Consider the following 141,916-nt stretch of genomic DNA (forward strand, 5'->3'; position numbering starts at 1 on the left):
ACCTGCTCAACATCAATGCCCTGTCCCCCTGCCAAGCAGAGATCATGGCCCAACGAAACAGCCTTGGCAAGGAAGCTCAGGACCTCTCAAGGCTGGGGATGAGCCTTCTGGGGGTGGCTGGAGCTGGCATCCTTCCTGATGGGTACAGGACACAGCCATGTGGGCACGGTATCCCTCAAGCTCCGCAGCCTTCACTCATCCTGAGCGTTGGAGTTTCCACCCCTTGGCAATCTCAGGCACGTTGGATGGGTGAGCAGGTCCCTGTGGCCCCTGGCATGGTGTGGGCTGAGCCCAGCCACACACGTGTCCCTCCAGAAGAGGAAGCCCTGCCCCAAGATGCCCACAAGGTATAAAAAGCTCTTGTGACTACAAGCAGCCTCACTTTCCAAGCACAGAGGGCTCAATCCTAAGTCTGAGGTCCCTGTTCACTGGGGTAGCTCTCCTATGAACCCCTACCCAACCCCTGTCCTGAGCCAAGGCCAGATGTCCTCTGATCATCCAGGGGATGCTGGAGTCCCTGCTGCTGGTGACCCAGGGCTTCATGCCCCCATCCACCCCCTGCCAAGGTCCTGGAGCTGTCCTCCATGTCCTGCAGCTCTGCCTGCATCCCCAGCTTTCCAGGCCCAACCACCTGAAGCCACGCCCTCTGTCTTGGTGAAGCAGGACCAGGGTACACCCTCCCCACAGATCTGCCTTTTACAGCTGGACTTGCTCCACCAGCACAGAGGTCCTACGTTCAGCTGGACAAACCCCTGGGGTACATCCCTGTAGGGCAGAACCCCTGTTTTCCAAGCATCCTCACTGCAGCTCCTAAACCTGGGTCAGACATTCCATAAACAGGCTCGAACACCTCCCTACCCAGCCAGCCCATCTCCAGCACGGAGCCAGTGGGGAGCACAGGGAACCCATGGGGCAGGGACAGGGCTGTAGAATCCTCACCACCAGCCCAGATCCTGTCCCCTCAAGACCAGAGCATGCTGGACATCACCCACCACCCACCCACGGGATTCTGGAAGGAGTGGGTCTCATAGAACACGAGCTGTGCCCTCACCTGCCTTGCTCCGTGCTGGTGCCAGTGGCTGGGGACCACGACTCACTTGCCATGTGGGAGAGTAAGTGAGGGTCACAGCAACACGTCCTGCTGCAGCCTGACTGTCACCCCACAGCTGCTGGACTGTCCCCTGGCACAGCCAGCACAGCACTGCCGCATGCCTGGGAAAGGAGCACCAGGAACACAGGGCTGGCATCCCAGCATGCACCCCCACAGCCTGCTCCTGCCTCCATCCTGGAGCTCACAGGTCCAGCAACATCCCAAACTCCTCTCCAAGCTGCTCTGGTCCATGTTGGTGGCATTTGCTGTCAACTCAACCTGGGACACAGTTTAGGAAGATGATTGGGGTTATGGGGTAGCTGGTGGGCTCTAACCCTCACTTTGCTGTTCACAGCCAGAGGACGCAGCCCCCAGCCTCAGTTCCCAGCCCTCAGGACATCCAACCCTGCCCTTCATCCATCCCATGCCCAAGCAGCCACCTCCCTGCTCCCTTCTGGGGAGGAAGCAGTTGTTTCTCGGGTTCCCACTGCCTTTCTCCCTCTCAGCTCCTGAGGAAACAACCACTAACCCTTGTGTTTTCCCAGTCCCTCTCAAACCCAGCTCTCAAGCAGGACTCACCTCAGACAGCAGGTCCTGGTGTGACTCACAGCCTCACCTCAATGCTCCGTGGTCTGTTCCACCTCACCATGAGGAGCAGCCACCCCTTGGGCTGACAGTTCTCGGGTCAGCTCCCAGCACAAACCCCTGTGTCCTTCACGGCACCCTCACGGTGCAGATGCCACCCCAGTGCTGGCACAGGGCAGGGCACAGGGATGCCCTGCAGTCCTTGGCTCAGCTGTGAGACAACCTGGCTGTGCTCCCCTCCAAAATATTTCAGTGGCCACCAAACTCCTTGAAGGATCTCTGACAGCCCAGCCATACCCTGGCACGCACAACCCCATCCTGGAAACCTCCAGCTCAGCAGTTTGCCTTTCATACCCATGGATCCCAGTCCCTCATTAGCAGTGTAATTAGAGAAACCTGCACATTAGTTACAGGGTTGGCCCAGGGAGCCCTCTTGACCTTGCAGGGCAGGTGAGGACACGCTGGGAGCCCTCTCAGCCCTTCCTCTGCACGGTGCCCCTGTCCCGAGGGGGTTCATTCCGTCACTGGTGCCTCTGTGCCCCCACCCCTGTGCCCACCCATCAGAGGGGGGAGGCTGGAGGTTGCAGAGCTGCTGGCTCAGCTGGCTGGGAAGAGTGGGACAGCTGGGAGAGCAGCAAGGCAGGACTGTCACGGAATATGTGTGACCTTTGGAGCTGTAAGCCAATATAGAGGGGTGCCATCGCAGGCACCCTCGCCCCTCCATTACACAGCAGCCTTCCATTTTGTCTCCCTTCCCATCGGCTCTGTTCACAGCAGTGTAATCCAAGGAGCCCCTCTGCTCCCCACGACATGTGAAAACACCCATGGAATTGAGTGTCACCTGTCCTGGGGGAGTTGTGACTGTCACCATCAATTCTGAATTGTCAGGGTGCATCCCAGAGAGCTCCCACACACCCTCTGCTTAAGCCTGGCAGATTCCATCTCCTTCTCCCTGCCTGCCACCCTCCCGCCTCTCCGCTCAGCCATCCCACGTGGATGCAGGCACGCTCCAGCTGGGTCCAACTGTGTGCTTGGAGGGACTGTCCCTAGCTGAGGGTCAGGGAATCTCCCAGTCCGGCAATGGAAAGCTTGCTGTGAGGTCATGCCAGGTTGTGGTGCATGCTGGTGAACCTAATTACTGATATGTGCTAATTAGCAAGTGTCCCCCTGTAAGGAATGACCTCCCGGTTGCCATCACCAGCCAGGGGGGTGGGGTACAGGTGACCCCAGGACACTTGCCAGGTTGGTGGCTGTCCTAGCCCTGGCTGGCTGGGCTCCGTGTGCTCCGTGAACGCCTCCGGGGAAGGCAATAACCCTCTGAGCAGCACAGGGTTGGGGTGCAGGACACCCCGAGCCACATCCCCGTCGTGCAGGAAGATGAGTTCAGCGCTTATTCCGGGAGCTGCAGGTCGCTCCTCACAGGCTGCAACTCCATCTCTCCTGCTGGGAATGTGGCCGTCAGCTCCCTCCTTGTCCTGGGCCAGACCCAGGCTGCTGCCTCCCTCCTCGGACTCACATTTCCTTTTCTCTCTCCCCGTGTCCCCTGCTAACAGCTTACCCCGGACGCACCCTGGGCTCCTCGGCCACAGGTTGGTATCGCTGCCTGCTCCCTGCATGCTGCCGGTGCTGCCTCAGCTCCTGCTGCCTCCGGCTTTCCCAGGCAGCTGTCCCAGCACAGCCACGCTTCCCTGGCACCGAGCAGACCCAGCACTCGCCATGCCGTGGAACCCACTGGGGCCACTGTTCCCAGCCCTTCCAGAGCCTGGTACCTGTGTTGCTGCACTTGTCCCAGCCTGACTCCACGTCCCAACAGCTCCCTCCTTCCTGAAATTCCCACCTCGCCCAGGCCCTTTCCCTCTTGGGTTAAGACAGATGCTGTATATTCCTCTGGCTATGGCAGTTTGTGGTGGTCCTATGGGAATGGCTGAGGGAGCTGGGGGGGCTCAGCCTGGAGAAAAGGAGGCTCAGGGGGGACCTTCTGGCTCTGCAACTCCCTGACAGGAAGGGGGGAGCCAGGTGGGGGTTGGGTTCTGCTCCCAGGGAACAAGGGACAGGACAAGAAGAAACGGCCTCAAGCTGTACCAGAGGAGGTTTAGGTTGGATATTTGGGAAAATTTCTTCACTGGAAGGGTGGTCAGGCACTGGCACAGCTGCCCAGGGCAGAGGTGGAGTCCCCATCCCTGGAGGGATTTAAAAGCCATGTGGATGTGGAACTTGGGGACATGGGTTAGTGGTGGCCTTGGCAGTGCTGGGGTAGTAGTTGCACTTGATAACCCTAGAGGTCTTTTCCAACCTAAACAATTCCATGATTCTGTGTGTTGGACCTACAGGGTGATCTCTCATCCATTGCACCACTGGAAGAGCCCAGCCAGTAGCCCACACTATAGTGGGGATCTCTTCCCACCCTTCATCTTCCTGCAGGCAGAAACTTTTGTGAGTGTCCACCCTTGATCCCTCCTGGCTGCAGTTTAAGCCGCAGCTGTCCCAGTAACTCGGGCTGGCCCCTGCCCGGCGGCCTCAGCCCCCCTGAGCTGGCTCCTCTCCCTGCCTATCCTGCTCTGGGTGTGCTGGAGAAGCAGGAGATGGGAGACTGTCCAAGAAATGCCAGCCAACACCCAGCCCTTCCCCGGTCCCCTGCTGCACCACGGGAACAATGTCCCTGCTGAGATACCAGCAGGGGAATCCCATCTTCTCTCCCTGCTGTCCTACCCCACAGCCACACTGCCAGACCCTGCTGAACCGGGCTCCTTTGGACACAGATACAGCTCTGGCAGAGCCCTGCCAGGGCCTGGAGAGCCTCTGGCTCCCTGTTGTGCCAGTGTGCCAGTAGCAGAGAGGGCTGTAGGTATTTACAGCATGTTCCGATAGCTGCCTTATCTGCATCTCTGGTTCAGGCACTTGCAGGTTGCCTGGGTGGGCGTGGGCACGGGGGGGCACGGTGTGGAGGAGGCACAGGCCATCTGCAGCCACACTGGCTCATCCCTCCATCTGTGGGCACACGTGTCTTGAGGATACTCATGGATTTTGAAGCTTTGGGAGCGAGCTGGCCAGCCCTCCAAGGGCTGCTGGATCCGTGCCGTGGGCAGGGTGGCTGGTGGTGTTTGTGGTTCAAAGATGGGGTGGCAGCGTGGGTGATGCTGGGAGAGTCTCTCCAGGTGTTTCAGCCTTCCTGGGTGGTTTGAGAACAGAGAAGACCTTTGTGTCTGTGGCTCAGTCTCAACCAGGAGAGGAAGGAGATTTTGCCAGGTCCTCTGCTTTGCCCAGAATCCTCAGGACAGACTTGCACATGGGGGGTGAGCTGGCCCAGGCCCTTCTGCTGGGCTTGAGGACAAGGAGAGGGAACACCTGGCCCAGTGTTAATCATAGAATCATGGAATGGCTTAGGTTGGAAGGGACCTTAAAGATATCTCATTCCACCCCCTGCCACGGGCAGGGACACCTCCCACTATCCCAGGTTGCTCCAAGCCCCGTCCAACCTTGGACACTTGCAGGGATGGGGCAGCCACAGCTTCTCTGGGCAACCTGTGCCAGGGCCTCCCCACCCTCCCAGCCAAGAATTCCTTCCCAATATCCCATCTAACCCTGCCCTGTGTCAGTGGGAAGCCATTCTCCCTTGTCCTGTCACTCCAGGCCCTTGTCCAAAATCCCTCTCCAGCTCTCCTGGAGCCCCTTTAGGCACTGGAAGGGGCTCTAAGCCATCTAGTCTCCTGGCCCAGAGCAGCAATGTTCCTAACAAAGGGCAGCCTGGCATTGCCACAGGGAAAAACCTCCCAGAAAGCCACTGCTCTAGGAAAGAAAAACTACTTGGGCATGCAAATTGGAATTGCAATTTTCTGCAACCCCCAGAGCTGAGCAGCCCAAGCAGACACGGGCTCTGCGGGGGGATGAGCTGGAGGCTCGTCTGAGCTTGAGCTGGGAGCGAGCAGCCACAGGGTGGCTGGAGAGAGCCGCCGTGCTGGAGCTGCCGCCGTCCCAGCCCAGCCTGCGGCGAGCTCTGGCTCTTTTCCGCTGTCCGGACCGTCAAGGTGACCCAAATTGCTGCTGACAGACACGGCACGGGGACACAGCAGGGACAGATGCCAGGCCGACACCCTCCCGGGTGGGAGATGCTCCCTGCTCTCAGACTCTGGGCAGGAGAATCCATACCTGGCCTCGTGTCCTGGAAGCTGCTGCGCTCCCTGCAGAGCTGCAAGGACCCAGTGCCTGGCACTGCCCACACGGCCCAGGGGGGCAGAGGTGGGCTCCACAAGCTGTGGGTGACCTGGCAGAGGGGCTGCCCCTTGGCAGAGGGGTGGACGTGCAGCGGAGCCGGAGCTCTCGGGTGCCCACGTTCACACAGCCACACCTGGCTGGGGACGTGTTATGAAAGAGCACACGGGGACCCACCCCAAACCTCTGGCACAACATCACAGGGGGAATAATAATAATACTTATTAACAACCATCTGAAACCCGATTACAGCTGGCAAGTGAGCAGAGCAGCGGCGACAGAGAGGCAAAGGAATGATTAATAATGAAAGTCTGAGGTTTCAACATTTGGTTTGGTCCTGTGTGAGATGATAAGGTTGGATCCCCGTGGCTTGCAGGCAGGGAGCAGGCAGCAGAAAAGGCCATCCATCCCCTGCTTTGGAGGTGCTGCCCTGCTTTGGGGCGGAGGGCTGAGCTGCATGGATGCAGCAGTGCCCTGTGGAGAGATGTCCCCAGCCCATTCCCTTGCCTGGTGGTGACATGATGGCTCTGCAATGGGCAGGAGGAGACTGGAACACTCTGCCCAGCTCCTGTGCCCATGGTCAGATGGGTTCAGTGTGGAGCTGCCATGCAGTGCCCTCCAGTGCCCTCGGGGCAGGAGCTCAGCACCATGGGGACTTTGAGGCTTTCCCCACGTCGAAGATGGATCCCTGGCTTTATGGAAATCTGCCGGCTCCTGTGTGGGCAGCAGCCATGGAGGAGCAGGGTCACTCAGCTACTTAAGGGAAAATAGCTCTGCCTTAGGTGTAGGGATGAAGAGAAGGTGCCGAGGGCAGCACAGCTCAAGGGCATCTCCTTGCCTTGGGTCACGGTGGAAGGCTCAGCTCTGGTTGAGACAGCAGGTCCCAGCCCCTCTGGTGTCATCCAGCCCATCGTCTGGCTGGAGTCCTGCTGGCAACAATGGGATGGACCCTCTCCCATCCTGAGTGTAGGATGGGGTTGGTTCCCACCAATTGGAATTCACTCACCCAGTTTTTACTTCCATTCCTGGCCTGATTTGGACCTGAGCCGACCATCAGTCTCTTGGCTATCCTGGGCACAGCTTGGGGGCTGGCACAGGCCAGGGCCTCCTCTGGCTCTGCTGACTGCCTGCTCGGTGTCCTGGGGGCTGGGGGGGTTGGGCACTGTGGGCACAGGCTGATTGCAAGAGTCCCATTTGAGCAGGGATTGCTCCTGGGGGGGCACTGGCTGTGTGTGTCCAGGGATCTCCGTGCTCCTGGACACATGGCATGGCATGAGGACAGGTCTTTGTGGGCGCATCACCAGCCTCCTGGGGAAAACTGCTGGACTTAAGAGTGTGGGATAGGGACTATAATTCACTCTCCTCCTGTCTTTCCCCCAAGCCCAAAGTGGGGCTATTTGCCCGGCCTGCCCTCCCCACACCCAGCTGGAGCCTCACACCCGGCTCACACCCAGGCAGTGACCTCCTGTTTGGCCAGAGGGTTGGGAGCCACGACCCGGGGGCAGATCCCTGTGAGGATGCGGAAGAAAGGCTTGCAGGCAGCTGACACCAGGCTTGCACCGCGCTTACCGAGCCCCGAAGCTCCTGAAACCACAGCAGCTCCCTCTGCACGAGGTGCTCTCCCGGCTCAGGCATGGCCTCCTCCTCCTTGGCACCTCCCGTGCTCTGCGGCGGCTGCCTTCGAACAACACCCCCGCCCCGCAGCCAGCCCCAGGCTCATCCCGGCTAAACCAGGACTGAACCGAGACAAGGTTTAAAAGACCTTCCAGTCCTCCGTAGCAGAAGGGCCAAAGCTCGGGGAACGCCAGGCAGCGAGGTGGGCTCTGCCGCAGAGCACGGGGACGTCCCGGGGCCGGCGCTGGGCAGTGCCTTGGCTGGTGAATGGCTGGTGGCCCCCGAGGGGCGGCTGTTGCCCCGGCAGCACCACCGCGCTGCTCGGATGGGATGCTCGTTACAGCCGGGAGTTAATGGCACGGCGGCGGCGGCTATTGTTCCTTCACTTCCTCTTGTTATTTCCCCTCTCCGCAGATGGGGAGATCACTTCCAAGCCTATGGTGCTATTCCTGGGACCGTGGAGCGTCGGCAAATCCTCCATGATAAACTACCTCCTGGGGCTGGACAACACTCCCTACCAGCTGTACACAGGTACCACGCTCACCGCTCTGCATTTCCACACCTTGTGGTCAACAATTCCCAGCCACGTGCCTTTGATCCCCCTTGTTACAGCAGGGAGGTTGGGATCTGCTCCATCCCACCTGGCTGTGGTGCCATTACAGAAAGGTTCCCCATCACAGCCCAGAGCCTGTCCCACTCCCCAGGGTGGAGGAAGGTGTCTCTCCCACAACATCCTCATCCTGCAGCGCAGGGATGAGGCCCCCAACCCCTACAGCAGCGGTCACATCACAAAGGCAACTTGCCTTTTTCTTCCCCCCATCCCTCCTCCTCACATGGAGCCAGATAATTCACCCTCCCAGGAGAAAAGTCATTCCCCTCCTCCCTGCTCCCACAGATGTCCTCTTACAGCTGAGAGCACTGTGGTAATGAGGCTCCTGGGAGGTGGTTTCCCAGGGCACCTTATGCAGTCAGGCCACTTCCAGAGCAACCAGCCCCCATAGAAAACAGAAAAGCCCTACTGGCATTTTCCCAAGAAGTCTGGGCAGGAATTTCACAGCCCTAGTACTTGCCCTGCCCCATCTCTTGGAAAGCACACAATGCTCCTGGTGCTCACAACGCTCCCAGTCTCAGGCCAGCCCTGCTGTGTCCATAACCTGGCATGGATTTCACACCTCTGCTGCTCCTCTCGTTGTTGCACAGGGGCAGAACCCACCACCTCCGAGTTCACTGTCATCATGCACGGCCCCAAGCTGAAGACCATCGAGGGAATCGTGATGGCTGCTGACAGCGCCCGGTCCTTCTCGCCCCTGGAGAAGTTTGGGCAGAACTTCTTGGAGAAGCTGATAGGGATCGAGGTGCCCCACAAACTGCTGGAGCGAGTCACCTTTGTGGACACCCCGGGCATCATCGAAAACCGCAAGCAGCAAGAACGAGGTAGGGGTTCACTGGGTTCACCTGGGGGACCCCAGAAAAGATGCCATAATGATCTGAGGTGACAAAGGTGGCTGAAGCACAATGGGGAAGAGCCCTGGGCCACAAAAGGGGTCTTGCACTGGAGGGGATGGTGACGTTTGTACCCCCATGGCTATGGCAGCAGCGGTTCAGACCTGGGGAACATACACAGAGCAGACATTTCTGCTGTTATTTCCTGAGAACTCCTTGGGCTGCTGATTGTCCACCTCGGCTCACCAATTAATGCCCTGTTTGTCACCCTTGGAGCCAACGGCTGGTGCTACAGTGGGGCCCAGAGAAGCAGCAGTCTGTTCCCAGAGCACCCAGGGTGTCAGGACAGATCAGCAGTGCTCCCTGACCTGGGTATCTGCAATGATGTGGCTGATGAGCGTGTCCACAGAAGGGAACAGAGCTGGGGAAGGGTCTGGAGCACAAGTCTGATGAGGAGCAGCTGGTGGAGCTGGGGGGGTTCAACCTGGAGAAAAGGAGGCTCAGGGGGAACCTTCTTGCTCCGCAACCCTCTGACAGGAGGGGGGAACCAGGTGGGAGTCAGGCTCTGCTCCCAGGGAACAAGGGACAGGAGGAGAGGAAACAGCCTCAAGTTGTGCCAGGGGAGGTTTAGGTTGGCTATTTGGGAAAATTTCTTCTCTGAAGGGGTGGTCAGGCACTGGCACAGCTGCCCAGGGCGGTGGTGGAGTTACCACCCTTGGAGGGATTTAAAAGCTATGTGAATGTGGCACTTGGGGACATGGGTTAGTGGTGGCCTTGGCAGCGCTGGGGGAATGGCTGGACTTGATGATCTCAGAGAGCTTTTCCAATCTTAAGGATTCTGTGATCCTGTGATTCAATATCTGCTCACGGGAGCAGCAGGAACCTGTGGCCTACAGTAGGGAGAAAGGTTTCAAGGGGGACCTGAGGGAGACAGGTAGTCACAGCCTCAGACATCCAGAGATGGATTTTTACATCTCTGAAGTGTTTTAGCACATGAGAAACAGTTTCTAGGCTGCAGGGGAAGTCCGCTGTGCCTCAAACCCCATCCAACCTGAATGGGGCACAAGGCACGACAGGCTCAAGGTTTATCTATCTCTTGATGAAGGGACTGTGCCGGCCACTACTGCTGGATTTCTCTCTTTCCTCTCCCGAAGGTTACCCGTTCAACGACGTGTGCCAGTGGTTCATTGACAGAGCCGATCTCATCTTCGTTGTCTTTGACCCCACGAAGCTGGACGTGGGCTTGGAGCTGGAGATGCTCTTTCGCCAGCTGAAGGGCCGCGAGTCTCAGATCCGAATCATCTTGAACAAAGCCGACAGCCTGGCCACCCAGGAGCTGATGAGAGTCTACGGCGCCTTATTCTGGAGCCTGGCTCCTCTCATCAACGTCACAGAGCCACCCAGGGTGTACGTCAGCTCCTTCTGGCCCCACGACTACCACCCGGAAACCCACAGAGACCTGTTCCTCAAGGAAGAGATATCGCTCCTGGAGGATCTCAACCAGGTGATTGAGAACAGGATGGAAAACAAGATTGCCTTCATCCGCCAGCACGCCATCCGTGTGCGCATCCACGCCCTCCTGGTCGATCGCTACCTACAGACCTACAAGGACAAAATGACCTTCTTTAGCGATGGAGAACTGGTGTTCAGGGACATTGTGGAAGATCCTGACAGGTACTTTATCTTTAAGTCCATTCTGGCAAAGACCAATGTCAGCAAATTTGACCTCCCCAACCGTGAGGCTTACAAGGACTTCTTTGGCATCAACCCCATCACCAGTTTTAAGCTGCTGTCTCAGCAGTGTTCCTACATGGGAGGGTGTTTCCTAGAGAAGATTGAGAAGGCCATCACCCGCGAACTTCCCGATCTCTTGGGAAGCATCGGCTTGGGGAAGAAGCCCAACGTCCTCTCCTGCGACGTCACTGGCTGTGGTGAAACCCCAAAGAATCGCTACAGGAAACCCTAAGGTGATCCATAACCCAACCGTCCACATGTTCCTACTGGTGAATGAGCTTATGTCTTATCTGTCCAAAAAGCCATGGTTTGTTAACCCTTTGAGTGCCGCGCTGGCAAAGGCTGCCATACGATGAGGACTTTGAGTCGTTGACCTCGATGGCAGGGGAAGATGGGTGGGCATAAGAAAGAGAATAAAAACTGTGAATTCCTGACATTTTACCTTTGTTCTTTCGAGTAGAAGGCAATGTTTAAGCTGTAAGTATGAGCAATGCACGGGGAGCTAGAACAGCAGCTGCTTTTCCACTGATGCCAAGAGTGCGTGAAGAGGAATTTCAACCTCTGCATCCCTGAAGACATGAGGGAGTGAGCAGGAGGGCACGGCGTGACAGCACAGGGGAGAGCAGTGACACACTAACCCAGGCACCACCGGGAGCCCCAGGACAAAGTGCTGCTCAAGGAAAGAGAGGCCAGGACCCAGCTGTTGTTTTCTCGCACAAACATGCTACAAATCTCGGCAAATATTGATCTTGTTTTTCTTTCCAAGACTTCTAGGTCACCTGGTGAGTTCTCCTTCCATTTAACAGCTGAGTTGATCCTCTGCAGCCTTCACCTGGGTGTTCACCTTAAGAAGGGGCATTTGCAGGGGTGTCTTTAGCTCCAGACAAGTAGCCGTGATGGGATTTGGAAGTCCATGTCAGAGGAGGAAGTGGGTTGGAAAGGAGAGGCCAGCAGTTGCTGAGCTGTGCTGGAGGAGAAGGGCCAGCACCCGAAACCAGATGGTTCCCACGAGGAGCTGTAAGCAGGGTTTTCTTCCCCTGTGTCAGCACAGGAGAGGGCACTTTGTGCCTGTGAGTGTCATTAACTCAAAATCCATGCTGGCAAGTCCTGCCTGCGGACCAGCAGGGCTCTGAGGGTGAGGATTTGGCAGTTTGACCTTGTTCAAGTCCATGTTGATGATTTCTCAGTCAGACCCCCATGTTTTTGTGCTCCATGGAGGGAGGCAGGAACAGGGGGTCACTAGCTGTGAAGTGAAAAAGGTCACATCCCTTTTGCCCACCTGCTGCTCTGCCCTCCCCAGGACAGTCCAGGGAGGTTTCTGGGGCTTGTTTTCCAAACTCCTCCCATTTTAGCCATTTGTTGGCTCATTTCTGAGCATTGCTGCTCAGTCCTGAAGGAGTATTGCTTTGGAAGCACCCCAGCAGGGTGAGGTTCCCCATGGACAGCTGACCTTGAAACCTGGCCCTCATGGACAGCACAGCTGGCTGCTTACCCAAGCCCAAACCAACCAGGAGGTAGATTTTTTTGTCCTGGATGGAGACTGGCACCTTCAAGCCCACCCTGGACCTGCTGAACATCCTTCGTCCTTCCTCCTGCCAAACGTCCATGGTGAAACCTCTGGAGCAGGACTAACCTTTGACAGAAGCAAGAGCACATGGAGGTGCTGGCTGAGGCAAGAAAAAGGCAAAAGGAATGAAAGAGGGAAAGAGAAAGCTAGGAATGGAAGGCTGTGTTGTGATGGGAAGGTTGTGAGGGGCAGTACCCCACATCTCCACATGTGCAGCGGGATGTGAGCTAAGGCAGGAGAACTGTGGGAGCTCCACATTCCCCATGTGCTGCGAAGAAAAGGTCCCCTTGAGTCCAGGTGAGTTTTGGGGGGACGCTGCCCCAGGGACTTCCACTCTCCTGACCTCTGCTTTGAGGTAGGACTTTACATTTGAACTAATGAAGCCAAGATCCAAATCTACATCCAAGCATGGGAAGGGGCATGGCTCAGGCAGAGGGATTGTGCCTGCAGTGCAGAGGGACTGGAGGTGCAAGGGAAGGCAAGCAGAACGTCAGAGAGAGCAGCAGCCAGAGCAGCCTGGAGAGAAATGATGTGCTCATGAGTCAGTGCATGAGCTCAAAGTGATGTTTCAAACCTGCCCAAGCGCTGCTGCCCCTCCACTGCTGTTCCTTCTTTCTTGTACATGATCCCGTTGCTCATCGGTGTCCCTCTCCGTCTCACTGCTCAGTCCCCTCTGCTCGGCTGGTCTGCATGGTTTTCTCAAGAGGTAATGGAATTGAAACACTGACAGAAACAGGCTAATGCTGCCACTGTTCCTGCTGTTGCACCGTGTGTCACTGTCACATTGAGCAAAGGCCATCAAACATTTCTATTTGCGAGGTTTGTATCGCACCATCTCTGTCCTTGTTGCCCTGTCCCCCTAAAGCCCATGGGGTAGCCAGGGAAAGGCCCCCCACCCCACAAGGAGGATTGACCCTGAAGGCACTGTTGCTCTGTTTTCAGGCTGCTCCCATTGTTCTCCCCATCCTTTCTTTGGTTTCCTTTTCTCTTGCTTTATTCTCCAGTCCTCATCGCCTCTTCTCCTCCCTTCCTCTGCCCTTCGGCACCTGCACGCCCCGTCCAAAGCCCTGTGCCCGTGTCTTGGATGTGGCTCCTCTGTGACAGCAAAAACCTTTTTCCCCCTCTGATACGGTGTGCTTGGGTTCTCTTTCTGAATCAGTGGCTTCAGCAGTGGTGGTCTGTTCCCTGCTCCCCGCCACACACGATGGCTCGGCTCCGTGCTGGCTCGGGGAGATGACGCCACTGCGATGCTTCCTCTCCCGTGGCTCCAAGTGGCCGTCAGTCCCAAGAGGATTGCAGTTCCCAGCCCAGCTCTTGCTGAGCTTTCTTAGGAGATCTCTGGGAATGTGGGAGTGAAAATGGGGAGCAAGGAGGCCTTTTCATTCTGCTAAGAAACCCCAAGCACCCGCAGCACTGGGGCGGTGAGCGTCTCACCCAAGAGCGTTGCGGGAGGGAGGGAGCTGGAACACAGGCCTGTGTAGATGCCCGTGAACGTGTGCATTGGGATAAAACTGTCAGCTTGAACATCAGCCTGTCTAATAAAACCTGGTATTTTCCAAACACATTCCCTGGAGATGCTTGTTTTGTTTCTCCTGCTGGTGTGGGAGCGAGCACCAGGGCTGGGGAGGCTGAGGGGGTGCAGCTGCAGGGAGCAAGGCAGGAAGTCCCATCTCCTTCCCTGAACCCCAGCCTTGTCCCCATCCCTTGCACGGAATCTGCCAGCCATGCCTGAGTCATGTGGCTGCTTTTCCAACCTGGCTTCCTGTGGCTTAGGCCCAACAGGCAAAGCAAACCCCAGCTCCTTTGCTTTGTGCCTCAGGGCAGAGTGATCCTCCTGGTGAGACAGATCCTTGCTCCAATCCGCCCCAGGAGATGCTGCTTGGGGACCAGGGCAGAAGGAAGGGGTCAGGGACCATGGAGGGAAACAGGGGATGGGGTCCACAGCAGAGGGCAGGGGGTTGGGGATCATGGAGGAGGACAGGGGGTTGGGGACCATGGAGGAAGGCAGGGATTTGGGGAGCATGGAGGAGGATGGGGAGTTGGGGACCATGGGGGAGGACAAGAGGTTGTGGAGCATGGAGGAGGACAGGGACTTGGGGACCATGGAAGAGGGCAGGGATTTGGGGACCATGGAAGAGGGCAGGGGTGGGGAACCACAGAGAACAGCAGGGCCTCTTACCAACCACCCAGAGAGGGGCAGAGGGAGGGACCCTCCCCTCCCACCGGCAACTGGGGCTCATTACAACCCTATTCCTGGCCTGTCCGTCTGTCTTTCCAACTATCTGTCTCGCTCACTAATCAAAGAAGATTGTTCCAAGAAAGCTGGAAGAAGAGAAGGAATGTCTCACTTGGCTTCCTTTGGAAAGTCTGGAAAAACCGTGGCATCTCGATGTGCGTGAAGGTCTGCCTGGCGAGAAGCACATTTTCCTTCCAAAGCTGCTGCAAAGATGTGAATCATGAGCCGGTAACGCTGCTGGCAGAGCACACACCAATTCCACTGAGACGTGGGGCTGGCAGCGGCTCCACTGTAATCTCTTGGACGGAAAAGACAAACATTTGTCATCGTGACACTGCTGGGGGAGAGCTGCTGGTGCTGCCGAGAGCCCCGTGGTGGCCGGATTCTGCCTGTGCCCAGGGTGCTCCCGCCAAGGGCAGCGTCCAGCAGGTTTTCCAAAGGTCTCCAAAGCTCCTCAAACACCAGCCAAGGGGTTTACAGTCCCTTTTGGTTGTCCTCCACAACATCAACCCCTCGGTGGCATCCCTGCATTTCAGGGATGAAAATAACCCGTATCCAATCATCAGAAAAGGAGCAAAACCCTTTGGAAAGGTCTGCTGGGAGCTGGAGGCAGCCTTGGTGCTCTGCCTGCTGCATGCTGGAGGTCACCCTGTGCCACCATCCCCATCCAGCCTGACCCCTGCTGTCCCCATGCACCCAAGGCTGGGGCCAACCCCCACCCAAAATGTCCCGTGCTGCAATTGCAAGACCCCAGTAGCCGTGGCATGTTTACGAAGCCATTCACTCCCTCCCCAGATGGTCACAAAAATCTGCCCACCTGGTTGTCTACCCCAGAGCTGGGGCTGCCACCTTCCCCGCTGGCAGCAGATGCTTGACACAGTTCCCAGAGCAAACAAAACACCCTTTCCATGCAAGTTCCTCCTTTTTGGGACTTTAGAGCTTTGTGCAGCACCGAGAACTCCCTGGCTTGCCCTGACCCCAGCCCTCCAGCATCCCTCCCAAGACAGAGGCTGGGCTCAGTTCCATCACCACTTCCCTGCTCAGAGTCAGAAGAGTTGCAACACTGAGCGTGGATGTGCAGAGTGTGCCTTCAGGACACGTCCCACCTCAAACCAGAGCACTGCAGCCAGTTTGTGTCTGCAGAGAGCCCCAAAATCCACACATTTTCCCCAAGATGTGTATGTGCGGGACACTGAACCAGGGAGGTAAAATCAGGGAGGTAAATCAGTAAAAGCTGTATCTTGAAGAACATGCAGGGGCTTTGGACCCCCTGCCCTCCTCCATGATATCCATAGAAGTGTGGAATCATTAATGCTGGAAAAGCTCTCTAAGATCATCAAGTCCAACAGTTCCCCCAGCACTCCCAAAGCCACCACTAAACCATGTCCCCAAGTGCCACACCCACACATCTCCACTGGAGGAGGATTTGCACACCCAAAATTGGGGTTTGCATGTGGCATCAGTGCTTCCCAGAGGAGACAGGGTGAGGGATGGGGAGCGAGCCCACTTCTGGGGCTGCCTGCCTTGGGAGGAGCCTTGGGCTGGGGAACAGGGATGTCCCAAAGGATTATCTGCTTGAAGCAGATGGGTAAAGCCTGGACATTGGCCCCAAGGGGTCACCATTGGCTTTAGTACACCTGGGTGACATTCAGGGCAAGAGGAGAGGAGCTAGAGCAGCCCGGAGCCCTGGGAAGGGGATTTTCACCCTGGGAAGGGAATTTTCAACCCATGGGGTGTCCAGAATATGTTATCCCTGCAAAATGGGGGGATGGAGAGCTGGTGAGCTGGGGCCTGGGGTGTCCCTCGAAGTGGACAAGAGGCCAGAGGGATGGCAGGGTGCTGACACGCTGCTGTCCCCAGCCAGGAGCTGGGGAAGCCAGTGAATTCCCATCTGTTATTATATGGATATCCAGCATTCCCACATGGGTTAGTCCATTCAGCTGCTCCTTCTCTAATGCACTCATTAGTGGTCATTTAATTACAGGATGCAAAAATGAGCTGTTCCAAAACACTCCTATACCTATGGAAAACACGTAATGAGTGATCAGTGCTGCTAATGAGAGAGGGAGTTGTGGTACCAATAACAGGAGAAATCCACCAGTATCCCAGCAATCCTGCGATCCACCCTACCCCAGCCGGCCTGCTGTGACCTGCAATCATCCCAGCAGCCTTTTGGGGCAGAGGGAGAGAAAATGGCATGTGGGTGAGTGAGCTGGTGGTGAGTGGACATTTCCTACCCATGGAAGTGACATGGGGTGTCCAAACCCACCCATATTCCCAGCAAAGGCTGCCAGAGGCAATGGGAAGTGAGTGTCAGTGCCACCACCACTTCAGCTCTGGATCGAAATTCAGCAGCACAGGGAAGCCCTTTGCTTCTTTGCAACTCTCCAGTGCCACTGGCCTGGAGATGGGAATTAATGGGCTGAACATGAGAACCAAGTGCTCCCGGGGCAGGGATCGCTGCCGGCTCCTTCCCAGTAGCTGTGATTAATTGTTGTTAATATTAAATTCAGCACTTTTATGCAGGACGCAGAAGTGCTTAGGCAGAAGCCCAGCTCCTGTCCTACCTGTCATTAAAAACATTGCAATTAAGCTCTAGTGGAAGGAAATACAAGCAAACGCATCCTCTGTAAGTGGCTTCAGCTTTCCATGGACATCTGTGTCCCCCGTTTCCTCTTCGGCTGGCCGAGCCGCTTCTGTTTTCCCTCTTCCCATGACCCATACGTTGCTTTTTCTCCTTAATCCTGCCCACAGTTCCCAACAGTGAGGGCCAGAGCAGGGAGGAAAGGAGCCTCAGCTGCCTCTGACCCATTGCCACTGATGGAAAGTTCATGTCAGCTGCAGCTGCAGCCTCAGCCCTGGCCAAAATCCAGGCTGTGCACTGGGTACCTGCTCACCTCGTTGGACCCCAATGCTGCTTTTGCTCCTTTCCATGGGCAGAAATCCAAATACTTGGTGCTTTCTGTGTGATGAAGGGGTGCCATTGCCCCAATAACAAACTATTTCCACCTTGCAGTGGGTCTGGATGGGATTTTCAGCAGCTGAGATGGGTCAGCCTGAGCCAGAGGACACCAAGAGGAGCTGTGGTGGGGGGAGCTGAAGGGAGACCCTCTTCTGCCTCTCCCACAAGCCTGATGGCATTGCAAAGTGACCAGAAGCTGGGGCTGAAATTTAGGTAATGCCAAGAGAGGCAGGTGGGAGTGACAGCAATGACAAGCCAGGTATGTCAGGTCATGGCATGTCCTGTGTCGCTGTTCCTTACACAGAAAGGCCTTAAAGCCCTGACATTGCCTGGGGAAAGGCAAAAAATCCCAGGTAAGACAGGGTGAGGGAGATGGAGATACAAATGGGCAGCAAGGAAAAATAAACCCTGTGGCAAGGACAATACCAGTGCCAGGAATACTACATCGAAAATTTTGGACCTGGTGGAATCACGTGAAAGGTGCCCAGAGCTGTGAAGAATGTGTGTAGAATCACAGAGGGTCAGGAGGGACGGGGAGGGTTGGGGGCACTAGGCCTAAATTTGGGGTGGATCTGGGGCTCTGGCAGCCACAGAGCCCGGCCAGCTGAGGACAGGGCAGGTGGGGATGGCCGAGCAGCGGGATGGAATGTGAGGATTGCAGGAATGCCCCGCGCTGGGTGGCAAAGAGCGATGACAACAGTGCCCACACCGCGGCTCCGGCCACGGCCCTGGGGAGGGAAAGGTTTTTCCAGGACCACAGGGACACAGGGGGTTTTTCCCTCTTGCTTGCAAACATCGTCGTCATGTATATAAACAGAAAATGCCAAGATGTGAGTCAGCGCAAGGGCAGTTTGGCTCCTGTGCAAGAACAGCCTGAGAAATGGTGGAAAGAGAGTTTGAAGGCAAGGTTTATTCTTGTTTCAGAGGTTTCAACAAGTAGTTTCATGGCAGGTTCAATATGCACCAGTGATATACAAGAAAAAATAGTTTTAAAAATTTTAAAAAACTTATAAAACAATTTTTTTTTCAATTAGTTGCTTCCTGTTGATGAGGGGATACCTTTCAGTCTCAGCGAGCGGCCAAACATACTTTTAGCTTTGACATACATCAGAGAGCAGAAAGAAATGCAGGCAGTGCTTTCAGGTGATTCAAATTATATAAAGGTGGTGGAGTTTTTTAATAGCTGCTGAAAAAGTTTCATGGCCCAGTGCTGTGATCCAGCACAACAAAAGGTCCTATTCACACAAGGGAGCAGATCTGAGACTGCCTCAGGAATCTTAATTCCTGAATTTCTCAGCTTTTTTTTTTTTTTTCAAACATAAAGGATCCCAGTGAACCAATTAAGGAGATCTTGACATGATGTTATTTTTCTGATAAAAATGCTATAGTTTGGACTCTGCTCTATAAACACTCTGGCCTTCACTTTTATCTCCAGGTGTGAATAATCCCATGAGGGTCAGCAAGCCAACCATGGATATAAAGTAAGGCACATGTGAAAAGTGTCTGCAGGATTGAGGCCAGCGATTGCAAAACAGTTTAAACTATAATCCTCCATTTTCATTAGTTTATTGAAAAAGTTCTGCTGTGGGCTTGAAATCCTTCCTGTTTTGTTGAGCCAAAGGTGATTTTTCTCTCCAGGCAGTCTGAGCACAAACCTTCCCACTGGTTTAAAGTTGTCAGGCTTCAAAAATCCCATTTCCCACTAGGGACATTCTGCCCTTTTCATTGAGAGAACTCAACATCGACATCTATTGTGTAAATAAAGCTAATTAAAGACAGTTATTACTTGCTGGACATAAAAGTCCTCCAACCCCACAGTCCAGTAGATTTGGCTGCTTTTGCTAAATGAAGCTTTGAGCTCTCCCTATGCTGCAGAAACACTAAATACAACGTTTTCAGCTTACTAGGAGATTTCTTCAGCCCTGCTTGCATTTCCTGTAAGATTTCAGGTTTTAAAAAAAGGAGCTTTTTCAGCGCACAGCATTTGCCACGTCTTTGCCTTGAGATGCAGGAGGTGGATGGGGCAGCCCAGAACGTCCCTGCTGTCAGCAACGAAAGGCACTGGGAGCATCCTGCATTCCTGGGTGTTCATTTTTCAGCCTAAAATAAAATTGAAATAAGACTTTGGGCCAAAAACTCGACATCTTCATCCTCTTCTAGGATGCTGAACGGGGCAGAGGTGGTGGGCTCCGGGCAGTGACCACCTGAAGCTTTGTCCTGTTGAGGAGAGAGACATCCTTCCACTAAGCTCTCACTGCCGTGTGTTGCCTTTCTGGGCAAAATCAAGGCTGTAATTCCGTGTCGCTGAAATTTCCGTGGTTAGTTCTTGTCTAGGGGAAGAGGTGGGTTCTGGGCTGCTTTGCAGTCAGGAGGAGGTCAGGAACATGACAATCTCTCCAAGAGCCCTGCCCACATTTCCAGCTTGGAAAAAGGAGTTTGCGGTTGCAGCAAAGTGATGGACTCAGTGCCTCCTGCTCTGGTGGGTAAGACAGGGCAGGAGGAAAGATCTGGTTAAAACTCAACACACCTCCACTCCAAGTGTCTCTAAAGGAGTCCACAGGCCTTGACTGTGAACTGAACACAGTGGGAAAAGGAAGCGAGAGACCCAGATTAAGAACAAATCCTTCATTAAGGGCTTAACTGGTCCACATAAAAAAATCAAACATGGCAATCGTTGTTTGGGCCATAATAGAACAAGATTTAATATGAGTTACAACCTTGTAAAGGGGAATGGAATATTTTCCCTGCTTGTCCACAGGCCAAAGCTGAGGAAGGAAGTGAAACAAGGATGGTAAAAGAGGAGAAAGGAGAAGACAGGAAAAAGCCACTTAGCACAATAAATCTGCTTCTCAGCCCTCACTTCCCTGGTGCATGGCTGGAGCTTTTTCTCCTTCTCTGAACACGTCTCCATCTCCCAAAATCACGGCAGGGACTCACAGGAGTGTGGAACATCCTTCAGCTGAAGATGGTGGCATATTTTACTTTAATTTTTTCAGCTTTGTAGCTTATTTAGGAGCAGGTTCTTCAGGCACACAGGAATTTAACATTAATAACTGAGATGTTTTGACTGGATGCATAAGAAACACAATCTGCTTGTTTGTTTGTTTGTTCGTACTGAAGAAATTTCAGCTCCTGGTTTTGTTTTCCAAGTGTTGTAGGAATTCCCAAATTAACAGACAAGATGTGGAACAGTTTCAGGTGTGAGGTGATAAGATGGGGGTCACATGTAGTAGCATTGCCTGCACCAAATTCCCTTTTCGAGATATCCTTTGATAAATAACTCATCTCTCTGAATCCACCACAACAATCTCTGAGCAGTTCTCGCAGGGACAAACCACGCAGAGCCTCTGGAAGCTGGAGGGAACCTTTGGTGGGAAACTGCGGAAAAGCCTGTCACGGGATTTTTCCTGCCTGTGTCATTAAGAGTTTAACATGTGCCACGAAGCACGAGGGTTATTTGATTTTTGCCTATCAACAGTGACTCCCCTTAACCCAATTCAAGGAGGTTCCTGGTTTATAAAAGAATTAGGGCCCTGTTCCTAAAGCCTGGTTACATTTAGCCAATAAATGCCGGATTGTAGCATTTCTTCCTCCACGACCTTTCACTGTGTTCTATGTGCCCTTTTTACCCAACACTGGCTGTGTTTTCAGGTCCCAGAACTGTTATTCCCCCTTCCCTGTGGAAGCAGGCATTCCCTCTTACCTCTGTCAAAAGGGATTTAATGTATCTGCCTCATCCACAACCAGCAGGACCCAGACCTGAGCGAGTTCACACTTTATTTCCACAATACACTGCAGTTGTCAGGGCAGCACCATAGGTAAAAATGCCTGGGAGATGTGATCACCACCACAGCCAAAGTGTTATGTTTTACTGTTCTCAGCAACATTTTCTTCCCAATTTTTTTCCCCCTGAAAACAGAACTAGGCACGTGGCAGAAACATGCATTCACCCCCAGTTTTAAACATGATTTTTGGGAAGGTGCTTGCTCTCACACTAAACCTGGTCTAGTGGAGGGTGTCCCTGCCCATGGCAGGGGGTTGGAACCAGATGATCTTTATGATCCCTTCCAAGTCAAACCATTCCCTGACGCTTTGATTCTATAAATTACCCTGTATGATTTTTTCTTGTTTCATCAACATCTCAAGCCTACCACCACAGCAATAAATTGAAATAAGGACTAGTTCCAATGTTGGCAGACAGGAGAAGTGAACTTTTTGCAAGCTTAAGAACAAAAGTGTGTAAAAATCTTCTTAAATACAAACTAAAAATTGACACAATAGCTTCTCAATGCCTTCCACTTCATATCTGTCACATCATTCCTGAATTTTTCAGATATATCTGCTCTGATTGGAGTAGTGGAAGTTATCTATCTTCCTGCACAGAACCAGAGTTGCAGCCACACAGATGAAATCCCAGGTATAGGTGAGAAGAATGCTCTCCTCTACGTTTTTTTTGGGGGGGGGGAAAGGCACCAAAAATCCAATATTACTGAGTTCTGTTATTGGTTTTTTTAAACTCTGGCACCCACAGGGCAGAATGACAGATCTGTGGTTAAAATAGAGCCAGGAAAAGAGCAAGTGAATCTATTCAGGGATGCATTTGGGAACACTCTGCTTGGCTCAGGCAGTGATGGCTCTCACCAGATCCATTCCCAGCTCAGCCGGGCTCGGGGTCACCTTTCCATTGCGGATCAACCGAGACGAGGGATCAAGTCACAAAAATGCCACAGCAACTCTCTCTTCTTCCTAGAAACCTAAATTTAAAAAGGGCTCGGTGCACACATAGCAGATGTTTCAAGAAGTTTTACGCTGTGTAATTCCTTGCACTTCCTTAGCAGGGGTTTTCTGTGGGTTTGTAGCAGGTCTTTCTCCCAAACCCGTGGGGTGTGCACGAGGTGACTGCAGAACCCTGGAATTGTGCCTGTAAATTCCAATTCCCACCTCTTTTCAGCTGAATAATCCCAAACACTAAATATAAAATGTGTTGCAATTTGCAACTGCACTATTGCAAAAATCAGAAAATGGTAAAATTGCGTGTTGCAACATTCACACCTATTGCAGAAACAACATTTTTTTTTCAAATCTCTACAATTTCCTTCATAATTCTGCAGGAAATTCCTGTACCAAGGGTCATCCTAGGAGGATCCTGCCTGCAAGGTTATATGAATACTTTAAACTAGTTTAGAATAATTTACTTTTTAATTGTAATAATACAAATTACTTTTGCTGCTCCTGTAAAAGACAGCCTCCCTTTCCATCAGGGTCTTCCCACACAAACTGCTATGAAGACAAGTTGGCTAAATAAGTGAGCTGTGAGAATGGAAAGGTTTTATTTTCTGCTCCTCCTTGGCTTCATAAACCTTATTTTGCAAGCTCCTGTAAGGTGTGGTGTTATACAGGTGGAGGAGCATCAAGGCACAGGGGAACAGCACATGGGCATCCCGCCCTTCTTTCAGAGGAGACAGAGGGAAAGCTTCCAGAGAAAGCAAAATACAACAGGACTTTGCCTGAGACAAAGGTTTGTTTTCCCTCAGTAATGGTTGCATATCCCACCTGCACAGGGTTTGAAAGAGGTTACTGGGTTTTGTCTGCCCAAAGGGAAAACGAGGAGCACTCATGGGAAGGGGGCACAAGCAAGTGCTCCTTGACAGACCCCTGAAGCTTCATTTTGAGTGGGTGTCCTTCTGCAGAGTGCCAAAAATTACGGATGCTACATCTGCAAGAGGAAAAGCTGCCCGGCTTGAGAAGGGCAAATGAGAATGGCCTGACTCGGAGCCACAGAAACTCCTCCCTAATTTAATCACATCAGGACTATTTTTATATTGCCTTTTCACTGCCTTCCACCTCCACATGAAGTCTTGCCGATGACTTTAAGTGTCATTTCCCACTATTTGACTGCAGCTCTTGGTCATTTTCACTGTTTTTTGCTATTTTATGCTGGGCTATAAAGTGGAGTTACCGCATGGCAGCGGGAGTGACTCAAGTCTACCTTGGGAATGCTGGACAAGCACCACTGTAGCTGATCTCTAGTCAGTGTTTTAGAGCTTCCACCCTGTCTTCTTGCCCTCATTTCTTAATGACTTAAGACTTGGCTTTGGCTTGGTTGTAGCCTGTCCCTTGTCTCCCTAATTTGAATGTCCTGAGAAGCTGCAAGTAGCTGGAGCAGGAGCTTGATGTTGACTTGAGGGGACATCACCGACTGCCACTTGTACAGCCCTTCTCCTGCTCTTTACTCCTCAGTACTTCCACACCCACACAGTCCCACTCACAGCAACATGAACACTCCTATTTTGGGTGAGAAAATGCCTTCTTATTTCCCTTTCTTTTTTTAAAGAAGCAGAGTGTTGTGCAAGTCCCTCCATTGAGCGTTCACAGCTATAAAAGCCCGTTAGATGAGGCTGTATTTGCAGGCAACAGTGGGACTTCCTCTCTTCGGAAACGGAGCAACTTTCTATTTTGGGCTGTGCTGACTCAAGGGTGAGGTACCCAAGCTGATTCAGCAGCTTGGCAAGCCAGGAGAACTTCTGGTTATGAACAGAATGAGCAATAAATTTTAAGTTTGTCTTCGTCTTACAGAAATGTATATTTGAGTGAAGCCACCTCCTGGTGGCAGACATTTTGCCAAACAAGCAGAATATTCTGCATCGCTTTCAGCATAAAGACCTCTCCAATGAAACAACCATAAAGCCTGCAAGTAAAATCCTGGTCCCATGGGAGCCAGAGATTCCCACTCAGCCAGACCAGGATTTATCCTCCCTCTTGAGTCACATAAAAAGATCCAATTCACATAAAAAGATCTTCTACTGCTTACTCACTTATTTTATCTGTGCATCTGGTGTACAAAATTGTCTTGGTAACATGAATAAGTTGAACAGCAATTTCAGAAGGATGAAAGTACACAACACAAAACCAACCTGGCCACTGTGAGGAAGTGAGAGGAATACACCACCCACTTACTCAGCTTCCGTGGCTTTGTATGGAAAAGATGTCAAAGGTAATTCTTGTGCTCTTCTGCTATGGAAAAATGAGATAAGCACTGTGATACTTGAATAATTTTAAAAACCATGGAGCAGGAACAATGTTTCACAATATTTTCTAATGTTTGCCTGTTAATCTGTGAACAGAAGTCAGAAAATCTGGTGGGTTTTGGTTTTTTTAACAAGTTCTTTCAACCTAGAGGTTACCAGGATTCAAAACAAAGCTTACAATGAATGCTGCACATGTCCACAAGGATGAAGGCAGAGAAGTTTGTAAGAAAGTGAGATGTTGCCATTTATTAAGGTAAGAAAGGAGGGAACAGGGCATCCGAGCTGTCTCCCTTGAATCTGTGTGATGGTCAAAACAGATTTTAACATATTTGCCTCCAATATTTATGGTGTTTCCAGACAGGATCAATAGCCCATGACGCCTGTTCTTTCAGGCTGCAAGTTTTCCTTTGACAGCACACAATAAAAGCTGCAAACTTCTTAATAGCATTCCTCCTCCCCAGCTCCACCAACCACGCTGGCATTAAGACACGCCGTTGTTCCAGCCAGCCGTTCCCATGTCATATTCTTCTGCCTCGTGAGGGCGGTTTGTGAAGTCTAAAAAAGCATCATGTGGGTTGTCACATTTCAGAACCCCCTAAATAACTCCGTGTGGCTCCATCAGATAAGCGGCGAAGTACAATATTATGAACGTCAAACAAGAGCTCATCATTAGAGCTGACAAAGCTGTGCCTCTGAGAGGAGAAGTAAACTCTGTTCTGTAGACTAAATATGTATATTAGTGGCATGAAGCTAAGAGAACTCTGCAAGTAGGATTTGTATTTGCCCAGCTGCTGCTCTGTAAAGTATCTCCTCTAACCCGGTCTCTGAGAAAGGAAACCAGTCACAGAGTACTTTGGAAGGGTGGTCAGAATTCTCCACAGGAGACCAGCACAGCCCAGGCCAGAAGGAACCCAAGACTCAAAATCCAGACTGTGTGGAGGCTCCCAGCTCCACCAGGATGTGCTCAGTGTGGTTGCTAAGAAAGTGATCCAAAGGAAGCATCTTCCTTGAAGGATGCTACGGACATTACCCCCTGAGGCACTGCCTTAGAGGGGAACATAATACTGCCTGTATTATATAATAGTGTGGGGTTAAACTCCTCCTGGATAAAAACAAACCAGAAGGTGGCTGGGGGTAATAATTGATACAACTTCAAACCACTTCTTGCCCTCTAAAACAAACCTTACTCAGGCTTGATGTAAATCCAAGCATCACTGGCATTTCTTGTTTGCTGCTTATATGTATTTATTCTTGAGTTCAACAGAGAAAAAAAAATCATGATAAAAGCAAAGTCAAATTAAAAATTCAGTCTTTCAGGAGACAGCATTAGGTCTGTCCCAGTCAGAACAGAGCTAATGAAAATGTGTGTTTCCATTGAACTTGATAATAAGAGGGGAAGCTGGGGAATGGTTGGGCCAGTAAGTGTTGGGCATCTGTTCCATCCAAAAGATCAAGAGGAGGACTAGGATGGGAGTCTATGAGTTACAAACCTAGTGGGAGCTTCCTTGGGGGAGCAAGGATTCTGAGCAACCTCAAAATCCCGATGTGAAGCTCACCAAAGCAGGGTTTGACAAGTCAGATGTCTCCTTCCATCCCACTTCACTCCTTCGAACCAGCTGGGAAAGAGGAACTACTTCATTAGCAGAGATCAAAAGCTGTCTCTGACTAGTAGCCAGACAAAATTTGGGATCATGTGGGTCACTCAGTGAAAACTTGTGATGTAGCCAGTATCTTTGATGTGATTCTGTTTATTCTAAGAACATACAAAGTCCCGCTTTATTGAGCACAGGGGGAGCAAGATATACTTCTCTTGCTTCTTGCTGAGCTTTGCTCTTGCCTGTCCTCCTCCTCCTCCTCCTCCTGCACACACGTTGGTCCATGTCCAAAAGATGCTGGATTCTTCTAAACGCACACAGGGAATTCTGTCTGAGTGGCATCTCTCCCTGGACTGTGTGAGCACACTCGTGCACCTGAGCTCTCTCTGGGCAGGACACACACCTGAACCTCCTTCTCCCCGCGCTCACCTCCGGCTGCACATACACAACAGCTTCATCTGGAATGAAGGAGCCATTCCACATCCTCATCCTCATCTCACGTGAAAATTGAAGCCCAGCAAGCAAGTTTCAGTAATTTTAAAGGCCTCAAATTTCACTACACTCCAGGCAAGTAATATTTTACTTATTTACTGCCCATGTATTCTCAATCACCCTGGACCAAAGGAACTGAGTGAAGTCATGACTTTGTTGATACCAGAGGGAACACACACATCTTCAGCTGGAGGGAAATGGACTCTGATGTTCTTTTCAACAACATCCTCGCTTAGAAATAATAGTGGCTAAACTATTTTCTGTCCTCCACCACATTTTAGTTCTTTCTAGTTCCTACCTTTTTCAGAGGGTGTTTGGGAAATGGAGCTGGCCCAGACTGGCAGTTGAACTCAAAAGCAATAATAATAAGACAAAACTATCATTTAAAAAGCCTATAAAAATCTATGCTGGAATTTTGGTACCTCTTAAATCTCAAAAGTTCAAATCACACGATTTCTACAACAAAAATCTTACAGGTTTACATAACAAAGTGAAAAAACACACATAGTTTTACCTTAAAGTCTTTGCCAATGAGGTCACTTTTTCCACCACGTCTTTGAATCCTTGGAAGTTGTAGCACTTCTTTAATCCTCCAGATTAAATAAATTCATCATCCTTTATGAAGTAAAAATGTAACGTAAAGTACATTAAGATGAATCAATAAAAAGGATGGACAGAACTTTTAGTAAATTTATCAATTAATAGGCAAGCCCAGGAGGCCATCCTGCCTTTCTGCTCTGTCAGCTCAGGGATTTCTTTCTTCCCAACAGTGTTTATGTAAGAGCCGCATGGAAAGCAGCAGTCACTATAAAATATTGATCAGCTGAGCCATTAGCTGGAATTCAAGAGACAACTGTGTCATAGCAAAACCAGAACAAGTACTGCTACTGATTGGAAATTTTTATTATAGATTATTTTGGTATTTGAGCATGTCAGGAAATAAAAATTTCCTCAAAATAGTATTAGTAAAAACACTAATGTTATGTGTTATGGCATGGTTAAGGGGAGAAGTAGCATCTTTACAAAGGAGAGGGAAAAAAAGGCAGGTTTCAGTTTCAGTAACTGTGTGGCCATGGATTTTCTATTATGATTTTTGAAAAAGATCATTATGGTTGGAAAAGACCTGCAAGACCATCGAGTCCAGTCTTCGACCCAACACCACCATGCCCACCAAGCCGTATCACGAAATGCCACGTCCACTTGTTTTTTGAACATTTCAGGGATGGTGACTCCACCACTGCCCTGGGCAGCCCTTCCAATGTCTAATAACCCTTTCTGGAAAGAAATTTCCCCATTATCCAATCTAAACCTCCCCTGGCATAACTTGAGGCCCTGTCCTCTCATCCCGTCCCTTATTCCCTGGGAGCAGAGCTCGACCTCCCCCCAGCTCCCCCCTCCTGTCAGGGAGTTGCAGAGAGCGAGAAGGTCCCCCCTGAGCCTCCTTTGCTCCAGGCTGAGCCCCCCCCAGCTCCCTCAGCTGCTCCTGGTGCTCCAGACCCTTCCCCAGCTCTGTTCCCTTCCCTGGACATGCTCCAGCCCAAGTCGTGAGGAGCCCAGAACTGACCCAAGCACTGGAGGGGCCTCAGAAGTGCACAGCACTGCCCTGGTCCTGCTGGCCACAATATTACTGGTAGAAGCCAGGGTGCCTTTGGATTTATTTTATGGAACGGTGTGGTCTTCAGAAGAGAAGGGACTTACTGTTTGGGAAGAGGCACTGCAGAACGCAGGACTGCTGGAGTGAAGTGCTTTTCTGGGAAAGGCTCACCTGGAAACCCGTAAATGGGATTCAGGGAAGCAGAAGCCACAGCAGGAAGGACTGGGGCTGGAGCTGAGGGGCTGAGAGGGACGAGGTGGGACCAATTTGGGAGCATCACCTGTGAGCAAGGGTGAGGGGGAGAGGGAGCGGTAGCACGAGCACAAACCCCGCGAAGGAGGGAAAGCCACGGGCCATCTGCGAGCAGAGATAATGAAACCGAGGGAGCGGTGCAGGCGAGATAGCGTCAGCCATAAACAAGCGGAGGAGAAAAATAACGCGGCGAGTTTGCAGCAGGGCTCGGGCTGAATTGTTTGGTACAGTGCGTGTTGTCTGCGCACGACAAGTGTCAGCCGGAGGGGAGGGCGGTGGCGGGGGCAGCCCGGGAACCCCGCACCCGGCCCCTCGCTGAGGGCTGTCCCCGCTGAGGGGCCCGCGCGCCTCCTGCCACCCCTCGCTGTCCCGCCGCTCCCTCACGGACGGTCCCACCACCATCGCGCCCGTCCCTGTCTGAGGGGACCGTTCCCCGCTCCCGCCCGCGCCCCTCGCGCTGGGGCGGGAAGTCGGGGGAGAAAGGGGGGGCGCGCGCTCCCGCCGCACCGCCGCGCCCTATTGGCGAGCGGGGGCGCGCTCCCGCAGCCCCCCCGCGCCCCCCCCGCGCCGCGGGGAAGATGGTGGCGGCCGCCTGAGCGCGTCCCAGTGCTCCCCTTCCTCCCCTCAGACAGGCGGGCGGGCGGGCGGAGCGCAGGGGAGCGGCCGCCGCTGCCGTCCCGGCTGGGCGGGCGGTTGAGGGCGGGAGGCGGCCCCTTGTCGGCGGCCGTGAGGGGAGGAAGCGGCGGGGCAGCTGCACCGACATGGAGGAGCGGTCCCCTCCCGGCGGGGGCCCGGCGTCCCCCCCGCGGGGCTGAGCCAGCGGCCCGCCCGCCCCGCGCCTCGGGAGGGCTGCGGGGGAGCGGGGCCAGCGGCGGGCGGCGGCAGCCCCGGCCCAGGCGAGGGGACTATGCGGGGCTGCCACGGCGCGCTGCGTGCGGAGCCCGGCGAGCGGCCGAACGCCGCGGCGCTGCCCGGCCGCCCCTCCGCGGCGAGGACCGGGGGAGACTAGAGGCGACTCTGCGAGGAGCCCGGTGGCTTCGGCAGCCCCTGAGACCCAACTCCGTCGCGGGCTCTTGAGGAGGAATTGACAACATGGCTTCCCCACCGCACCAGCAGCTGCTGCATCACCACAGCACCGAGGTGAGCTGCGACTCCAGCGGGGACAGCAACAGCGTGACGGTGAAAATCAACCCCAAGCAGCACCAGGGCTGCTCCTCTTCCAAGCACTGCAAGTACAGCATCTCCTCCAGCTGCAGCTCGGGGGAGTCGGGGGGCACCCGCCGAGCCGGCGGAGCCGGCGGCGGTGGCTCCGGCCTCCGCCGGCCGAAGAAGCTGCCGCAGCTCTTCGAGAGGGCCTCTTCCAAGTGGTGGAACCCCAAGTTCGACTCCAACAACCTGGAGGAGGCTTGCATGGAGAGATGCTTCCCGCAGACCCAGCGCAGGTTTCGCTATGCCCTCTTCTACATCGGCGTGGCCTGCCTGCTCTGGGGCATCTACTTCGGCGTACACATGAGAGAGAAACAGATTGTTTTCATGGTGCCGGCTCTGTGCTTCCTCCTGGTATGTATAGCTTTTTTTGTGTTCACTTTCACTAAGACCTACGCCCGCCATTACGTCTGGACTTCGCTGATACTCACCCTCCTGGTGTTTGCTCTGACCCTCGCTCCGCAGTTCCAGGCTCTGAAGCCTGTCTCAGGAAGTGGTGACATGTCCAATCGGACTCCCCCGGCAGATCCCACAGACACTTGTCTTTCTCAAGTGGGCAGTTTTTCTATGTGTATCGAAGTGCTCTTGTTGCTTTACACGGTGATGCACTTACCCCTGTATTTATGCTTGTTTCTGGGGCTGTTGTACTCGGTCCTCTTCGAGACCTTTGGTTATCACTTCCGCGACGAGAACTGTTTCACACCTCTCGGGGCCGGCGCGGTTTACTGGGAGCTCTTGAGTAAAGCCTTCCTGCACATCTGCATCCATGCCATTGGCATTCATTTATTTATCATGTCCGAAGTCAGATCGAGAAGCACATTCCTGAAAGTGGGGCAATCCATCATGCATGGAAAAGACTTGGAAGTGGAAAAAGCCCTGAAAGAGAGGATGATTCATTCTGTTATGCCAAGAATAATAGCCGATGACTTAATGAAGCAGGGCGATGATGAAAGTGAAAACTCCATCAAACGTCATTCCACCTCAAGCCCCAAAAACAGGAAGAAGAAGCCCTCCATACAGAAAACCCCCATAATATTCCGTCCTTTTAAAATGCAGCAGATAGAGCAAGTGAGCATTTTGTTCGCAGATATCGTCGGCTTCACGAAAATGAGCGCCAACAAATCGGCCCACGCGCTGGTGGGACTCCTGAACGACCTCTTTGGACGCTTTGACCGTCTGTGTGAGGACACTAAATGTGAGAAGATCAGCACTTTGGGGGACTGTTACTACTGCGTGGCCGGCTGCCCCGAGCCCCGGCCGGATCACGCGTACTGCTGCATCGAGATGGGCTTGGGCATGATCAGAGCCATCGAGCAGTTCTGCCAAGAGAAGAAAGAAATGGTGAACATGAGAGTCGGTGTTCACACTGGGACGGTCCTGTGTGGCATTTTGGGCATGAGGAGGTTCAAGTTCGACGTGTGGTCCAACGATGTCAATTTGGCCAATCTGATGGAGCAGCTCGGGGTGGCTGGGAAGGTCCATATTTCAGAAGCTACTGCCAAATATTTGGATGATCGTTATGAAATGGAGGATGGGAAGGTGATTGAGCGCGTTGGTCAGAGCGTGGTAGCTGACCAGTTGAAAGGTACGTGCTTTTAGTGCTTTTAATTTGTGCTTGTTTTTCTTTTAGGAGAGAAAATAGTTGCCCCAGTGCTTGCTCTGTGCTTGCTGACTAGCAAATTGAACGTGTTTTACATTTAACTCCCTGTGCTGGTGATCACAGACACCGTGGTAATTACAGAATAAAAGGTGCCACAGAGATAAGTGTGAAATATCTGGGGTACTCAAAACAGGCTTCAAGACTCAGCACTCCTTGTGAGAGTCACCTCGTAGGGATGAGAAGGTTCGTGTGTTTGCTGTCTGCAAGAGGTTTTTGTTTTACTGTTGTGTGTCATCCTTTAGCTCAGTAAGTAAACTTGTTAATTGACTTCATGTGCCATACAAAGAGCATATGTGTTTTGCAAAATTATGTATATCTGTGAAAAGGTTTTTCTGGCATCGGGAGAGTTGGGACTGCGAAGGCATTTGGGAAAAATGACAGCTGGATTCACAGAAAGAAATGAGCACTGTAGATTTGGCAGTTTGATATGGCAAGTTGTTGCAGTTCGGAGTTAGGCTGGAAAAAGTTACTCAGGTGGCTCAGTGAGCTGGCAGATGCTCTCCTTTCTGCAGCTTGAAGGATTTGGGGATGAAACTGCAAATTTGCCATTTGGAGAAGAAAATGAGGGATCCTTTGGTTCCCCTTGGCTAAGGGTCCGGTTTTCATTTTTCTGCAGTGCTCATTTTGAAGTGAAACCCTTGGCTGCTTTCTAGCAGCACTTGGAGGCGTGTGCAGGAGGGTTGTGCACGCTGAGGGTTTAATTGTCTCTTTTGTCAAAGCTCTGGCTCTTTGGTTCTGTGCCTTTGTCTCACAGAGAGGTGGTTGTCTGCAGTGGGGAGCTCCCCAAAGTGGGGAGCAGGTGGATCAAAATGGGAGTGGAATATGTGACAAACCCTTCTATGCTATGTGTATAAAAGTACCCACTTTTTTGATGTAAGCGTGGAAAACCGAGTGAAAGGAGTCATAGACAGGTGTTGTAATGAAGGAAGGAGATATTTGTTGCAACAAACAGAAAGGAGGCCGGGATGGTTGTGGAAAGGTCAGTGAGTAAGGACGTGGGGAGAGCACTGCAGAGCAGTGGCAGCAGCAGTGGCAGCCACTCGCCCCTGGCAGGTGCTTGTTCTGCTGTGACACAAAAACTTATTTTTGGTGAGCTGGCTGTCCACAGGCAGATGGCAACGGGGCTGCAGCGGAAGGCTCACGGGGAGCAACGAGATCCACAGTGACATTGGTGGCTGGGAGCCATAGGATTGAAGCAGATGTGTGTCCCTGGGCTTGGGCTTTCTGTTTAGGTTCTAAAAATACAAATTCAGTTAATTTCTTTGAAAACTGTTGACGCTGGTGTATTTCAGTGGGAGTGTGCTTTCAAGAAAATGGGGATCAGACGTGATCTCCCTGTTACTCTAAGATGAATTTTGCTGTTCTGCTGAAAATACATTGAATAGGTTGTAGATAAACATCCCTGTGATATTTCCCTCCTCCGTGCACCTTTGCAGCCAGATGCAGTGTGAAGGCCATGTTGTAGAAACAAATGAAATTCAGTATTTTTGCTGTGTTTATAATTGTACTTGATATTAATCCCAAAACAACATGAACTTAGTTGTGGAGACTGACAGTACTGCTCTTAAATATTCTTATTTATTTGTTTATATTTTCTAGGAGATCACAAGAGCACAGTGTAGAGCAATTATACCCCATGCCAGGAGTGATTTTTCATGGTATTTCTCAGACTTCTGTCCTTGGTTATGTTTATCCTGAGAGGGCACAGGCTGCTGTGCCTCCTCAGTACAGTGGTTTGGATTTTGCAGCTCTGAGTGCCTTTCACAGCTCCTGCTTCAGCCAGGGCACTACAGATGGACAAACTGAAATGCAGTCTAGATAAGATGAAGTTTGCTTTGTGGGCTGACATTTAATGGTCTCTCCTTACCCTGAAATGTAGCTATGAAAGCAGCTGGAGCATGTGGTAAGAATTACTTTAACAAGGAATATGGGTTGGATTTTTTTTTTCTTCCCCATTTCCCTTCTATGTTTTGTTGTGGCACTATAATTAGCTTCCATTTCTTACCAATGTCTTACACAGTTATAGAAATCAGAATCTATCTGTGCTTCTAAACCAAGCACACCTCTGCTGTGATCACCTTTATCCACAGGTTTGTAGCTCCTTTCCCTCTGATGCCCAGACTTTCAGGGGCAGGTGGAGGGTGCTACAGAGTTGCCCATTTTTTCCTGTTTCCTCAGAACTTTGTTCCACAGCCAGATTACTCAGCTGGTAGGTAAATGCCATCAGGGGAAAGAAAAAAGGCAGTGATAAAAGCCATCGAAGAGCAGTGCCACAGGCTGGTGTCTGGGACCTGCTGCAGGGGAGGGTTTTGTTAGGGAGCAGCTCTGAGATTTAATAAGGGAGACTGAGATTTCACTTGTTAATTAATTGTTCTCTGCCAAGCACCTGCTCGGTTCTGTGAATGGAGGTGCTGTTAGGAAGCTTTGCTTTACTATTTTCCCTGAGAATCTGTTGATAGTAGTGATAGAGAAGAGGAAGTTTGTTGTGGTTGTTTAATTATGTCGTACCTCATACTTTCTTCAAGTATAAAAATGCTGCAGAGATAACAGCCATAAGCTTTGTTTCCCTACTGGTACTTCACTTCTCGGCTTCCTTTCAACCTCTGGTATCTTAATTATATCCTATTTTTTATGTTGTATATCTAGTATATTATCTCTTAATTGTCTGAGCTGCCGCAGCAGTCGTAGTATCTTTGTGAGGCTGAGTCAACAAGAGCGAGCAAACTCTTCCCAGAGCAAACTGGGAGGTGCCGAGGACGCGGCGTCCGCGTTACACTTCGGGACTCCTGCCTGACGCTGCCTCTGGATGGGTCTGGGAACAAAAGCACCTTTGTGGTTGGAGCACATCAGGCGTGCTCCTGGAGCCAGTGCCCTGGCTCAGCTCACCCAGCAGGAATCCAGGTACGGCTCTCCAGTGGGCACCAAAGCGGGGCGAGGAGGAGTGGATTGGGCAAACTGCTTCCAAACCCTGCTCCCTGTTCCATTGGGAATACTCAGGTGGATGTACCCCGAGTTGTCCCAGTGCCGCTCGCCTCGTTCGTTGGAGCAGACCAGGCAAAACTAAATTTCTCTTCCTGTTTTGTGGTTCACTGAAATCTTAGGATGGGAACATCTTTCCTTCATCCTTTGCTTCCTTGGCTCCTTAGTGCAAGAGTGGGGCCCTGGTGTGTTCCCTCCCGTTTCTGACTTTGGAATTAAGTAGATGGTGTCTAAAACAAACCAACAAAGAGTGAACCAGTGATGCCTTACAATATTTTTGCCTGTTTCTGGTGGGCCTCTGTTTTCACAGCACCGGATCCCCTTGGATGTGAGGGGAGCACAGGAGAGCAGTGTTGCACTGATTTTTCGAGGTACACAGATAAACCCCAGCCATCAGTTCAATTATGTTTTCCATAATAATTTTGCTGTAGGATTTGAAACAATTCACTTTTTCTGTTTCCTTGCTGAGCTTCCTAGCAAATAAATTTATTGAAGTCTCATAGCACAGGTTAATGTGTCCCTTTTGAGCTCTGGAGACAGATATCTCCTCTTGGGATATAAAAAGTTCTGCTTATGGAAATATTTTTGTTTTGCTCTGTTCTTGGTTGTTTGCCTTTCTCTTTTTTGTTGCTTGGGAGGTCACAATATTGCTATTTACCAGCCAGCAACTCTTCCAGAAATACCAGGGTCACCAGCATCTTGTTTTTTGAGTGCTCAAAATACGTAAGCACGTTGGGGCAAGAATGCTTTCTCTGCGTTTATAGAGCATAGCACAGCAGAACCACGATTTCATTTGGGGCCTCTGTATGTTCACTGATCCTCTCAATAATTCCTGAACTTTCTGCAGCCACACATCTTGTTCAGTTTGCCTCCAGGAGTGGCCTTGCTGGTGGGTTTCTGTTAGAAGCCCTTGACGCGATATAGCCACGCTTTTCTCTCGGATTTTGTCCCTTATTTTGTCATGGAAAAAATGCAAAGAGATCCTTGTGCTCTCCATCACCTGGCTGAGCTGTGCCTGGTGGCAGAGGAAGGTTGGCTTTTACAGCACTTACTGCAGGAAAACTCACCTGTGGCCACCGGTTCCTGATAAAGGTTATGAAAGATCTCCAGCTTGATGTGTTGTCTTTCACTGTTCTCTATGTTTCCTTTAATTTTAAGCATTTCTTTAGTAAATTAGTTATAAGAGTCACCATTTTGCTCTATACTGAAGCCTTTTGCTCCATAAATAGCCTGGCTCTTGACAGGATGGCAACCTGTGACCCGTGGGATGCTTTTCCCGTGGCCTGTGGGATGCAGCACTGCTTGGTGACTTGATACTCTGCTGCTACTTCATGTTTGGGTTACAGGGAACATGGCATGGGTGTTCCTGAAAGACAAAAGTCTTGGGTAAGGTTAGGAAGAGATAAGTCATTGAATTTTATTTCCTTTCCTCCCCTCTGCAGCCGATCAGGGGAGACCACGATCACCCCCCGATGGCAGTGAAATCTCTGCCTGCCCTGTTTCTGTGTCCTTTACCAGCCCTGTGCACAGGGGACCTGTAGCTGTCACGTGCTTCTGGAAGTTCACAGGTAGAGGAAAGATCAGATGAAAGTTTTCCTTGGCTTTTTGAGCCCAGCCTGCTGGGCACAGTGTAAATCTAGAAGGTTTGTGCTCGTGCCAGCAGGATGGCTCTGCAGAGCTCTTCGTGCATTCAGCTTTGCTCTGGGGCTGAGAGCAGCTTTGGTCTCTGACTAGGGAGGGTTTGGGGATGAATAAGGGGGTTAAGGTACTTGTGTCTTGCCAGCTGCTGTGCAGGTCCTCTAGTTTCATCATGTTCCATAAATGTAAACCTTAAGATACAGGCTTTTTACGTGGCAGACATTATAATTGTGGATTTCATGAGTTCTGATACTAATCCAACAGTCAGGCAGAAATAGATAAAACAAATGTCCATTTTTTAAAGTGGTAATGAATCAAGCATGTATATGTATTTCCATTTTCCCCCAAACAGAATTCCACATGCTGACAGTGACAGAAAATGTTAGCAACCAGTCAGTTTTATCAGTTTTACATAATCTGACCTGTTAATTTATTGTTGAGGTGGTGGTTCATGATCTTATGTGTGAGACTGAAAAGAAGGTATCACACACAGGTTGACTTCACTCCTGTATTTCAAAAATGAAAAGTGTACGGTGACAGATAAAGAATTATAATTAGAGGTAATTTGCATGAAGGCATATTGCCAGGGAGAAGCAAATTCTACACTGATGGAACATTTTGACATGATCTGTAATTTTACCATGTAATAGCAAGAAAAAAAGGAGGTAAATAGTGAATATAGTTGCTCAACCAGGTTCTTGTCAAGTCACTACCAAGTGAAGATGTCTTTCATAGCTATAAACAAAAGAAAGAACTTTGTAGTTGAGTACCTTAACCTAGTGATTATTGAGCTTTCTAAATATTTGACAATGCAATGATAACTTTCTGTAAGTAAACCCATGTATGTGTGCAGGTACTGCTCAGCTTGCTGCCAGGCCTGGGCAGGAAGGTCACAATTTCTCCAAATTGTGAAGAAGATTTGTTGAGTTGCTCATGACTTGATTTGTTGAAGACCAAGTAGAAAAATATCTCAATTAAAAAATTAAAATTACTCACACTTCAGCTGTTTTTATTATTTACAGGAACCTTTACAGTGTTTGAGACTTTGAGTTCTTTGTGTCATACTTAGGGGCTAATTTGACTGGACCCAGTGAAAAAAAATTTATAAGCGTAGTTAGAATCTGTATAAGGTTCTTCCCTTTGAAGGGGATGGAGCTTGACCCTGACCACACACTCCATTTAACAACGTGGGCTCTGGTTTAATTTGTCATGCCCTGACACTAATTAACGAGAAAGTCAAGGCAGTGCTGCCGGGCTGGTGGTGAAGTGTTGCAGCTCTGCCTGTTCAAGCCCTGCCTGAGCCCTGTGGAGTGAAGGAACAGTTTTAATGGACCTTAAACATTTACATCCTGCAAGAGTTGAAGTGAGCGAGGCCAGAGCGGAGCTGCATTCCAGAACCTGGGAAAGGTGAGCGCTGAAATCCGGGATCCTGTGATCCCAGAGGGACACCATGGCTTCTGCTGCATTCTGTGCTTGTCACCTGCAGTGTCTCTCACCTGGATTTCTCTCTGGCTACCCCAAATCTTGCTGCTGCCGTGTCCACAGGTACCCTACAAATTACAAATCTGAGCTGTCTTCTCTCTGTTTGCTTCAGTAAATCTTCAGAGATAGGAAACTATTTAAATGCAAGAGAACGTCTTCTATAAATAAAAGCCTTGACATGGTGGCTTTTTGGGGAAAAAGATTGATGGAAAAGACAAAGCAAAGTCAAAGACACATAGTTTATATTCATCTTCTGTCATGAGGAGGATGCATGATTTGAATGGGTTGTTTAAAACCTTTTTTTTGCAGTTATTTCACAATATGTACTTCAGTTTTCCTTCTGGCAGGCAAAGGATGTAAGAATTTACATTCACCACTTTTAAACAAAGTACAATTTCACTGGATTTCAAGTTGCTGTGGATTGTCCTGGAATATTATTAAAATTAGGAAATTAGGATTATTTCCTACCATCTACAGTTTGTGTGTAAGCTCTCTCTGTCTTGATCCTGAATCACAAGCTCACTCCATCCATCCTGGCTCTGTAAGGAGAGACAGCCATTCCTCTTTATGTTACAGCTGACACTTGAAAATTCTCAGCTATTTTTAGGTGATTTCAGTCTCGTTTCTGTCCTTTGAAAAGAAAAGAAGAAAAAAAAAATTTTCCTAGTTTTTAAATTTTTAACTTCCAGTGGGAGTTGCTCTTGCAAAGAAGCCAGCTAGTCAATATAGCCTCATTAACACATTTTAACAGGTTCTGTTATGTAAGTTTGCATTATTGTGATGGCTCTTTCATAGGTTTGAGGGAGGGAATTGTTGGAACTCGATTTAAAGAGGAGCCACGCAGGGTTTGAAAGTGTAGCTGCTTGCTTCCAAGTAATAATTTGTGAAAATACCAAGTGGCAGTTGGAAAAGAAGCAGGGATGGGGCTGTACCAGGGCGTTACAGCTCGTTCTTTCCCCAAAGGTCGTGTTTGGGCACAGGTTGTCTTGGGCAGTAGGACAGATTTGGCTGGTTAGGTGGTTCTGGAGAGGCATTTGTCAGGATTGGACTGCCCCAGAGATCTGTACTGCCTTTACAAGCCAAATTGTTTTCATCAAATTAATACTTTCTTTCATTCCCCCCTCCCGAAAATGTTTTAACCTTGAGCAATAAGCCTGCAAGATATATTGCTTTGGGGATTGGTATTTTTTCGTGGCTCTGAAATTTCTTTGTGAAAGGACTAAACGTTCTAGATGTATTTCTTCAGCCTGCATCCCTGAGGATCAAAATGTCCCTCACAACTGCCTGTAAATTTTTTGGGTTTGTAGTTGTTACAGTAACTTACTGTGGGAATTCTTGGCAAAACATATAAATAACGAGTATATTGCAAGTCTTTATTTCACTGATAGCACTTGCTGTTCCTCTTGTTGCACGTCTAAAACTGTTCTCTGCAACATGACTTGATAAATTTAGAAATCACGTTATTGTCATAAAATAGCATTGTTTATAAAATCTCCAAAATTGGCACAGTGCAGAGGAACTGGCAGAATGAAGTCCACAAGCCTGGTGATGGGATCTTTCCTTCTCCCTGTTGCTTGACATGCACAGGAACATGCAGACAAAGGAAAAGTAACATCTTGATGATCTACAAGTGAAAGAGCAGTTTGCTTCCTTTTGATTTTTTTTATTTTTTTCCTTCAGCTGAAGTTAATTCAAATCTGTTTGTGTGGATGTCGTCATGGGCTGGAATTCCCAGAGCTCCTGCTGGGCACATGATTCCTTAAACCAGAGGTCCTGCCACTGGAAGGGGGGGCAGAGGGGCCGTGCACAGAGTCCCAAAGCATCCAAATCCAGCTGTTTCTGTTTATAAAGACTTAATTTCCTTCTAGTGTTATTAATTTGTGGGCCTTGATAGGAAAATTCTTTTCTTTCCTCTAAGCAGAGAGAAGAGGGAAAAGTGGAAAGCAAAGCTATGGATAAACAATACTACCAATATTAACAATTAATTATGTTTTAAGGGCCAAAATGGTGATAGTTTGGTTGACTGTGTTTAACTGCACAATAAGCAAAAGAAAAAAAGCACCCTACAAGAAACACTCCACCCCACAAAAAAAAAAAAAAGTCTGTAATTGAAATAAAACATGCTCTGAAACATTGACTCAGCCCACAGGAAATGTAGGAAAACTTCTGCTTCTGATATTAATTCTTTATGTTCATTGGATAAATAAGGATGTTTGAGTCAGAAATGGAATCCTTTCGGTTTTTAAATGTGCAGCTTTGGTGTTTGACTTAGATGCATGTGCCTGATAGATGGGATAGATGTTAATTTTTGGTGTGCCGTTTTCAGAAGACCCTGCTGGGAAGCTTTTCCGTAGCTGTTTCCAGTAGTTCTTGGAATCGGGTCCTTGCCTTCCTTAACTCGTGTTGAACGGACACGTGAAGTCCGTCCCGTAGGTACTGAGTGTCTCTCACCTCTGACCGACTTGGACAAATGTCCAGCAGATAAATCTTTTGGAAGTGCTCAGGGCCTGACAGGAGCAGTGTCACAGGCAGGATGTAATGAGGAAATGTTCCTGTAAGGGCATTATTTGCAAGGGGACCAGGTACAACACTAGCTCTGGATTTCCTTTGTTTGGACAGCGTGATGCTGTCTGTGTTTCCAGGAGGTCTGTGTTGGGCCTGCGCTCAGAAACAGCCACAGGATTCCAGGAGGGAGATGGAGACTCTGCTGTGTCACACACCCTGGTGCAGTGACTGTACCAGGAGATAATCAGGCTTTGATCCAAGGCTTTTGTAACCTTTCCTGTCTATTCCCAGTGTTTAAAACTTGGTTCTTATTTGGAGCGAGTTCAGAGGAGGCCACCAAGATGATTAGAGGGATGGAGCATCTCTCCTGCAAGGAAAGGCTTAGGGAATTGGGATTGTTCAGCCTGGACAAGAGAAGACTTTGGGGTGACCTAATTGTAGCCTTCCAGTCCCTGAGGGGAGCCTGCAGGAAAGATGAAGAGAGACTATTTACAAGGGCCTGGAGTGACAGGACAAGGGGGAATGGCTTCAAACTGACTGAGGGCAGGGTTAGATGGGATATTGGGAAGAAATTCTTGGCTGTGAGGGTTGTAAAGCCCTGGCAGAGTTTGCCCAGAGAAGCTGTGGCTGCCCCATCCCTGGAAATGTCCAAGGCCAGGTTGGATGGGGCTTGGAGCAACCTGGGCTAGTGGAAGGTGTCCCTGCCCATGGCAGGGGGTGGAATGAGATGAGCTTTGAGGTCCCTTCCACCCCAAACCATTCCATGATTCCAGGAACTTGTTTGGCTCTGACTGACTCCCTATTTGGGACTGATCTTGCTACTAAGATACAGGTTATGAAAGAGATTCTCTGTCATGTACCTATAAGGTAGTGATGAGACAATATGAATCATATTTAATGTTTTACTTGCTGCTTGGCAATGTGGCATCAACTAGAATCAGAGAGCATTCTTAAAAATACCACGTGAAGATGAGAAAATTTATTGTAAGTTGTTTCATAATTCCAATAAACCATTTAAGAGAAGCACACACACCCCGTGCCTCACCCGAGGTTCTGGAATCCATAACGATCAGTAACTGAATTTTTCTGCTGAGGATGTTAAAGTAACATATACGTCTTTGGTTATGAAACCTTGCTGCTACTGGAATTTGCTGTGGATACAGAGGTAAACAAAGGTCTGCTGGTCTTCACTGAAGTCACATTTTCTTACCTGTGTCAGATACTTTAATTTGATATTTGGCAATAGTTTTCCACAAATAAGTCCAAAAATCTTAGTTACATAAAGCTGTTGTGTTCGTAGAACCATGGAATGGTTTGAGTTGGGAGGGACCTCAAAGCTCATCCCATTCCACCCTATTCTCACTTTATCAGACTCACTCTTGTACAGGAAATTCACACAAACCTCTTCCTCCTCCCCAGCACAGCACTCTCACCTACTGAGTTGGGAGATGGGATTTTACACCACAAAACCCCTCTGAACTCACAGGAGCTCAGCCCAACCACTGACCACAGCAACTCCGGTGTGTCCTGCTGACATCCACAACTGCTCAGTCATAAAGTCACGGAATGGTTTGGGTGGGAAGGGACCTCAAAGCTCATCTCATTCCACCCCCTGCCATGGGCAGGGACACCTTCCACTAGCCCAGGTTGCTCCAAGCCCCATCCAACCTGGCCTTGGACACTTCCAGGGATGGGGCAGCCACAGATACTCTGGGCAACCTGTGCCAGGGCTCTACCACCCTCATGGACAAGAATTCCTCCCCAATATCCCATCTAACCCTGCCCTCGGTCAGTTTGAAGCCATTGCCCCTTGTCCTGTCACTACATGCCCTTGTAAATAGTCTCTTTTTCCCCATATATATGTGTGTATGTAGAGCATTTCAGTAACTATGTGCATTCTTAGGATACTTTTTATGTGAAAATGCTCTGAGTTGTCGTCGCAGGCTGTTACTTCTCCATAATCAGATGCTTGAACCGTGTTTATTCGGCTTGGAAACCGTGTTTAATTCTTGCAGCACGAATGGCTACGTGTTCATCAGCTGGGTGGCACTTCTGCATGAACGTTCTGCTCAGCTCTCTGCATTTAATGGGGAGCATCATAAAACTAACCTGTTGGTAACGGGAGGTGGGAGCTCCAGGACATCCGGGATGTCGCGTCTTTTAAATGTGACGGTTCAGGACCCCGAGAGGAAGGTGCTGTTTTCCCAGCCCCGCCGAAGCTCTGGGATGACCATTGTGCTGTGTTGCTCATCCCTGCTCAGGGACAGAGGCAGTTTGGCCGTGGCTCTTTGCTGTGCCGGAGTCAGTGATGATTTTGTGGCCGTGCTTGGGTGCTGACAGTGAATCAGCCCATACGGGAAGGCATTTTTTGAGCAGGCACAGTGTTTTCTAAAAAAACGCGTGCGTGATGTGGCTATATTTAAAATGGAGTACATCTGTTATGCATTTAATTCTTTCCAAGATTTCAGGAGGTGACAAAGTTGGAAGTTGCCTTAAAATTCAGATTAAGATTTTGTTTTTCCCAAGTTAGGATATTTGCCTGCTCGGCTCCCACCCTCACCGGTGCTTCTTTGAAGCAGTGTATTTGCAAAACATTTGAATAAACTGTATTACAGATGTATTTTGGGATTTAGATTATGATTTGAGTTGTGTGAGCCTAATATCAGCCATAACCAAGTGTGCAGCCAAGATGGTCATAAATTAGTGTGAGTTCTGCTGCTGCTGTTACAGACCAGGCTTTGCAGTTGGATTATGCTGACGGTGTGTTATTTATCTAACCCTTTTGGAGCAAAGGATTTGGTAATTCTTGCACTGCTTAGTAAGCTCAGGAGTTGGACCATGACCCACCAGTGTTTGGGGCAGCTTTTTAAACACTAAATCCTCTGAATTCAAAAGGCACTTGTTAAAGTTTGCGTTTATGATTGTGTAATTTTAAAGAAGAGCCAGTTGGTTTTAACAGCAGAATTATTGATTTGTGGAAATAATGTGATTGTGTGTGTGTTAAATGTGATCTTTGGGACATTATGGTAACACAACAGCCTGGGTGAGGAAAATACATAACACTCCATTCAGGATCTGCATTTAATTTACACTGAGCCTGCCTACAGCTTATCTAAATAAGACAACTTTAAAAGCAGCCAATGACTTTCAGAAATACAAGTAAAGCAAAATGGTGTTCTCAAAGTGTTTGCTGCTGGTTTTAGGTGATTCAGTATAAAATCAGAGGATCATGGAATGGTTTGGGTTGGAAAGGACCTTAAAGCTCAACCCATCCCCACTGCCCTGCCATGGGCAGGGACAGCTCCTACTAGACCAGGTTGTTCCAAGCCCTGTCCAACCTGCCCTTAAAACTTCCAGGGATGAGGCAGCCACAGGTTCTCTGGGCAATGAACACAGAGTTCCAGCTGTAAACACAGACTCTGGAGTCAGAAGAAGGATGGCCAGCAGTATTTATGAGAGTTTTTATTGTCCTTCCAGTGCATATATAAAATTACAGCTCTGCTGCAGCGACTGCTGGAGGACAATCTTATGGAAAATGAACCAGTGAAATGTAGCTGGTATCACATGGTTGTCGAAAGGGTTCATCCTTTGATCTTAATTTACTGAGGCACTTCTTGGACAAGAAGCAGTATTGAATTAATTAAGCAGCCTGTGCTGCTACCTGGGCTTCTCAGGTGCTGAGGAGCCAGTGGGGCTGAGCCTGTTAGAACCTTGCAGGACAAAGGAATAGTTCTCACTTTCTGACCTTTTTTTTTTATTTCCTGATGTGACTTTGCCCTGTCCCCTAAATTGAAGAAAAAACCCTTTTGCTTTCAAGAAAGCCTAAAGTAAATGTCTTGATTTGTACACATTTAGATACTCCTATAGTAATATATAGTTGACCCGTAACAAACGGGGGATGAAATTTTACTCTCTAGTATTTACTCTCTCCCTTGTCAGGCGATAAAAATCTACCCCATGGGCACAGTACAGGGACTGGAAGGATCACCAGGCATTTGAGTAACTTGTGTGCATTAAAGGTGTGTTACTTGTACGTGGATACTGAGGTGAGAGCGAACCAACTGCCTGGTTGGAAAACTCTGGAGTCCTTTTATTTTCCTAATTAATAAACTCCTGATTTTTACCTGTGAAGCCCATTCCTAAAAAACCCTTGTCTAGATATTTGCCTGTCTGAATGTATCATTTTTTGACCGTGCCCATTCAATAACCTGCCAGAGGAGGTGGGTGCTCCCCGGTCACACTCCAGTTCCAGATGTTGTCGGGGGGGCTCTTGGTGTTTATGTTTTGTGGTGTTCCTGCCTCCTCCAACAAACCTCACGAATACCTGACTTTGGTTTCCTGCTCTGTGAAGTTTGACAGTTGCTAATGTGAGGTTTTTTTAATGTGAAGCTTCACCAGACACATCCTGAAGATGTGGCGACGAAGCGTTGCCTTGCTGTAACTGGGATTTCTGCTCTACATTCTGCTGTGGGGTTCCCAAAACCGGGTTTAAATCCCAAGAAGTCACACATGTGTTCACTTCTAAATTGTCTTTGTGGTCAGATAAGGGATATGAAGTGCTGGTCTGTGCTGAGGCAGGGGCATGAGCTCATTTATTGATAAGAAACTGTGCTAAATGTCTTGGTGACAGTGATTCCCAAAACGCTGATTTTGAGGTTTCTCCAGAAATCCAGGTGCTTGCTGCTGGAGGAGAGTTAAATAGACTAAATAGTGAGTAGATAAAAATAGTATTATTGTTCCATGGGATGTGGTGTCTGGCTTGGTCACTGTTTTCTGCAGATACTCTTTTTGTGCTGAGATGGGAATCCTTTCTCATATCCCATCACAGTTCCACATTTTCTACCTATGGCATTTTTCACCCCATATTGAAATAAGGGGAAATATAGGGGAGAATTGCACTTTTTACTGTGGCCTTCATAAAATAATTTGCAGTCTTAAAAAAGTTAAACCTGCACTCAAACATTAGAATGAGAAGGGAAGGGGGACTGTGGGGATACCAGGCACTGTCGTTCCAAAAACAGGATGAAGGATTGCAGGCTCAGCACAGCAGCATTAGAAACAATATTTTTTAGTAAGTTTTTTTTTCTTTCATACAAAACAGATAATGATTTACCTTTCTTATGAAATGTTAAGCTTGTTCTAGAAGAGAGAGGGGGTTTAAGTGACATTTTTTTGGAAGGAAGTGATTCTTTAATGATCTAAAGTTTTCTGCTGCTGCTTTACATCTGGCATGATTTGTGCTGCTTCATTTACCAGAACTTAGGTTTTTGGATGTTGGAGATAGAAAGAGCATACTGCAGCAGCAGCAGTAAATCTAAGATGCTTTTTATTATTTTGCACTCCCCAAAGTAAATTCCAAGACTTTTAAAACGTGGGAGAGCCTCTACCTGTGCCAGGTGTAGAAGTGGTTGATTCAGTAAATATATCCAGCTAATATTTGACTGTTTGGATACAGAGGCTGCTTATCACAGCTGTTTAAGTGAGGACTTCTGTTGTGAATGTGTCCCCACGTGTGGAGAAATAGGGAGTTTAGAAGAATTTAAGTGAAAGGAAAACAAACGGCTGATTTTTGGCCCGGTGGGAGATGATTAATTCCCGTGGTCTCAGAGCACGGAGACAGTGGTGTCTCTCTATTTCATGAGCTCTCCATGAAGGTTAGTTTTTTTTTTTCTGGATGCTCTTTTTCCTTCTTGATTGCAGATTTTAGGAGCCACAGAGGGAGTTGAATTTTCTCAGTGAAGCCCCAGCCACTACCCACGATAACTTGTGTGCTCTAAAGAAAGGTCGTATTTGCTGGTAGATCATTCTCCCTCCTCCCAAAAAAACCTGACAGCTGTTTTAAGAAGTTATTTTCAGGCTGGAACGTGAAACTTGGAAGAGAACCAGACTCCTTTATAAACAAACTTAGCAGTAGTTGTTGTTCCCCCCATTAAAAATTACTGTATTTTTATTTACAGTTCCATGTAGTTGATCATATGTTAATGCTGTAGTTTATTCCCCCCTTTTTGTTTACTTTAATATTTGTTTGCGAATAGTTGGAAAGCATAAACAAGTGGAGGCAGTGGTGGACTTTGCCCTGGGAACTGTAATAGTGTTACCAATGCAATTTGCTGATGTAAAAAAGAAAAGCCAGTACTTGCAGACATTGGTAGTATTATGGTTTCTAGCCATAGAACTGAAGAGCAAAACTGACTTCTGAGCAATATCTCACATATTTTGGTGCAAGTTTCCAAGGTCCAATAGCACCACTGTAGCTTTTCTCAAAATATTGTGGCTTATTTAGATAATTTTTCATTGTTTGTTTTCTTTGTTCTCTTGCAACTGGAGATAATCCCTGTAGGCATTATAACAGCAAAATATTTTAATGGGATGGAAGCTGTTAAAAGAAAACAGTTATTCCTAAATTCTCTTTTGTATTTTTAATTGCCCATTAGCTTGTATCTTCAAGAAGTAAATTAGAGGGGAATTTCGTGCTGGTATTTGGAAAAACTGGGAGGCAGTGGGGAAGTGGAAATCAAAGGGACGTTGGGTGACAGTGCAAGGGAAGAGATTACAAGAAGCTGAAATCTGCAGGAAGCTACTGTGAAGCACTTTTTGTGGAATGTTTCTTTGTCTAGTCCTTAAATCTTGTAACTTGTTTCAATAATAGAAGATATGTCTTCTAAAAAGATGTGAACCAAATGTGTGGGGAACACCAACACCTCCAGCAGGAGTTAAGGAACTCTATGGGAACACCTTTGGGAGTCTGGCCTCGGAGCAGGTGAGGTCTGGACCAGTGAACATCCCTTGGAACTTCAGCATTTGTCACTTGTGGGAAGGGAACTCCCTCCTCCCAGGAGGTGTGGAAAGCTGGGCGTGGCCATGGATTGCTCCCTAACAGCTCAGCTGGAAATAACACTGCAGTGTTTCAGCAGGATGGCATTACAAGAATTTTAATCTTCTTTTTGAATAATTTGAATAATTTGGCATAGAGCTGTGGCTGGTTTACTAAAGTTGTTGGTTTGAGTTGGTTTTTTTTTGTGTGTGTTGTGAATTGTCTGACTTGTCCAGGACACGGAATGAAAGAGAATTGCTCCAGTTGAAGTGGATAGAGATGGTCTTTGTTGCCATCAGAAGCTCCATGGAGCAGTGATGTGGTGCTGGAGCTGTGCCTTTCCTTTCCATGGAAGTTCAGAGTGCAGCAGTGTGGGTGGCCCATCCCAGTGGTGTGTTCCCTCAGGAGCACAGGGGTGCACAGGTGCAGGTTTGCCCACACAGGGTGCAAGATACACCTTGATATCGTGGAACCCGTTTCTGGCAGGGAAATGTGGTGTTCAACAGATGCTTGAGCACTTGTCCTACCCCCTGAGGACAGCTGGGCAGAGCAAGGGCCTTCAGAGGGTTGGTGTCCCTCTCCCCCATCTCTCCCTGTCTCTGCTTCTCATTGCCAAAACTTTTCCCATTGGTAAAAATCCAACACCTAATGATACTAATTTTTTACCTTTCATATGCACATGTGTAAGTCTATAAAAAAAAGGAACCATTCAGTGAGTTCAGAACTGAAAAAATACTTTGGGGGGGGGGAGTTTGCTTTTGATGTGAAAACCTTCAGATGCTGCAGCCTTTCCAAATGCCAAGACAGAAGCTGTGTCTGTCTTTCCAAGCTCCCTGGCAGGCAGGTGTGACAGCCCAGGCTGGTGTGGCTCGTGCAGGAGCACATGTGCCTGTTGTGTCTTCTCTTGCCGGGCTTATCCGTGTTTCTTTGGCCGAATCCAACCCCAGTGCAGCGAGCCCGGCCTCCCTTTCCAGCGCTGCTGATTCCTGCTCTGGAGCTGCTTTTGTTGTGGGTACACTTGTGTGATAAGTTTTCGTGATTACAGATGTGTTTGTTGTTGGAATTTATCCCGCTCTGCTTTGCAAGCCTTGCCATAACATTTCCAAGTCTGTTTAACTGGATACTTCGCTTGTGCTGTGTAAACTTGCAGAAACCAGACACAGCTGTTTAGAAAGGTTGTTGTGTGAGCTGTTCTTTCTGTATATTTTCCAAGTTTATGTTGCATGTGGCAAGATGAAAGGAAAAAAATAGGTGATTCAGGTGAAAATATGAGCCACAGTAGTAAAAGAACCATTTCCTCCCTGTGTAAACAAGAACACTCGTGTACCATGAGACATTCTCAAATATTTTCTCTTCTTGTTTGAATTCTTTTCTTATCTACCTGCACAATTGTATAGGCTTATCAATAAGCAGGTAAATATCAGATAATAAGAAAATAAACTTGATTTTTTTGATTGAGGCAGAAGTGGCAAGTGGTGGAAACAGTCTGTGAATGTGAGAATGTTCTCTGAGGTCGCTGAGCCCGGATGGTTTTATTGATAATATTTCAGACTTAATGCCTCTCTCAGCCACGAGGTCAGCCATCAAATCATTAATTTAGTACCGTGTTAGCAGCTCTCTCCTTGCACTTATCTACAGGGAGACTAAATAAAAATACCTTAGAAAAAACCATGTGACTAAGATCAAAATATCCTCGGGGAGGAGCACCTCAAGGGCTGTTTTTAGGTACTGAAAACTTGAGACTGTCTTCCCTCCCCCTCCATAGTTTGGGTTTTTATGGTGCCTTTTTTTTTGGTGGTTTTATTTGGTTTTGGGGTTTGGGACGGTGTTGTTTCGTTGTGGTTTTTTTTTTAATCAATTGTGTTTCTTTTCCTAATTGGGAAGTTTGTTGCCTTCAAGTACTAATTTTTAAGGGTCTCAGCAAGTTTCAGGGGATTGTATTTTTTAGATTAATTTTTATGAGGGCTCTTACCCAAGGATTTTTTGCATCTGTTTTAATTAATTTTTATATCTCTTTGATTTTCTTGTTAAATCGCAGAGGCCTGTGTTTATTACGAAAGGCTGCCAGTGTATGTTTGTATCCAGTTCCCTCAATAATTTGTTCTCTCTGAGAGTTTGAAACTGGAGTCTTTTATTTGGTTTTGTTCAAGTCTGATGTAACAGTGCCAGATCGAATTATTTAAATTTCCCATTATAACCTCCTTGCAATTCAAACAGTTTCTACAACATTGAACTTCCACAAGCCCTGAGCTTCTCCAGCCTATGCCTTACCTTTAATTTGCAATTTAAAATTCCAGTGGGAGCTGTGTCCCTCACTCATTTTGATCTCTGCATCGACATGTTGAAGAAACAGAATTCTAAACTTGGATTGGGGAAAAAAAGCAAAGTATAAATATATTTCACTCGTCTCAGTGAGGCTGTTTAACGAGGAAACGAGCTGTGTTGAGCAGTTTGAAGCCCTTACTTGGTACCGTACGGGACATTCCCAAGGATCACAGAATCACACACAGGATCAACTTGGTTGGAAAAGACCTCTGACATCATTGAGTCCAACCTTTGACCCAGCAGCAGGGAGAACTGGTGTCCTGGTTCTCCATTCTCCCGCTCATGTGGGATCAATGCAGTTGGGGTAGACCTGAGATTTACTCCAGTAATCTAAATCCTGCCTTCTCACGGAATCATGGAGTCACAGGATGGTTTGGGTTGGAAGGGACCTTAAAGCCCATCTCGTTCCACCCCCTTCCACTAGCCCAGGTTGCTCCAAGCCCCGTCCAGCCTGGCCTTGGACACTTCCCGGGATGGGGCAACCACAGCTTCTCTGGGCAACCTGTGCCAGTGCTTTTGATGGAAAGAAGACAAGTTTTTTAATTTCTCCATCCACTTTCCAAACTCAGTTTTTTCAGAATTGCTGGAGTTGGATGTTGTTTGCTGGAGGACAAGAGAATCCCTACCAGGCTGGGGCTCAGCCAGCGCTGGCGGTGGCCAGGATGTGTTTCTCCACAGGATTTTCCATGACAGGAGGTTAGGTGTTTCCTGACAACGTTTGCAGTTTTCCCATGCCCGTAAAGCTTATGCAAATAACTGCCCAGCAAACCTACATCTCTACAAAGCCACCTCCAGGCTTGCTGTCACTGCTCCTCAAGCTGTATCCCAGTGTTCCTGCTGCTCGCTTGCACTCGGGTTTCCCCACTTTCTTTGCTGCTTCTCCCCCTCTCTTCTCATTAGTGTAACTCTTATTCAAATTAAATTAAGGAACCACAAGGGAAAGTGCATCCAGTTTAAGAGGCTGGTTCTTTCTGCTGGTGCAGTGGTTGTGAAGTGCTGCTTGGAGTTTGCCTTCATGCAAAATGTCAATTTTGCTTTGTTGTAGGAAAGGGCAGAAGTCAGATAAGGATTTTTCAGTCAGGGAGGTAACAAGGCTTTGCTGTTTGCAACATGGTGCAGGCAGTGTTCAGCTGTGATTTCTTGGCCTTTCCCTCTCCATGTCTATTAGAATTGTTGAATTTCCAATTGCCATTTGGAAACCTTGTTTTATCTTCCTTATAGAAATATTTTCCTTCCATGTGTCCATCTTCTTACTTTTCCCCATTTCCCTTTCCTTCCTCCCAGTCCTTTATTCCAGGTTTCCGCTCTGAGATTAAAGCCACAAGAAAGGGCTGGTTCAGTAGTTGGTTCAACTGAAGGAGTGCAAAGCTGAAGCAAAGGGAGTAAATGAAGTAGTGGGAGTGAGTAACCAGGGTAGGTCTGGAAACCTGCTCAGCAGATCTGTCTGCTCCTGGACAGGTGCTCCTTGTCTGTCTGCAGCTCATCTGCTACAGAGGTTTCCCACATCCTCGGCTCTCTTGTTTTCTTCCTTGCAGTTGTTCAGTTCATGTGCCCGTCAGGACAGAATTCCCAAAGAAACAGCCAGAAACTTGATTGGAAACGGTCACAGTCATCCCTTTAATTTTATATGGGCTGCGATCTGGGACGTTGTGCAATCTCAGTGTTGAATCTCCAGGCCATTCGTTCTTCACAACCCCTTTTAGCTGGTTCTAATGACACAAAAATTTAGATATACAAATGGAAAAGCAAGTGGCAGAGTAGCTGAGCCCTGTCTTGGTTCCTTTGTGGGAGATGAGCCCAAATCCGGTGGGCTCGGAAGCGCCCGTAAACATTTTTCAATCCAAGTAGTTTGTTTAAACTCTGGCTTTATGGGACTTAAAATAGACCAAAATGGAAAGTAAATAATACAATATCCTATCTGGAGCATCTCTTCTGCACTTAAGTAAGTGAGGGTGAGGAAGGGAATCATCAGGGTGACTATGGGAAGAACAGCTTGCCCGGGGATAGCAGTGCCATTGGATGAAGCACGTGGTGCTTCCCGCTGCCTTCCCCCCACAGACCACAGCCACCAACTGTGGGCCATAAAAGGAAACAACATTTCTTGTCAAAATACAGCTGCCCAGCCCGTTTGCTTTCTGGGAAAAATGTCCAGTAACTGCTGGTGCAGCCGTGTGATGTGCAGCTCAACCTCTAAACATTTACTTTGAACTCACTCCTTGGCTTCTCAGAGCCCCTAGGGCAGGGGAGTAATGTAATGCTGCCAGCTGATGAGTGGTCTCCACGTAGAGATGTAAAGCCTGGTTAGAGATTTAAAGTTCAAAACAGTTTTTTTAAAAACCTTTTTAAAAAAGCTTTTTAAAAAAAGTCCTTTTTTTAAAATCAGGACCAATAATGCAAAGTGTCTAATTATCAGTAAAAATCGTGCATCTTTGCATGAAGTTAAATTTTGCATGAAAAAGTAGCAAATACGTTTTGCCTCGTCATTTAGTTTGAATTATTTTATGATATCTTCCTTATTGCTCTGATAATTTGAAATTTCTATAAGCTCTTTAAATGATGCAAGAAAGTGCTCTGCTGGCACACCATGTAAACCAAGTGAGTGGAAAAGTAAATATTTAAGGCTGACATATTGAAGTATAAATAGCGGTTACTGTGTGTAATGTTTCAATTGTAAAACTATTTCTAGGGCTCTGTCAGTGTGCACCAGGGCTCATTAAAATATGTTTTCTGAAAGTTGCATTTCTGTTTTGGAAAGTGGATCCCAGAGTGGTCACAAGTACGTCTTTGACACGATCCCTTACGTGTTTGTCGCTCGTCCCCAGGGAAGGTCGAGCAGCTCATCAGTGAGTACAAGTTGATGGGCAGTGAAGTTTATCATTCTCAGAGGTTTATCCATATATTCCAGTCTGGATTTGGTGTTGTCTAATCAAAAAATGAGGAATATGGTCGGGCAGTGGGGGCTGGCTTCATCAAATGCCGGCGTTGAGTCAGCTCGAGGTCCTGGGCTTCATCCTGGCTCCGGTGTAGGCACCACTCCCTGGGGAAGCTGCTCGGGGGGGAATGTGTGTGTTGCCCCTCACAGATACTGGGAATTAACAAGTGGAGTTTAGTTTTTCTCCTTCTCTTTGGAACTTGATCTTTAGCACTTGTGTTTTGCAAGAGCGGGGTATTTATCATACCTCGTGCCTTGAAGTATCTTGTCCCTCCATCGAGGGACTCTCCTCTGGAATTCCCATTCTTATGGACTTAAGGAAGAGCCCGAGTGTTGTTCCAGCACAGTTGTGGGGTGCAACAGTAATTCCCAAGCTTTCCTGTCCCCTCTCTGTGTCAGGAGGGCCGAGTGGCTTCCACGTGGGCACAAACCCGGTGTGATGGAGGCTTTTAGTGCTGTGACATTGCACAACAGCTGTAAACTACTCAGAGCTAAAGTTTAGCTCAGGCTGAGCCAACTTGACTTTTAAACTTAATGTTTAACGTGTTTTACTGTAGAAATAACAATATAGGAAGGCATCCCTATATTGGAAAGAGTTATTGTGGTAACAGGTATGTGGAATTCCACTGATAATTGGAGCTAAATCTGCTTTGGAAAGCTCATCTTTTGTGTGTAAAAGATGCTTTTACTTCAAGTTTTGTAAAAGGGAATAATGTGAGAGATCTTTCTGAATTTCAGCTTTTCCAGCTCTTAAAATATTGAGTTTGAAATGTAAAAATTCAGTCTTGGGTTGCCCTGCAGGATGTGAGAACATTGAAACCTTTCAGGATATTCCTCACTTTTCTGAAATGTTGCTTGGACCAGGTTAATAACTTTGTCAGTGGTATCTCTGGTTATAAATGTTCATTTTCACAGTCTCTTAGATGCTCCTGGTGTCTTTGTCAGCTCATGCTTTCTCTTGATGGGTTTTATTTAATTTATTGGGTTTGTAATCTATGTGAAATATCGTTATATATACTTAGCAATAAATAGTTCCTCTTCAACTCTGACACCCCTGCTCAGGGTGGTGTAGTAACATTTTTATTATTGCCTCAGTATAAATAATTTATTTAGTAAGTTATTAATTATATATTAGTTCCTAAAGTAATAGATAATTATATAATAGTGCTAATGAAAATCAAGAACATTCTCTCAAGTGCTCTAAAAATGAAATAATTAACTCTCCATCCCTGTGAATTTTGGTTTAAGTAAACAAGATAGAGAGATACAGGACACAACAGAGATAAACTGATGTTCAAGATAGGGATATACCTAAATATTTTCTTTCAAAATGAGGTTTTACAAAGTACTATTCAATGTCCTATCTTAAGTATTTAAAAGTCTAAAAGCTTTGTTTTGAATGATCAAATGTGCTGTGCTGATTGTGCCATACAGATAATTAGGAGGCCCTTTAGCACTTAACGAAAGGCTGATCTTGCCAACTTTCCTCTTAAATCTGTTCTCTCCTCCATTTGATCAGCTGCATTTCTTGCAGCCTACTGCTACTTTTCCATCTCCCTAGTTCTATAATTTGTTTATTTGTTCTCCCTGACATTCTTGAATCAACATTTAGGAAATGTGGAATCGCAGGGTTACCCTGGAGCCCTTTGTGCAGCAGGGAGGTACCCAGGCTCACTGGGGGGGGGATAATCACAGAGTCCCGGGATGGTTTGGGTTGGAGGGACCTCAAAGCTCATCTCATTCCAACCCCTGCCATGGGTAGGGACACCTTCCACTAGCCCAGGTTGCTCCAAGCCCCATCCAGCGTGGCCTTGGGCACTTCCAGGGATGGGGCAGCCACAGCTTCTCTGGGCAGCCTGTGCCAGGGCCTCCCCACCCTCACAGGGAACAATTCCTTCCCAATATTCCATCTATAGCTCTGCCCTCTGGCAGTGGGAAGCCCCTTTGTCCTGTCACCCCTGTAAACAGTCTCTCTCCATCTTTTCTGTTGTCTCCTTTCAGGTCTGGAAGGCCACAATTAGGTCATCCCTGAGCTTTCTGTTCCCCAGGCTGAGCAATCCCAATTCCCTCAGCCTTTCATTTCTCCTAGCCCACTACTGGGCTCACCACAAGCTCTTTTTACCTTCTGTGTCTCTCTAATGGTACTTTTATTTTTTAAAATCCCTTCTACAGACTCAATCACTGTGTTTTTAACATATTCATGTTCTTCTGTCCATGTGGCTGTTTGGAAATGAGTTACTCAAGTTCATTTAGGTAGTAACTGTAAGCTGGGCATTTATATCCCATTTTACATTTTATTGCAGTTTGTAAATCCTGTCAGCAGTTGATCAGAAACGTTCTTCAGGGAGACTGGATATGGTACGGGCAGGTCTCTGAGGGTGCTTGCTTTTGCCTTATTTCCTTTCTAGTGCTAAAAAACCAAGATTTCTCTCCTCATAGTACTGCCCATCATCCAGCTGTTTGAATGCTGGAGTGATACACTCAGTGGCCAATAGATCCTTCCTAATCTAGAGCTCAGGAAGGTCCAGCTCCCTTCCTAAGCTGGGGATCACTCATTTGACTTTGTGAATAATAGATATTTCTGCCCTTAGCAGCACTAGCTCTGATACATTTGTATAATTTATAAAGCTTTAATCCCAACCCGCCTTACAGGTTGTACGTAGTTAATTCTTATCACACAATGTTATCTTGAGCAAATACTTAATTTCTTTAATTGCAGTGCTAATTTATAATGCAGTGGCATTCAGGTTGAGTCTTAATTTTATGTGTGTATCACTTAACAGATGCTCTGGGGAGTAAAGACTCCTATAATTAGATTTGACATATGTTTTCCTGCAAGGTGAAATAGTTTGCGTGCTTCTAGAATAAATATTGTCTGCAGCCTGGATTTATAATCCCAGTAAACAATTGAAGATGTTGCTGGGAGTCCTCCACGCCTCGTGTAAGCTGTGGCTTTGGGAGCCTTGTGAGTCCTCAATATTGAGTCCTTCCTAATGGCCCTTTTTTTGTTGTTGTTTTTACTCCAAAAAAGGGCAAGATCAAAGTGCAGCCTGTTCTTTCCTGCCCTTCTAGATATACAAAACAGCTGCAAAGCACAATCAGCTATTGTGGTGATATGTGCCCCAGGTCTATAAATAGATAGAGAGCTTCAGGCTGGAGCTGTGCTGCTACAGAGGCAAGGGGATTTTTGCTTGGGGTTACTAAACATTCCCTGGCTTGTTTGTGGTTTAGAACCATCGTTTCCGAGGCTGCCATATTCCAATTGAATTGGAATTCAAAAGGATTTGGCCGTGAAGGCTTTACATGGCTTCACTGTTTGTGTTTGCATTTTCTCCTTCCCTTTCTATTTCTTTCTTTCCCCACAGCACACAAGAATTTTGCAGGTTTCTAAAGGAAAGCAATTTAAACACAGACATTCAGTTGTTTACCAGTAAAATATGGCAGTGATGTATGGCCTTAGTGGGAAGTTTACAGAGGCACACGGAGAGTGAGAATCAGAACCACTTTTCATTAAATTGTGGTCTGGGCTCTCCTTCAACCTGGAAACGTGGAGTGTGAGGCTCGATAAGAGCTTCATGTTCTCTTGCACTGGGAGGTGGGCGGCTGTGTGAGTACGCTCTGCCTCGCTGTGCAGCAGGAATCAAATCTGCCCGGCGGATCCAGAGCCTGGAGAGCTGTTCCCAGTTTGTTTTTTTTTAATTCAATATGCCGCATTTTTGTTATTCGTTATAACTTGTGTTGGAAGAGCTGTGGAGAGTGTGAGAGCTCGAGACCTGTTAGGTGATGAGAGAAAAATTAGTGTATTGGGCAGAAGGAAGGTGTTGGAGATAATTTGGGTTTTGAGTATCCAGGAGGTGGCTGAAGCTGCTTCTGGCAGAGGTGAAGCTCTGCTCGTCTCCTTTCCTGGAAAAACTATTGATTCCCATTGCACTTCAACAACATTAGCACCTCACGGTATCAGTCCTGCTGTCCTGCTTTAAATTTAAATGAGAAAAGGGATAAAAATAACTCCTTTGGCATTTCAGGTGGGTACTTTTCAGCTGTAACCTTCATGCTTTGAGTCAGGTGAACCAGTTCACCCCTTGAGTCTTTCTCCTTTCAACAACTGGACTCGAAATTTGGTTTATCGCCGTGGATCAGGAGTGATTTAGAAGGTCTTGCCCCACATAAACATCTCACAGAAGGTGTTTTATGAAGCTTTCAGTGCATAAATACAACTTCAGTATATGTGGTCAGTGTTTTCCAAGGTCATGTGAGGTTATGGTGGAAATTCTTCAGTCAGAGAGCAGAGTGGGAATTTCTAATCCACTTGTTGTTTCTGAAGAAATAGCAATGAGAACGTTGAAGGAAAAGTGTTGAAATCTCAACTGAAAACCATACAGGAACTCAGATTTACCTGAATTGAAAGAAATCATCTAGTGTGACCTTTCTTTGTGAAAATTAGGGCATGAAGTGGAATTTTTAAGTCAACTGTGACGAAAACTTGGAAAACTTCCTCCTGCCTATGTGTTCTTCTGCTGGATCAGTGACAATATAAACCAAACAGGCACGCAGCAGATCTCTGAGGCAAACCAAACTTTTCCTGTAGTTCTCTATGCATAACCAGGTTGTTCAGGGACCTCTGGAGGTGTCTTGTCCAAACTCATGCTCAGTAGAGGTTCAATTAGAGCTGGTTTTTAGGCATCTCCCCCGCTGTAACTTGTCCTCACCGTGTGTTGGTCCTGTCTCTGTGCTCCTCGGAGAAGAGCCTGGCTCTGTCTTCTCCCTGCCCTCATGTTTTCTAAAGCACAGCAGAAGAGGGAGGGGGAAGCACCAAGCCTTGCTTTTGAGCATTGCTTTCAAGCCTTGCTTTCATGTTGAGAGAGCTACGAGCAGGGAGGACTCGTATCTCCATGACCGCTGCGACTCATCCCTGGGGAGGCAAGCACAGTGGAAGAGGCTGAGAGAGGGAAATCAATCTCCTTCCTGCAAATGATGTGGCAGATTTTATCTGCTCTGTGAGGACTTGGGTTCTTCCTTAGTGTATGTTTTGGTGGTTTCTCATGTTGGAGAGATTCTAGAATGCACCTGGAGAACTTCATCGCAAACATTCCTGCACTTGGTGCAGTTGGTGGCTCTTCTCTGCAGCGAAAGGGTGGGCTGAGCCTGCTCAGGACAGCAGGGAATTCTCACACGGGTCTGCTGGAGCCAGAGGGACATTTATTTTCTGACCATCAAGGACCTTTCTGTGTGGTGCTGTGGGCACATGTTTGCAGAAAGGATCTGCAGAGGGCAACGTGCATCGTGATGAGCGACCCTCGCCACCATTGCTGTGCTTGTGAAGCATATCCTGATGTCTGACCTGCTGGTGGTTCTGAGCTGGTCCAGGCCTGTCTCCAGGGAAGAAGTTGGCCAGAAGTTCCCTTTGGACTGCCTGGCTTGGAGCCTGATTCTGACTCCTCTCTTGTGGGATCTGCCTTATGTTGTCTCTTGAAAGCAGCATAAGACTTGGTTCTGCTCTGAGCTTGGTTTAACACAAATCAATGGTCTTATCCACCTTTTTTCAGGAAGAATAGTTCCAAAATGTAATTACAAGATGGACTTCACCTCTTCTCATTAGAATGAAACAGAGGGAATGAAAACATGGGGTATGGAGATGTGCAGGTCCATTTGGTCACAAACAAAAGCAGAGGAAGGGAAAGGAACATCTTTTGTTTTCATTTTCAACCGAGGGGTTCCTCTTGGAGGCCCTGCTGCAGGCCCAGCACGGATCTGTGCATCCCTCTGAACACACATGGAGTGCCCGAGGAGATCCTGACCCTGGAAAGGGTCATCCAGGAGCAGCAGTGCCACCGGCGCTCCTGGAGCTGCGGGAGCACGAGGAGCTGCCGGGGGCTGGTCCAGGCGCTGCTCTGGCCACGTGTTCTGCCACTGATAATAAAGACGATGAAGAGCCTTTGGGAAGGTCAGTGCATTCTTTGTTTTGGATGAGAGGAAGATGTTGTCCTCAAAGTTTCTTTTCCCAGAAAAGAGAAACATCGAAGCGGAAGCCTTTGGAAGGGTTGGTTTCTCAGGGCAGGTTCTGTATTTCATGCTCCTCTTTTTTGGGATCAGCCTCTTCCCAGCACTTTCAGTGCATCAGGCTAAAAAGGGCTTGGCCTCACCTCAGTACACAGTGTTTGTATTTATATTGCAACAACTACTCTGTGTCTTCCTGAAATACTGTGAGGGTTTTTTTTCCTCTGTGAGCTCTTCCTTGATGTCTGATGTTGTTCTGGGCCCCTCAGCTGAACTCCCAAAATCACCTTGTTATCTCGAGCAAAGCAGAGCTGCTGTGATAGATCTCACAGCAGTTCCCTGTTTGAGCTGGCAAATCTTTTCCTGAACTTGCTGTACCCTCCAGTAGATAAAGTGGCAATCTAAGAGCAGCACGGGCTTCACACCAAAAGATCCGATTCAGGCTTCAGTGAGCACAGCTGCTTTTTTATTTTTTTATTATATTTTTTACCTCCAGACTTCTGTGCTTGTTGGTTTGCCTGGGAGAGAAAGTGCAGCTACCCTGGATGTGTGTGCACGATCAGGTCCAGCTGGAAAGACAAATGCTTTGCTTGTGCTGTGGTGCTAATGGGAGAGCAGACTTCAAATAATCAGTTTTCCTCTAAAGTAAACAACTTTTAAGCTTCTGACAGAAAAGATGAAAAGCACACCTCCTTTTAAAACCAGACCTCGCTCCTTAAGATTGTAGCAGCTTCATAAATAAAAAAAGAAAATTAAAACTATTGTATAGGCTTCATGTGAGCAATTCTTCTGAGGTAATGCTGTATGAATTCCATATTGTGTTCTGTGAAGAGGACACCCAGCTGTTGTGTAATACCTTGGGTCGATGGCTGTGACTTAGTGGAGCCCTCCAGTAATTATTAGAGAAGTATTTCCTTTCTCAGTTGAAAGTTTATACGTTCCTGCTCTGGTTTCCCAAGCAAACTCTTGCATGAAATTCCAGTGGCACGGATCAATGAGAAATTAAAATGTCCTTTCTTGGACTAGACAGCTAATTGGGAAAAAAGCTACTGAATTGTGGGTTTAGTGCAAAAAGTGTGGGTTTAGGTTGGATTTTGTGCTCTGCAGGAAGATAATTCTGTTCATTTTGAAGCTTCATTTTCCTAAGAGCCATGAATGGAGGTGTCCAACTTAGGGAAGTGTCCCAGGTGGAACAAACCCCACTGTATTAGCCATGTATATTTGTGAGTTTATATATATCATAATATACTTGTAATTCTGATTTTCCTGGTGTTTTGAAGATAACCTTAGGTGATGCTTTTTAAGGGAGAAAAATCACTTCTCTGTGATACCCACAGCACTGATGTGCCTTCCTTTATATTAAAAATTATTTTCACTATGCATTTCTTATTGAAAAGAGTAAAAATTAAACTTTTATTAAACAAGTTTGTTAACAAAGCTACTTAGATTTAATCATATGGGAGGGTGCTCTTTATTTTGACATCAAATTCATCTGTAATTTGTGTATTGCTGGTTTAAGGAAGGAGAGTATGCAAGAGCAACAGGACAAGTGAAGTGCAGTCAGGTGACAATTTGGGAGGGCAGAACGTCTGTAAAGACCAGAGATCTCACTGCACACAAAAATGATGTGAAAACTGAAATGTGGACTTGTGTGACTGAAGTTTTGATGTTGGTGACAGGGAATATATTACTGACTCACCTGTGAGCTCACCTGTAAGTCCTGCACTTTGTTTAAAACCATGTCATGGCATCAGTGACTTTAATCTCATTATGTTGGGTGTTTAATTTCAATTTCCTGGAAGGAAGACATTGCAAATTGAAAGCTGACTTCAACATTGTAAATTTTTCTGGTTGGAAGCTTCCTCTGCATGTCTGAGGTGTGCAGCTGCCTTGCTTCTAAAGCAGCAAGAGCTCCTACGGGTTATCCCAGTTTTGACACCAAAAAATGTCAAAGGTTTGTTATGAAATCCTCCCTTTACATAAAATAGTTTATACAAGTGTCAGGGTAACAAAAGCATATTGTGTTTCTCATTCAAACAAGTTCATAGTGTTTCTCAAATGCTTTTGAAAAAAAGAATTACTTGTTATCAGATTGAAAACCCACACTTTTTAAGATGAGTAAGCTAAACCCACTGTGATTCATTGTGTTTCTCAGAAATCTCGATCCCTAACCTCAGGGAAAGAGTAATCCCACAAAATACTTCATTCTTCATTGAGGGATTTTGTTTTTGAATGCTTGGATCTTCAAATAAGTCATGAAAGACTTCATTAGACAAGTGATTCAGTAGAAGTACAGAGCAATTGGACCTTGGAGTTGCCTCTTCCAATTCTAACCAAGTTATGGCAGGAAACAGCAGCAGCAGCACAGATGCAAATACAGAGGTTGGGGAAATATTTAGCCTTGGTTTGATTTCTTTCAGTTTTGCCAAGAATAGCCAAGAGCCCTTTTTTTGAGGGTTTGATGGGAAGAGGGTATTTCTCTTGTTTCTGTGCTTCTGCTTGACTTTCAGGTTTTAGGTTGTTTTTTTTAAAGCTTTTTTCTACAGAGTATGGCTGCAGTTAAATAAGTAGTTTTCACAAAAATCTTCTTATGGAGACCTGAAATCTTTTGGTTCCCCCGTGTCCTTTACACCTCAAAGTGATTAACTGCACATCTAAATGAGAAGGGATGTAAATTAGGCAGGTAGAGTGTAAACCCCCAAAAATCAAACGGGGGGGACTGATCCCCTAATTTCCATAGATCCCACAGATCCCTGGGGCTGCCTGTGTAGGCCCCTTGCAGGGCTGCTCCCTTGCTGTGTGCTGTGACACCCTTTGCAGAGCCTGGAGGGAGAGACCAGACCTTCAAGGTGGTCTCATGGTTTAATACTCAGCTGGAACTACCAGGTGGAGGGGGATGCGGGAATTTGCTTGGACCCAAAGTAAGTTTTCATGACAGAAACTTTCTGTCAATAAACTGGGATCACTTAACCATAAAGGAAGCTTCCCTGAGAATAACTTTCCCCCTTTTCTTTCGAAGGTGTGAGGTATTTGGCATATCACGAAACTACTGTTTCTTACATGAGTTTATCAACTGATTATGCAGGGTCATTCTCTATTTAACATGCAAACACAACAGAAACATTATTTATATTGTATCTGTGTAGATATGAGATGCCTTTTCCTAAGGGCTGGGAGACTGCCTGAGTCAGTTCTCTGGAAGATTAACTGGAGGAGATAGTGGGTCTTTGTTTTTGGGTTTTTGAGAGGAGATGAGTTTCCGCAGTGAACCATCTATTTATACCAGCTCAGAGCCCACTGATTTTTCACCCCGGTTGTTTTTGCATTCCAGACACATTCCTGTACTCCCCAGTAATAACTTTTAGCCCGAGGGTTTGAAATGTAATCAGCTAGTTATTAGCACAAAGTCTGAGAATGTTTTTGCAGAGGATGAAGAAATCAAATCTGGGCCATGAGCTGACGGAGGAGCTGGTTGTTGGGGGCTTGCTCTGGTATGAAGCAGCTGCCAGGATTGGGCCAAATGTGGAGAATAATAATAGATGACTTATGGAATATTCAAACCTTGGAAAACCAGAAATGCTGATTTTACCCATGTCTGGTTTATGTCACTTGAAAGATTTCTGCTCGCTTCTCACTTGGTGTTAGTCTCTCCTTTGTTCTTAAAACTAGGTTTGAGTATCAGCACTGGGCAAAGACTTGCTGCTCGAAGTATGGGGATGAATTAATTTCCAACCAGTCTGTGGAGCTGCATTTGGAGAATGTTTATTTAACTGTATGTTATTTAATGTCATTCCCATTAGTGACATGACCTAATGGTGATCAGGCAAATCCGTTAAGTAGCAAGTGACAAATCTCAATCTTCATTTCATCAAGTAGTTTTACCATTCGGATACCTGAAAGAATTCATTACATATGTTCTGTATTTTATGGGCACAAATCATGTTATAATCTATCACATTATTTTATCTGGTGAAATATAAGTTGTTAAACTGGACAGTGATAAAGCATTTGGAGTGAGTGCACAGGAGCACAGGTTTACCTGAGGTACCCACACATGGTTTAAGGCTTGGCACAAGATACCTGTGTTGGCTCTGAAGTCCCCTGACCCAGGTGCTTGGCTGCTCTATTCTGGGAGCTTTGAGGGATGGACTGAAGACCCTCAACAGCTGCTTGTGTGACAGAGAATTTGTTTTCTGTCCTTGTAGTTGGGAGTGGGGGTGTCATCACCCTTCTTGCCCATCATTGTTGTTTTCTAGTAATAAGAGAGGCAGCCAACTCCATTGGAGTGATACAGTGGGAGAGGGCAGTAGAAGATGTCCTGGAAGATAAAGGCCAGGTTAGGTGGGACTTGGAGCAACCTGATGTAGTGGAAGGTGTCCCTGCCTGTGGCAGGGCATTGGAATGAGATGGGCTTTAAAGTCCCTTCCAACCCAAAACATTTCACTATTGTACAGTCCCTTGTTGTGGTGGTTTTCAAGCTGTTCTGGTTTGCAGACTCCTCTGGGTATGGGTGGTTTGGCTCACTTAGAGACCAGAGTCTGAGAATCACAGGCTGGAAACAACTGAAAGTCGAATCAGCTGTTAGACAAGACTCTTCCAGGCTTGGCCATGTTTTTCCCATCTCCCTCCCTAGCCAGGAGCTCAGCGTCCTTCACGTGGAGCAGTGGGTGCTGTCCTGCAACCATGTCCTTGAGTGTCTGCTCCGTGTGTAGCAACACCTGGTTGGTCTCCATGGTGGGTTTAGTGCCATGTCCTGGGGAAAAGGGTGTTGTGGATCTGACCAGGGATCCCAAACTCTGGCTGCTCTGTGAAGTGGAAGGGGCCGGTTCATGTGTCGTGTCAGGACTAGAGGTTGTCTCAATGCTGTACACTGAGGAAATGGAAGGAATTTCAGAAACGTTTTCACTGTGTGAATAAACATAGTTCTGGAAATATTTCATTTTTAACCTTGTTTTGCGACTTTCAGATGCTTTCTATTTTGGGGAGGGATTGTTTTTTTATGTATTTTACTTAAGGAGGGGAAATAAACTGAAAAGCTGATCCTCTGCTTGGGGGAGACACAACACCCAGTAGCTGTTCTCAGCAGGGGCTCTCAAATTAATCTCATTTTGAACTAGAAACGCTGCAAACACTCAGTGGTTGGAGTCTGCCAGTTAAAATACAGCTGTATAGTGATGGATACTTAGGTGGTGGCTGCTCTTGGGAATTTCTTCTTCACCACCTCGCCCGTGTTTATACCACTGCTGCATGTTGCTAGTCTGAAGTGCCTCCTGCAGCAGTTTTATTTGCATTAGCTTTATTTTTTCAGTTCTGAATTAGTAACCATTTAAAACTGTGGACCACATGTAAACAAGCGGTGTGTGAGTTATGAATAACAACTTACCTGGAATTACAACTGCCTGCTTGGATTGCACAAGGCTGGGGGAGTTGGGAAATCACTGAACTCACCAGTGCAACATCATTGCTCTATTTGTCTGCTTTCTTGTAGCCCGTTTGAGTAAATACCTTGATGCTCCCATGATTCCTGCAGCTGTCCTGGGGGGGATTGCTGGCTTCCCGTGTGTTGGAGTGTGCTGGCTTGGTGCTGGCTCTGTCAAAGCTGTGCTTGCTCGCTGTGTAACTTGACAGTTCTGCCCAAAGAGCAACAGAGCTTGGATGGAGGAAAAATACCATTATTAACTGATTTAATAACAATAAAATGTATTTAACAAGCATTTGATGTAAACATTAATTCTTCAAACTTTGCTGGTAGGCTCTGATTATAGGTGAAAAAATGTCCATACAATCATGGAATGGTTTGGGTTGGGACTTAGAGATCATCGTGTTCCCCAAACGTGCTGTGGGCAGGGACACCTTCCACTAGCCCAGATTGCTCCAAGGCCAACCTGGCCTTGGACACTTCCAGGGATGGGGCAGCCACAGCTTCTCTGGGCAACCTGTGCCAGGGCCTCCCCACCCTCCCAGCCCATCCTCTTAATATCCCATCTAACCCTGCCCTGTGTGAGTGGGAAGCCATTCCACCTTGTCCTATCACTCCAGGGCCTTGTAAATAGTCTCTCTCCATGTTTTTTGTCAGCCCTTTCAGGTCCTGGAAGGCCACAAATAGGTCTCCCTGAAGTCTTCTCTTCTCCAGGCTGAACAATCCTGGCTCTCTCAGCCTTTCCTTGTAGCAGAGCTGCTCCATCCCTCGGATCTTGGTGGCCTCCTCTGGACTCACTCCAAGAGGTCCATGTCCTTCCTCTGCTGAGGATCCCAGATGATCTTTTTCTTCACTTTGAACACTGATACAGAGATGTAACTTTAAAAACCTCATATCCTCTTATTTTTAGTGCGGGAATTGTCTACAATATGTAGATTTATTTCTTTTAATTTGGTCCCCTAAGGACAAATCTTTTATGTTCTCTGAGTATGAGTTCGTTTAATCAAGTTTAAGAGGTGTTATTCAAAGTAACAACACCGAATGTACTTCGGTAAAATTTCATAAAACGTTCCCCTAGGAACAGAAATACTATTTCATAGAACCATAGAACGATTTTCATTGCCTGGAGAACATTTCTGTCTCATTCTTTTCAGGTAAGTATTTAAGGTTGCTTGGAGAGTGTGAGGCTCATCTTTATGAAGGTGCCCTAGTGTGTGGAGCAGAGCTGGCCAGAGTTTGCAGTGAAGCAGAACAGCAGCACCAGGGCTGTGTGTTCCCTAAAGCCCTGCCCTGCCTCCTCACATCATTGCTTTATTTTGTTGTGGCTTTTTGTCATGGGAAGAGGTGACAAGTGACACCTGTGGGTAGCCAATACTGAGGAAAGGTTACATGAGGAGGGTCGTTCTGACCAGTATGTGATGGGTATCTGGAAACATATGAATTATAATTTCCTTATATGTGGTCTCAAAGGTGCCTGAGATTATGTATTTCTGACATAAGTTAAACTGTGGGTGCCTGCTGTGTGTTTTCAATATTATTTCATCAGTTGCTTGGGAAAAAAAAATCAAAAACTACTGATGACAGGATGACACTTGGTTTTTATTTTACCTTCTAAACTCTGGACTTTACATTTTTAGCAGTGACCAACCCAAAAAAGTTTCACATGCAGAGCCCACCAGCTTTGCACATGGTTTTTAAGTGATTTGGGTTTACTTTGCTGTGAGTCCTTAGAGTGTGGTGCAGTCTCAGCTGAGAGCAAGGGCAGTGTCAGCCCATGGGACTGCCCTGGTTTAAACAAAATGCTGAGTTAGCATGTCACATCCAGCTACCTGCATTATGCAAGAGGGAAAGAATTTGCCTGATTGTAGTCCTGTCAACACACAGAGATTGCACTAGTATAACAAAATCAGCTCCTAAAGTCTTGTTTAAATTGGGTCTGGTTTCTATTAAGAAGTGGTAGTCCAGAGAGCCACATTACCAAGGGCCGAGCAGGCTCCAGTTGCATCAGACTATTGTTTTTTATTGGAATCCTCTTCTCCATCCTGCATGTTTGTTATTCATCAATTCCAAAGTATCAATCAAGAAGATAGGTGGCATCTTCTGGTCCTGAGTGGAATTTTGCTGGGTGGGATTTCTTGTAAACTTCTAACTGCTTTCACCCTGGCCTTGCCTTTTTAGTTTAAAATGAATAAATTCCCATTCCTGAGAGCCTGGAGCTGAGAAAACTTGCACTTGGAGTCTCTCTGTCTTTAACTTTTTAATTCCAGCTGCATGTAGTAGAGGCTGGCACGGCAATCTGTAGTTCCTGAGGTGTGCCAACCCTATGTGGGCAGAAAATGGAATATATATGATGTCTTTCTGGAATGTTTGTGGCTTTGTATAATTGTCCCATCTACAGCAGTGGAATTATTCTTGAGAAATCCTTATCTGTCCATAGATCTCTGGTTTATAACGCTGCTGTTTGAACAGCTTGTTTGAAGTCCTTGCCTTAGAGATATCCCCCGTCCAGTTTTCAGATCTCATTTCCCTCCCACACTAAAATGTAGCTTTAAGTTGGAAGCACTTTTTCGTTTGTAATAAAGGGAAGTTTTGGAAGTATATTCTACATATCCCCAAAGGATTGCTGCACTCTTGGAGCCATGTGGAATGTCAGAACTTCCCACATATGCAAATTCACCAGGGAAGCATAGACAGATCCTGCTTGGATTGAAGAGGCTGTACAGGAAGTGATTCCCAAAGGCTTCCTCTGTCATCCCGCTGGCTCCGTGCTGTTGCCGTGCAGCAGGAATTCAGTGTCCAGGCAGGGATGCACGTCAGGGATGTGTGTGATGGAGGAGCTCCAGGGGCTGAGCCGTGGCCCTGCGTTTGTTCAAGCAGAGGAGTTTGGGTTGGTTATGGCCTTGGCTGTCTGGTTTGGGACTCTGAGGTACCTTCCCTAGGAAAACTCCAAACCCACATTTGCATCCTGAACACGGAAGTGGAAGAAAAAGACTCTCTTTAATGTCTTCAAAAGACTTTGCAGTGCTGTGGCCTTATCATTTTTCTCGAAGAGCAGAGTCCCCAGCCTGCCAAAACATATCTCAGACACATTTACATCTGCTTTGCATCACTGCAGCCACGCCCACAGCCTGGACCTCTCCATCCCACAGCTCCCAGTTTGCAGTGGGTGCCCCAGCGGGCTGGGCAGTGCTGGACTGAGGCTCTTGGTTTCCATCCCTGCTGCTCCATCCTTCTGCTTCTCTGCCTCTGCAGTTTCTTCAGCGCTGGCCCCTCGTTCCCAACCCAGCAGTGAAGCAAATGTTGAGTTTCTGAATGGGCTGTATTCATAGTTAAATTCAACTTCTAGTTCATTATTCTTTAAGTGTATTTTCAGAAAAGGTATTCTGTGGTAGGAATATTGTAGTTTTTGAAGCAGTTGGAACCCCCTGCAAGCACCGTGTCCCCGTGGGCTTGGGTCCTCTTGTTTGGGCAGCTGCATTGTTCAAACATTTCATTTTCTCTCATCACACATATTCCTTTCCAGGTGTTAAAATTAACACAGATTGCAAAGGGATGGTCAATAAATGTGAAAAATAATGTCAATATAATAAGAGCAAAAGCCTTTTCAGGCGTGTGATTGCATCATGGAATTCATTTTCATGACCAAGGCTGGGAGGGTTTACAGGAGGGTTGATCAGTGTCAGGAAAAGCCAGACAGTATCTTTACCAGTTAATCCCAAATAAGGCCCTCTTTTTAGCTTTAAATGTAAACACATCATGTACTTCATAGGTTTTGTGAGGAACCCTTAGGATAGAGAGAATCTTTCCTCTGCAGCACGCTACTAAATTTGTGGGACTTAGAGCTTCCCTTGCGGAGCGCGCTCTTACCCCTGGCACGACTGCAAAATCCCAGGCTTACCTTGCCTCAAACCTGCTTTTCTTTCCTATTAAGGTGTCAAACTGTGAGTTGTGTTGAGGTAAAAAATGTGTTCAAAACCCAGAGTGGTTGCAGAGAACAGGCTCATCTGCTGTTTGCTCTCAGGCCTCGGTCCGTGGCACAGGTGGAGCAGAACGTGAACACGGGCAGTTGTAAACCCCAGGGTAAGGGTCAGTCTCGCTCTTCAGCCCATCTTTCATTTGCCAGGAGAGTTTAAAAATACACATGTAAATATATTCCTGAGCCAGCAGTGGCAGCTGGACCGATGTGTTTGAGCTGCATGTCTGTGCTGGATTTGCCCAGGCCTTTTCTCCCCCAAGTTTTTTGTTTGGTTGGGTTATTTTATCTCACCCAGGTTGAGAAGAAGATAAAAGAGACTGAAGGAGGCTGGACTGCCAGGCTGCAACTTCATTGCTGCAGTTTAGCCATAAATGTAAATTGTGGGTTTGGGTCCAGGATTGCCCACTTAAAACTGGCAGATGCTGAATACCAAAATTACACATGTGTTGTTGATCAGCATTTTCCAAACCTGCTGATGGCTGTTAGCTGATCAAAAGTAAGTATTTTGCTAAACAAGAGAGGCATAAGGAAAACAGCGGTTTTCCATAATTCAGAAGATGCCTCTGGTTTCTCTGGCTCTTTGGAGATTATGAGGATAGGTTTAGGGTTTTGGTTTTTTGTAGTTTCTTTTGTCTTTCCAGTCTATAAAGTTCTGTTTCTTATTACCATTGTTTCTGCTTTCCAGAGACTTAAGATAGCAAGTTGGCTCAGAAATTCCCTTTCTCATTTCAGCCACAGGAAATGTTGCTCCATTGATTCAAAGTGCTTTTCCAGGTAGGCTGGAAATTCTGTTGGAATCCAGGTGTTTTGGGTTATGTGCTTTTATTTGCACTGAGCTGGAAGTGGTTTCTACAGGTTAGAGGGTGGGACTTGCTTCGTTGCTTTGCAGGTTGGGGAAAATCATTTCTTGTGAAGTCATCCAGTGTCCTCTTGCACAGTCCTGCAGTGTGACCACCACACTGCCTGCTGATGTAAAAGACAGTGATGTGCTTCTGGCTTTTAGCTATATCCCTGAAATATCTGGAGATAAGAAACTGGAATTCACATGCAACTCTTATGAGTATTTTTAGGGCTCTAAAGAAAAAAACCTCATGAATTCTTTTTCATGTTATTCTACACAGCCATTCAGAGCAGTTGGATGTGTTGTGCCTGCCTTTCCTGGTGCTTCCACCACCGTTTTCCAAGAAGGATGGATATGATGATGTGAGGTCCTTTAGGTTGTATCTGATAATATTTAAATGTTCAGTAAACCGCTGTGGTATGTGATGCTACAAACCATCCATCACACAGAAAGAGTAGGAATTGGTCAGCGTTTATTGGGGTTATAAATCAACCCATTTGATTGGGTTTATTAACATAAAAGTCTTCCTTAGTTTTGTGTGAAGAAATCTTCTGGGTTTGGCTTGCAGGGACCTGGTTGCTTTAATTGTAAGGAGCACAGGAGGAAGGGACTGTGCAAGGCAGGACAGCTGTGCCTGTGCCTCTCTGCCGGGAGCAGCACCAGCCTCTCCTGCTGGGTTTGGAGATGAGATGGGGGTGTGGGATGTGGGGCTCTCCTTGTGCCTGGAGGAAGGTTGGTGAGAGGAGAGCTGTGCCTGAAAGAGAAGTGATTCACAGAACCACAGAATCATTAAGGTTGGAAAAGCCCTCCAAGATCATCGAGTCCAACCTGTGACCGATCACCGCCTTGTCAGCAAGAACTAAGTGCCATGTCCATTTGTTTCTTGAACACCTCTGGGGATGGTGACTCCACCTTCCTGGGCAGCCCCTTCCAGTGCCTGACAACCCTTTAAAGTGAAGAAATTCTTCCTGATATCCAGCTTAAACCTCTGCTGGCACAACTTGAGGCTGTTTCCCCTCCTCCTGTCCCTTGTCCCCTGGGAGCAGAGCCCGACCCCCACCTGGCTCCCCCCTCCTGTCAGGGAGTTGCAGAGCCAGAAGGTCCCCCCTGAGCCTCCATTTCTCCAGGCTAAACAACACCAGCTGGGGACATTTTCTGAAAGACTGAAGTAAATGTGTATTTGCTGTCTAATCACAGAAATGTTTTCTAGTCCTCTCTGAGAAAAAACTGTTTAACGGATAAACTCCGCCTGGCACCTGGCACAGCCCACTGGGCACAGCTGGCAGCTGCAGTTGGGCCAGCATTTCCACTCTCAGAGCATCTCATGGAAGCTCTGCCCTCTCTGTTCAGCATGGCCAAGGTGTTTGATCATCTGCCCAGGCCCCTGTTGGGGAGGAAGGTGCTGCAAGCACTTGCCCTGGGAGTGGCCTCTGGGCATGGCCTGTGGCACTGCACAGTCCCACGAGTGCTGGGCTGCTGCAGAGCTTCAAGCACAAATTGATAAATATTTTTTTTCCCCCCCAGTTGTTGACATGCTTTCTCTGCAGACAGTCTAATTACAATGCACTTGCTTCCTTCAAATTTAAAACATACCTACAGGCCCTTATGTGTGAAAGACAAAACTTAAAGTTGAGCTGCAAAGTCAGAGCAACTTCTTGGGGCTGTGATAAGGAGTCAGTACAAGGGCAGTGTCTCTGCTCTCACAGCTGGGACAGTTCAGTGATTGGAAAGTGTTTTGCAGGGCTGCCATAGCCCCTGGTTTGTATTGACCAGTCTTGTTGCCCAGGTAACATTCCTCTGAGCTTTTGCTTCTCTCTTCATTTCTGCTTACACAAGTTCTTTAATCATGAAATGAATTGAGGCTTTAAGGGGAAAAACTTTGTGAAGTTATTTTTGGTGTAACAGTCTTTTGACAAATAAAGGTTGCAGAAGAGGGGAGAGAATATTTTTATATAAATAGCGACTGTTATTTACATTTACAGTTGCACATGTCCTGGCACCACCTTCAGCTTGGGTGCTGGGTACCACTTTTGAAGATGCTTCAGTTGACATCTGTTGTGTATTATGACCTGTATTCTGCACCTTCCAGTGCCTAAAGGGGCTCCAGGAGATCTGAAGAGGGACTTTGGACAAGGGCCTGGAGTGACAGGACAAGGGGGAATGGCTTCGACTGACACAGGGCAGGGTTAGATGGAATACTGGGAAGGAATTATTGGCTGTGAGGGTGGGGAGGCCCTGGCACAGGTTGCCCAGAGAAGCTGTGGCTGCCCCATCCCTGGAAGTGTCTAAGGCCAGGTTGGACAGGGCTTGGAGCAACCTGGGCTAGTGGGAGGTGTCCCTGCCCATGGCAGGGGGTGGAATGAGATGGGCTTTAATGTCCCTTCCCACCCAAACCATTTTAGGATTGAGCAGTTGTGGATGTCAACAGGACACGCCGGAGTTGCTGTGAAGGGTCAGTGGTTGGGCTGAGCTCCTGTGAGTTCAGAGGGGTTTTGTGGTGTAAAATCCCATCTCCCAACTCAGTAGGTGAGAGTGCTGTGCTGGGGAGGAGGAAGAGGTTTGTGTGAATTCCCTGTACAAGAGTGAGTCTGATAAAGTGAGAAAATAGTCCCCATAAATACAGATTTGGCAACTGTTGAATGTTAAGACTAGGAGAGAGTATTTGCTACTGAAAATCATCTTTAGATTCAGCAGCACCTTGGACCCAAAGAACACTAAATCTCCTGGGCTGAGGGTATTCTCTATATTGTTTATTGCATGAACATTAGACTAGGTTAGTGCTTGAAAAATCATTTAAGCTTTGACCAGATAAAAAAAAGAAAACCAACACAGGAAAGTTAGAGAGAAGGTAAAAAGAGACTGCAATTAGAGGTAAATACCTTTCTGGGGGTTTTATTTGGTTTGGTTTGGGGTTTGGGGGATTTTTTTTTTTTTAATTATTATTTGGCTGTCATGTTACATTCCAGAAATCACAGTTCAAAATTTAGTTTACAGAGCAGGTCAGAGTCTGATGAAATGGTGTGGCAGCATCATTCATTGTGTGAGGAAACCTCACTGTAGGTATCTGTTTCCTTTCCCTGGAGTGGCAGTGCCTGAATATCAATACTTGCCCTCCCAGATTTTTGGCAGAGTGCAGGGAGGGTGTCTTTAAAAGGCATGGAGAAAACTTCCTTCTGTCTTTCTAAAAAGAGAAAGCAAGAGCTGATGGGTTGCAGAGAAGCACAACCCAGGAGCAAATTACCCATCAGTGGAGGAAGGAGCTCAAGCCAGTCCTGAACTGCAGAGCTCTTGTTATGACCTTGCTGGCTGCTTGTATCAGTCATATAAAACAAGATATTAAATTATTGAAAGTGAAGAGTTAACACTGTCCATCACAGACTGCAGCAGGAGATTAAACCACTTTCTAGCTGGAAAGTGCCTTTTGCCCTGCCCTGGCAGTGACAGGCACTGGGGTTCTCACAGGGAACCAGTTTTCTTGGAAATTCCACCTTTGTGAGGTAAGGTACTGCAGAAGGAGAGGGGTGTGAAAATAGAGCTCAGGTAGTTCTGTAAATTTAATTATCGGGAAGAGATGTGATTAAATGGCTAAACCATGGGGACTCTAAGGGAAATGATGGAGAGATAAACAGAGAAGGAACAGCATTATTACAAAGGGGGTGTAATCAATACAGTTTGGATTTTATTACATCAAGGTAAGGAATATTGCTGTGTCCCAGAGGGATGGTACTGGAAAGCATCTAGTCAGAAAAGAAAGCTCACTTGTTACTTAAACTGCACATACTGCAACTAAACAGGTGAAGTGATCCATGGAGGGAGGAACAGGGATATATAACAAAAGTGGGATTATATTTTTATTAAATGAATCAGTAAGGCCACGACTGAAATATTGCCTTTTTTTTTGGTGTCTATTCGAATTGGTGCTGAAAAGGGTTTCAAAAGCATTTGACTTTCATTAGATAGAGACGTGAGAAGCATCGATATGTTTGCCAGAGAGAAGGGAATTTTGCTGTCTGCTGTCAACAGAGGGATGAAAAGTTTCAGTTCCAGACAGGTGAAACATCAAAACTTGAAACTTGAATGTTATTTTGCCAAGGAATTGCTTATCAGTATTTGTGTTAATCCCCCCTCCCCTGTAGGAGCAGACATGCCATCTTTAACAGCTGCAGGGAGGGATGTCCTTTCCTGATGTAAAAATGGGATTAGCTTGGCATAACAGCAACTCCTGACCTGAAGTAGTGAGGATAAATGAGCTGAAAGGAAGGTGTAAATACCTGAATTAAGGACTTGAAGGACCAGGACATCTTTTCTCTCCTTTTCCCTGTTCCTTCCTGGCAAGTGGCTTCCCACTAAATACCTGAGAGGGTTTTCCTGCTGCAGCCAGGGGTGGTGGAGTCGCTCCCGTGGCCCATCCCAGTGTTCCCAGGGATGGGCAGGAGGGAGCCCCATCCTCTGCCTGTGCCTGTGCTCCAGAACTCGCCTTGGCTCTGCAGCCACCAGCTTCTCTCACACCACCAAAACCTGCTGGAATTCTGCCTGGCATGTTTGCACATGGCCTTATTTATACTCTTGTTTATTTTTGTGCATGCAGAAAATAATTTGCATGTAAGTGCCTGCATAGGATTTTTGTGTTGTTGTTAGGAGTATTTTTTAGTGGTTGAGATGGTTCTCTGTTTTTTTGAAGTTCAGAGAAATGTCTGATAAAAGAAAAGCAAACTGAACAAAGGAGCCAAGTACAGAAATTTACTGTTTCTTTTAAAATTCAGGACTAATAAACCCACAGTGGGCATCTCACCTGTTGTTATTTTGTCAGAAATATCCTTTATGAATGCTGCCATGTCAATATTCAGAGCAGTTGAATTAAAGAAATAAGTGTTTTGGCTCAGTGTGCAGGAGCTGTTAGTCTTTGTAACACTTAAAGGTTTTCAGACCTTGAAATCCATTGAAGGAAATGGCTTGTGTTTCTCACAGATTCGTGATGTAGCTCATTTTTCCTCGAGGGCAGAAAATACTGTCTACATTAAATCAGTTTGTTGGGGGGTGGGTTGCTGTAGCTCATTCCCTGTCTTTGCTTCCAAGAGCCACCTCTGGAAAAAAGCAGATTTTCAGGATAAAGCCTGCCAGAGTACAGATTTGCTATCAGCCACTTCGAGGTTGTGTTTCAGCATTTATTTTGAATAAATATGGGGGAGTAAAAGGTTGAGCTTGGCCTTTAGAAATAACTCTCCAAGCACCTCGTAGCACTTTCTTCCTTGCCATGTCTTGAGTTACTTGGTTGCACAGCAACACACCTCGAAAGTTGCACTTTCAAATAAAATATCAGCTCCTCTGCTTATTTCTTTCTTATTGTCACATTACTTCATTGATTTAAACGTGCAGCACGGTGGTGTGGATGGTTTTCCATACTCCATACACCACTTGTATGGAAAATGTCAGTGTTGGTTGTACTAATTCCCTGGGGTATGTAGAGGGAGGAAGAATACTCTTCCCAAATAATACATCTTGGTTACCCCATTACAGCTCTATTCCCCTAATGACCCTTTTTTATCGGGAATATTTCAGACTCAGCGTAGGAGTTGCTTTGTGAAGTGTCACAGAGTTCCAAGGAATACTGAAGCAAATTGAATTCTCCTATCATAAGAAGGATTTAATAACAAAGTATTAGTTAGGCCACGTTGGTAAAGTTCCGTAAAGATGAAAGATTTTTACACCTCTTCATTTTCCAAAAATTTGAAAAAATAACCTTTTTTTTTTTCTTTGCTCTCCTGTTGGCTCCACACAAAACCTGTGCTGTGATTCTGCAGGATATTGGCTTTTCTCTGTCCCATTTCGAATGACCCCTTTTGAGTATCGCTCCTTATGCAGGGATGTGGTGGAGCTGGGGACCATGAGAAAGGAACAAAGAGATTTTTAGAGTCCTTGGTGCCAAACCCAACCCTTTCAGCCGACTTTAAAGCCTGGGGGGCAGAGTGGGTGCTGTCAATGTGGCCGTGGGCTGATGTGTTTGCCAGAGAAGAAGAGGACAAGGTGGTGGATCCTGCTTTCCCAACCCCATTTTTAATGTCTGGTTTACTGTGGCCTTTTCCCTTTCTCCTCAGTGTGGAGCTCAGCCTGGAGGTAATTTTACTGCATGCAGCAGATTGACAAAATAATTCTGCTGCACAGCACGGTAAGACATAAAAAGTGCCTTTTCAAAAATACAATAAGCAAAGAAAAGGTGTTTGTTTAGGAAAAAAAAAATAAAGGAGGGGTAATAGGAGTAGAGAGGTAATCCTGTTGCTTTAAGGTAGCTTTTAAAAATAGAAGTAGTAAGTTATTGCTTCAGCTTTTACCACACTAAACATATAATTGTGAGCTGATTGTGGTGAATTCCTCGCTCGACAGCCCCCATCGATGGAAGTTTGAAGGACAGGGCCTGACATCTGGAAGCCAGCAGCAGCTCAGGATTTTATTAAGCAGCACTGCCAAATAAAATCCAAGCACTGCAATAAATGATTTAAAAATGAAGATTGGCTGTGGGGCAGCATCTCAAAGACAGAGCGAGTGAGATGGAGTTCGGAGCACTGTGTGGGAGCACCAGAAGCTTTCCCCTCAACTTTGGAGCCTGAGGGGGACATGGTGGATATGGACGTGGGTTTCTGTGGTGGTTGGAGTGCTCAGGAGTTGGAAGATTCGACTGGAATAGACAGAGAAGCTGCACAATTGCTGTCAGTGTGCCTGGCTTATGTTTATTGGAAAGGTTATGGCCGAGGGATGGTCGGTGTTGTGTATTACAGAGCTAACCCAAGGTTTATAGAATATGATTTTCCGTCTGTGAAGAAGATTATGAGAGAAGAGAGTGACCTTATCACACAGAGCAGAAACCTGCCCTCTTCCACAGGCTGCAACTGGACATATTTATTTCCAGCATTCACCCCGTGGACAGAGGCAGTCGAGTGCGGTCGATGCTGTGACAGTCGGGTCTGGCTGCAACTGGGTGACAAGTGTCAGGGCAGGGAGGGGACACAGAGCTGACCCACATGGGAGCCAGCAGCCATCCCAGGAGCCAGGGGCAGCATCCCGAGGGACACTGGGATCTGGCAGCGCAGAAGAACGAGCGCTTTCCCCTTCTGCACACTGGTGACCTCCACACTTTTCAGGGCACATCGCTGCCTTTCAGTGCTGAGCAGGAGATTGCCCATCCAGCGGCAATAAAATGAACTCCTCTGAATTCAGAAAGCAGTGATTAACAGCTCCTTCTTAGTCTTTGTGTCTAGAAATAACCCAGAACATCACAACGCAAAGTTCAAGGAAGTAGAAGAAGTGATATGCTAAACAAAATCCCAAGCTTTCATTTTTTGAACAGGTTTTTGATACAGCTCAGCTTGATACAACCTGCTATTTACCAGCCTGGCCTTTAATATTGGATCTGCTTCCCAATTATGCTTCAATTCATACACCAGTTGCAGAGGGCGTGTGTGGGTGTACGTGCGAGAGAGGGAGATTGATTTTGTTCTTTAAAAATGTGAAGTCTGCACTAACTCTGAAAACCCATCAGAATTTCTAGCACTTAAATGCCATTTCCTTTCTCAGTGTGCTACCAGCACTAAGTGATGTTCACGACAACTCCCTGGCAAGTGGAGGAATGCATGCTGGTTTTCAGAAGGAGAATATTAATACAGATATCAGTGAAAACCAGGCTGCAGATCCTTTCCACAAGTAAAGGGTTAATGTGAGAGCTCAAATTACGACTTGGAAGCAAATACGTAAGGTCTTAGCTGTGTTTTTCAGAAGCAGATGAGTGAAAATGGAATAAAGAAAGTACATTTCGGTCCTGGCTGTTGCTGTGTGTTTGAGTCGTCCCTTGTGCCTGGACAGCAGGTTTGGGTAACCCTACATGCCACCACTTTACACACAGCATCTTTATATTTCTGGTTGTTCTTCCCAGCCTTTTTCTGTGTGCTGTATTCCCGAGCCTTGACAGTGCTTTGGGAGTCACTGTATTTCATATCTGAGAAGCCCAAAGGAGTGTTGTTTTTGTCTTTCTGCAGTTCTGACTGTTCATTTCTATTTTCTGCAGGTTTGAAGACCTACCTGATCTCAGGTCAGAGGGTAAGGGAGCCCCACTGCAGCTGCTCACAAACGTTGCTTCCTGGCTTGGAGTCCACAGAGGGAGCCAGGACACAGGGAGCATCCTCAGCCGAGAACTCCAGAGACTCCACCGAGGCTCTCAAACAGGTGGAGAAACCAAAGGTGAGTTCTGATCTCAAAGACCAGCAGCACAGACCTCAAACCAGGCAAACCAGGGATGGGGAAACCTTACAGGCTTGTTTATGCACTGCTTTACATGTATATGTATGTATGTATGTAAGTATTTGTTTATATACATAGAGTGACAAAACATGGTTTGAGGGAGGAAAAAAATTACCAAGTAAAAATTCAGCTCACCAAATGACAGGCAATCCCTGAAGTAAGGTGAGCACTTTTTAAAGGTGGTTTCAAATAAGTATTTCCTTTTATATTTCAGGACTGAGAGGTCAGTGCTGCTTTTTCAATGGTCTGGATTTTATGCGGGGGAAAAAGAACATGATTTATGCAGCTACTGTAACTTTTGCGATTTTCTGCTTTTGCTACTCCTGCCATTCCTCTGTCATGCAGGTTGTGTACCTGTGAGCCTTTTTATGGGTATTTAACAGACATCCCTGCAGAAAGATAATGGGATTGTTTGTGTGGTGGGACAAAATGCTCTGAGGGGCTGTGACATTGTTATATCTGTTTGCTCTAGAAACCTGTATCTAGAGCTGAGGGCAAGGATTTGTATGGATTCAGCTCTGAGGAATGATGACACTTTGTTATGTTCACACCTCTCCCAAGATCTCTTGACAAGGAAATCTGTGAAACAATGTGTATTGCTTCAGAGCTTTGCTGTTACTCTTCATCTTCCAGCTCAGAACAGATTTCCCAAACAACAGATGTCTATTCTCTCTTTTCACTCGTGCTAAGAATTCCTTATCCTGGGCTGCCTGAGCTGGGCACAAATGTCAGAACCAGGATCCCTGTCCTTAGACTTCAGTGTGTTCAGTCCTGACTGGATCCCTTCAACACAAGTTTGAGATTGAGCTGGTGGAGTTGATGTAGGGATGATTTTTGTGCTACTCCATTTTTACTCCTTGTTTGTTTGTTGTCTGGATCAGGAGAGCGTGAGTAGGGCCCCTTTACCCTGCCTCTGCACATGGTTTAATGTTTTGCAGTAAAGGCACTGCACTACAAGTGAGATCAGCTGCACTGTCCAAAGTCAAGTGAGCTCCTTAGAGAGCAAGCCAGGCCTGTTTAACTGCAGAAGGCAGCTGTAGCCAACTTTATCCCTCCACAAAATATGCACTGTCTGTGGTTTGACAGCATCCAAGTTGCTGGTGATACGTTTCTATTCCTTCTCCCGTGTAAGAAAGAATATATTTGGCACCCTGCAGGCACCAGCTTTCCATCTCCTTCTTACCTTTCAGCGAAAGCACCAGCAACTAAGGCAGGAAAATACATCTTAGAGTTGGTGGGGAGCTGTCCAAATGAACCTGTGAGCACTGCCCAGTGCGTGACCGTGCACGGGTCCGGGTGTGACAGTGAGGGTGGAAACTCCTTCATTTCAAGGAGTGAAGGAAGAATGTGCCAAGTGGAGCAGCATGGCTGAGCTGTCTCTGGAGCAGAAGGGAAAGAGAAGGGATGAAACAAAGCAGTGAAGCTGAGGGTGCTGTTCTGAGAGACAGTGAGGATGCCTTGGGAATGTCAGACAGCGGAGGAGGCTGTGACTGAGGACCCTGAAACAACAGTGAAGTACAGGACTGACCAAGGTTGTTATGTACAAACTTACAGTGGCACTTGTTAAAATGATCCAGGTCCAAAATGAAATCTGTTGTTAAGGATCAGCTCTGTATTTTCTAAAACATGGGGTGACTACTCTGCAGAAGGGCAGGTACAGCTGCACCACTGTCCCTGAGCAGCTGATACGTGATGTGGAGCACGTTGCTGCCCCACCATGCTTTGTTTGCTGCCTAGTCCCTGATTTTCTGCTCTGGGGCTGTTGCTTAGTGTTAATTGCTGTTTAGAGTATCCTCGGTTGGAAGGGACCCACAAGGATCATCCAAGTGCAGCTCCTGGCTCTTGAAGTGTTTAAGTGCTGAGTGATGGTCTGTGCAGTGCACAAGTGCCAACGTGACTATCTGAGTGAGGGAAGGAGAAGCTAAAAGAAGCTGCTAAGAGGAGCACCTCGGACAAGTGCCAGCTCGCTTTCAGCTGCCTTGGATACCCTGTTGTGCCACAGCTACTGCAGAGAGTTTGTCTATGGGTGCCTGGTTTTACTCATCACCCTGAGCCCTGCTCGTCTGGCCAGGGATTCCTTGAGTGGCCTCACAGTTCACTGACGCTGGAGTGAATTCTGGGTGACTCCAGCCCGGGTTTGCCTGTGGTCTGATAAGCATCCCTATGGTGGATGCCATGGAGTGATGGAGCAATCCTGTGAGGCTTAAAAATGTGTTCTGAGACTGTAGTTGCAGCACAGGAGTGCAGAGTGTCTTTGCCTCTCACAGCATGGCCAGGTACAGGTATTCCAGGCTCCACAGCACAAGGGTGGAGGTGCACCAGCCTTCTCTCTGCTGTTACAGTCACAGAGTCGTGGAATGGTTTGGGTTGGAAGGATATTAAAACTCATCTCATTCCACCCCCTGCCATGGGCAGGGACACCTTCCACTAGCCCAGGTTGCTCCAAGCCCCGTCCAACCTGGCCTTGGACACTTCCAGGGATGGGGCAGCCACAGCTTCCCTGGAAAACCTGTGCCAGTGTTTTACCACTCCTGTTGTAAAAATCTTCTTCTCAATATCTAATCTCAATTTACCCTCTTTCAGTTTAAATAAATATGTACATCAAAAAATGTCCGCAAAGAACGACTGCAGTTTAATCACAGATCATGCACAATTTTTGAAAAGGAGTGGGTTTCTTTTTTACAGCCTTTGGGGGTTTGTGTGCTGGTTTTTTTTAAAGCCTGCAGCTCACTGGTAGGGTCTGGAGATGATAATTTGCAAAAGAATCATGACTTATATGCGACTGTTTTAAATACAAAGCTGTAAACAGTGTCAGTGTAGGAGGAGATGACTCCAGCTCTGCAAAAGAGACTTAAGTAGGAGGGGCAAAATTACAGGCAAGATGAAATATTTTTGCTTTAAAGGGAATAAGTGGCCATATTGGATGCCAAGGATGACTTTCACATTTGGGGCTTGAACAAATGTCAAGGAAAGTCAGGAGGGAGAATGCAACAGTACTTGATCCATGAAAGGAATCATGTTTCCTCCTCTGGTGTATCTGCAGTTCATTTAACTGCAAACTACAGTAAGTGTGGATATCAATACAGTGCATGTATGTAATTAAAATGGTAAGACAGAGGCTAAAACTATAAGTAAGTCTGTAATAGCAGCTGGTTTTTGAATGAAAACGCTGTAACCTGCTTAAGCAGTTTTGGTATCAGTTTATTTTCCCTATTATCTTTAATGAAATGCCTCACTTGACAGGGAATCATAAGCTGTTGTAAAAATGTTTTAATCATTGCTTGGTATGAAAACAGAAGGTCCTTTTGCTTGTCTGGGTGTTTGCTGGAAGTGCATTAATGTTTTATTCATGGCAGTGAGGCCACAGCACACGGAGCCCTGTGAGTGCCTGCAATAGGGAAGGAACTTAATGATGTTCACTTGAACACATGGGGAAAGTCAGAGGGATTTCTGCCTCTTCCCAAGGGTCAGGCTGCTTTTCCGAGCCCTTTGTCTCCTGGTTTAACCCCGGGAGCTGAGTGTTTGAGGTGGCCTTCCTAATTTAATAGCAAGATCAAACAGGGAGTATTTTCTTTATTTATTGCTGGAGGTGTTTGGTTTTTGTTGCCGTTAACTGACTTCTGCCATGGATAAATCTATTAACTAACCCTCTAGGAGTTTAGAGGGCTTGTTAGCCCGTTGCCAATTTGTTTTTCAAGCCATCTAATAATGCCTTCCACAGAGTGGTCAAGACATTCTTGGCATTTAGTCCGAGATTATTTTTAAACACAACCATTTGAGAACCAGCTTCGTAATTTCTTCAACTGTGCTGGTATTTGTTCAAACTGTGCAGGTTCAGAAGTGGACATAAGTTGCTTTTCTGATGCCAGTTAGGAAACTCAGAGTAATTTCAGTGCACCAACCTGGACTGTGCCCCTGAGGAACAGCAGATATGATGGTCTGCTGGCTTCTGAGAAGGATCAGTGTCTTCATGAAAGCCTTTGAGAGGCATTGTGGTGAGGTGGGTCAGCAGTCACAGGGAGAGTGGGCTGGGAGGAACACCTGAAAATTAAACATTCTGGGTGATTCCATTTCAGGCGTGACACCAGAGAGAGAAAAGGGGCTTTGGGTGAAGAGTCAGTTTTGAAAAGACTTAACACCCTGGTCTCTGAAGCCGGGAGAGAACCTGAAGGCAGAAGTTGTGGGTTTGGACCAGGAGAACGACAGACTAGAGAGACTTGAACGTGCCCCTCCTGAGTCCAGAAAAAACAGCTAAAGTGAACATGGGCTGTTGAGTTTGAAACAAAAGGCCCAAAGTGCTTTCTGAAAAACTTATCAGGATGCTCAGTGGATCCCCTCCCACACATCAGCAGACCTCTGGTGAGCCTGGTCGCAGTGACCATCTCCAGAGCAGGGGAGTTGCCAGGAGGGCTCAAGCACAGGGTGCTCTGAGCAGGATCCTGGCAGGACTGGAGGAGAGAGCGAAGAACTTGGAAGATACAATTCTGGGGTTCATTCCCCTAAAGAAGATCACATTTTAACTCGAAGGAATTAGCTTGTTTTAAAAGCTCAAGTGCAACATTTCACGTTGCTTCCAAAGTGCACAACCTGGAACTAGTACAAATCCGATGGGTTTGCTTTCCGTGTTCCCTGTGACATTTGCTGAGCGTTTGGCTTCAACAACATACAACAGCCTGAGCTCCACTCTCCTGCCTTAGAGCTCTGTATGAAAAAGTGTTTCCCTTCCTTAGTTTCAGATTTGTTGCTTTCCATTTCCCTGTACTGCTCATAATGCATCACACTGTTTCGTGCTTTTTCTGGATTTTGCTGCATTTTGTGCTAAGTCTTCACTCCTAATGCCATTCAGGTCCCTTTGCAGGCAGTTTTTACACAAGAAAATTGCACTTCACCTACTAAAGAGCATTTTACTCCTCTCGGGGAGGTCCTGTGCTAGTATGCAGCGATTACAGTATATCTGTGATCTTGCACTAGTGAAGCTTTCCTGGGTTAGATTTAGCTCCAGTGAACAGCAAATCTGTGATTTATTTTTGAAACGGTGCATTCTGTTCCAGTCAAGTTTTGCTCCCTGCTTCCCATTCTGTAGCTTTGTTTATCTTTTAACCATGCTGCAAGTATACAAGTGGACCGAATTACAAATTGCATAATACTACAAGGACACCAGAACATTCCTGGCTAAAATTTTTTTGTCTCATTGCAGCCTTGCCCTTCATGTAGTACCACCCTTGCTCCCCACTGCGATGTCAGCATAGAGGAAGGAGCTATCCAAAATGGTTGTCAGGATGAGCATAAAAACAGTACAAAGGTAATTTAAGTATTTCTCACTCCCCTTCTTTTCCCTTATTTCTCTGCTTCCCTCATCTTTCTCATTTTTGCTCCGCTGTTCCTTTATTCAAGCTCTTGAGCAGCAGAACGGATTTTGATTTTGAGCAGTTGTGTTCTAAAATTTAGTTCAAGTCCCCCGCCTCAATTTTCAGAATTTTTAGTAGTTTTATGGGCTCAGATTGATACTGAGAAGGACCTAAAATTTGGACTCTTTCAGTTACACTGAGGCTACTCAGAAGGCACAAACAGCACTGCCAGGCTCTCCATCCCTTACCCCAGTGGGCTGTGTCACATCACCACGAGTGATGTGTCTTGCCAATGTCTCCTGCATTGCAGCTCTAAGTCATTCCTGTTCATGCACAGCTGAAATTTTCAGCCTTCACTCACTTTGCACCCTTTTCTGACCAACAGATACAGCACCTTACATGTTCCTCGTGCTGCTGCCATGATTGCTTTCCTGAAGCCACCCACTTCTTCCTCTGCCTTTCCACACGTTGCCTGTTTGTTGTCTTGTTCGTGGCCTTCACAGCCCCTGCTCTGCCTGTCACCTCTCCTTCCTGAACATTAAGCTCCTGCCTAAATGCAGACTGGGGACCAGTGCTCATCACCTGGCTGTTATGTATTCAAATAAGTTTAATGCTTTCCCTCCTCGGGGCGAATCACTTCATAAACACACTCTGAGACAAGTCTTGTTCTTCACGTCTGGCTTACAACTCTTCTTGCCTATAAAGGTGGTTGAAAACCTTGCCAGCACTTACTCCACTGCTCAGCCACTGCATTACTCTGTGTTTGTCTCTCTGCTCTCTGTCTGTACTTGACCTGTTGTCTCATGCCTAAAGGGTAAGCTCAGAAGCAAGGCCTGCCTTACTGGGCTGTAGGGGTGTGTTACACAGCAGTTCTGTGCCAGGAGTCCCAGGAAACAGCCTAAGAAAAGAGTCAAATAATAATCCCTTCAACTCTGAGGGAGGTGGAGCAGAGTGGCCAACACGTACTGCTCTCAAACCAGCACGAGATCTTTAAGACAAAAACCCTGGGAGATCTGCAGGTGGGCAGGAGATGTTTCTTCTCCACGCTGCCTCTGCCCACGTGCCAGGGATCTCCAGGATCCAACTGCAAACAGAGATTGTCCTCAGGTACCGACTGCCTGGTGTCAGGCGATGTCTTCATTGGAATTATCCTTTAAGTTCTTTCCTCCTGCAGCTGTACTGGCTTCATGTGTGTGAATCAGCCAGTCATCTGACCCTGCTTGGAGGAGGTCTGTGCAGAGCAGAGGAAAAGGGCTGTAATTTCGCTGGAAGAAACATGTTAGTGGAGATCAAACTGCACGTCCTCCTTGGATTTGGTTTGGTTATTACTCAGCCAAAAATTGGAGCTGTTACGTGGCTGTCCAGTAAGTCTGGGATGCCTTTTTAACTGAGAGCCTTAAGAACAGCCACATACACAAAGTTACTGTGGCATTTGATTTCCAAATCTTCCTTGAAGTTTCAGGTCTCTTGGGAAAAGGAGCCGTAAGCTCCCTCTACCCATCTCTGGAGTCTGTTCCCTTCCCATGCCACATGCTGCCCTCATGTCCCCTGCCTTTTGGGAATGTTACTGATGTTTGACCACATCCTTGGACCTCTGTGGGTCCCAACAGCCTCTGGAGCTTCCCTGTCTTTTGATGAGAGGAAACGCTCACATCGAGTCTCTGAGTTCTCAAGCAAACCCTGTTGCCTTCAGAAGCCACAGTAACACTGGAGCTAACAACATTTAATAAATAGGGATTTTCTCCTACACAAACAGTTTCACACTCTAATCCCTGCCTGTAAAGATTAACAGAGTGGAGACAGCACAGGGAAACCTTGAGCTGACTGAAGGAAAGAATTTTCTTGGGGATTTGAGCCTTTGCCAAGGAGCTAAAGAGAAAGTCCATGCTGACCTTCTTTGAAGGAGCAGAAATTTTTACTGCATTTTTCAGATGATCTTAAAGAACAGCAGGGAGAGCAGACAGTGCACAGGAGTCCAGATCTTTTACTTGAGCTGATCATAGCGAAAACTGTGTTCTCTCAGTTACTGCTTCTCAAGTAACAAGTGGCTGCAGGGGTGAGGAAGAGGAGAAAGACACTTTATTATGAAAAAAAAGATGGTAACTATGACCTTCAGCTTTTCTTTAGGCCTCAGGTTGTTCTGGGAAGTGCTCTGAGCAAATATAATCTTTAGCATAAATATAAAAAGGCCCCCACCAAACAAAGAAAACCCTTCACTAGCAGCTTGTTGGTCAGTTCTCTTTGGTTTCCCTTTGTTAGTTCTCCTTATCTCCAAACCTGGCTCTGCAGGATGCCTTGTGCTCCATAGCCCTGTTCCCTCTGAGCAGGCCGGATAACCTGGTAGGGATGCAGGAGGACTTGCTTGGAAGCTGCTGAATGTTTTCCCTTAGAAAGAAAGAACATGGTGACCTTTTATGTGAGAAGTCCTCATGCCTCTTGCTTACAGGGGAGTGTCCCTCTGTCCCAGGCAGCACCTCTCTGTCCAAGAGGGCTCTTGGTCTGCCCCTGCTGGGATATGTGTGGCTGAAATCACCTTTCTCTCCTGGTTATTATGGTCTGTAGCAAAGCATTGGCAGCACACCAAGGAAACTACCCAATTTCCTATTCCTTCCTCAGCTGCTGTCGCTGCGCAGTGAACACCTGCAAGCTGCCAAAACAACTGTTGTGAGGGCTAGAAGGGACTAGACTGGGAATCCTTCCATCTCCTGGCTCCCAGCTCTCGGGCTCACACCTCCGCTGGGGCAGCCCAAGGATCCCGCCGTCCCCCTGGGAGCGAGGAAGGGGAAGCACAACCCACCTCCCTCCTGCTTTTCCTGTCGCTCCAGGGAACCATTCCAACACACCTTGTTATGGCTTTAGCTCTTGAGGTCTTGGCTGTGACAGGGAGCCAAGCCTGAGTGGTTCCTGACTCCTCCCTGCGTGAGGTTCTCCTGCTGCTCCGTTAGCTTTGCATCTCCCCTGGTTGTGCCTGCACCTTTCACTTCACCTGTCTGTGTTCATGTGCCTTGTTTGCTTCACAGGATAGATCACACAAGGAAATTCAATTAATTTTGCATGGGCAGCCAGCAACCAGATATTTTTTAACTTTAACTAAGTTGATTTTACAATGTCAGTAACATATTTCAGCGTGTGGTTGGGGTGGTGATGATATTTATGGTATTTATTTATGGTCACTGCGGTGGCATCCAAGAATAGTCTTCTGGAGGAGCTTGTCAGAGCTGTACAGGCAGGAATGGAGAAGCTTCTGTCATGAGTGGGCTTCAGGATGAGGATAAATGCTGCATGATAAGTGATAAGACGTGGAGGGGGGAGATGAACATTCAAATATGCTAAGTTTGCTCTGTGTTTGCATTTGAAAATGATCCTGACTAACTGCAGTTCATTTTCATTCTAACCACACTTAATTATCTAATTCTTTTGGAATTGCTTCAGTGCATATTGGTCTAGGTCAAACAAAATGTAAAAGAAGGAACTCCAGGCTTCATGAAAATAGAACGATTTTTGGTTAGAAGTAATTTGTGTTCTCAAATGAAAGCAGAATTGGTGATGCTGTACCTAAGCCATGTTGCAGGCTGTGTCAGAATTAACAGTGCAGTCTTAATTAATACAAAGGCAGAAGAAAACCAGAAAGAAGAAGTATGCCTTAGTCAGTGAAGAAAATGCAGTTTAATTTGTAGGATTTTTTTTTTTTTGGTAGGATGATGAGATGTACAAAAGGGCTGTTCCCACAGGTAGGAGAGAGGAGAAAGCTCTGGGAAAGCAGCAGGGCTGTAGTGGTCAGGAAGGATCAGCAAGGGCTGAGTTGTCTCATGATCTGTGGAAAGTCAGCACAGTTGATGTGCGTATTTAAAAAGCTTTTTAGGGGAATCTGAACCTTAAGACAAGGGAATGAAATTTGGGCCTGTGGTTGGTTGTCATTGCATGTGTGAAAATGTACATTGTTTCCTGCTCCTTGGAAAGTTGGTACAGAAAAAGCAAGAAGACACCTAAACAGGGATGTGCCTGCAGAACGTGGAGGAGATACATCCAGAGGAGATGTGGGTGGGTTCAGGGCAGGTGGAGTTTGGTCTTTGACGTGGTCAGGTCAGAACTCAATGTGTTGAGGAAGAGCTTCTTCCAGCTTTTGCTCCTTGGAATCTCATCTGTTTGCCCTCTCAACCGCTAACATTCCCTCTGTATGTTTTCCTTTCTGCCACCCAGGCTCCAGGAGGACACAGTCCCAAGACTCAGAATGGACTTTTGAGTCCTCCACAGGAGGAAAAGCTCAGCAACAGTCAAACCTCTCTGTATGAAATGCTGCAAGAGAAAGGCCGGTGGGGCGGGGTGAGCCTGGATCAGTCAGCTCTCCTCCCTCTGAGGTTCAAAAATATCCGAGAAAAGACAGATGCTCACTTTGTGGATGTGATTAAAGAGGACAGGTAAGGAAAATGGAGTGTAAAATCTTGTAAAGGTGAAAAGGCAGTACCAGGGTCCCGTATCTTTAGTCTTCATTTGTGTGCTTTTTTGTCTAATTACTGTTAACATACAACATGTTCTACGTTTCCTGATTTTAGTCTTAATTCTGCTAAAACCACAGTAGGAATTTGATATCAGAAACATTCTGTTTAGAAATATGTAAAGCCAGTTTTTTCATCGCTTCCATGGTGAACAGTCCTCCTTCGGTCGAACCTTGGGAAAGGAAATTGCTCTTTAAATCACTTGTCACGAAGTTCAGCTCTATCTTGACAATCAAACGTCGTCTAAATGCACGTAGTTTGTACCTTCCTCTGCAATTTAAAGTGTAACATAAAATCTGAACCACGAAACTCACATTTTTGTATAGCAGAAGAACAACAGCTGATAACATTGTGTGACTAACACCTAGAAATCATGCTGGGCTTGGAAACGGAATTAATAGGAGAGAATTCTCATGGAACTGCTACCTCCTTACATATTGTAAAGTTGGTTTCTCACTCCGTTTCAAGCAAAGAAAAATGATTTTGGGCAGAGGAAATGTTGTCCAAAATTCAGTAGTGTGGGATTTTTATAAACACAAAATGATATATCCCCTGTTATGACTGGAGCAACTAAACAGATAACTTGAGTTTGTTATTATCTATGGCTATTCTTGTTTTTGTTTTTGTTTCACTGCTTGCACTCAAATTGAGGGTGTTTTGTCTAAATATCCTTGAAACTGCTGTGTGCTTGTATGGACTCTGGGCTGCTTGGAACAGGGACACATCACCTGGACTGGAAACATAACTAAGGCGGGGAGAGGTGAGAGCAAACGACAGGAGTTCCTCTTCAATCTCTTATCCAGATTTTCTCAGTTTACCTTTCTCCTGTGCTCAAATTCAGTTAAAACTTAGGTTCCTTTATTGTTTTTCTCTGTGTGTGTTCTGTCACCGGTGGCTGAGAATTGGTGTTTAGCTGATATTTTCAAATATTAGGAGACAGTCAGATCGGGAAAGTCCCAGTGTTGGCAGAAATCAGCAAGAACAAACAGGGTTGTTGTTTAAAATGTAACCAGCACACTGCAAACTTTAACTTATAGAAGTAGCTTAATTTATGCCCTTGGTCTGCTGAAGATACTTCGCTCAAGCTCTTGTGTTCCCGGTGCTTTCCTCCCGCACTCCCAACATGGATAATTCTCCCTGATTCGGAAAAAAGGAAGAAGCAGGACTGTGATTTGAGATCAGTCAAAGCCTGGCTCTTTTTTGGTCTCAATTAAATATCATCATTACCATATTAAGTGGGCCATTTCTTGTTGCCACGGAAACTTCTCTGCCGAGTTCAGTTCATGTAAACATAACTTTCCAAAAATAATCTTCTGATTAATTAGCTCTAAGCAAAATGCTTTAAGCCTACTGGTTTACACTGATCTTTTCAACATCCCTCAATGAGAAATTATATGGAATAAGTCCTTTTAAAAGTGTTCTTGATCCCCTGCTATAAAACATAATTGTTGGTCTTGACGAATCGAGCATCTGTGGGGATCTTTGGATGTGGAATTTGAGGTGTTGTTTTACAGGAATCCCCATTTTCAGTAGGTTTTGTTGCATTGGTTTGACGTTGCTGCAAACCCAGCAGCGGCCAAGTGACCAAGCCCTGAGCACTGGGCAGCAATTTCCACAGAATTCCTATTGACAGAAAGTACTTAACCCAGATATGATGCTGAGGTGCATAAATTCATCCCACAGGCTTCCCGGAGAGCTGGGAAGGGTAAACGTGTCCTCGGGGGATTCAGGAGCCTGGACACTGCATTAGGAAGCTGCCTGGGGCTGGCTGGGAGGAAATGCTGGACACTGGTGATATTTTTCATTTCCAGTCTCTTTCTGGAGCTTTAGCTGTGTGGTTGGGAGCTTCTTTGCATGCTGAGATTTAACCTTGGAGCTGATACCTCAGCACTGCCTTTAAAATAATAATAATGGAGAAGGTCTTAGTGTGGCATGTTTGTATGAGTAATTATAGAAGCATACTTCTATGAAAAGTTATCAGTTCTTACAACTTGTTTCTCTATATTTGACAAACAGGGTATGATTTGAGCTTTGAGCCTGGCTTCACTACAGTCACTATAAAAATACCATTCATTGTAATCTGCACATTACTGTGTGTATTTTAAAAGAAAACTGTATTGTAAGAGTACAGAATGTTTGAACTTAATTTCATTGGGAATATCCTCAAAGGATTCTCGGGTTTGGGATTTTTGTTTCCAAGAAAAATTAGGTATTCCTTAGGTTATAGACCTGCTGAAGTACAAGAAACAGGTACTCACGAACTGATCAGGGCAGTAATTCCAGTAATCTCTTTAGACTTACAGAGCACAGTCCCAGGGATGTATGGAGCTCCCCTAGAACTGGGTTCTGTGCAGCCCTTCATCCCCTCCTTGGGTCAGCTTCCTGTTTAAATACTTTTAAAATTTGTTTGTTTCTTTCATCTCCCACTTCCCAGTGTTGCTTGATCCGGGGAACACACAAATCCCTGTGCTGGGAGGCACAGTGGCCTCCTGGGGAGCACGTTGTGTACTTGACTGTTTAGTCAAGTAAAGTGGGATCTTCCTCTTTGGGACAGACTGGGCTGACACGGAGCTGGATTGGCACCAGGAATGCTGCCTTCTCCCTCGTTCCATCCTGTTGCACCTTCTGTTTCGTGCTGCACTGGCAGCTGGATTGTTCCTCTGACATCATCCAGCACAACATCACCATCCTCTATTGAGCTTCCCGGGAGAAAGAAAGGGAATTCAACAATCTTTAAAAAAAAAAACAACCAAAAGCTTTCAAAATTCTTAATATAAGATGCTCTTAGAAACATGTAAGAGAGGGGAGGAACGAAGACAAGGAATAATGACAGACAGAAGGGCGACTCAAGTGAATGTGTCCTGTCATTCTTTCAGGGCATCCTGATGTTCTTAATATATTGGCCAAGGCCAAGGTTATAAAGTATCAGCCATATTCATGTTTAGAGTCGTTTGTCTTCCCTGGCATCAGTCTAAGAATCTGTGGTTGGTTGGTCTTGCATTTCAATTAAAAAAAGTGCTTCCCACGTGCAATTGTGTGCCGGGGAGCTTGTACTTCCAGAAAAACCCTGTGCCAAGAGTTCGGCAAAATTAAACAGAAACAAAACCCATAACCAGCTTCCCCCAAAAAGAGGCTCTGTAGGATCTTTCAGCTTCTTCATCTGCTGAGAGTTTGTCCTCATGTGCATCTTTAAGTCAAATCCTTTCAGCTCTCTGACACCTGCTCAAGAAAGAAAAAAGAGGGGTCGCAGATCAAGTGCCAGAGCTGTCTTTAAGAAACTTCACTCATAAACCTCTTACAACTAATGCAAAACTCAACTTTCTATTTTTCCTCCAGAGAATCAGAAATATAAACAACTTTTTAATGATTGAAGCCTCTTCTATGTTGTTTATTTTGATTTTTTTCTGCACCTGACACTGGAAGAGAAGGTGAAGGAGGGCATAAACACCCTCTGGTAGATGCTGCTTCTGGGTCCCTCAGCCCTTCTGAGCTGGTGTCATTATTTGTCACTGGCTTTGTTGATGATTCTGGTCATTTTAAATCTTCTGTTTGAACAGTAAATCTAAGCTCTCTGTCTCCTCAGGTTCCATTTCTTTGCAGCCCAGATTCTTAAGGGAGTGTTTTACCAGTCGAGTTACTGAGTCATTTTAGTGTCTGAAATAACAAGAAACTGCTGTTTTCTAAAAGGGACAATGGTTTTTTTCCCCTAACAATTTGTCACCTTTGTCATCCTTGGCTTGCTTTGAGCAGTAGAATTCCACCCAAGGCACAAATATCCATCAGCCACGTGTCTCCTGAGGCTGTGCCTCTGTAGCAGCAATTAACCTTTACTGTTTGCTGGCTTATATTGCAATTATCTGGAGTCATCTGGAGTGAGAGCTGTTAAGTTTCTTGAAGGACTTGTTAGTCTCTTCCTGAAAGTATAAAAGTTTGCTTTGTCATTTTTTTGGTGGAATATTTCCTTTGACTGAGTGAGTGTTGTGACTAAGGGGGTACTTTGGTGATCAAGAGCAGAGAAAAGCCAAAGGAACTTCAAAGCCAAGGTCCAGCATCCCTAGAAACAGCAACCACAGACCAGGGGGGATCTGAAAGAGGTACAGCTGAACAAACTGATGTTTATATTGTCTTTTTTTTTTTTTAGCCTCATGAAAGATTATTTCTTTAAACCACCTATTAACAAGCTGAGCCTGAACTTCCTGGATCAGGATTTGGAGATGACCTACAGGACGAGCTACCAGGAAGAGGTGTGTTTCTCCTGGCATTGGTTTCCTTCTGTAATCCATCTGAGCTACTTTCTGTCGTTTTCTGGGGGTTTTTTCAACACATCTCGTTGTAGTTGATGACAAGGGTCATGAAATGTCAAATGTGATTTACTGCTGGTATTGCTGCCTCTGCAAACAGTCTCCTTTCAGTTTGTCACAGAATCACAAACTGGTCTGGGTTGGAAGGGACCTTAAAGCTCATCTTTTTTCACCTCCTGCCATGGGTCTCCCTGGAGCCTTCTCTTCTCCAGGTGAACACCCCCAACTCTCCCAGCCTGGCTCCAGAGCAGGGGGGCTCCAGCCCTTGGAGCATCAACATACCCTGTACCCCCAATCTAGTCTTACATTTGGGCTAGAAATCCATTTTCACAGTCCACCAAGGTTCACTAATTACTTCTCACCTGCCTTTTCTCCGTGCTCAGGTTAATGTTTTAAGGCTCTACGTTGGCCAGAGAACCATGTTGAGATGGAAGTAAAGGAGCCTTCTCATCAAATATCCCAGCTTTGAGAATGGCAACTTTGAATTTGATTTTTTTTCAAGTCACAGCCCCATGGTTACCCCCTGTGGAACCTAATCCCGTGCTGAACTCAAATGCCCTAATTCCATAAGTGTGCTGCATTCAGAAACCCCGTGGAATTGTAAAGAGCAGTGAGTAAGTTGTGAGGAACTCGGTACTCTCTTCAGGATTCTGCACTGAGTGTATCAAGTCCTCAATTCCCTCGAGGGCTAATAATATCACAGGCTTTCCATGTCAGTGGATATCCCTGCCTGGCTGATAGGAACTGGCATTTACATAAAGTGACATTAGGTGTCATTTAGAACTGAGGCTGCATTTTCACCAGGAGCTGAAAAACTGCTGCCAGAAGAAGGCAATTGCTCTGCTCTGTCCTTCCCGTTCCTCCTCCTCCCTGCTCCTCCTAATGGCTCTGGTGCTTACCGGCCTTCCCCGCTGTGAGCAGCTCATTTACTGGCCCAGCATAAAATATTCATGGTTTGTTTTTCTGTCTGGAACTCTTTCTTTTCCCATCCCTCTGTTTTCTGCCTCGTGGAACCAGCAGCTCTCGGAGGGGTTGGCAAATGCCAGAGCCAGCCCAAGATGCCAGAGCCAGCCCAAGATAAGCCTGGCAGCAGGAAGGGGAATGTGCCCTTCCCTTCCAGCAGTGCAGAGCTGTTGGTTTGGCTCATCCAGCTGCAGAATTGCATTGGGATAAATGTAGGTGTGGGTTTCTTTTTTTCCCAGTAGTATGTCCTACATCTGAGGGCAGGTGGGATTTCTGCTTCTGCTGCTCATTGTTTTCAGTTCTGGGCAGCATTGTCATGTTCTCCCTGGCAGTAGCCCCTGTTTGCTTGTTTTCTAATACTTCCAGGTGAGACCTAACTTAATTTGTTTTTGCCAAGGGAAAGCCCAGTTGTGTTGCAGTTCAGTCTGTTCACTTTGTTCACTCCATACTCATCCTTCAGCAAAATAGTCTAGTGGTATCTGCATAAAGCTCCTGTAGCAACAACAGGGAGAAGTTTCCCCTGGCATACTGGTTTATTTGCAGATATAAAATAAAATTTGCAAACTATACAGAAAATAGTAAATCAAGTTGTTTCCAATGGAAAGATTGGAAAGAGAAATGAAGTAGTAATAATCAAATATATAGAGATTGACCTATTAATGTGGATAGGTAGGGAATTCCTAGAAGGAGCACCAATGAGATCTGTGCATTTTGTTAGTAGTAAGCTATTAATTTGAAAATCATTATATAAATCTCCCTGGAAATGGGAATCTTCACTCTCTAATAGTAACTCTGCAGCACTGGGGCAAAAACTTTTTAAAGCCTTAATATTAGCAGAGTACTGGTCTGAAACAGCAACAAAATCTTCTCTTGGAGAGTGAAAAGAGTTGTCAGCACTCCTAGTTCTCTAATTGCCTGGCCATCAACCGCTGCTGAAAGTAACTTCCAGCACCCCTGAATTCCCCTCTAATTACACAGTGCCAGCTGCATGCTCGGGTTGTGATCCCTCTCCAGAGTCAGCTCTGCTTCCCAGGAGCTTGCTTAGCCTGTTCTTGTTTGGAAATGAAGGCACTACTTAGCACTGTCAGAGCATCTTTAACACTGTCACCTGGGGATACAGTGCTGCTTCCCTTAATTCAATTGGTGGGACTTGGTGTGTGAGCAGCATTCTGCTGCTGTTCAGCTTAAAAGGTAATTTTGGCACTGAAGTGATGCTGGCTGAATTTATTGGGTTGCAGAGAGGTACAAATGAGGGACAGGTTTGTTTCCCAATATTGCTGAGTGCAGGAAGTGTTCTGAGGAGCAAAGGAAACTTCCAGATTAAACCAGAGCCCTCCAACTGGGTGCCTTCATGTTGACATTGATAACATAATTTCTGTTTTTCTTTGGAACTTGCTTTCTGTGGTCCCTTGGGCAGATAAAGACAGTCCCAAAACTGGGCTCACCTGAGTAAGCCAGGATGTGGAGCTCATGATCTAGTTTTTAGCTGGACTGTCCACAGTAGCACAAGCACAGCTGCACAAGCACTGGGCCAGGACAAGATGGGATGGGAATGTGTGGTGAGGGGTTATGGAAGAGCAGGACTTGGTGTCCTGGGATCTGATCAATTTGGATTACACACAGTCCCAGTGGCTGCTTTTAATGGTCTGAAAGGGAGATGTGAACCCTTCCACAGGAGCTGTTACTGTGGGGAGGCGTTTGGAGGGTTTTCTTAAAGACCCATTGAAGCTAAAAAGTAAAATCTGTTATTATTTTAAATTGAAATCATTGCAGAAAATGTCTCACAGCTTTATCTGCTAGTAATTATATTCGTGTTTCTTTGCACAGAATAGTCAATTTTCTTTTTATTTTATTTCTGTATCATAATAATGTGTAAAAATCACCTCAGTCCTGGGGGCTGTGCTGCCAATGCTTTTTTTCAACAGTCTTCTCAGAGAACTGTGACAGCCATGGCACCACCTCTTCTGCTTCTTGTTTCCGAACATTCCTTACATTGGATTAACGAAGTGGCCAAAACTTCTTTATTCCCCAACTTGTTGTTTCGAGCTGCTGTTTATCACCCAGTTGAATTCAACAGAGTGGCATTTATTCACGTCCAACCCTTCCCTCAATGCCTGTATTCCACACAGGTCATGAAGAATGCTCCAGTGAAGACGTTTGCCAGCGCTACCTTCAGCTCGCTCCTGGACGTGTTCCTGTCCACCACAGTCTTCCTCATCCTCTCCATCACCTGTTTCCTGAAGCACGGAATGGTGGCGTCCCCTCCGCCCCCCGCCGCCGTCGCCGTGTTCGTCGTCGCCATCCTGCTGGAAGTGCTGTCCCTTGTCGTCTCCATTAGGTAAATTACGAGTGACGGAGCCTGGGAATAGCAGGGGGAGCTGAGGTGGTGGCTGGCTCGGGAACATTTTGTTGGAGGTGGTGGCTGACTCGGGAACATTTTGTTTGAGGTGGTGGCTGGCTCGGGAACATTTTGTTTGACAGCCCCCCAGGAAAGCGCTTGGACGGTCTGTGATGTTCGAAGAGCGGCGTCGGTGCAGCCAAGGGTGGCGGCAGATCTTGTGCAGAGAGAGCTCTGGCTGCAGGGGTTGCAGGAGAAGTGTGGCTCTGATGGAGGCCACTTAGGGAAGCGGGATCTGCACACCATGCCTGCGCCTCTTACTGTTCCTTGGGATGCCCCATGAGCCTCCCCTCACAGGGCCATCAGAATCCAAACAGAAAACTTTTGTCTGTCGTTCAAACAAACCCACCCAAAAAATTGCTAGATAAAAATACACCGTTCTGGGGTTAAAACTGTGAAACCATGTATCAGAGGTGCAAAGAGCAGTCCTTCTCTCAATGGAAAAAAAGAAGAAAAATTGCTAAAGTCTCATTGCATCTGTCCAGTAATAGTTTGTTTTTAAAGTTTCGTGGATTAATGTTGTAAGAGCTTGTGTTTTCTGTCTGACATGTAACTGGAGGTCAGCATTTCCCTGGGTTCAGGGCTGTGGGATAGGCACTGCTGCTGAAGGGAAGGGGGCACTGGTTTGTCTCTGCAGAAGGAGTGGTACTTTGCAGTGCCAGCCCCACACAGCAGCAAAGAATCCTCAGTCCTTGAATCCTTGTCGTGCCCCTCAGCCTCTCCTGTCCCCTTGGAGGGGAAGGCTTGGCTGTTTAACAGTGACTCCACATTCCCCATTTGTACCCAGTCACCCACAGGACGTGTCCTGGGCTTTGAGGACACCTGCAGGCCTTACTCCTGTGGTAACTCCTCAGTGAGCAGTTCCTCTGGAACGTGGGGTTCCAGGGGTTACTCACACATCCAGGTGGAGCAACCAGCAGTTGTCCGTGTGTTCAGTGTTCATGCTCTCCTGGGTGTGTTGTCTGATCTGTGCAGATACCCCGTGTAACCTGTAATTAACCCAGATGATGGACCTATTAATAAGTTGTTTGTTTGTGTGTACGTGTGAGAGCGAGTTCACTGTGCCCTCCTCAGCCCCGTTTTCCCGGCGCTTCCCTTGACACAGGAGTGTGATAAGGGTGCTGTGTGGAAACCTGTGTCCTCACTTATAGTTCTGCAAATCTGTCAGGAATGTGTAAGTCAAAATGCTTCTGTAATTACAAGTTGGAAGCAATTCTACTGCTGTTTCAAGAGAAACAAGAGATTACAGTGTGCACTCTGATTTTGACTTTACAAGGTCAAGGTAAAAAATACTGGATTAGTGCTTTAGCCACTGAAGGAAGTTTGTATCCCAATGAGCATATAAATGTATGTGTGTTACATCAAAGCTGGCACACAGAGTGGAGAGAGGTCATGTGTGAACAGTGGAAATGCTTTTACAGATAGTATTTCTTAGTGGGGGTATTTGATTGTTGCGATTTGAATCATTTTTAGAAAACCTAGAAATTCAGAAGGTGTTAAGAGCTGTACTGGGACATGGTTGAACTGCAGGGCTGTCGTTGTAGTGTATCCTAAAATGGATTAACTCATGTTCTGTCCTCTCTCTTGCATCAGAAATGCATTGTCCCCTTTGCAGAAGTCTCTGCACGCTGGTTTGGGTGGGGGAGAAGTTGTTTTGGCACTTCAGCGTGCCCAGGCAGCTCTGCCATCTCACCAGCAGCAGGTGGTCTGGGTTTGGTGGCCATGAACTTGTTCAGCTGTGAACAGCTCAACACCCACTTTGCTGAAGAGCTACTTTCTGCTATCCAGATTATTTGGAGAAAAGTTGTGTTCACTCACTTTTCAGGTGAATTCTTGCTTCGTTTTAGTATTTTTCAATTCACTGTTTTTCCCACTTGTTTTCCCAATGCTACATTGCATTTGCCTTTCCTTGTTTTGTCTGTTTATAAAAATTATTGCTATAATCTTAGAAATATTTATAGGTAGGTACATAAGGTTTTATTGCAGTCCTGTTCTATAATTGGTGGTTTATGGTTTTCTTAAGGAGAAGGAAAATTGTTGTTTTCAGTCTGTCTATATAGTCAAGAACTGGCAAAGTAGTTTTGCCTTCCTGAGCCGTGTGTGGCTGTGCAGGGGTTTGGCTTCAGTGCAGCACTGTGTGGTCAACCCAGAGACCCCACAAATTCTCCTGCTTACTTTGGGAACCAGGAATTGCTGGATGGAAGAAGCACCAGCTGCCCTTTCCTGCCCTCTCTGTCAAACCAGCAGTTGAGGAGTGGGAATGTAGAAATTGAGGCCCCAGATATCTCTTGAAGTGTCTGCAAATCACTCTGTATTTTAGCACTTATATATTCTGAGTTGGAAGGGGCACAGAAGGATCACTGATTCAGCTCCTGGCTGGAACCTCCTGCCATGGGTTCACACTCGTGATCTTTCCTCTGCTAACGAGATGTAATTTGTATTTAACTTAACTCTGATCATCCCATCTAAGGTAACACTGGAGTAAATCTCTTACAGTACAAACCCAGGATCATCTCAGATCTGAGCTGGTCCTACCCAGGGTACCTGCTTGAAAACAGTCTCAAGACCTCACCTGAACAGAGCAGGCTTTGTAGGTAAAAAACCTCAGAAGCTTTCTGGCAGGTTTTCAGTTTTAAATGTAATGACAGTGGTGTATTTGGGTGGGGCTTTGGTAAGAAAAAGTGTCTAGTTGGGTTTAGAGAGTTTTTTTGTTGTTGTTTTGAATTTATATTACATATTTGTTTTATAGTAAATACATAAAATAGACTTTTGGGCCACCCCAGTCTCCTGGGGCACACACTGCTGTACAGTTCCCTTGAGCAGAAAGAAGACAATCATATTTTTCCTCTTCAAATCCTCTCCCAAGTGAGGACTGCTCCCTCTGACCACTCATTATGCAGTGCAGAACTTCCTGTGCAGAAATGTCATCCCAAATGACAATCACAGAATACCAGCGAGATATCTGCAGGGAGGAGATCGGACTACAATGCTGGGCACTATCCCAGAATTTCAGGAAAAGGGATTATTTTAAGACCAGAAAATTCTTGCCTAAGTTTCACATTGTATTTTCATTATCGTGATGTGAAACACCCTGTCTTTAAATCAGTCTAAATTGTAATTAAATCCAGGGCTCAGCCTAGCAAGGATCACTTGGCTCTTGTGGCTCAGCCCTCAGTGCAGCTGAGGGAGAGGGAAGGGGAGCACTGTCTCTGCCTGGGCAGTGAGAAACAAAACTTGAGTTCTGGAAGAGCAGAAGGCCTCATGGAGCAAAGCTTACGAGGGAGAAGGATGTTTTGATTCCTCTGAAGTGTGTGATAATAAATTATTGGAGTACCTGTAGATGAGGATCCCACTGTTAACACAAGAGCCACTTGAAAATTAATTGTATAAAGCTGCACGCAAAAATTGGTGCTTCATTTGTGAGCACGTGGAAAATGTCATCTCCTGCTCTGTAAATGTTCTGTAAAGAATGTCCTTCGGCCCACTTGAGATGTAACTACTTTGACAAGTTCAGTTGAAGTGTAAGAGGTCCTGAAATTCTGGTTTTTTATAAAAAAAAAACTTGGGAAATGTCACTGAACATACATCAAGTGCAAGGTTTCACTTGGGAGTCTGAGGAGTGGGTCTGCAGGAATGCAGGTAAAAGATAGCTGCCCACTATTTTTGTGTAAATACAGGGGTTTTGTTAACTAGATAATTTTGACACATAGTTTTTGAGTAAAACCGGCCATAAATGAGTTTGTTTATGAAAAAATATGTTGCTTTTGATGATGTGCTTCAGAGAGGACTTGTGGGTGAAGAGCTGAGGGCAGAGAGTGGGTGTTTCAGCCCTGTTCAAAAGAGTGAAAGGTGGGAGCACTTCAAGTTGATTCATGAATTTAAAAGGGCCTTTCTAGAGAGCAAAACAAATTATGTCCTGGATGAAGAAAGGAGTGCAATCCAACACTGGAATGGGAAGTTGTGCTGTTGTCTGACGGAGCAGAACTGCCCTTTTCCTGGTGCTTCAGCTTCCCAGCCTTGCTGAAGTGCCACCCACGGTCTGTCCACAGCAGAGAGACCCTGTGGCCAAGCACTTGGATCTTCCTAAATTCCCAGTGACCAGGAGCAGAAATTGTTTCCTGCATCCCGAGCTTAATGAACCAGATCTGTTAACACGGCTGATACAGAGTCCTGATGCCGGGGAAAACAATGGAGGCTGTTTGCCTTTATTTATTTCTAACATCTGGTATTTAATATCCCACCAAATTGCTGCTGTGCCAAAAGCTTTTGATTCGAACTCTGGGAATTTATTTTAAACTGCCAGTAAATACAGAAATGATGGTAACAGTCTCCATTAGCCATTAATCATTTATGTCAAAGTTACTAATTTGAACTCCAGCTTGTGTAAACATCTCGGAAGCTTCAGCATTTAAGCCCCGTTGAGCTGCCCACTGACACTGCATTATTTACTGATACTGCCCTGTAGCCATTAAATCTGTCTGCAGCTCTCACTGCTGTCTGGATTTAATGCACTCCTGACTTCCTGTGCTGGGAGCGTTGGGCTGGATCCACCGGCTTTCCCTGGGAAGGATGGGAATTCAGTCGTTGAATTCCGGAGCGCAGAGCTCTGCGATAAATACCAGCCCGAAAAAAATCAATGCAAGAAGGTAAAGATTATCAGGAGAAATGTGACATTGCCCTGGAATTTGCACTGTCCTTTTGGACACACACAGCTGCCTAAATAAAGCAGTGTCCTCATCGCAGGATTAACCGATCGCGCTCGCCGGTGGATTTGTTGCTATAGTTCCCACAGGAATTTGTCCTGGCATGGAGGCTTGGCAAAAAGGAACATTGAAGAAGTGGAGTCCCTGGTGTGTGGGTTGGGGTGAGAGACATGAGCTGCACTGGGTATCTGCCACTGAGCTGGGTCCTGTGCCAGCCGGGATGGGAGCGATGCGGAGATCCAGGAGAGCGTGGGCAGAGCTGCTGCCGAGCTGCCTTGGGAGAGACTGGGGATGCAGGTTAGCCCAGGGAGCCTCATTCCCTTTCCTCTCTCACAGTTCAGCCATGGAGATCCTAATCCCAGTCCGTTTGGGAGAATGGAAATTTTTTTTTAGAGGCAGGAACTTGATTTCAGATGTACTTGGTGCTGAGCAAGTAGGACTGTCTCTGAGCACAGGGACAGTTCTGTCATCGGGGTAGGACACTTTATAACCCTTCAGAAACCCCAATTCTTACTCTGCAGAGCTTTTATTTTATTTTTTTTAATTTTATCTTGCTCTATATCCAGTTTTTAAATTTCAGTGCATTGTTGGAAACTGTTTCCTGATGGAATACAGGTATGATTTTTGGTGTGAATGGAAGTCCATTAAACTGAAAACTGGCAAATCTGTGAGCACCCTCTCGTGGGATCCCGGTGTATTACAGTGTATGCCATCCTCCCAAATTTCTCTTTTTAATGCATTTAAGGATAATTTCCAGACTTGAATAAATTAAAGTTAAATAAGTTAAATTAGAGAAGAGCTCTTGATGCTTCGAAAAATGCTTGTGTTTGTAAAACTCACAGAAGTCCAGACCAGAGAATTAAAATATCGTTCATAAACAATGAATATTTAAAGGTGTGGAATGAGTGTCAAATTCTCATAAAGAAATTTCAATTCAGATGGTCTATATCATGCTTTTATCCAGCATAAAACCTTGTATTTCAGACAACAGGGTTAAAAATAAATGTATTGCTTTTCTCTTTTTAAAAATATGATGATATGGGGTAATTTATGTAACTTTGAAGATTGGGAATTTCATATTTAGTGTATGTGATACTTTTTTTTTTCAGCTGTGAGCTTCTCTGTTTAACAAAGGTGTAATTCTGTACTGTTTGGGCTCTGCTGTTGTCCAGAAGTACCTGCCCAGACTGAGTCTGGTAATTCCACACATCCCACTAATGGCTCTGGATGCAGCTAACTGTGCTCCACTACCTTTTTATGTCTCCATAAAAATAATTAGGCACTTGAACAGCAGTTGCAGTTTTTCTCAAGTGACTAATGTAGAGCTTTGAGAAGGAAGTTATCCCAAGGATTTATTTCTGTGGATAAATAATAGTTTTCCATGCAATGCCCTTGAGCATTGAGCATCCTTTTACCGTCCCTTATTCGTTTTAGCAATTAGAGCTGCTCTCATTAAGGAGTATCTCCGGTGAGCTGCTCTCCAGAGCTCTCCCAGTTGGCTCCCTCAGCTCTTCACAGGTTCAGGCCGTGGTTTTATCGGAGGGGGGAGCCGTTCCTTCCCTGTGTGCCGTGTGGGATCCAATTGGGATGCTGTGCTGGCTCCCAAGGAACGGGGTGGGTGCCAGCTGGCCCACGAGGGGCTCAGCCCAACTGCTTCTCCAGCTCTGCTCCTGCCAGGCTGCCAGAGCTCAGCCCACGCTCCTCTTCCCCTTCCCTAATGAGAGGGAACGGAGCCTGGTTGCAGACGGGGTGGTTGCAACTGGGAGAACTGGTTTTGGTTGCAGTGGGATGGAGCTGCACAGCCCTGGGTGCTGGAGCTGTTAGTGGGGTGCACAGCGCTGCTTTTCAAACATTTCTGCTGTTATTTTCAGTCATTTGAATTTGTAAAACCTTCCCCTCTCCCTGCCTGCTTTATTTATGAATGGAGAGAAGTCTCCCTGTGCTTAACCATCCAAGTGAGTGAAATTTGGCTTTCAGTTTGCCTCCTCGAAGCCCCCATCCCGAGGCTCTCCCTGCTGGAGCAAACACCCAGTCGTCTGTCAGCAAAGGTGGATTATTCCCTGGGATCACCAGCAGGTGCTGTGGGTGTAACACACCGTGGTTGCTCACACAGCCCAAGTGAGGGGTCTGAAGTTGAATTCCTGCAGGTAGATCAGAGACAGGAGGTGATGTGCTGCAGTTAACGCCCCGCTCCGTGATTTCCTGTGTTCCAGGATGGCGTTCTTCCTGGAGGAGGTGATGGCTTGCACCAAGCGTCTCCTGGAGGTGATATCTGGCTGGCTGCCTCGACATTTTTTCGGCGCGATCCTGGTTTCTCTCCCAGCTCTTGCAGTTTTTTCGCACTTCACCTCTGATTTTGAAACAAATATACATGTAAGTTGTCGAACTCCATTCCGTAATGTGATGTTTTGGATGGAACAAAGCTTGCTGTTTGCCTGCCGCCTTCCTCCACCTCCCTGCGCTTTACATCTGTTTGATACAGATCCCTTGGAGGGAGAGGGCTTTGTGGATGATGGAATTCCTAGTTTGTTATGTAAATACAGTCACGGCTTCTTTGAAAACTCTCAGACAAAAGAGGAGAGCCAAACCTAGAAATGCCTGTGACTTACCTACCTTTTTTTCTTAGACCAAGCACTTCTGCAGAGGTTTATTTGAGACAGTGCAAGGAGTTTATCTCAGGCTTATGGATCTAGGCTGGATTTGGAGTTTCAAGGTGGACATGTGTAGTTACTGAATCTCAGCAGTGAGAACAGTGTTAGTGGTGGGTGTTCTGGCTTTTCAGAGTGAGATGGAGGAACTCAAAGGAGAGAGAGAGCTCTCAGCACCTAGAAATGATCATTGCAGGAGCTGTGGAAGTGGTTAAAGGAATGCAATACCTGCCTTCTGAAAAGGAACAGAAAGAAATTGGTATATTTAGCCCACAGGGGATTTGATGTCTCTCTTAATGAGAGCATTCAGAAGGGGAGAACAAGGGGTTAAATATTCAAAGAATTTCACATAAATTCTGTAAATTCTGTGAATTCATAGAATCCCAGAATGGTTGGGGTTGGAAGGGACCTTAAAGGTCATCTGTTTCCAACCCCCTGCCATGGGCAGTGATGAGAAGGGGGAAGAACAGTTTAATTTAAAGGCCAACTGTAGCATAAAATCAGGGCTTTAAAACTGTGAATAAAATGGCCTCAAACTGGAGATGAGAGTTTGTTTCTCTGCAAGTTTCTCTTCATAGCACAGTGATCCTTTCCAGGAGCTTCAGGGAATTGCTTCACAAAGCTCTTCCTATTTCAGGGCTCTGGGTGTAGGTAATGGCCAGATCCTCCTCACTCTTCCCATCACAGCTTATTCCTGGCTTTTGGGAAGTGTTTGTTCCATGGGAACATGTGACCACATGTTTTTTGGTCCTTGCTGATTTAAACACATATCCCGTGGTTATCACAGTCACAGGAGAGTGTGTTTGACATTCTGTTACATCCCATGTTTAAAACCATTCTGCAGCTTCCACCTTTTGGAACTTTGCTTCAGAATTTTTAAGCAGTAAATTTATTTTTTGTTAGTTCAGTTTAATGATGGTCTTCCTCCTACATGATTATCAGTAAATTAATTGTAGGAATGTCTTCTTTAAAGTGAAAGGGACCCAAAAACCTTCAAATCTGTCCATTGGTTTTGATATCATCCCATTCATCACCATCCTTGATCATCTCTCCAAATGTTTAAAAATAATAAAAAACTAAAAACCTTTATTGGTGTGTTCTCAATACCTGTTCAGGACAGGCTGAGTCGAAACACTTCAGGCAGCAGCAGTAAAATGGTGATTTACATCACCAAACTGAGAATGAACTTTGCTTTCTTTCCTCTTGCAGGTCCTCCAGAGTCGTGGGGCTGTTGGCTCCCTCTCCAAGAGATGTCCCAACTCGGCTTGTGCTCAGTGTTTCCACACTCATGGAGCTCTAGGAAATGGAGTCAATCTATAGAGGGTCAGGTAAGTGTCCTATTTTACTATGACATGGTTTTGCAAAGTTTTTTTTTATTCATAGCATTTTATACCCTCCCTGGATATAAAATAATTAAAATGAAAATTAACAAAAAAACAGCCATGAAAAAAAAAAAAAACTTTCCAAAGCCATGCATCCATAGTAAAATCCAGCACATCCTGACCCTCTATAGGCTGGCTTCATGCTGGGGCATCACTTGGAGTGAGAACCAGTGCTCTGCCACTTTAGGAGACCTGAAATGGGGGGAAAAAAGTAAGTTTAAGTTATGGTTTTTTTATGGACACTTCTGAAACTCCTTTTATCTGTTTTTGAGTCATTTCAAAAAACCAACAACTGTGCTTGTGGTTTAAAAATGGTAAATTATGTAAGGTTTTTTCCCATACTCTGTGTCTGCTCTGAATCACATGTTTGTTTGTTGTGCTACAGGATTGCAGTGTCTGTGCTTCAGCTGTACAGGAAATGTAAAATTAAAAAAAAAAGAGATTATTAATGAAGAGATTGTTATTAAAAATAAAAGAAAGGGAGAGAATGATCATTTCATGCTGTAAAACACAGCATAAAGCTAGAACAGAACTCCCTAATGCAAGTGTGGAGTCTCTGTTTTAGCTTGGATGGTCATGAATATTCTTGCTAAAACCAAAATTGGCACATCAGCCTGAGAGTTTTGACCACTGTAGGATTGTATCTTGGGGAAATGAAGGTATTCTGGGCAGTGTGTCTGTCCTGCCTGTCCTTTTCTTTATCTGGTAGAGTTGTGGGAAAGGGAAAGGGGGTTTGAGATCAGGCATTTGGAACAGGAAATGTAAAATTGTCCTTGCAAATTGGCACAAGTGGTCGTGTCACCAAGTGTCCATTGACAATGACCAATACCTGCCTCTTGTTCCCAAGGCAGATCTTTTCTTTTCAATCTGAATTCCCCTGTTGCTGATCAGTGTGACAGTGTCCTCTAAGAAGTGTTTTTAAAAACAGGCGGGTGGGTGAAGTTGCATTCCACATTTACAATGCAGTGGAATTTTGATATTCAGTTTAAAACAGACGGGATCTAACCCCAGCAGTGGAGTGGAGGTTGCAGTGAATATTTACCTTTTTTTTAAATTTTATTTTATTTTAACAAGAAGAGGCACTGATCTTTTTGCAAAGGTAAGCTGGAGGCACTGGAAGTCGCTGAAATAACCGTGTAACGCAGTGATACAAAACTCCACCCGGGGCAAACTGTGGCCAACTACCTGTGCTAAAGGTTTTCTTGCCCTTGGAAGGGAAGATGCCCATCTTCACGTGCTGACTCCTGATGCACCATGCCCATAACACAGATGGAATCAGACCCTTCTGCTCCCTGTGCCCCTTTTTCCCTGGCGTTGGTGCCCGAGGGCGCCGGGCAGCCGCTGACTGGCTCTCTCTCTCTGTTGCAGTACACCATGTTCATGTGTTGTGCCATTCTCATCACCATTGTGCAGTACTGTAACTTCTGCCAGCTCAGCTCCTGGATGAGATCCCTGCTGGCGACCGTGGTGGGAGCAGTGCTGCTCATCCTGCTCTACGTGTCCCTGTGCCCGGACAGGTGAGTGTCACCCCGGCCCCACACGCTGCGCTCCAGGGGATCGTGGTTGGGGTTCTGCACCGCTGGAATGAGGATCTAGTGCACAGGATTGTACCACCTGCCGTGACTTTCTCCACCACCTCAACTTTAGCAATTTTATTTCTGCATCATTTATTTTTTTTAAGGTTTTCAGGGTGGTACCTGAGGGCCCTCTGCTGTGTGACACTGTCCTCACCTCGTGTGCTTCAAGGGTACACATATGTTATCAGGCCCATAGAATTGCCTTTTACCATTTGTTTGGTAATCTGTCTAATTAAGGAACTTCCCAGGTATTTGGGAGCCCAGATGTTCCCCCACACCTCCCTGGGTTTTTTTTTGCCCTTAGGAACCGTGTATTTTTCTTCCACCACCTCCCTCAATGCACCAATTTCGTTTCTCACTTTCCTGCCTTTTCAGAGGATGCTGCAGGACAGTAACCAGGAGAATCAAGATAATGCAGTTTCTGTGCAATAACCCAAAGTTATTTCAGTTTTCCTCTGATAAGCAGTTTTCCCCAAGGAGAAATTGTTTGTAGTATTCTCCTGTTTTCTTGCCAAGAGAGTCAAGGGGGTCTTTCCAGCCTTCCACTCCTATTGGCAAAATGTTATAATCTACTTGCACTTCTTGTTGGCTTAAGACCTCTCAGAGCCTTTGGCTCTCCTGGGATGGACTTTGCAAGGTCTTCTGCTAGATCAGTCTAGTTCCTCTCCTTCTTCAGAGACCTACTGTATCACATGTTGAAAAAAATGAAAAAAAAAAACCAAACCAGAAGGAATTGGCAGGTACATGTTTTATGTGAGTATTTAGCTTTAATCCCCTCTTGAAGTATCTTCTTTTAATCTTGATTTAATTTATATTTAAAAAAGGGGGAGCATAAAGGTCACCCCTTACAGCTGTTCACAGCTGTGATTTGGAGGTGGCTGTAAGGGTTGTGGGAAGAAAGTCTTTCCTTCGAAAAAAATAACTTAGAGCTGGAGCCAGTTGACAAATGATTTCTAGGTCATACTGGACTAAAGAAAAATCACTTTCTTTCTTGTCAGTCTGCAGAGCACTCAGGCAAGGAGGGCAGGACAGTTCTTTCCAGCCTCAGTGGAGGGAAGGAGTGTCTGGGTTCTGGAGACTCCCCTTTCTCCTCATGGATTTGTCCCACTGGGTTAAGGTTCCCAGTGTAGGCAACACTGTCTGTCCTCCAGCACTGATCAGGAACTCCCAGGAACAAAGATGACTTTCTCCCATAGCTTTTCCCTTTGTGGCACTGATGCTCTCACTGGCCAGCCACCAGCTTCGCTGAGAGCCGTGGAATCACAGAATCCTTTAGGTTGGAAAAACCCTCTTGAGATGATGGAGTCTGACTGTTCCCAGCACTGCCAAGGCCTCCCCTAACCTTGTTCCCAAGTGCCACATCCACACAGCTTTTAAATCCCTCCAGGGATGGGGACTCCCCCACTGCCCTGAGCAGCCTGTTCCAGAGCCTGACCACCCCTTCCATGAGGAAATTTTCCCAGTATCCAACCTCAACCTCCTCTGGCACAACTTGAGGCTCTTTCCTCTTGTCCTGTCCCTTGTTCCCTGGGAGCAGAGCCTGACGCCCTCAGCCCCAGGTTTGGTTTTTCAGGGGAGTCAGTGAAGAGCAAACCCTTGATGCCAGTCCTTGACTCCCTGGTTACTCTTCCCTAATTCCCCAGGCAGGAGTCCTTGCAGCTCCTTCAGCTCCACACGTGCTGGGGTGTCTGCACAGAGCTGACAGAGGGTAATAGAATATACTTGTGCACAAGCTCTGTGTTAGGACTTTGTGCAGAAACACAAAACTGGGGATTTTCACTGTCTTTCAGCTTTATTAAGGGATGGGGAAAGGCTGTTCCAAAGCACAGAAGTGGAGGCCTTGCTGTGGTGTCAGTTCACAGCATCACCTTTTGCTGAGTGCTGGAGGGGTTCTGTGAATGTTAAAAAAACATTATCTTAAGAAATGTTGCTAATGATGGTGTTCTTCCACCTGTGATTTGAACAGTGGTGACCATTAATGAGGAAAGATCAGAAATCCTGGAATATGTTGTCATTTCATCCCTCAGAAATAAATGTTTAAAGTAATAGAGCTCAGTTCAACTGCAGATCTGAAGAGGTGCTCGATAGAAGTTATCCTGAACAAAACTAATACAGGCTGAATTAGTGAAACCCATAAATTCTGTTTCTTAATATTCATCTTTTTCTTCCTCTCTTACCATGGATCTGGATAATATTTTTTGTCACGGTGGTTGTTGCAGCTTTGTCTGCACCACAGGTGGATCCATTCTGCACGTTTCTTTACTTCTTTTAACAGATGTAACTAACCCTGAGAATTTGACACTCTCTTAATATTTGAAAAAGTGCTTGAACTACTTATTTCCTGTAATGGCATCTTCAAAAAACCCTATGGTTATTAGGCATTTGTTTGTTTGTTTGTTTGTTTGGAGCGGTTGGGGTTTGGGGTTTTGTGGTTTATTTTTAAAATCTTTGTACTGTGTGCTCAGATAAGATGAAGGCATAACCAAGTTTTAGAGTTCTGAGATTGCTCTTCCCTGTTTCCCAGGTAAGATGGGATTGTTTAACAATTACTCACTCCAGGAATCATCAGTTTCCCTTTGCAGGGACTTGCATCTCTGGCTGGTTCCTTCTTTTGAGCCAAAAGAGCAGATAAGTCACGTTCAAACAAAGATTTTTGAAGCTGATCAGGTGTGTGGTGCAGTTATTGGCCTATATAACAGAGGAGTTTAACATTCTCTCTGAAATTCTGCAGGATGGTTTGTTTATTGCTTTAACCTCCCCTCTGAAATCAGTGCTTTTTTTAATTTCAGCTCCATGGAAACTCCTCATCTAGATTTGGCACAGAACTTTAGGTAAGCTTTATATAAACTTACTATCTTTATGTTTAGGGATGGAAACATTTTCAGTGAATTATGCGTAGCAAGATTTTGCATCCACAGTAATAACTTGGGAGTTCAACAAATTGGTTCAGCAGGTTGTGTTTAAGCTCTTCATATGTGTAATTTCCTTTACAGGAGACTTGGGTATGACCAAAACTCATCAGAGCTGATGCTGCAGTCAGAGTTGTGTAATGATATTTTCTCTTTAAATTGGATTTCTAGGAAATAGAACTGTGGAGAAGCTCTATAAAACAGCATCTGTTTTTCTGGTAGTAGCAGTTTTTAGAGCATTATCTGTACATCACAAGCTGTTTATTTGGTTCCCTTGGCTTGTTTGCACCATTCAGGAGCAGTGTGAGTTGGATGCTCCCACAGCTGGACGGGGGAGAATTCCCTGTGGGAGAGGAGCTTCTGCTGGAAAAGCTGGATGTGCAGCCAGGTGCCTTCCCAAGATGAGATGTGACAGTCTGGGACTGGCTGTCACCTCGGCTCACCTGGGCAGAGCAGCAAAAGAAAATTGAGAGCAAAGGAAATTTTAGCCCCCAGACTTTCAAACAGTCAAACAAAAATATCTTCCTGGGTTATTAATGGCCCCTTAAAAATGAACACGTTAAAGATTCACTCTGATTGTTTCAGTGTTGAATTTCTCGTGGGTTTTATTGCAAGTTTTGCAATACCATTTTTAAAGTGTTTTTACAATATTAGACAAGTATGTGTTTGCTAATGACAAGTTTGGGGACAATACTGGGGTCATGCTGTGCTTAACTGAACTTCTAACCCTGTGGATATGGGACTCAGTAATTCATCTCAAATGTGTTTTCAGGAGCATGATGCTTTTCCTGAGAGTATGTGTCAAAACAAAATTACTTTTTAAAATCTGTCATCTCCATGAATTCTGTGGTAGTGGGGAAAACACGTGGGTTTAGTACAGAGAGATGGGAACTGGGCTTTCACATTAGGTATTTCTTCACCAAGGAGTCAGCACTTTAGTGTTGGGGTTTGGGGGGCTTTGGGTTTTCTTATATGGGTTTTCCTTCTTCATGGCTTTGATTCATAAAGGTAACTTCATTTCACAGCAGAATTCCAGTTCACTGAATCCAGAATGGAAATTTAAAGCCAAAAGAAGAGGCAGCTTGATTTTTTTATAAACAAACTCTGCAGGGAACTTGCTGTAAAGGCAATGAACAAAGTATTTAAGTGTGGTGGTCACTCCAGTAATGCCTTAGGATCAGTCCAGGTTTGGATCCTTAGTGGTTTATTATTAGTTTGTGAAATCACCAAAGCTTTTGTGCCACTCAGAATTACAAACCTCTTCCCCAACAGGCTCCCAACCAGCTGTTAATCACTGCTAAGTGATTCATCCTGCCTTAAATCATTAACAACCAGGTCTTCCCCTCAATGACAGAAATCTGTGAAAAAAATCAGTTATCAAGCATGCAAGGATTTTTCTTCCATAAATACACAACTTTTAAGACACTGCAGGTGAAGGTAAGAGTTGGTGAGAGACCAAACCACGGATGTCACCAAGCAGGTGTGGAACAGACTCTGCCTCTTTGCAAAGTCTGACTTGTGATTTAAAGGCCAAATAAGGCAGTGACCAAATTATCTCACTCATTAAACATTTCTAAACTTAATTTTTCACTTTTCCTTTGAAGGTGTACTGAGTTTGTATGTTGTCTGTGCTCCTTTATTTGGGGAAGAGACACATGTGCACGAGCTAATACTGCTTAGCACTGCCCTTCAGTCCAGGCTCCACTGGACCTGACGCTGCCCAAACTTGTAAATTAACAAGTATTGGAAGTTAAAAGAGAGAACTGGGAGTTAATCCTGTTCTGTTTCTACCATTAAATAGAATTTGGCTTTTTTTTCAGGGCTCTTTTACTGTACATTATTGTGCACCACATTTCTCGAGTGCTGTGCAGACAGAATCTCCCCTTTTCCTGGTGATGGACTAATAAAAAGGTGAAACTCCCTTATCCTAACAAACTTTTTTTTTGCAGCACTTTTCTCATGGAATTAAATAAATCAGGTTCTTTTCTCACCCCAGTCACTGCAAAAGCTTTCCTGTGAGGGCCAAACAAACTTATGTTTTGCCTTTAATGAGGTTGTTCCCTTTCCTTGATCAAAAATCGAAATAATATTAATGTTGCCTAGGAGGAGAGACACTAGCAATGGTAATGAAGTCTTAGCACAAAGTTAATCTCTGGCTTGTCCATGAATCAAAATATGGAATCTGCCTTGTTTTCCTGACAGCCAACTTCTTCAGCCCAAAGGATACGACTGTAAACTTCGTCTTTTAAGCAGGAAATAGCTCCCATTTTCATTCATTCCTTACCTCAGAGCAGGTGGGGGGTATTGTTTTCCACTGTGGCTGCTTGAGGAGGATCAGCAATAGGGAGGACTGAAATCTCTTGGTTGTAGGGAGGGGTTTATAGGCATCAGTTACACGTTGTTCATTGAAAGCAGCACTTTGATCCCCTTTTCCTCACCATTCCTCCATTGCATCCTTCCCTCAGATTCAGCAGGCAGACACCCTCCTTAGATATAGCAAGATATCCAAATCCAGGCAGGGGTTACTGGCTCAGAAGCAAACTGGCTTTCCAAATCTATAAGTGGAAAGCCATTATCTTTGTGATTTGTGATCGAGATCCTATCTCTGGAGCTCTCACTCGTTCCATATTCACACAGCCTGGATGGAGGTGCCAAGTTAATAGTGAGGTGGCAGTGCCAGGCAGCACTTCACCAGTTTGAGTTAAAGGAACATTGTCAGCCTAAGATTTCAATTTGAATGACTTTTAAAATTCATTTTCTGCTGCGGCAACTCATAAAAAAGTAGAATTTGGGAGGGGATGATCCTTTCTGTTAGAGCTGTGGGGCTTTTTCTTCTTTTCATTCTAAAGGGTGACTCCAGGTCATCACTGCTGACTGACTTGTGAGGTGATTTATAGTCCTGTGGGTCCTGTAACCTGCTCACTGGGACACCCAGAAATCTGCTTCACAAATGAGGACGATGTAATCTCTCTCTGCTCCAGGCTGGAATCAGGGCTTTCCATACTGATGCTTCCAGCAGTCGCATCGGGATAAAAACGCCTGCTCTGGAGAAGGCTCTGCACCTTCTTTTTTGGGATCCCAACCCGTTCCTTATTAATGAAATCAGGTCAGAGAACAGTGAGTCACTCCCTGCACATGGAGATCTCTGGGTTGGAGCCCACATGGCAAAGAAGGTCAGGCCGGTGCTGAGGAGGTGATTGAGAGCTCACGGATGCCAGAGCTTCAGGAATGGGCAGTGGGAGGCAGCAGGTCCTTCCCAGAAAGCAGGTCGTGCCTTCCACTTCTCCTAATGTACCATTTGTGGCTCTCACTTAATTCATTGGAGAGGAGTTAAAGTACTTTGAGGAGTGTTTTGTACAACCAAGTGTAAATAAAAAGCCTTTAATGACTTAAATAAATCCCTATGGCAGGGATGTCTGATGTTACAGAGGATTATCTGGATCAAACTTGTACTCTCAAAGGAGTAACATAATCATTGCTCAGATCCTCTCGCAGGTCTCTGCCCACAAGATGCAGGAAATAACAAACTCAGATTCTGAAAAGAACCTGAATTGTTTTTCTTAAACAAGATCCTTTCCCCAACCTTTTTTTTATATTCCAAGATCTTTTCTCTTACTTACCCGCCCCTCATTTTGTTTTATAAGCCCGTCAAGCTGGGAGGATATTTTGCCACCTGCAAAATAGGTAGCAAGGATTGTATTTCAGGAATTGTTCCCATTCTAGACATCAATTATAGAATCATTTAGGCAGGAAAAGACCCCTTAGATCAGGGAATTGTAGAATATCCTGAGTTGAAAGGAACCAACAGGATCATCAAGTCAACGACTAACCCAAGACTGCCAAGGCCACCACTAAACCATGTCTTTGGCTTAGTCTGACTTGTCTTTCAAGGGAGGAAATAATTGGGTTCATAACAGAGGTTCTGTTGAGAAAAGTAGCTGTAAGTTACAGGAAACTGATGGTGGGACCTACTTTGAGCTGGGCATATCTCCTCCTTTCATTGTTCCCTCCTGAAGAGGGAATAAAATGAATATACCTTCCCTTCTCCTGGGAAAAGCATATTTATGGTAGAAAACAAAAGGAGTAATTTCCAGTATAATATGTTGTCTTATCTTTAATCTGAAATTCAGTCTGCACACTCTGTATTGTAAATATTTTACTTACAGGGAGCTCTTTTCCCTATAGAAACAAAGACCACGGCACAGAGAAATGTTTTCAGAGATGGGGCATGTTCATCTGTTTCACAGCTGTGCTGTGGTTTTGCTTCGTTACACTTTTCTGTCAATCCAGAATTTGAGAATGAAATTCAGAAAAAGAAACCGTGTCTCTAATAAAGCTCAGTTCTAAAATATTTCCAACGGGGAAGCCTGTCCCCCATGAACAGAGAGAAAGAAAATGAGCTGAGAAATGTTTTCATGTGCTATAGAAACAAATTCAGCCTCCTCTTCTTGAGCTGTTGCTCCAGTTGTGCTCTGAGTTTTAAACTCTTCATACCTTCATAAAGAAATGGAGGCACTGAGCTTGGATTGGCTTTCTGGTTCTCAAGGAGAAAGGTTGATGTGATGCTTTCCCTTAAAAAAAACATCTCTTAACTTGGAAAATTTCAGCACATGTCTGCTCATATCGAATCTTAAACTTTGGCATAATGTTATACAAAAAAATGCAGTTGGGTGCCTCCAGAAATGACTGGGTGCCAAGCTGTCTGGGTTTAGCCTTGGTTTCTAGGATTACATAGGTGGGGCCTTCTCAGATTCAATTTGTGTCTTTGCCTCTCTCCAGAAAGTTGAGATTGTAGAGTGCAGATGTCTCCTCGTTAGGGGCGGTTTGGCACTGGCAGATGCTCCATCAGCGCTTCATAATCTGCACAGGCAGGCGACAAACTGTCGAAAGGATCTGAAATATTGCTCTCAATCTCTGTGAGACAGGAGTTTTTTATTATTTTATGTAATCTTGGCACTTTGAGAAACTTTCTGTCTCCACCATGAAGAGCCTCGGCGGCTTTATCATAGAAAAGATGTCAGCTCAGAGCTCCATACCTCCACTTCCATGCAGTTCACAGAACCACAGACTGGTTTGGGTTGGAAGGACCTAAAAGATCATCTCATCCCAACCCCCTGCCATGGGGGTTCTCCACAGCATGTCTTGTACTGTGTTACCTTCTTCCAAACCCTTCATGTGTAGCGTTAAAGGCACACAGCAAAGGTCCTCTTGATGAAGAGACGAGGAAAAGGCACAAGGAATGTAAAGCAGATGTTTCTGAATATTGGAGGTAATACAAAAAGAGATAAATCCCACAAAACTCACACCCCCCCTCCATACAGAGGGCACATACCCACAGATATCTGAACACACTAGACATTATTAATTATTATTAAACACTGTATATGCGTATTTTCATGTATGCTTTTAGTTATATATTTAGGTATAACAATAACTGTTTCCTTGGTGAAGTCCTTAAAACAGTACTGGGCGACTTCCATGGTGCTGAACCTGATGATAAGGAAATAATCAGTTAAAGAATGAAATTAATTCTTTGGCGTTTTCTTAACAGCAGATGAAGTTCTCAATGCATATTTTATAATTCAGTATGTAACTGCACTTCCCACACTTCTTTTTCCAGCACAGGATTTCTGTCTGCGGAGCTGCAACAGCAATGCCCTGACTCCGTGGTTTTAAATGCCCCTGTCTGTTTTTCCCTCTCTCCAGCTCCAGGAAGAGCCCGTGCAACAGCTCAGTGCCAAATGACACCAAGAGGCCGGCAGACCTGATCGGGCAGGAGGTGGTTCTGGTTTCCTTCCTCCTGCTACTCCTGGTCTGGTTTCTGAACCGAGAGTTTGAGGTCAGCTACCGCCTCCACTACCACGGGGACGTGGAGGCCGATCTCCATCGCACCAAAATCCAGAGCATGAGGGATCAAGCTGACTGGTTGCTGAGGAATATTATCCCATACCACGTGGCCGAGCAGTTGAAGGTGTCCCAGAGCTATTCCAAAAACCACGACAGCGGCGGGGTGATCTTTGCCAGCATAGTGAACTTCAGCGAGTTCTACGAGGAGAACTACGAGGGGGGCAAGGAGTGTTACCGGGTCCTGAACGAGCTCATCGGGGATTTCGACGAGCTGCTGAGCAAAGCCCACTACAGCAGCATCGAGAAAATCAAAACCATCGGGGCCACCTACATGGCGGCGTCGGGGCTGAACACCTCGCAGTGCCAGGACAGCAGCCACCCCCACGGGCACCTGCAGACCCTGTTCGAATTTGCCAAAGAAATGATGCGGGTGGTGGACGACTTCAACAACAACATGCTGTGGTTTAATTTTAAGCTCCGGATCGGCTTCAACCACGGCCCCCTCACGGCCGGGGTCATCGGCACCACCAAGCTGCTGTACGACATCTGGGGGGACACGGTGAACATCGCCAGCAGGATGGACACCACCGGCGTCGAGTGCCGCATCCAGGTGAGTGAGGAGAGCTACCGCATCCTCAGCAAGATGGGGTATGACTTTGACTACAGGGGGACGGTCAATGTGAAGGGCAAGGGTCAGATGAAGACCTACCTTTACCCCAAATGCATGGACAACGGGATCGTGCCGCATCACCAGTTGTCCATATCTCCAGACATTCGGGTGCAAGTGGATGGCAGCATTGGGCGGTCTCCCACCGACGAGATTGCCAACCTGGTGCCTTCTGTACAGAATTCTGATAACACAGCCCATGGCACAGATAACTCAGAAAACAAGGACATCCCTCCTTCTGCCAAGAAGCTCCAGAAAGACGCGGTGAAGGCGGAGGAGAGGTGCAGGTTCGGCAAAGCCGCGGAGAAGTCTGACTGTGAGGAAGCGGGGACTGAGGAGGTCAATGAACTGACAAAGCTAAATATCTCTAAGAGTGTATGATGCACTGTCAGAGTTGCATGAAGTGCTCTGTCCATAGAAACACACTGACTTTTGCAATTGGCAGTTTTCTTTTTCAAGAGAGACCTTCTCCACACCTGGGTTGTACGTTTGTGTTCATTTCGGCACCTGGGGCTGTGTGGATCACAGCTCTTCAGGGCTTCTTTTCATCCATCTCTCTCCTTCATGCCCCAAATCACATCTCAAGCTCCCCAGCTCCCTGTGCAACCATCTTACAGCTGAGTAGAGGATATTAAGTGCCTTCAGATATACTCCATTGGACTCCCTGTCAAGGTACAGAGGCCCCAAGTAAAATCATAGCTTTGGGTATTTATCTAATTTTAAAGAAAAGAAAAGCTGTGGTTATATCATTTTTATTGTTGTTTCTCACAAAACACTTTTTTTGGCTAATGCAACTCCTTGGGTTTTTTATATCTCTCGGAACAATGTTTTACTGTTATCAGACCTTTTGTATGTAACACACAGACATGTGCATGTATCTACCATATGAGACTGCTATAAAGTGCCAGTAATGCACCACAAGAATGTCTGGGCGAGGGGTGACACACTTTGGGTCGGGCTGGAGGAGGAGTCGTGCCGTGGCTCAGCCTTTAGTTAGGGCAGGAGGAACAGCAGCTGCAGTTCTGTTCTCCGTTACCGATGCTTTCTTCAGCCTCCACGTGCCATCGTGTGCTTTGGATACACTTCTTTTCCGTATAGCCAATGAGTTACTGATATGTGGGAGTGGAATAAGGGTTGGGACGGCACCAGCTCTCGGGACAGGTTTCCAGAAGCAGACAAGAGACCGTGGGAGTGTTGCAGTTCAGGGCTCACGACTCCAACACCGTTCGGGGTTGCTCCGTGCGTGGCTGAGGTGGCCGAGGTAGGTGGCGTCAGTGTCTCTGAGCTGATTGGAGAGAGAGAGAGAGAGAAAAAAAAGCAAAATAAATGTTTTGGGAATGCCTTTATTTATTTATTTATCTATTTTATTCCTGTTTGGCTTTTTTTTATTTTCTTTCCTCTGGGGATTTTCGTGTGCGGAAGGGATCAGGAGAGATGGATCGTGGCTTGGTTTAATGGGAGTAATAAGATGGTGTTTCAGCCTCTTCGAGCTACCAACCACTGTGAGGATGTTACCTTAGGCAATATTTGTTTTCAAGCTGGAGACACTTCAGAAGCCACCAAATGGAGTTGAGTATCCCAGCTTCCCTCTGGACTGAACCAATGGTGCTGCACAATACTTTTCAGGATTTCCCCCCCCACACACTGTGCTTTTGCAGCAGGGAACAGGCCAGCGTGCTCCCTGCGTACCACCCAAAGCAGGAATAGGGAAAGAGTCCTTGTAGTGAGCTCAGAAGCACAATCATTTCCCAGTCCTGTGAATGAATCGGTGCAGTCCCTGGGAGCAGGGCCTGCGTGAGCACAGGAGCTGCTGGCACAGAGGGAGCTGTGGGATGGGTGCCATGGGCTGTGCCAGTCTGTCCTCTGCTTCCCTCACCTCCTTCACTGATGTTTGATAATATTGACTATACAACTATTCCCGTTCAGCCAACTCCTTGTGACACCAAATAAAGGATTTTTATGCCCAAAAGAAGTTCATCAGCCAGGGAAGAGCTGGGGGAGGGCAGTGCTGCGCTGGCTGCGTGGTGCTGTGGGCTTTGATTCTTTCCATCTGAACTCAAGGCAGAATATATTGATTCTTCTTCTTATCCCCGTGTGATTTTTGGGGTATGAGTAATAACTGTATCCATTCTTGAGTTCCTATTCAGCTGTTGGAGAGCCATCTCCTCTCCACTGTCAGCATGGAGCCCTTGAAGCCTTTCTCAGATGTAAATCTGTGGGATTTCTGGACCTCAGTTAAACAGGACTCTGCGCACTGGTCCCACAAAAGCTGCTGTTTATGCACATCGGTATTCCATTTAATAGGAAAGCTGTTCAGAATTCATCTTGCTCAATGTGCCAGCACACAAAAATCCAGGGATCCTCATCCCAGAATCCCTCTGCCACAAGTGCTGTTACCTGTTTGGAGGCTATTCCTGAGGAGCAGCAGCGTGAGGTGTTTGGAGTGTGCAGTTTTCCAGCAGCTTCCTTCTCCTAGGTTACAACTCCCCCCTCCCTGTAGTGAGTTGCACTTCCAACTTTCAGGTAGTAATTCTGCAAATACCTCTTGCATCCAAAGAATGTATTCCTGAAGCATTTCTAGGGCTCTCGGTTCAGTTGAGGTGTGTCAGTATTCCTTTTCCTACAGTCGAGGAGCTGACATGGTCCAGAACTGTTTACATGCCTTCTAGTGTGATACTTTTGTTCTCAGAGTTGTTCCAGCCTCTCTCCCTGTCTCTTCTTTCTCCCCATTTTGTAGAGCCTGGCTATTCCCTCTCTCTCCCTGCTCAGCTGTTTCCAGTAGCAGGGCTCAGCTGGGACGTGCCGGCTCCTTGAGACGCTGCACAACAACCAAACCTGCCCCAGCCCCAGCCCTGCACCCCGGGGCAGGTTGGCATCTTGTGGTTAAACCCGAAAGGAGGAGGTGCTGCAGTGGGGCCCTGGACCCAGAGCACCTTCCTCCTCATCCTTCAAGCACTGCAGGTGCAAAACCCTTCTCCTCCAGCCTGTAAAGTGCACAACGTTCCTGTGCTGCCATGGGGGGGCTGCGCGGGGATCGTTGGGTTTGTGGGAACATCGGAAAACCAAAATACGACCCACCAGGGCCTCTTTGTGTTGGCACTGAGCAAATAAAGGGGCTGAGGACAGGGGCATTAGTGGCCTCTGAAATCAAGGGCTGTTGTCTGCTCTGGGAACTGCCGGCAACGTTCTTCTGCCTCAACTCTGGAGCTGGGAGAAGAGTCGTAAAACCTTGGCTGAGCAGTGGTGCCCTGTTTGCTCCTTGCCAGGATGGCAGCAAGGTTTCCTCAGCTGGGGCTGCAGCTCTCAGGGGTTAAATCTCTCTAATGCCGTGGAACAACCAAACCAAGAGGTTCAGCTCTTGGTGTGTAGTTTGGAGAGGGAGATTTTCCAGGCACAAAGAGCCAGGAGCCACCTGTTTCTGTTGTAAAGCACCAGGAACTGAACCTTTACACCTTCCCTTCATACCTTTGAAGGTACATCCTAACACAGAACCGACTCCGGGGTGTTCTCAGCGGGATGTGCGGCTCTGCTGCCGAATTCCTGACACGGGGGTGCTGCTGGGAGGCCAAGGGCAAAGCTCACTCTTTTAAAATCCCTCTGTGTGCTGTGGGTGCCAGCACAGAGCTGTCAGTGAACGGGGAGGGCTTTGCCCAGAGGTTTGTTCCACAAGGACAGTCAGTGCGTCGCTGCGCTGCCGATTTTTAGGGGCATTTAATGGTGAAGATTTAAAAATGGTCCAGAGGAGGAGGTTGGGAAGGTTGCTGAGTGTTTAAGATCCCCGTGTCCCCTTCTACCACTCACAGGACCTACTGTGGAGCGTGGAGTAATGAGGAATACACAGAATACTGTCAGCAGGGAGGTCTGAATCTGTTGCTAACACACCAAAATGCTTATTTTCCTCCCAGCTGAGAGATTTCTCATTGAGGAGCAGGTAGATGGCATTCCCGTTGATTTATGTCTGGCATCATGATTTTGAGAAGGATGGATTTGCCTGTTATTTCCCAGGATTTGGGGCCATTCTCCTTTGTTGGAGGTAATGTGAGCACTGTGAGCAGGGTGGGCCGGTGCTGCTGCCTGGCTGTGGCTCTTGCTGTGTCCCAGGAAGATTTTGGAGTGATAAAATGAGGGGAGGAGAGGATGGATTCCCCAAAGGCTTTACAAAACACATCAGTATTTGGATAATGTTACTTTAGGGCTAAAACACAGAAAGGAGGTGCCTGGAGCAAAACTGAAGGGAGCTACAAACCAAACACTTAACTCTTTAGCTTGAGCTAAAGAGGAGCTTATTCCTGAGTAAAAAGCTGAGCTTTTAGGGTTTCCAGCATTTTAAAATTGGTAATTCTGGCCTGTTTCTAAAGCTTTCATCCTGAATACAGCAAAAAGTGTTGTAAGGGAGCAGTTAAGTCACTCCATGTCTTCATTTTGCAACATCTCAGAGGCCGAGGGCCTGTGTTGGCTGTGATGCCATCAATGTTTAACTCAGCACCATGTCTTGGGGGTTTTTTTGCCAAATTTAAGGACTCTGCCTTGTTTTCTCCCTTATTCCCTGCTTATTCTCATTTACTCTGTCTGGACAGGACACATGAGTGGCTGTTACCTCCCATCTCCTCACCTGTGGTAACCTCTGTCTTTTCCTCCCTGCACGGAGCATCTGAGCTCTGCTGCTGCCGGTCACGGCTCCAGGTGCTGCTCTCCCTGCTGGTGCCTCTCTGTGTCCTCATGGAGAAGGGAGAGTGTTTTTGCTTTGATATCTCGGTCCATTTTGCCCAGTCACAGCTGCAGCTTCCTCGTCATGGTGGTGACAGAAGACACAGAAGAGCAGCAGACACGTCCCAGCAGTTAAATTTAGGAATTAACTGCTAAAAAGGCAGTTGTTATTTATTGATGTGATTTTCCCAATTGCTGGAAATGCCACTGTAAGTACAGAATGATTTGTGTGTGGAAATAGTAGAGGTGGAGGTTCAGGGATCCCCCAGTGCCTTGGTGCTGCTGTCTCGATGCCCAGGCAGCTGTGAAAACCCAGTTGGGGTTTCAGAGTAACGCTGAGACTTGACTGGCTACGTGGGGAACATCAGTTTGGGCAGGAAGGTCATTTATTCCAATGTTCTTTTACCTCTTGAGTTCTCTATACAGGCTGTAGCAGTCCTTGTTTTGTTTCCTAGAGGTAAAACCTGGGTTGCTGAGACTGTGCTGTGCATGCAGCTGCTGTGGGATTCTGCAATATCCTGTAAAAAAGGTGGGATTTGTAGCCACTGCACAGCAGTTCCTGCAGGTGCTGTAGCTGGGAGTGCTGTGATGGGCTGGATGTGTTTCAGTTCAGAGCCGTGGGTAGGACTCGGTGCCATGGTGGGGTTTGGCTCACCAGGAGCCTCTGGATGGTCACGTGTGTTTCCACATCCTGGAGCTGAGGAGATGAGGAGAAGGGAACGTAGAACGAGGTGTCAGGTGGTTCCAAAGGCTAATCTGTATTTCCAGGTGTGATGTCTGTGCCTGGTGTCTCAGGTGTGAAGCTGAGCTATGTTTGTGCTCAGAGGGGGCACCAAGGTGCCTTAGAAAAGGCTGATTTTATTAAAATCTGCATTAACACCACCCCCTGAACTCTGTCCAGAGAGTTTCATTGGTGAAAATAGCACACCAGGAGCTTATTGCCCTTACGAGATTTTCTTTTAAAATCAAATGTCAGGCTCTGAAGAGGTTCAAGGAGAAAATAAAACAGGTGGAATGTGTCTTGTCTTAGGGGCACAGTTTGAGGGTGCCGTGGTGAGAAGGTTTGAGGTGCTTTGTGGACACGGGGTAGAAATATTGTGCAAATATTGGGTATAAAACCTTCTCCAAGTGTTTGTAATGTGGGCTGAACTTCTGTCTCAACCCTGATGACTGCCTGGGCTGTACAACACGTGCAGAACTGTTTGCTACTCATCTTCAGGAGTCAATATTGGCTTGGGAGAAAGAAGATTAGCTTGGAAAAAATAGATTGGTAGAAGATATTTAAAGCTTTTTTTCCCCTGGTCCCTTTTTGTAGCTGTTAAACTTTTCCTACCCTGACCAAACTGCCCAACCTGAGGCTGGTGAGGGGCAGGAGGCAGGAGGTGCCCGGTGTCTTCCCACGCTCTGCTCCAGAGTTGGAGTTTGACACCCTTTTCAGGAGCTGTCCCATGTGCCTGTCTCCAAGTCACAGATCAGTGTCGCTGGTCTTTCACACTTCTGCTCTCAGCCTCTCCTCATGGTTTACTCCATTCTTTCCCTGTTTTCTGGCTCACTGCAACAATTTCATAGAATCCTGGAATGGTTTAGGTTGGAAGGGACCTTAAAGACGATCTCATTCCATCCCCTGCCATGGGCAGGGACACTTATCACTGTCTCAGGTTGCTCCAAGCCCCATCCAGCCTGGCCTCGGACACTTCCAGGGATGGGGCAGCCACAGCTTCTCTGGGCAGCCTGTGCCAGGGCCTCAGCACTCTTACAGACAAGAATTCCTTCCCAATATCCCATCTAACCCTGCCCTCTGGCAGTGGGAAGCCATTCCCCCTTGTCCTGTCCCTCCAGGCCCTTGTCCCAAGTCCCTCTCCAGCTCTCTTGGAGCCTCTTTAGGCACTGGAAGGCTGAACACCCCCAGCTCTCCCAGGCTGTCTCCATGGCACAGGTGCTCCAGCCCTTGGAGTGTCTCTGTGACCGTAATGGATTTTAATGTCCAGAAATTTCAGCGTTCAATGAAGCTGAAGAACTGCAGAGAAGATCATGGCTGGGAACAGTTAATGAAACTTTAAGTTTCAGCTTTTATCAGTGATGCTCTGACCAGTTTGTCATCCAGCTCAGTGCCAGGTGTGTGGTGAAACCAGTGCCACCACTTGCACATCCCTCATTTGAACATCGACTCCCAAATCCTCCTCCAGATGAGTCAAAACAAAGCAACTTTCTCAAGTTTTTCCTTCTTTTCCTCCCTTGGTCGCTCATGTCTTTGTATCTACCTTAATGCACCTGCTCAGTGTTAGTTTGGAATTGAAGATGGTTTGTACGGAGATTTAACTCAGGGAAGGGAAGGACACGGCACATGGTCCATGTGTGGGTGTGCCCAGGGGGAAAGGCCTCCTCGGAGCCTCTGAAGCTTTGCCTTTGTTGAGTGAGCCCAGAGCTGTGTTTGGGGTTTATTTCCAGTGTTGGCTGTACAACTCCACCGTGTCCAAAGGAGGGGGGCAGCGCTGTCCTGCATTGCTGCCTCAGCCGGGGTTTGGCCACCGCACAGGTACCGGCACAATCCCAGCGGCACTGGCAGCTTTTCCTCTCCCTCTGTCCTGGTGCAGGAGCCCTCGGTTTCCAGAGAGACCCTCTCCCCACTTTACTTGCTTCTAGTTTCAGAGACCCTGTTGAGATACAGAGATGTACAATATATATGCTAAGACAGAGCCTGTTACACCCCACTCTACAGCTTTAAACTTCCAAAGTAATAAACTCTCTAAAGCCAAGAGCCTTAACAACTCCAACATCTGCTGAGACAAACAACACAGTTCTAAGTTTGCGCTGAATATTTGGGAATTTCTCCTGCTCGATGGTGGGTGTCTCCAGTTAGCGAGGAGGCAGCAGCAGTATCCAAAGATGACAAGGACCTTGGCCACCCTCACTGAGTTCCCCAGGAACAGGTAAACAGGCTCCCGCCTCGTGCTCTCAGGAAAGTCACCTCGCTCCCCCAGTGCTGGCAGGGTGGCTTTAGGTGTTGTGTTGTCCTGCAAAGCTCCTTCTTCCCATGAAACAGGAATTTTAACTTGCCATAAAACATCATCTTTGTTGATGGCAGGGGCTGGATTCCTCCTTTCCCACCCTTGGGGTGTTTCGGTCCTTCGACATTGAGGTGGAGGAGGCAGGGGTGTAAATGATGGGAGAGCTGGGTGGTTGGGAAGGAGCTGGATGTGCCCCTGGAGCTGCCATGTGGGTGCCATAGTGGTGCCCAGGCAGCAGCAGCTCCCGCAGCCGAGTTGTCCCCGTCGCTGGCGCAGCGGTGAAGCTCTGGGAAGGTGTAGCCGGGAGATGCCAGAGCTGAAACCACCACACCATTGAAAGCTCAGAAAAACAATATTTATTACAAAGAATTGGCCAACAAAACTAGAATTCGAGAGAGAGGAAAGAGGAGGGAAATAAGCCCTCAGTACAACCCCCCACTCACTCAGGTGATGCCCCTTCAGGGTGTCCCGTGGATCAAAGCAGTGTGGTCTCATCCTCCTCACCCGAGTGGTTTTCCCATTGTGACACCGACTCACGTGTGACCACCGTGCAAACTGAAATCCCAGTGGCTGATGATACCAACTTTGTGCCAACAACAGCTCTGTTGTACCTTTTCCAAAACTCAAGTTCCCAACAGTAAAACCATACAATATTTTTCCCATGCCACATTGACAAACACAACCACGGACCCGCTACAGCCGAGTCTCAAACGCGACTCAGATCCCTGACACAGGAATAAATCAATCAATCAATCTGAAGTTTTAAGCTTTTTTTTTCCTTTTCTTCATCAATTTTAATATTATTCTTAACTTTCTTCTTTAAATCTCGACTGTGGCATGTGTGTGAGGGCATCTAATTGTACACATGCACCTAGGACTTGGAGTTTGCTGGTTTAAAGCACAAAATACACTATATAAATAATTTCACTTTTTTAAAGTTACCAAAACCAAAGTTATAGACACTTAAATTATCAAATAGATTCGATGGTTCCAACGCTGTGTGTCCACTCTTCAGAGGATTCATGTGTCCAAGCTGTCCCCCTTTTCTCTTTTTCTTTGCATCCAAGCTCTCCTTCTGCTGTGTAGTTGAGGTTCAGACCCGACATGTTGGAGACTCGGAGAGTTTTTTTTCTTCTTTCCTGCTGCTGCAGCTGCCACTGGGCCAGCTCCCTCCCCACGGCTCCTGCCCAGTGGCCTGGCCCCAGTGCAGCTTCTAAATGATCCCAGAGCATATTCCAAGGCTCCTGCGTCCACCCAGGATGCTCAACGGGAGGGGCACCTTCCAGACCCCTGTCCTGGGGTTTTGACACTGTTAATAACAAACTCATGCTCGTTCCTCCACCCACAGCCCCCAACACTCTCACACACACTAGCACTCGACTCAGGAAGAGTCTCATTGGGCGGCAACCAACTGACCCTGCACACACCATCACTGTGGGGTCCAAGAGAAACCCCCGTTTAACAGATAAGAGATTACGGTACCGTTAACACCCTGAGCTCACACTGACACACTGGACACACAACACAGCTCGCACGAGAACAAGAGCAGGAGGTGACAGCTACACTCTGTAGCCTGCCCCCTCCCAGCAATAAGCAGCAGCCCCACAGGCTGTGTGGGTCCCACTTTTTTCCACAAAAAAAACCCCAAACAGCAGCGCACCCCGCAAGCTATGCACTCCACCAGCAGGTCCTGCTTGTTTTCCACAATAAGTGGCACAACTCTACAAGCTGTGCACCCTACTTGCAGAGTCCACTTTTTCCCCAGCAATGGTGTGTTTCATGTTCAGCATCCTGCCCTCGTCGCCAAATTACATAGCAGAGAGAATGCCGAAACTAAAACCACTACACTGCTGAAAGCTCAACAAAACAATATTTATTACAAAGAAGTGCCCAACAAAACGAGAACCCGAGAGAGAGGAAAGAGGAGGGAAATAAGCCCTCAGTACAGGTGTTACTTACAGGGTTGTCTCACTGAGCCCAGAATGCTCAGAATTACCCATAGCGCAGGCTGCAGCCTCGGAGTGTTGGCGGGCTCACAAGGTAGCGAGTGTTCCCACAAAAGGCAACGTTGTCCTCCGTGTGAAGCTTGAGTTTGGTCCCAGCACGAGCTCTCTGCTTTCCATACAATTAACCTGTGATGTCTACCCGGGCAGGTGTGGCCAGCACCACCCAGTCAGAGGCCCTCAGTCCCTCCCCCCGTGATGTCAGTGGTGCCCCTTCTGCACACACCTGTGTGCACTGGAATTTCCCTGTGCCTGCGTGCTGCACCTCGGGGGTCTTTCCTAAATGAGTCTGGGGGCTTACTTCATCCTCCTCCTCTTCGCTTTCTCCTTCAAATACCCTCGGAGGGCCGTCGGCCAATAGCCAGTCACCAATTAATTTCAGTTTATACAAGATGCTTCCTTCAAGGACGGAGTTCTCGTTTATCAGTGCTTGTTTTCTTATAACTTGGCAGGAAAAGAACAGACTCTCACGGGTGGCTGGGCCAAATACAGGTCAAAAGTAGCAGCATCTAAATAAGCACGAATACAGAAGGTTTGCTCTAGGACAACATCCCACTGCCTGCTTCGTGCAGCCAGTCCATGGACACCTTTGTAAATGCACCTCCCCTCCTGCCTGTTGGTTTGCTTTTCTCGTGGGAGCAAATTTCAGCTGGTTACTGAAACCCTGCGCTAGAAAATGGAACGCTGCTGTCTGACCATGGCTGGCTGGGGATGAGGATGGAGATTGGACTGGAGTGGGGGATGAGGGTGGGGATGGGGATGGGGATGGGGATGGGGATGGGTCTGCCCACCCTCCGTCCACACAGTGACACCTACATGTCCCCCTGTATAAGCCATTGCTGGGTGTCGAGGGTGGCAGTACCTCATTACAAACAGCCCGAGAGAGATTATTTTTGGAGTAATCAGCTGAAACCAGGGTTGGCTTTGGTTTGCCAGGGGTTGGGTCTGGGAGCTGGCACAGACCCCTGAGCATTCCCCTGTTTCCCTGAGCATCCCCTGCTTCCTTGAGGAGCTGCCTCGGTGCTGCCCCAAGGCTTCAGCACTGCCTGTCCTTGCACAGGCACACGTGGGGATGAACAGAAATACAGATGGGTAGAAAGCATTAATTGAGAACGTCATTGAAACGTTACTGAATTATGAAATGAAAATTAACCAAGAACAGTTTCCAGTTACAAATTTTTAAAAAGGCAAATCAAAGGGTTTTGAAGCCTCCAGGTTAGCTGGATTATTTCTTCCCTCCTGCCCAGCTCAGCCCGTGTTCCCCACCTTGTCCCTCCCTTGCAGGAAGAGGGAACCTCTCTGTTTACACCCACTGCTCGGGCAGCTTCGGATGGGGCTGCACGGGGGGACGGGGCTTCCTCGCAGAGGCCTCGCTGTAAATACTCTGCCAATGCTTTGTGGACAAAACCAAGATGGAAAAAAGTTGTATCTGTGAAATATTAAGCGTTGTGTGTACATAGATCCAACGTATTATCTGCAGCTCTGTAATCAATTGTATATTGAACTGTTTCACTGTACGGACACTCATTTCACGCTCTCTTAGATGTAGAAAAGCTGAGCAGTAATTCACAATACACTATGTCAACTCCAAATCGGTTTGCTTTTGTATTTTTGCTCCAGCCCCACTTCAGCCGCAGCCCTTTGCGCATGGTCTGGAAGAGGAACAGTTTGGAACAGAAGGTTTTTCAGCCCTTTGGTTTGGATCTGGCTTTTGACAATGTTTCTTTGGTAATCATGAAGCCACAGAGTTAATTTTTGATCAGGGACATACCTAGGACATGTTTTAAATGTGAAAGGAATTTGTCACATGAAGTTGGTGGTAAATGACCTTCTTGTTCCCAGTGCCAGGTGAGAAGACGACTCCTTCCTGATTTTTCCTCGTTTCAGTGCAGCTCTGAAGTGTCGGGAAGGGGTTGTGCAGCTGCCGGAGGTCACTGCCAGCTGTGGCAGGAGGTGTCAGCAGAGCTTTTCCCCCCAGGGAGCTTGTGTTGGCCAGAATGGGGGATGAATTTGAAGTAGTTATTTTTTTCTTTAGCAGAGAGCATCGATGGTTTACTCTGGAATACCAGTGCCTTACTCTGATCCCCTCGATCCGCTTGGAAAGGGGAGTGAGGCAGTTATTCTGGAGTGAGCGTCCACAGAGCAAGGACTGGCTGAGTGGGGGTGGTTGGTTGAGAAGAGGAGCCTTGGTGCTTCCAAAACCAGAATCTGGCCCAAAGATCAACCCTGTGTCTGTCTGTCTGTCTGTCTCACGGACCACCCCCTGCCTCCCTCAGGGTCTCTCCTAAGCCTCCCACCATGTTTTCATGGGGTTTCCCTGGGGGATGAAGCCCCTGATGAAGCCCTGAGCCCTTGCCCAGCCAGGGTTTGAGCTGGAAGATGTGAAGGTTTCCTCTGGATCCTGTTCCTTGTCGATGACCAGCGACCCACTGCCATCATGTCCTGCGGCACCAGACCCTTCTCACGGGGCAGCCACAGCATCTGGATGGGTCCAGCCAGACCTCCCACTTCCCATTTTTCTGCTGCAAGACTAAGAGCTTTGTCCCCATGGAATCATGGAGAGGTGGAATCTGGGTTCTGATTAATTCTTTTCCCTGTATTTTAATAGTTGGGTTTTCCCCACAGCCCAGGTAAGTATCAGAGCACACAGTAATGCCTGTGGTGTGATTGGTGCCACAGCCAGGGGTTGCCCAGTGCTGCTCAGTTCCAGCCCAGGTGTTTGATGCCAGTAGGGATGTGTAGGCCTTGCTGTGGTGTTCCTGGGTGTTCACCTTCTGTTATAGACGAAAACTGTTCCAATATTGTCCAGTCAGGTTCCAATTGTGGATCATGGTGATTGTCAACTGCCAAGGGATATTTTTTAATAAATCTTACTGAGGTATTTCAAATAAACCCTGCCTTCCTGTGTTCAGTTGTCTTGTTCTGGGTAACCCCATGTTAAAGTTTCTTCTCTCTCTGTGCTTTGGTTCTTGTTCAGGATGTGTCATACACCAACGCTGGGTGTATTGAAAGATCCACCCTGTGCTTGATTAGTTCATGTGGGGACTTTCCTTACAAAGCCCAGAGGTCTCTTGGATGTGTTTCACAGCAGTTCCCAAAAGGCTTTCTGGGACAATGGGGGACAATGGCTGTGCTGCTTATGGGATCTCTGCTTCTGAGGAACCACCATCAGCTCGGGGATAATGGAGAGATGCTGCAGCAGCTGGAGCTGTCTCCCAGTCTGTGATCCATGGATGGCTGGAAACTGCCTGGCTTGTGCCCTCCTTGCTGAACTGGAGGTGATATTTCAGCTTTCCTGGGGAGTTGAGAACTTGCAGGTGACCTCTGGGCTTGGCTGGGCACAGGGACCCCCAGTGCCCTCTCAGCTCCGGCACTGGAGAAGGTGGGCGTGGGGCAGATCTCCTCCCAGCTCCTACCCTTGTTCTCCTGGGTGTTCCCTGGCAATCCCCAAGTTCCAACTGTTCCCCTAGTTTCATGGGGCAGTTCCAGCTCCCTCTGTGCCTGAGGGGGACCCACCTGCCTCTCTCTGCTGTGCCATCGCTGAGGCTTCACCAAAGGACCCTGCCCTGGTCCTGCTTCAGGGGCAGCCCATGGAGAGCAGGTGCTCCCACCTGGCTCCCCACACCAGCCATGGGCTTTCCTTTTCACACCACTCGGAGCTTTTCCTCCATCTCTGGGTCAGGTCTTTCCCTGGAGCAGTAATTCCCTGGTTTTGTGCTGTTTCAGCCCAGCAAAGCCCATCAACGCTCAGTGTTAACGTCCGTGGCCGCTGCAGTGGCATCGGTGCCATCGAGTGTCACGGCTCTGCCACGGGGGCCTGGGGGGCTGCAACCAGCTGGGCCTTGATGACTTTGGGTCTCAACTTGGTGATTATCATTTTCTTTTGGTAACTAAACTTTTGCTGCTTTGTGGCGTCGAGCAGCGATTCTCATTTCCCAGCTTCGTGGAGTTTATGGGAATTTAAGAGCTAGATGCAAATGAACTTCATTAACATGTGTAATTATCTTATAAGCCTCATACCCATCTGTCCTGCATATGCTTTGTACTCGACGCTCTGAGACAAGTGACCACGTTGGGCTTGGCACGAGGCGCCTGCAAGTGGGAGCCTTTGGGAAGAGGGGCTGGATTAGTGCTGGGGGTGCACTGGAGGTGTCCTTTTTCAAAGGCTGTGTCCAAGCTGGGAGATGGGAATTGAATGGGTGAAACATGCAGCAGAATGGCACCATCTTAGGAATGATTTGCTAAAAGCAAAACAGCAGCGTGGAAATAATTGAAACAAACCCCAAGCCCTGCCCATTTGCAGCCCAAGATCCTGGACTGGTGTCCTATGGTGGCACAGGATGCGTTTCACAGTGGGGAAGCTGTGCTGCAGTCACAGCACTGGGTGCCACAAGCAATCCCAGGCAATCCCTTTGTCCTTATTTAATGTTATTGAAAAATAGCAGAAAAAAATAAGCCTTTACTTCCAGGTTGATTTGCAAATCCATGGGTATCTGCTACTGTCTAGGAGACAGTGCAAACCCCAGACTTGCACAAGAGCCCCCAAAGGGTTTAGGGGCTGTGCTGGGGGTTGAGCACAAATCTGCAGCTCTTTCATACCACAGCATCGTGTCAGAGCCGCCTCTGTCAGCACACACTCGGCACATGGGGTGAGCCATGGGGTGCTCCCGTGTGCGCCTCGCTCACCTCACAGCACAGGAAAAGCACTGATGCACCCAATGTCTGCTTTTTGAGCGTGTGTTTGTAATGAAGCCGAAGTAGAACGTGAAACTTTCCAGGCCTGGGAGGGAGCAAGGAGCCAGGATGAGCAGCCCTGGGTATGGGTGTGCTGCCACCACAGCGGTGAGTCCGTGTGTCCCGGGAGTGGGGACAGGGAATGCGGCGCATAGCAAAGCGCTGACGGAGGATCTCCTTCCCTCCTCTCGCTCTTGCCAGCTCATATCGAGGCAAAGACACCCTGTTCCCGCAGGGGCTCAGATGACACCCCGGCCCAGGCACCCCTCTGCCTTCCTCCCCCTGCATCCAGCCTCCTGGTCCGAGGCCAACATCCCGATTGCGTTACCAGCCGCCCTGTTCCCCTCCAGCGCCGGCAGATGGGAAGTTCAAGAGTGAGGGTGTTGAGAACTGTGGAGCTGGAGCTCTAAATAACTGTGAATACGAGCAAATCAGAGATGTGGCTGCAGGGGAAGCGATGCCACGGTGTGACCAAACTGGAGAGAAAACACAAGTTTGGGGTAGGTTGGTGGTTTGGGAGCAGGTGCTGTGTGGGTTTTTTAGGGGGAGCTCAGGGATGTGCCTGGTGAGCCCAGGTCCCAAGGGCACTGTGGATTGATGGCATCACAGGACATGTACAAACCTTTATCAGTAGTATTTGGGTTAACTCTGTGCCAGTCACGCTGGAAGAAGGGGGTAAGATGTAATGTTCTTTCTAATCCATAGAAAATACAAGGGAGAAGTGCCCCCCTCATGTGGCTCCTGCCCACGGAGCTGCCCTCGCACTGTGCCTACCCAGCATCCTGCCCCAATTCATGGCTGCACCCACAGGGCCCTGTGTGATCCAGCTGGGCACAAACAACTCTGCTGGGGACGGGTTCTACTGGTTTGGCTCTTTGTCTCCTGGGACCTCCCCCAAACTCTGCCCAGTGAAATCCTCCCATCTCTGGTGAGAGGGGCTGCAGGGAGCCCCTGTAGAAGGGAACATCCATGGGAAGAGAGGAGCTGGTGTGATACCGGGGTGGTGCCTAGACCCAGATGTCCCCTGGAATGGTTTTAGCCCTGGAGGTGCCCAGTTTGCTGGTGCTGGGGTCCTGTGAAGGCTGTCACAGCTGTGCCAATGCCAAGTGCACCTGAGGGGCATTGGGAAAGGGGAGTTGGGGCAGCGACAGGCTGAGCTTCCAGCTGAGGTCTTGCAGTGTGTGTCACTCTCTGCTTCGAGGCCGGGTCCCCAGACCCCTCCTTCCCTGCTGGCCCCTGTTCGGGGTGCCTTATGCTGTTCTCCTTCCTCCTGGGTGAGATTTTGGGGTGCCCCTGTGCTCTTTGTACATGGAAGAAGGTGGTTTCTTACTTTTATACGTGCTGCATGAAGGTGTAAATACTGTAAGGCCTCTCGTTGCCAGAGGTGCTTCCCAGAGACTGAAGATGCCAGGAAAGCCCCGGCAAAGCAACGGGACTGTGACAGGCAGAAACCTCTTTGTCCCCACCAGCAGCTGGGACCAGGGTGGCCCTGGGGACAAGAGGACAGGAGGGGCTGGCGAGGGCAAAGGACCCGGCATGTCCCGGCCTTTATCTCCCCCTAGTGCCTCCGGCTCCGGCGCCTCTGCTCCGGTGCCCTGCTGGGCACAGAATCCGGCGATGCCACACGAGAGGGGCGTGGGGGGACCAGCCCTGGGTCAGCCACGTCCCAGAGCAGCATAGGGAGCATGGGGGACGGGGCACAGGACGCAGCCGTGGAGCAGGACTCTGTCGGCATGAGGAGATACGACCTGAGGAACACAAAATTCCAGTCAAGTGTCAGGAAGAGCCGTGGCATCCCGCAGCACTAAGGTGGAACTGCTGTGGTGATGGGGAGGAGAGGGAAATGATGGAGAGTGAAGTGATGAAGGTGCCTTTGCTTGGCCCAAAGGGACACAAAAGGTGACATTTCCGAGGCTGAAATGAGGTTGTTCTGGTGGCAGGGTCAGCTGGGCACTGTGACCTGGGCAGGCCCAAGGGGAAGGATCCATCGCAACTGTGAGATTCCCCAGAGAGTGGGGAGAGGGTCACCTGGCCTGTGAGACCCTGGGGATGTCCAGCCCTGTGCTCGGGACAGCCCGGCCCCGCTGGAGCTGGGGATCAGCCCTGGGTGCTGTGAGACCTTTGGTGACAAGGACCTTGCTCCGTCCTGAGCCATGTGTGCACTGAGTTGTGTCCAGGCCCAGCAGGAGCCCGAGGTCACAGGCAGCTCATCCAGCTCTGCTCTGCAGGCTTGTCCTCTGCCATCACTCTGAGCTTTCCGTCTCTCGTGGTCTGAACAGAGTGAAAGGGGGAAGAAGCTCTTCATTGGAGACTATCTTGCCCCTCAACCCAGCAGAGTTTGTGAGGGAAATGGTTAAAAAGACACATTTGGCAACATGAAAGGGCTCTGCACAGCCTTGGGTGGGGTAGTGGGGGTCTCCCCATGTGTTCAGCTTTCCAGGGAGAGCCCCTTCCCACCTCACTGCACTGTGCTCTGCCTCAGGTGACCTGACACCACTGGGGACTCCGCGTTTTGGGGTTGTCCCTGAGCCGGTGATGGAGTTCATCCTGATTTAGGGCAATTCTGTGGCACTCCGGGGTTTTCAACAAGTTTTAGCCCTTCTGCTAAGGAGTGAGACCTGCACATGGGGCCAGGGACATGGGGCAGGCTTGGGAGTACAGGGCTGTAGCATATGGGGCCGAACAAGGCAGGGTGTGGGGTTGTGCTTTGAGGGGAGTGAGAGTGCACAGGCAGCCTCTGCTTTAGGGGACAACACAAGCCATGCTGGCCCCACATCACCGTGTCCCCAGCACAAGGATCTGCCCAAGCTGGGGGGTCACACTGTGGATGTTCCTGGCTACAAACCACCCATTCCCTGCAATGTCCTGCAGCCCCCTGCGCTCCTCCAATCCCAGTACCTATTCCAGGGCTGTTCCCAGCAGGAATTAGCCCACGGAAGGAGTTTGCTGCACTCTTCTGGTTTTAGAAACATTCTGAATCGGAGGATTCCTCTTTCTCAAACTGCGCAGAGAGGACTTGTGCACCCACAGGGTTAATTGCAACGAAACCCCTTCGGGTTTTCTCAGCCCCCCCGCCCGGCCGGGAGCACTGGCGCCCTGCTCCGGGTATTTATAGCACCGTGAACTTTGAGTGTGTCCAGCGAGCTGGGATGTGGGGACGGCCCCGGCAGAGCTGGAGGCTGTTGGGGTTCTGGCCCCAGGGGCTGCAGCAAAGCCACAGAGACCACCCAGCACCACATCCCGGCCCCTGTGCCCCACGCACCCCGTGCCAGAGCTGGGTGTCCGTGGCCGGGCAGCACCGGGGCACCCGGGGACTCCAGGCTGTGGGACCCCTGTGAACACACCTGGGCCACCAAGGGGTTAAGCCTCCTTCAGCCACAGCAGCATCGGAGCAGCATCGTCCCAAGCTGATGTTCCTGGGTTTGAGCTGATGTTCCTGGGTTTGAGCTGGTGTTCCTGGGTTTGAGCTGGTGTTCCTGGTATCGCAGCAGCTGAACACAGACATCTTCCCTTTTCCATGGCAAACAACAGGCAGAAGCTCCCACCTTTTCACAGCATCCCAGGACAGATCCCTTCTCACTAGATGACCTGCCAACCAGTTCACCAGGTCCTGGAGAGAAGGAATATGCTCTGAAACCAGGCAAAGGAAGAGGGGAGTATGGGTGGTAGGGGATGAGAAGCCTCTGTGTTTGTGCAAACACTTGAAAAAAACCCTAAAAACAAACCAAAACAAAACAAATTAGGATTTGCTTATCTTTTAACAGATGCCATCTGTATCTATGGATTGAAGGGGCAGCCCAGGAATCCAACCATGTCCTGGGCTGCATCCTCAGAAGAGGAGCAGCAAGGTGAGGGTGGGCTGTGCTCTGGTGAGACCCCACCTGCAGTGCTGCTTCCAGCTCTGGGGTTCCCAACATGAGAAGGATGTGGAACTGCTGAAGTGAGTCCAGCAGAGGCCACAGAGATGCTCTGAAGGCTGGAGCAACTCCACTCTGGAGCCAGGCTGGGAGAGCTGGAGATGTTCAGCCTGGAGAAGAGGCAGCTCTGGGGAGACCTGAGAGCCCCTTCCAGTGCCTAAAGGGGCTCCAGGAGAGCTGGAGAGGGTCTTGGGACAGGAGATGGAGGGACAGGAAAAGGGGAAATGGCTTCCCACGGACAGAGGGCGAGGTTAGATGGGATATTGGGAAGGAATTCTTGGCTGGGAGGGTGGTGAGGCCCTGGCACAGGCTGCCCAGAGAAGCTGTGGCTGCCCCATCCCTGGAAGTGTCCAAGGCCAGGCTGGACAGGGCTTGAAGCAACCTGGGCTAGTGGAAGGTGTCCCTGCCCATGGCAGGGGGTGGAATAAGATGATCTTCAAAGTCCCTTCCAACCCAAACTATACTATGAAAGGGCTTTGGTCTGAGATGGGATCAGGTCTGGGAAAGCCAGATTGAGCAATGTCTCCTTGCCATCGATGGAGATGGTGTGTGGGCTGGGAGCTGGCCCAGGCACAGTCCAGCTGGGGAGGAGCATTGGAGTCCAAATCATAGAATCATAGAACATTAAGGGTTGGAAGGGACCTTAAAGATCATCTAGTCCCAACCCCCCCTTGCCATGGGCAGGGACATCTCCCACTAGACTGGGTTGCTCACGGCCTTATCCCACCTGGCCTCAAACACTTCCAGAGATGGGGCAGCCACAGCTTCTCTGGGCAACCTGCTTTCAGAAGGGCCAGAAGAGAAGGAGGAAGGCAACAAGGAAAATTAGAGAAGTGGAGTAGTTTCCACCCCAGGAACAACTAAACAGGTCGGGTTGCTTCACCCAGGGCAGGAAATGACAAAGGGATAAGAAAAAAGGCAGAAAAAGCAAAGTTTTCTCTATGTCGGAGAAGTCTGGGTGGATCTCCATGAGTACAATGGGAGATCTGTGATTCTATGATCCAATGAACTGCTGACATAAAAATTATCTCCAACCCCTTCTCCTGGGGCTGAGCACAGACCTGGTTACTGGAAACACACCAGGACCATATAGTGGGGTTTTTCACCTCAAAAGCAACTGAAATGTTTTGGCCAAAATCTGCTCTTTTTCTCATGAGTTTTCACTGTGATTCTGTCCCCAGAAGAGAATGTTTCATCTGCCGTGGGTTATGTTTGACAGCACTGTCAGCAAAGGAAAATTGGGACCCACAAAGGGCAGTGTCTGGAAATGTTCATCACGGGGACCCCATTTATAATTACAAATATACGCAGTTTTGTACAATTACACACCCCAGCCAGCTCTGGGGGCAATTGCTCAAGGTTGCCCCTTTTTTCCTGAAAGCAATGGCAATTTATTTATGGGAAGAATTATTTTATACCCTCGTGAGATTATAAGGGTGTTGCTGTTGCTCTCTGAGATGTCTTCAGGTCCTGCCCACCCCAGGAACAGCGACAGAGCTTTGCATCAGCTCCATCTATTGCAAGCACTGAAATATCAGGAAGAGAGGAGAGGAATGGTTTCAGTCTCAACAGATTCCTGCATAAAATAGAGGCTAGAGCACGTCTTCAAAATGATTGAGCGAGAACACTGCTCATTACATAAGGTTGTTGGGGGGAAAAAATAGGCTGATTTACATTTTTATAGGAAATAAAAGGAGGTCTGTGGGTGACATAGCACCTTCCACTGAGAATGTCAGCATGAGATAAGTGGGCTTCAAAGGGAAGAGTAACCATTTTCCTGCAGGGACAGAGTCCATCCTAGAGAGCTGAATCTGGGAGAAAGGGGCTTTTTAGAGGCAATTTTTCATTGCCAAAGCAAATACATTTTGTTATCACAATATGTACTGACTGCAAGGCTGCTAGTTCTCAGTTTTGCTGGTTCCTCTGAATTTTGGTGGAGCTTTGGGTAGCAGGAAAACCGGACTGCCTCTATTTTGTGGACATGGTGTTTTCCGGGCAGGAATTTCAGGCGGGAGGAGAGGTCGATGTGCTTTTTGGGAGCGGGGGGATTTTTCAGTGTCCGTCTGAGCAGGCTGGAGTTTAGTGATACTTTAATTTCATTCACAACGAGTCACTTGGTAGGTTTTGCCCTGGTTTCAGGTTGGTGGCCCTCTGAGATTTGCTCTGCCGTGCTTCAGATCCGCGGCTGTCTGGCAGAACAATTCCGGTTGCTCAAAAGCGCCGATTAGCATAAATGAAGGAGTGGGTGAAATGTTCATTATACTGCCTACTGTCATGTTTGTGTACCAGATTTTGTTACCATCTGTCATTTCTGTTTTCTTGTTGTTGCCAAAAGTTGTCATTCTGAATGGAGGGTGGAGACGTATCTTCAAAAGCCAACAGGAGATAATTTGAGGTGCTTTGGAGCTCGCGTGCTCTGCGCTGGGTGTCAGCAGCCCGCACGTACGTCAGCCTCGCACATCTTCATCCAAACCTGGGCAGTGGTTTAGTTAAAGGAGTTTTTAAAATCATTGTGTCATGCAAGCACACAAGATCCTTAGCTCTTGTCATTTAAGAAGACTATCTGGTCTTTGCAGTTGCACGGAAAAGCCTGAAAATAAAATATGTTTTCCTTAATGTTTCAAAAAAAAAAAAAAATAGAGAGTACAAAGAATGGGGTGTGTGGGGACATCAGGGTGTTAAAAACCAAGCTCCTGTCCAGAGATCTGAATGAGCGAAGTGACAGCTCTGCTATAATGGACTACAGCATCCCCAAATTATTTCCAGGGAGGTAAATGTCCCAGAGTCTGAAGCTGGACAAGTTCAGCCTTGAAATGAGGCGCAGCTCTCTCGCAGTGACAGTCTCTGTGCACTGTGACAGCGAGCAAGGGTGCGGTGCCCGCACAGGGGCTCGAAGCCTTTAAGGCAAAATTAGCTCATTTTCAACTGCACATCTTTAAATCAGTGTCTGGGAGGAAGGGCTCAGCTTGCAAGTGAGGAGTTGAGAGGTGAAGCCACGAGGATTTCTTGCCTTGCCCGAGTGCTGTGAGATCACTCGGTCTGCGAGCTCGGTGCCCTGTGCCAGCTGGGGAGGGAGGGGGTTTGGGGTGCCTGGATTGTCCCCCTTCCTTCAGGCTGGAGCATCAGGCTGGTGCTGTGAACTTTGAAACCTTCCCTGGCAGCGCCGGGGCTGTGCTGGCACCTCGTGGCTTCCCATCTTGTCAGACAGTAGCTCTACTCTCTTGAGGCTTTAATCAGGCCTGAGTGACAGGGCTCCACGTTCACCCGAAATGCACTGACTTGAGGCATCCAAAAATATAGAAGAAATGATCTAATGGCTTCAACTGGACTCAAACTCCAGGAAAATACAAAAGCAGACGGTTTTGGGATGTATTTTTCTTGGTTTGGGCACAGATGATGCAGATTCATAACCAAAGCCATGAAGATGTCGCAGTGTCACAGGGGGAACTCGCGCTGGCCTGCAGGTGCAGAGGGTCACTGCTTGCTCAAGGAGAGGTGGAGAAGGAGATGGAGCTGCTGTTGCTCTGGAAGAGGCAAAGATCATTCTGGGCATCTCTGGTCGAAGGCTGGGGGGAGACCAGGGCCATGTCATGACTGCAGTGGTTACTGGTACCTCTTTGCAGATGCCTCAGGTGATCTGTATTCTGCACCTTCCAGTGCCTAAAGGGGCTCCAGGAGAGCTGGAGAGGGACTTTGGACAAGGGCCTGGAGTGACAGGACAAGGGGCAATGGATTTCCACTACCAGAGGGCAGGGTTAGATGGAATATTGGGAAGGAATTCTTGGCTGGGAGGGTGGTGAGGCCCTGGCACAGGTTGCCCAGAGAAGCTGTGGCTGCCCCATCTCTGGAAGTGTCCAAGGCCAGGTTGGATGGGGCTTGGAGCAACCTGGGCTAGTGGAAGGTGTCCCTGCCCATGGCAGTGGGTGGGACTGGATGAGCTTTACAGTCCCTTCCAACCCAACCCAGTCTATGATTCTATGAAAATCCTGTATTTTACAAAGTCTTTGGCTGCTTTTAGGTTTGAGATAACAGCTCTGTCCTGCTTTAACACTTCAATAATGTAAATTGCCTTTCCTAGCTTGAATTCTCCCCTATTTTCTCTCTCCCAGAGGGTAACTGTACAAAGCTCACAAGCAAATTCCACACAGGCATTGCAGGATGCTGCAAGCATCACTGACAGCCGCTGTGAAGAGGCTGGGTCTGGGTTCGTTTCACAAGTGTGAAATAAATTTCAGAGCTCTCATATTCAAACCAGCCCAGTAAATTGCCCTGAATGAGCACCAAATGTTGTCTTGTGTAGAGGAACCTGGCAGGCAGCTGAGAAGCCTTCAGGTAAGCAGGGATATGTGGGCTTGGGCCACGGAGAGCGGAGCTGACCTGACTGAGGGGCCAAACTTACTGCTTGGGGGCTATTTAATAGTACATAATGGATATTTAATAGTACACTGGATGTGGAGGAGCTGGGGGACTGAGATGAGCAGCAGCAGTTTGTCAAGCCCCACTCCAGGATGGCAGTGATGGGACCTCCAGGCTGGGCGATTTGGAGCTGCTCTGGCTGCACTCCCCTGCTGAGCACAAGGCTGGGATGAGCTTTAATGGCTGGTGTGTGGCAGGAAGAAAGGCAAGAAAACAGGGAGTTTCTCTTCTTAACACTGAATGTGCTGTGGATGATCCAAGACCAAAGCGCAGAGAACATCGACAGCTGAACTGTGGAACTCCACGTTGCAGGAATTAAGCATCATGCCCAGGGTGGACAACTTGGGCTGAAAAGTTAATCCTGATGTAATCAGAGGCAGTGATGTAACAGCAAAATTGTGGAGTCACAAGTCAGAGGGTGAGATGCCACCAATGCCAAGTCTTGCAGGAATGGGACAGGAGTGATATGTGTAACAATCTTCCGCCTCATGCTTAAAAGGATGGAGCAATATCCTGGGAGAGCTGGGGAAGGTTTCTCTGTCCACCCAACGAGGTGTTTGGCCTTGAGGAATTTCAGACGAGACAAGTATCATGTCCAATCAAGGACACAAAATCCAAACAAATTAAAATGCATCTGGAGGGATGTGCAGGTACGTTAAAAGAGCTTCCTGACCTTTACAGGGATTGTTTTATACCCTGGAGCATGACATTTTATTACTCTCGCCTTCTACATAATTTATCGTAGAAAAATATTATTTTGGCTATAAAATTATTCACCTTCGTTTAAGCTCAGCAGTAGTATTTAACTTTCTGATCCTTTTTGAAACTAATTTCCCCAGGCAAATTACATACTGTGCCAAGACATTCCTTCGGCTTTAAATTTCCCTGCCATTAATGTCACAGAGTGGGACATCACAGCTGGGAGGGTGATCATTTCTTTGATAACCTTGAAACAACAGTCGGGCACCTCACTGGAGTCATTCTCACACAGATTTTCCAGTGGAAATGATCCCAGTTTTTCCTGTGCTGATTATTACCACCACCACAGCCACTCTGCTGCCCTGCTCTGATCCTCTTAACCCAAACAGGTTGTCCAGAGAAGCTGTGGCTGCCCCATTCCTGGAAGGGTTCAAGGTCATGTTGGGTGAGGCTTGAAGCAACCTGGGCTAGTGGAATGGGGTGGAATGAGCAGGGGGTGGAATGAGATGAGCTTTAAGGTCCCTTCCAACCCAAACCAGTCCGTGATTCCATGATTCTATGAGCTAGAAGATATAATGACAATAATTGTTTCTACTTTTAACTTGAGCCCACTGTTCAGGCACTGTGCAAACTTATGGAAAAAGGTGATTTCTGCTGAAAAAAGGTTTTCCAGATAAAGCCCTCGTGCTGTGGTGGGAGAAACTCTGGATTTGGCCACCAGGAAGAGTTTGGGTCTGGCTCTATGCTGGGCACCCAGGAGATTCCAGGTGTGATTCAGGCAGCTGAGACAAGGTGATAAGAGGGATGCAAGAAGCATCCAGCAGGATGATGCATGAGAGCCAGACCATACCCGAGGAACTCTCTGAGAGAACGACAGGGCTGGAGAAACAGTGGAGCCTTTGAACTGGTTGTTGCCACAAAAAGAAAAAATAAGGAATTTGGTTTGAATCAAACTGATGTGAAAAATTCAGTGAGGGGAAGGTTGGTGGATTGATGTGTTTTGGTTACTTTGTCCTTTCTTACTTCTTTCATTTTCTCAGTTTCAGAGGTAAAAGCTGTTTTTAAAGCTTTGCTCACACAGCATGGAAATTAAGTGTTTTCTTTATCAATTAATAGATCAGAAGGTTTCAGTGCTTTCCGAATTCCAAGAGCTAAAACCTCAGGGGGTTTCTGAATACTCACTGAATCCCTGAATACTCCAGTTACCCAGCTGAATAAGGTAGCTTTCCACAAACTTGTTATCTGCTAGAAAAAGGGGGAAAAGAGCCATCATCATCCGAATTGTGGGGCAACGTGGGGCTGGGCCAGGTCTCACTTTCCACTGGTCCCAAACCAGACAGCATTGAGCTCTGAACTCCTTGGAAGTTACCCTTTTTTTGTCCAAAACAAAACACCTTGTGGTAGAGGAAGAGAGAGGGTGGAGGCACAAACTGGCAGTTAATGTATTCCCCCTGTCAGCCCAACTCAGTGTGCTCCCTGCCCTGATGAATATTGAAGAATTTCATACAAATTGGAACTGGTTCAGCAGGACAGTTTTCCAGAGAGGCTTCCTGGCCACCGCTGGGGGCCCTTTCCTCCATGGGAGGAGCGCGCAGTCCGCAGGAAGGAATCCTTCCCTATGAGGGGCCCTGGCACAGGTTGCCCAGAGAAGCTGTGGCTGCCCCATCCCTGGAAGTGTCCAAGGTCAGGTTGGACGGGGCTTGGAGCAACCTGAGCTAGTGGAAGGTGTCCCTGCCCATGGCAGGGGGTGACACAAGATGATCTTCCAAGTCCCTTCCAACCCAAACCATTCCATGATTCTGTGATAGCACGTGGCAGTGCCTGAGCAAGGACAGGGCAGCCACCTCTGAGGCTGCACTTTTCTCCAAGAACTTGGGCAGAGTTGACCCTTGGAGCCTAACACAGAAGGTGAGAGACCTGTCTGCCACCTAAATCCAAAACATTTCACAGGTGGCTTTTAACCCGGGTGATGGAGAGAGGCTGACACTGCAAAAGAGCTTGGAGTTGCTCTCTGGGTGACTCTGGGAGTTCAACAGAGTCTCTGATGAGAAATAAAGTTTTTTAAGAATTGAACCCACAGCAAAAGGTTAAAGGTTGGTGGGGGAGCCAAGATTAACATTGACAAGGTATGGAGAATTTCCCAGGAATTAAGCTCCTAGAGATCACCAAAGCCTTGCACTGAAGTCATGACTGACACCAAGAAGAGGAGAGGCAGAGGTACAAGCAAGGCTGAATGGAGCAGGAGGAACTGCAGAGCTGTGCTGTTGTAGCTGCCTCCACCAGCCACAACAATGGCAGAGCAGGGAGAAATGCCACCAGTGTCCCCATGGCCTGGCTTTGCAGTGGCTCAGCAGAGTTTTGCTCACAGGATGGTGGTGAGACTATGAGCTTGGGCATAGTTTTCTTGGGAACACCAGATTTTGCTGCAGCAGAAAATAAGGACCGTCAGCCAGAACACAGGGAGGGCGTTTCCAAATGTCATCCCAGACACTTACGTGGAAGTCACTGCATTGCTGTGAGCACTGCTACCGGTAAAAAATTGAAAGCTATATGCAGAGAGAGAAAAAAACCCTGAACTTTGAGATTTATAGTAATGAATTACCTCCACAAAAGACATATGCAGTGTGTCCAGATGAGTTAATAGATGGTAGGATGGCCTTGGATCAAAAGGAGCAATGCTTAGTGTGGTCAAACATGCTGAGCCCGCAATCCTAGAATCATAGAATAGTTTGGATTAGGAGGGACCTTAAAGTTCTTCTTGTTCCAACCCCCTGCCATGGGCAGGGACACCTTCCACTAGCCCAGGTTGCTCTAAGCCCTGTCCACCCTGGCCTTGAACATTTCTAGGAATGGGGCAGCCACAGCTGCTCCAGGCAACCTGTGCCAGGGCCTTCCCACCCTCACAGGGGTGATTTTTTTCCTAATATCTAAACCTACTGTCTGTCAGTTTGAACCCATTCCATCTTGTTCTGTCACCACATGCTCCTGTAAATAGTCCTGCTGCATCTTTCCCATAAGTTCCCTTCAGGTACTGGAAGGTACTGGTCTTGTCTCTCTTCTGCCATGGTGGGAAGAGCAGAGGGCAGACATGGGTGAGGAGGAGTCTGGAGACACCTTCCAAGGGATGAGGAATCACCCACTCCCCCAGGTTTGAAGATGCTGACACGCCACTGCTCTGAGCTGCCAGGAGAGAACAGGAGAATGAATGGAGGGAGGCACCAGCCTCATGGGAAGGACAAGGTCTTTCTCCAAGATATGGGTTCAGGCAAGAGGTGGATCCTGTGGGGATCCAGAAGGGAATTGTGAGCAGTGCTCACTGCCAGAGTTCACAGTTCAGCACCTGAACTTGGACTGCCTTTCATCTGGGATTCACCTCACGCCAAGGTGTGAGCAGCAGCACCTGAAGAGCTTGTTAATGCACCCTCCTCCTGATGGTGTGATGGGGAAGTCAAATCTTTAACTGAAGGACAAGGCAGGGAGCTGGGAAACACAAATCTTCCCATCACAAATGGCCAGAGCGTATCTATGGGCATCCTGCCTTTCTGTGTGCTCAGGGAAGGGATCTTTCACCGTAATCTGCAGGGAAAAAAAAGTTCCATGTCTTTCTTTTGGCCCATGTTGGCTGAAACCACCCACAAACCACTAATTGCAACTGCTAAAAGTGAACTCACTATTTTATGGCTAGAAATATGATTTTTAAACTGACTGTGGGGCAGGGTGCGAGCTGGTATCAGATGGACGAGAAACCATAACGCAGCACAGCCCAAAGACAGGCATTTTTCAGAGCAGTTTGACCTTAAAAATAAAGCAAATGGACTGTTGTCTCTCAGACAAAGTGCAAACTATGATTTATCAAGCAACAACCCAGAGTGAGAGTGCAAAGACAGATTTAAACAGATTTTTCTTAATAGTTTGTCGGTCATGGCAAAAATACAGGCCAGCTCCAGCAAAAAGGCTTCACAGTTGGGACATAGGAAAGGACAGCTCTGAGTGATAGATTTGATTATGCTGATGACAGAAGACTACATATTTTTCCTGAACTGTTATTCTCACTTCTGTGAGACAGCCTTACTTGTTACATGGGAGATTCCTCCACATCTGAGTCGTGCCTGTAGGGAGGATGGGCTTGCCAGATGATAGACAGGAATTTGAGCAGTTCACAGTAATGTCCAAATCTGCATCCAGTCCCCACTAGACTCTTTCAACAAGTAGGTAGGAAAAGGCTTTGAATTAATGAATACGTACTGAAAAGCAGAGCAGAGTCAGAATCAGATCTGACTAGTGCCTGATAGCATTAGATGACAGAATGGCACTTACAGAACATGTTTAGCCACCTGCAAAAACCACTTTTTTTGCATCAAATGAAGCAAGGAGACCCTTTGGGATGTGCGTTAAGCTCCGCAGCCCGAGGAGCTGAGGGTTTGGAGAAGTGCACAAACACAGGGCTGAACACAGAACAGCGCTGTGATTGCGGTCCCGGGTTACCACCACTTCCTGAACACCACGGAATTCACACATACAATGAAAATCAGAAGCCAGAAACAACAGTTATTTCACAGAAAGTTGCTCCACAATCCCATGAGTGCAGGGTGTGTGTAACCAGACGTGCTTGGAGAAAGAATAGGCAGCACCTTCTGCGGCGGCCGAGGGGAGAGGAGACAACAGGCTCTGGGCTTCTCTTTTCCCTGGGAGAGCTCTGGCAGCACATGGGGATGGTAATGCATCCAGG

General features: G+C 47.3%; 2 protein-coding genes and 2 long non-coding RNA genes across 7 annotated transcripts in view; 3 read left to right on the forward strand and 1 right to left on the reverse strand.

The window, feature by feature from the left end:
• Window positions 1–11,096, forward strand: part of SRL (sarcalumenin) — a 23,070-nt gene extending 11,974 nt beyond the window's left edge. Inside the window, exons 4-7 of one of the 2 annotated variants that reach the window (XM_027683669.1) lie at window positions 3,229–3,264; window positions 7,913–8,029; window positions 8,699–8,932; window positions 10,096–10,907. In XM_027683669.1, coding sequence (XP_027539470.1) covers window positions 3,229–3,264; window positions 7,913–8,029; window positions 8,699–8,932; window positions 10,096–10,907 — 1,199 coding nt within the window. Of the gene's footprint in view, window positions 1–3,228; window positions 3,265–7,912; window positions 8,030–8,698; window positions 8,933–10,095 lie in introns of both variants that reach the window. The other variant, XM_027683670.1, reaches the window with a different exon arrangement.
• A 13,411-nt stretch (window positions 11,097–24,507) lies between these two features.
• LOC113967919 lies at window positions 24,508–28,681 on the reverse strand. 2 transcript variants are annotated; one of them, XR_003534311.1, is made up of 4 exons: window positions 28,430–28,681; window positions 28,254–28,320; window positions 27,070–27,170; window positions 24,508–25,023 (listed from the first exon to the last, which is right to left on the reverse strand). It is a non-coding gene; the product is annotated as an uncharacterized LOC113967919 (long non-coding RNA). The 2 variants fall into 2 exon arrangements; XR_003534310.1 differs by having other exon boundaries at window positions 28,254–28,681.
• Window positions 28,682–29,318: 637 nt separating this feature from the next.
• On the forward strand, window positions 29,319–115,049 carry ADCY9 (adenylate cyclase 9). 2 transcript variants are annotated; one of them, XM_027683948.1, is made up of 10 exons: window positions 29,319–31,192; window positions 76,232–76,404; window positions 81,662–81,766; window positions 86,013–86,230; window positions 90,450–90,552; window positions 93,702–93,910; window positions 100,887–101,046; window positions 104,072–104,220; window positions 107,070–107,111; window positions 112,896–115,049. In XM_027683948.1, the coding sequence occupies exons 1-10, from the start codon at window positions 29,494–29,496 to the stop codon at window positions 114,082–114,084; spliced, it is 4,047 nt and encodes a 1,348-aa protein (XP_027539749.1). In that variant the 5' UTR covers window positions 29,319–29,493; the 3' UTR covers window positions 114,085–115,049. The 2 variants fall into 2 exon arrangements, with proteins under 2 accessions (XP_027539749.1, XP_027539750.1); XM_027683949.1 differs by lacking the exon at window positions 81,662–81,766.
• Window positions 102,390–103,123, forward strand: LOC113967918. The gene is made up of 2 exons (XR_003534309.1): window positions 102,390–102,649; window positions 102,835–103,123. It is a non-coding gene; the product is annotated as an uncharacterized LOC113967918 (long non-coding RNA).
• Window positions 115,050–141,916: the final 26,867 nt, after the last annotated feature.

This window comes from Neopelma chrysocephalum, unplaced genomic scaffold (genome assembly GCF_003984885.1).
Source record: "Neopelma chrysocephalum unplaced genomic scaffold, ASM398488v2 Primary Assembly neopelma1_65, whole genome shotgun sequence".
NCBI lineage: Eukaryota > Metazoa > Chordata > Aves > Passeriformes > Pipridae > Neopelma > Neopelma chrysocephalum.

What these genes read in the sequence shown, in the direction of transcription:
- ADCY9 (XM_027683948.1), top strand. Translation starts at nt 29,494, where the DNA reads ATGGCTTCCCCACCGCACCAGCAGCTGCTGCATCACCACAGCACCGAG. An exon ending in GGTAGCTGACCAGTTGAAAG is followed by an intron (nt 31,193 to 76,231) that starts GTACGTGCTTTT and finishes TATTTTCTGCAG; the next exon opens with GTTTGAAGACCTACCTGATC. An exon ending in GTGTCCCTGTGCCCGGACAG is followed by an intron (nt 104,221 to 107,069) that starts GTGAGTGTCACC and finishes TTTTAATTTCAG; the next exon opens with CTCCATGGAAACTCCTCATC.